Source organism: Neodiprion virginianus, chromosome 5 (assembly GCF_021901495.1).
Source record: "Neodiprion virginianus isolate iyNeoVirg1 chromosome 5, iyNeoVirg1.1, whole genome shotgun sequence".
NCBI lineage: Eukaryota > Metazoa > Arthropoda > Insecta > Hymenoptera > Diprionidae > Neodiprion > Neodiprion virginianus.
Window position 1 is genome coordinate 16,046,822 of NC_060881.1, and position 144,179 is coordinate 16,191,000.

At 38.1% G+C, this 144,179-nt stretch overlaps 5 protein-coding genes and 1 long non-coding RNA gene across 13 annotated transcripts; 2 read left to right on the forward strand and 4 right to left on the reverse strand.

The window, feature by feature from the left end:
- Nucleotides 1-647: 647 nt before the first annotated feature.
- Nucleotides 648-5,985, reverse strand: LOC124306085 (uncharacterized). Of its 2 annotated transcripts, XR_006908521.1 has the most exons (4): nucleotides 5,585-5,985; nucleotides 2,996-3,256; nucleotides 2,334-2,566; nucleotides 755-892 (listed from the first exon to the last, which is right to left on the reverse strand). XR_006908521.1 is itself a non-coding variant. In XM_046766245.1 (3 exons), the coding sequence occupies exons 1-3, from the start codon at nucleotides 5,928-5,930 to the stop codon at nucleotides 714-716; spliced, it is 786 nt and encodes a 261-aa protein (XP_046622201.1). In that variant the 5' UTR covers nucleotides 5,931-5,985; the 3' UTR covers nucleotides 648-713. The 2 variants fall into 2 exon arrangements, 1 of the variants encoding a protein (XP_046622201.1); XM_046766245.1 differs by lacking the exon at nucleotides 2,334-2,566 and having other exon boundaries at nucleotides 648-892.
- A 13,457-nt stretch (nucleotides 5,986-19,442) lies between these two features.
- Nucleotides 19,443-24,791, forward strand: LOC124306074 (uncharacterized). 3 transcript variants are annotated; one of them, XM_046766214.1, is made up of 2 exons: nucleotides 19,443-19,520; nucleotides 19,832-24,791. In XM_046766214.1, exon 2 carries the CDS (start codon nucleotides 19,842-19,844, stop codon nucleotides 22,692-22,694), a length of 2,853 nt encoding a protein of 950 aa, XP_046622170.1. In that variant the 5' UTR covers nucleotides 19,443-19,520; nucleotides 19,832-19,841; the 3' UTR covers nucleotides 22,695-24,791. The 3 variants fall into 3 exon arrangements, with proteins under 3 accessions (XP_046622170.1, XP_046622168.1, XP_046622171.1); XM_046766212.1 differs by lacking the exon at nucleotides 19,443-19,520 and adding an exon at nucleotides 19,542-19,661; XM_046766215.1 differs by lacking the exon at nucleotides 19,443-19,520 and having other exon boundaries at nucleotides 19,832-20,126; nucleotides 20,230-20,360.
- On the reverse strand, nucleotides 22,590-26,618 carry LOC124306094 (uncharacterized). Its single transcript, XR_006908530.1, has 2 exons — nucleotides 22,891-26,618; nucleotides 22,590-22,789 (listed from the first exon to the last, which is right to left on the reverse strand). It is a non-coding gene; the product is annotated as an uncharacterized LOC124306094 (long non-coding RNA).
- Nucleotides 26,619-26,676: 58 nt separating this feature from the next.
- LOC124306088 (ras-related protein Rap-2a) lies at nucleotides 26,677-30,322 on the reverse strand. 5 transcript variants are annotated; one of them, XR_006908523.1, is made up of 3 exons: nucleotides 30,110-30,322; nucleotides 28,083-29,166; nucleotides 26,677-27,867 (listed from the first exon to the last, which is right to left on the reverse strand). XR_006908523.1 is itself a non-coding variant. In XM_046766251.1 (2 exons), the coding sequence occupies exon 2, from the start codon at nucleotides 28,682-28,684 to the stop codon at nucleotides 28,139-28,141; it is 546 nt and encodes a 181-aa protein (XP_046622207.1). In that variant the 5' UTR covers nucleotides 28,685-29,166; nucleotides 30,136-30,321; the 3' UTR covers nucleotides 26,677-28,138. The 5 variants fall into 5 exon arrangements, 3 of the variants coding, with proteins under 3 accessions (XP_046622207.1, XP_046622206.1, XP_046622208.1); XR_006908522.1 differs by having other exon boundaries at nucleotides 26,677-27,899; XM_046766251.1 differs by having other exon boundaries at nucleotides 26,677-29,166; nucleotides 30,136-30,321.
- LOC124306083 (phospholipid scramblase 1) lies at nucleotides 29,517-113,640 on the forward strand. Its single transcript, XM_046766242.1, has 7 exons — nucleotides 29,517-29,735; nucleotides 78,342-78,559; nucleotides 87,451-87,549; nucleotides 88,606-88,823; nucleotides 99,423-99,581; nucleotides 104,284-104,445; nucleotides 111,219-113,640. The coding sequence occupies exons 2-7, from the start codon at nucleotides 78,361-78,363 to the stop codon at nucleotides 111,264-111,266; spliced, it is 885 nt and encodes a 294-aa protein (XP_046622198.1). The 5' UTR covers nucleotides 29,517-29,735; nucleotides 78,342-78,360; the 3' UTR covers nucleotides 111,267-113,640.
- LOC124305580 (uncharacterized protein DDB_G0283697-like) lies at nucleotides 58,139-58,660 on the reverse strand. The gene is made up of 2 exons (XM_046765158.1): nucleotides 58,403-58,660; nucleotides 58,139-58,327 (listed from the first exon to the last, which is right to left on the reverse strand). Exons 1-2 carry the CDS (start codon nucleotides 58,658-58,660, stop codon nucleotides 58,139-58,141), a joined length of 447 nt encoding a protein of 148 aa, XP_046621114.1.
- Nucleotides 113,641-144,179: the final 30,539 nt, after the last annotated feature.

Below are 144,179 nucleotides of genomic sequence, written 5' to 3' on the forward strand. Positions count from 1 at the left end.
ATCAGGTTTTGTTAAACCAAATTTTGAGATATTGTTGCTCTCCACCGATGATATACTTTCATTACAATATTTTACATGAGCAGTTAAAATCTGAATGAGCTTGGCCATAACAATCTAAAAATATTAATTGTCGCTTCAACTGTCAAGATGTTATTCCCTATCTCGAGCCTCCGGTGATATGCTAAAGACCTACATTCCGGTGAATTTTTCAAAAATGTTTCTTAGAACTCTCGTGAAAAACGAGTATGTTATAGAGGATATAGTGACAAAAACTTCCCTTGCTGAGTGTAGTCTGCCGTTCCGTATTGTTTCAGAGTAATTTTTCCAAAAGTTGAGGATTTTGTAACGCGAAAAACGCGAGTCAGCGAAAACGAGAAAAATGCCGACAGTACTAGACTTGTGTCCTGCATTTGTGTGTGTACGAAAGTGGAAGGAAGTACTTTAATTGATACCTCGTAAAATACCTCATATGCTTTATGGAAATGTAATTGATAATTCGAATTAGTAGCCACACGTTTCTAAAATTTTTTTTTAAATAACAAAATTCATTTTCCCGTTTAATTCTATAAATGTAATTTTTAGCATATTTAGCTACTAGCTTCAGCTTCGTATATGATTTACGAGAGTAATGCACGTTTATTTTTTTTGGTTTTTTTTTTTTTTTATTAATTTATAAATTATAATATTTCTAGCTTTATGTACAGTGTTTAAAGTTAGTTGTTGATCTCAGCTGGTTGTAAGCCATCCAAGAAGGAGTGCTTTTGCAGTAAACCAGTCAGTTGATCTATGGGCATATTAGACTGGTCATCATATTTAGAACCAACGGTCCATAACGTTTCAAGGTCGTATATCTTCCTTGCCTGCTGGGAGAAAATGTGCAGCGCTAAGTTTCCTGAAATAAGAGAATAACGATGAAAGTGACGAAATTTTTAATTAAAGCAATTTTGCGTGTCTTTTGAGCGTAATTGATTCAATTGCCTACGATTTCCGTGGTTTTCCAAACATTTTTTCGATTTTTTTTGAATTTTTGAACTTTGTTAATCACAAATGATATGAGATTTTAAAGAAAAATGAAATCTCACGAATGTGTTAGCAATTCGAGAATTTTTTCAATATTTGTCAGACCTCAAGAAAATTGACTAAGAACAAGTTCAAAAGGTCACGAGCACCGAAATTTCATCGCTGTTACAATTAAAAATGCTCATTTTATTAGGCTAATTGTTTCCAAATGATTTCCACTTGTATCAGTAAGAGTAAAAGCAAGTGCGAGATTTGTGGGAGGTAAGCACTTCACCTCTAACTTTGACTAACTAAAAATGAATACTGATAACTCTGTCTAAAATTAAAAAAATTAAAATATGAGAAAAAATAATAAATTTAATTGTTTTAAATTAAGAAATTGTCAAGAGTCTAATAAAAATTCAGAGTTATTTTTCTTTGACAGAATTTTATATCCAAAAAGAATCCTATATGTTGCAGAAAAAAATATTAAGTCAAGAAAGTTATAGATTTTTTTCAGTATTTGATGAACTTTTTAAATTATAATTTTATTGCGCTTTAAACGTTCATTGTTCACGGAAATATATGAGAAACATTTTTTTCTGCAAGAGGAACCTCTATATTGCCTAATTTTCACAATCTTTGGATGTGTGTGTATATTCCGTTAAAAAATCGCCAGAGTGGCGTGAATTGGGGTTCCCAGCATATAAAAATGATTGGATCTAAAAATATAAAATATATATTAGTCCATTTTTCCAACATTAGCTACAATGTGCAAAAATTTCAAAAAATACCATGAGTGTTACAAAACAAAAGTGTCTAAGTTCACAGGGAATACTCTACATATGCATCGCTGAACATTGCTGATACACTACTTGTACTACAGTAGTTGGTCTAACAAAGTAAGAAAAGTGAGTCAAGTGCAAAGTTATCAAATTTATAATAGAAATTGTAATAATTACAAACTTCAGTATGTGGATGGCAATCACTTTTTCATGCAGATGTTGAAAAACATTACAGTATTATTGAAAGTTTAATGATTCAAGAGGAACGCTGGTAAAATTTGATCGAATAGCCAAAAAAAAAATTCTGTTCTATAACCAAAATGGATGAACTGAAAAATTTTGAAAAAAAAATAAGTGCGAAGTTGGCCACACGAGCCAAAGGCAAGCACTGAAATTCCACCAGTACTAGTGTGAACACAGCATGAGTTAATGCGAGGACTGTAATCACACGAGTCAGATATCGCCCACCCACGTGTTGTGACACACGCTTTTTATTCCAACAACTGTGAAGGAAAATTTGATTTGAGAAGAACCGACGGTGCCACTTACAACGTGTGAAATCGGGGTTAAGTAACTCACGCTCAATAACACAGTGCGTAAGTTTTAGTTATTTGAAAGTGCTTGGGCACCAAAAGAAGCCACAGTGTGTAAGCTATTGCATTTCAATTGTGCGCATGCACCAACATCGTTTTACTGCACTGTTCGGAAATGGGGCACTTTAGGTGCGCTCCATAGACTTCGAAAATCGAATTTTCCAAGCAGATGTTAGAAAAAATTCATTTCTGCAAACGAGAAAGAAAAAATCCTATTATGACAATGCAAACTGAGAAATTTTTAATTGTGAATACTACACAATCTTTAACTATTTTTATTTTTTAGCACAAGAAAAAAATAATTCTGGATACCGAATGAAAATAAGCTCTGCACGAGGTTCTACAATTGTTAATCTACAAAATCTAGTATGTGTCACTCCTCTTACTGATCATGGTCATTCGTAATATATTGTCTTCGACAGAACCGAATTGCAAACATTTCTATACATCCATATTTTTCAATTACGAATACAATTATTTGGCATGAAATTTCTCAACTTGGCTCCGACTACCTTGACAAATTTCAAACTCATATCCTTAGCATTTACAGTGCAGTCGCTGTCTAACAGATATAACCGTAGAAGTTCGAAACAAACAAAACAGAATTTAGCTACTGACCTAGGTCTATGGCAATCCAGTCTTTGGAATTTTTTCCCTCAATTTTAGGCACTGGATCTGTGGAGTGTCTTTTCTTCTTGAAAACTCTACGAATTATTTCTGCCGTTGCCTTCATGTGCTTCGACGATCTACCTGTTACTATAATAACATAATCGACGTAGACCAGCTCAGGTGGCACAGCGGCCACAAATAAATCCATAACATTGTTTTTACGGAGGAGATCAACCAGGTCGTCGAGTTCATAGACTCCACTAATCCCACCTATAGAAACATAAACGCATGCTGATAAATTGGTATTCATGACATATTAGGAATCTTGTTATTACAATTACGTACAACTAATTGCCATTCAGCATATGAAGAAATTGCATTAAGGAATAAATAAAAAAAAGTTCAATAACTTAAAACTGATTCAAATAGCTACTTGAAATTTTTTGTACAACCATTGTAAAAATCTGATGATATTTTACTAATAGCGCTTTACCATGTGGTATCAATTCCAATGCATAACTGATTCAGAGATTCGTACTAGTGTATTATTTTAATTTTGCAGCCCTAGGTTAGCTATCATAAATCAGGTAGAAGTTTGTTATGTAAATACGATAAAAGTACAGACAGAAAATCCAGCTACCGCAAATATTAAAGGTTTATAGGATGACAAGAACTTCTGCATAAAATTGATTATTTGAAGAATAACATATTTATATTATGACGTTTCTTAAACCCTAATCATTGGAAATAACTGAATTGTATGTATATATTTCATTTCAATACAACGTTGCAGTTTGCAACCTTGTTAGAACGTAAAATTTTTAAGAAAATTCATTACCTCACAACTTTCGAGATTATGTGAAATTCAATTAACCGTAATGCAGCATCAAACTACTTAGATTTTAACAAAGTAACTTCTTCAATGTCATTCTAAAATTGTCGAATAGTAGATATTTTTCAACAATTCGGTACTTCAAGGCCACCAACTTCAATCTCATTTAATCAGTCATGAGATACGGTTAGCTTTAATGATGTTGACGAGCCAAAAATTAATACTATTTATAATTTTACTACTAGAATAAAGCCAAAAGTAACAGGTGATAGTAAGCTGGTTATCTGTCCAAAACTTTCAGATTATAAGCAAATGCTAAAATATCCAGGAATATATTTAGAAGTCCCTGCGACGTTTTATCGTTTGCTCACCTCCTGCAAGTTTTTTACACATATTATCTGCTGGTTTTTACCTGCCAAGTTCAGTGTCACTACAAGACAGTCGTGATTTCAAGATTTACTAAATTCATATATGTCCGTAAGCAATGATAATTCCTTCAAAAATACGAAAGTAAAATGCACTGAAATCACGAACAGAAGCTGAAATATCAATAAAATGACTTTGAAGGATGAAAAATCTCTGGTGGATTCATTTTATTTCACTCTTAGCAGATTATTTTCTACAAATTCACTAAGACGTTTTTGTTCTGCACTAACTGATTCAGTGTTACCATTTGTAGATCATATTCAATATCGGTACAGTGTTGTGAAATTAAGTACTTAACAATACACATTTCAAAAATGAAGTTTCATTGTCAGTCTGATTGTAGAAAATATTCTTCTCAATAAAATGAGGCATCATCAAATGAAATGGAACACAACTGCTAGATTTTTTGTACATTTTGAAGCAATTTGAACGGAAACATTGAAAACTAAATTTTTGTTACAATTTTGGTATTTCTTTCTTTTGTTTTTTTCAGAGCAAACATTGTTAGCTCATAAATATGTTAACTTGATAAATACTCGATATGCAATTATTTTGTAGTGATATCGATAAAACAATTAATTATTAGCTCATCCGTGTCCTTAAGCAACTTCTATGTGCTTGCCATATATGATGTTCAACAACGTATTCATCACCATTTGAAATATAATGAATTTATATTGACTAGAAATAAAATAAGCTGTTTCGTTTGGTATGGGTAAACTCATGTACACTTGTCCTTGCCATAATATAATGCGTGAATATATTACACATTAATGTTGCGAACGGAAGAGCAAATGTGGATAAATGCTGCATGTATTCTTACTATAAACTGAACTTATTCTCAGGTCATTCCAAACACATGTTCGTCTGGTAATTACTGAGAGCGATCTTATGCAACCCGCCTCTAGATCATACAAAAATGTCTTATGCTTCAATGGAAGTGCATTCCCAATGCGTTATTAGATATTTTGATCAATTAAGAATGATTGATGACTCACATTTTTGCTTATTTTGAATGATTGATAAATATAGATTGGCGGGATATTTGAGCTCATATTTAACGTTTCGTACTTTTGAATACCTTGCCAAATTTCATTTATATTCAAGACCTTATTATTTGATTTTTTTTTTTACCAAACTTGATTGATTGAAATTTTTGGGACTCATCAGATGCCAAACTTATAACAATTTATGACAATCAGAAAATTCAGGAGACACAGACATTTTGAATGTATATAGTGACCTATGTCGGTTCACTCTGTGATGCGAATAGTCTCAGCGATAGACAAAAAATATTTTCCTAACCAGATGGGACGCAGCCAGTAGTACTGAAATCTTACGGTTTAAATTAATCCCTTCATATATGTCGGATTCCTCATAAGGTGTAACAATTTCTTCGAGGTTTATCTTTGCTCGTTCTTCATCAACATCAAAAATGATTGGCGCATCTTCGTCTCGAAATACTTTGTACTTCGGAGGAACAATTCCGGTAAGGTTATGGTTGTGATGCTCCTCTTCGAATGACGACGACACCTTTCCTGGCGGGCGATCATTGACGGGATCATTGTATGTATTCAATTTACCTACTAAATGTATCAAACGTCTAGTTTCAACTGCTTTTTGTGAAAAGGACCAAACTCCCAACAGTTTATTCATATGCAGTAAGCTTCGAAATACGGTACGCATTCTGATTTCACATTGACCGTCACCCACAGTGTGAGTAGTATAAAAGGTGGTGAACTGACTCTCGGTCTCTGAAATCCACTATTGATGTCACTCTGTAGCGGGATTCTGTAATTCTCTACAGACAATTGTCGCTGTCGCTAGGTGGCGACAGTTGTCGCTTGCATCGACGATCCTAGCGATGTAGGGTGATTCTGTAACTTAGACAAAATAAATGTCGATAGATTTTCAGCAAATTTGACAACATCGCAGATATTATCACTAAAAATCTAGTAACTTCGGACAGATCATTTGTGAACGCAAACAAAATCTGTATCTTTGCCGTGATCTTTCCTCGAGTTGTATAAAAAAACTTTTCTCCGATGAATCAAACATGGAAAAAAATGGAACGGTGCAAGTATACTGAGCCCAAACAGTTCCAATGGTTTTAGCTACTTTGAGTACTATTAACTATATAAATGTTGCAATGCTCAACTAAATTGATTTGGAGAAAAGGCCTTATGTCCTCTGTTAGTCATCTATTAATGATTAGAATCATTCTATCCAAGTAATTGTATAAAATTCGGAAATATTTTTTTAGGTTACTTTGACTGAGCCCTCTTTATAAGTCTATTTCTCAGCATCGAAAGAGTTTATTAAATACTATTATTTAATCAACCCTTACGATATCTCATAAATGGACTTATATATTTGGAAAGATATTGAGGATTGAGTAACTTAACCTTAAAAGTATGTTTCTGAATTTTATACAATTACTTGGATAATGAACACTGTTTTATATAGAACGTTAAAACGATCATATTATTGTGCTGAAAAAAATAATTGCTTGTTAAAGTGGATCTTCATATTCACTTGCATGATGAAGTTTTCAATCTTTTTTAAATCTAAATACTATTTTGAAGGCTAGAGAAAAATTCACGCGCAACACATTTATACGTTGTTGCACTAATACTATCGTCCACTGTGTCACTGATTATCGTTACGCCTTAGCGAGACTTCCATATCCATCGCTAGCATACCGACAATCATCGTAACCTAACGATTCGAACTAGCGACAAATATCGTTAACCGCGTCGTACAGAATCACCACTAGCGACAATTGTCGATAGGCAGCGTTAACGATAGCGATAATCGTCGCTAGAGAGTTACGGAATCCCGCTACTGAGATCGTTTTGAAGTAGTACGGCTGAAATCCACCAGGGGCATCATGTACCCACAAGCATGATATAAACAATAATGTGTCACTTCCTTTGAAGGTTTATATATTTATTATCTTAATATATATAAATCTCGTGTCACGATGTTTGTCCTCAATGGACTCCTAAACCACTTAACCGATTATAATAAATCTTAATATATATAAATCTCGTGTCACGATGTTTGTCCTCAATGGACTCCTAAACCACTTAACCGATTATAATAAAATACGCACACCATGTGCAGTTCGATCCAACTTGAGAGATAGGATAGTTTAAATCTCAAATTATAGTCGCAATTTTAATTTATTGCTAATTATTTGTCTGTTATTATTCGACAGTCACAATTATCTGTTAACTCCGAATGATTCTAACAGATGTCGATACCTTTCGACTGGGTTGAGTAAGTAATCAATAGATGGCGCTGCTATGGTAAATCTACGAACGTGTCATATAAGCTACATTTTAACAGCATAACTAGCAACCCATCCCGGCTTCGCACGGGCATATAATAATATAATAAAAGAAAATACACAATGTTTACAGTGAGTTTCTAGAAAAATAACATTTATATTATTACTTAATATTATTATATGCCCGTGCGAAGCCGGGATGGGCTGCTAGTAGACTTATAAAGATAGACTGAGCGCTCCTATAAGAGGCACTGATAATTACATATAAAGGACAGAGAAATACCGGGAGTACTGCTCTCTCTTTTCAATCGGCGTCATAGTGGGAGACAACGGAGCAGTGGAAGTGGAACAGCTATAGATATAGGCGAATAATTTCGCCTCATTCTCCTCTACCGCCTCGATCCCCGCCAGAAATATCGTCAGAGAGAGAAAGGAGTCTCCCGACATATTTCTGTCCTTTAGATGTTTGCTTCAAGCGGCTCATAGGAGTGCTCAGTCTATCTTTATAAGTCTACGGTATTTATGTACACTTGAGGACAATGAATCTAGGACGGCTAATTTTTTACACTAGTCAGTTATGTTGGCAACACAGAGAAACCTACAGGGCTATAGTGGGCCGAGCGTGAAACAAACTCAATCTCGATAAACATAACGTGACCCATGACCGTCGAATCTAACTTTAGAATACGTGCTGTAACAGTTGAATTTAGCCGCCAGAGAGACTACGGAACTCAGTGATAGGTAGGTCCGTAGGGAGAGGGGCTTTCACCTGAGCGGTGATACGACAGAGGAGAATCGATCGAGAAGTGGAAGAGAGAGGACGGTTTCGAATCGATCGAGCGGGAAGCGGGAGACGACGGATGAGGTTGATCGTCATAAGAGTGCGCTCGAAATAAAGAATCATCACGAACGAAGAGAGACAACCGACGAAAAAAGTAAACGCATTCGGATTCCCGATCGAGGAAAACCCACCAAGAATGACGGACGAGGGAATTCGAATTGGCCGGACACGGAATTAAGGATCTGAAGAATATCCCCGATGACGCTAATGATAAGTTTTATCTACGTTCTGACCTGTCCTATTTTATTTATAATTTTATGAGTATGACTTTTATGAAATTGTTGTCGTCCTAGATGTCCGCCGTCCCCATTTTATTTATACATTTATTTATTCTTTTCGTTGATATTTATTCGCTTCTCGTATTCGATTCTAATTTTATCCATACATGTCATTGAGTCATACCAACGTCCGAAATTTCGTTTAAAATAAAAACAATTAAACACCATAAAAGAAAATTGTTACGGAAGATTTTCGTTGATTGCGAGGGGCTCCGCAATTGGAGGGAATCCTAGTCTATAAAAACCGCGAGAACGAAAAGACCGTTACAGTGCCAATCTAACAAGTCATTATCCCCGCGATATTCTTAGGTTAGATTCGATGGTCATGAATTATGTTATCTTTGTTGAGATTAAGTTTGTTTCGCGCTCGGCCGACTGTGGCGCTGTAGGTTTCTCTGTGTTGCCATGTGGTTGCCATCATAACTGTCTGGGCTGAGTTCAGAAACCTTACCCGAGTGAACTCGGATTTCATAGTGTCTCTGTCTAACACATGAGATTAAACAAAGACACGATGTGATACTCGAGTCACTCAGGTAAGGTTTCTGAACTCAGCCCTGGTGTAAAAAATTAGCCGTCTCAGATTCATTGTCCCCAACACAGTAGTGTCTCGTGCTCTCGCGATCTTAGAGGTTATACGAAAGACAGTGGCGCGAGGCTGTCGTCGTGGTTTCTCACCATCTCCTGTCAACTGCTCCGCCCGCCATGGGCACATAAGATACGAGTAGAAAGGAAACAAAAGTCGAAAAAAAAAGTTAGCCACGGTGCATGCATCATTGAACATTACTGTATACTTGACGGCTAATTTTTTACACTAGACAGTTATGTTAGCAACACAGAGAAACCTACATCACCATAGTCGACTGAGCGCGAAATTGGAGGTTGGATTGAACATGGATTGAACAAGTCATTATCCCAGCGGTATTCTAAGGTTAGATTTGACTGTCATGGGCACTGATATATGTGTATATATATTGTAACGTTAAGTCTTTTCTGCCCGTGGTCGAGCACCAATTTGTAACGCTAAATTTTGTTACTTTCGGATGAGGACTTACCGTTGACACTTTGGCGCGATTCTCTACTTATCCGCAATATCAAACTATAATAAAATAATTACGTTGGGCGCCAGACGCGTTAGCGTCAATTTTCAAACAATAATGTAAATCAATAAAGTTAACACAAAACCGTACAAAAGAGATAAATAGAGAACCCGTTGTATGGCTGGCTAGGCACAGGTACGATCGCGTACATCCCGGTAGAGTGGCGGAATTCAAGGCAGCTAACAGTAATTCCAGAATTAAAGAAAATAACAACATAAAGAATAAACTCCAGGCAAAAGGGAAGATGAACAGGTCAATCGATCATATATTGTCGAGAAGGTTACATGAGTGAGACAGGCAAATAAGATGATATCGACAGCGGTAGTTAATAAAATGAATAATCGTTATTCACAAAAATATCGGTAGAATAGCAGTAAACGGTAGCTTTAACACGAGAGACGGTAGTTAACAGAGAAAAATTGACGTATGCCGAGAGATGCGATATAATGCAAGAGTTGACTTAAAACTACACGTCACTGGGCGACGTGATCTTACCCAGGTTGCAAACGACGCTACGAAAATTATTATTCTGTTAATTAGAACGAGAGAGCTTTACTGCGATCGGTAGAAAACAACGTAACGGTAGTTCGGTTGATGATACGTCAAATTTACCATAAATTATAACCAAGATGAGAGATTGACATTTAGTAACAATTTACCAAGTCGGCAAACGATCGACTAGGTAGCCTTCGGTAGAATTATTCATACGGTAGATTCGATAATTTACAATCATTACATAATTGAGGAATTAAATAGTGAATTCCTAAATATAACTTTTGAGAGAATACCAAAATACAAAGTTATGAGAGTGAGAGAATTTCGGAGAATTTACAAAATAGAGAAATACACTAAAGGACACCGCAATACAAAAGAATAAGTTACAGAACTTAATTTAACAAAATACGGAGAAATAAATAACAGGCAAAAATAATATAAAATGGCCAATAGTAACAAAGAAAAATGCGGTAATATCTAGGGGTGATTCTACGCTCGCTTGTACTCCATGGAACTCGATATACGATACAATAGGCACAAAAATAAATAAAAATATAATAAGCGATAACAGAAATAAAATATAAAGCACACTACTATTACAAAGAGAGTATGGAATAAAATATGAAGCCAATAGGGCTCAAAATACGATAGAAACTACAGAAGCAAGATAATAGAGATTCACAAATAATCAGAAAAGTCATAAATACAAGAAATAATTATTTGGCAGTTACGAGGTCGCTCAGATACGAAAATAATAAGTTACTGAAATCATGCAGCCCCACGGAAGTCGTGGACCATGATTCACACAAAACGGCATCACACGATGCAACCAAGAAACAATAAATATAATATTAATGACCGAAATCATGCAGCCACACGGCGGCTTACTGCAACTTTAACCGTGGACCATGATTCACGCAAAGTCGATAAATACTATGAGAAAGAATAGAAATTATGAGCAACTTCGTAACGGTACAATTCAAAGGCAGAAGCCTTACCTTAACGGTTGACCTCAGGCACACAAACTGATTCTAATTTAAACTATACTTCACAAAAGCAAAACTGATAAGGAAAGGAAAAAGGATGCAAAGAGTTTAGAAGGATAAACGATAGCGGTAGAATAAACAATAGGTCGGTAGCAAAAGAAGGAAAAGGTGTCGGCAGCTTAAATCGGTAGTAATGGTCGGGAGAATAATCGAAAACGAAGCTGTTCCTCAACAGGTCGAGCGTAGAATAGCGGGTCGTAGTTCAGCTCGCCGATCTCGCGGTTGTCGTGAGGTGATTCTTCTTTGATTGGTCGGTTGACCCCCACCGCAAATAGGCCATCCCCCTGTGGCGAATATCGGTTACTGCGTGGTCATACGTTTTCCAAAAATTACCGCTAGATGTGGTGTAATGTGCTGCTCGCGATTTCGTCGTTGACACCAACTCGTACGATTTGTAGTCGCTTCAATTTACGGTCCAGGCTGCCTATTATCGGGGACTTCTTCGACAGAGGCATACAGAGGGTGCCTCTCGGTCAAAGTTACCGGGTGGAGAGTGACGCCTCATTGTTCACCTCCACCGGCTTTTGTACAGGCAGTAGCTAGCTGCCTGTACTTGAGGTCGTGCAGTCAGACGGTTGGCCAAACCGTGGACCACGACCCACGCAATTAGTCCCTGCCGATAGGAAGGCAGCGTCGATCCTCAGAATGATGGCTTTATCACCCTGGACGTAGTGGTTTGGGGTCGGTCCGGCACCAGGCCGGTAAGTCGGAGGACGGCAGGCTACGGTCTGCCCTTCACGCCATCCTTACGGCATCCGATAGAGTTGGCGGCTGGTTCCTCTTCGAGGAACGATGCCCTCGGCCATCGGGAGGATTTTTATCTCCCTGTTCACCGGTAGTCGAGGCGATACGGAAGGTTCGGGTGGATGCTACCCCAGGTGTATATCAAGGTGCACCAAGGTAGCCAGTGTAGTCTGATGAGACCGTCAGTAGGCGAAGTCGTCGAGAGCTGCAAACGGTAGCTAGTGGTCCCTCGTTGATCGGGATCGTTGTCGTCCATGTACCTTGTTAGCGTGCGCCGAAGCGCGAAATAAAGGATTTACAAAAAAAAAGAATTAGTTAAAAGTAGTTATTGCCTATTTTGTATCGAGTTCGGTTGGAGTACCCTGGTGAGGACGCGTAAACTAAAAATAATAGCGGTTGTGTGCCCTTGTGACGGGCGATTCTGAAACGCCACGTTACAATATATATCAGTGGTCATGGGTTATGTTAAGTTTATTGAGATTAAGTTTATTTCGCGCTCGGCCCACTATGGCGCTGTAGGTTTCTCTGCATTGCCAACACAACTGTCTAGGGTGCGTTTGCGGAGCACGCCTACGCGCTTTGAGCGCTAACGCTTACGGACCCGTTCGACTTGGGACTAGCGCGCTTATGTTCGCTAACGCTCACGCCGTTCGATTTGGCGTTGTAAATTGACCGTAACGCTCACACTGCCCCACCTCGCCAGAGTCAGCATTTGTACGCGTTCCAGTTCCGTGATTCCGAGTGTCCATGCTAACGCATACGATCGCTGTGAGCGACAAGTCGAACGGCAGAAAATGCTTAAAGCACTTGGGGGTGCTCCACGAACGCACCCCTAGTGTAACACCTGTGTAAAATTTGAAGGCTTACGTAATAGAACATATAGTGTATAAAATATACGTATTGAAAAACAAGTGTCTATACTAATATTAAAAATTTTTTAAGTGGCAGGTTTATGCTTACTTCTTTGTAAAAAAGTCCACAATTTTCCTCTATTTCACAACGAAAGCTCGGCCTGTTATTCGAAAAACCAGGGACTAAATAATCTTTCGGATGATTGACGTTTCGTTTAAACCAAATCATCATTCGGATAATTGACGTCTGGGATAATCGACGCTCTACGAGCGCATACTGTCAAACTCATCGACATAGAGAACGGACCGCGTATTCCCGCCTAAGCAATGCACAGAACATGTGCACCATTGTGCAAGCAAGGTAGAGCACTGTTAGCGTTGACTTTATTGGCGCAATCGCTGTCTCTTGATAAGACCTCTATTGACTGAATATCTCATAAACATAGCTGAACAAAGACACGAATAGTCCCGTACCGTTATCTGTCTCTTTCTATTAGGTGGATACATTTTTGGCCTGCTCTCGCAGACCGTTTTCTATTAGCTGCTCCTGACCACGGAACATTGAAGAGGAGCACTATCTTGGTTGGATATCGAGTCGAAAAGTGGTTCCAAAAAAATCTGCCGGTGGGTAGCGCTGTAATCGGCCCGGACCCCTAATATCGGTGGTAGGCGGAAAATACAAACCCGGAAATGAAGTCTACGCGATTGATATATAAAACCAACCAAATTGAACATAATGGTCCACGCAAGAGAAACTTGTTGAAAATCATCTCCTAAAATTGGACTGTGACGTAGACGACTGACGGGAAATATATACCTTTATTGTTCCGTGGCTCCGTACCTCTAACGCCAACGCGGAAACTGTCATTTGCAAATTGCCTTCAACATGGCCGCTATGCCGAACGTGGAGGGTCTTGAGCGATTGGAACGCTACCTGGATGCTATATGAAAAAAGGCACCATATTCGTAGTCAGAGTTTGTGCTTCTCTTTAATGCTCCTTGGCTGACAGTTACCGTCTGATTGAGCAGCCGACGCAATACCCAATCGCAACCGTCAGAAAATGTCCATAGGAGCTCACCGTTACCTGTGGGCAACTGCTGTCGGTCTTGTTACGAAAAACAGTTCGTCGTTTCGGAGCTGATCCGAAGTAAAATAAATCAGACACACGTTAATCGTGTTAATCAAATCATCGGATTCCTTCGACGGTCAATTTATCACTGTAATCCGAAAGTCATAAGTAACAAAATACTTTACCAAAACTTTGCGCTTCCCTTGAGAACATAACCTCTTCCGAGTTCTTGACAGTCGCGATTAGCATTACGTCGGCTGCTCAATCACACGGTAACTGTCAGCCAATAAGATTCAAACGACTTAACGCATGCGCATAAGATGCGCACGTTCCTCATGGACATACGGTATATGGGCCGAAAATACCGACATAAATATTTCTCTCATTAACTTTGCCTTTCAAGCATAAATATATGCCAAAATTGCGAAATTGATGAAACTTTTTTTACACAGAGCTGCGAAGGGGTTAATTATTAACAGATAGTAACATTTAATATTACACAATAAATTTCCGAAAACAAAGCGTTAAGATGGCGTCTGTGAGAGTTTGACTGTTTATTTTGTGTTGCCAACCAGCAGGCGTTATTTTCTTTTACGCGCGTATAGTGCATTCAAATTGCCAATGCGCCAGACGAATCTAGCGCTGCGAGCGGCGGTATTGGAACGACAAATTTCCAACCAGAATGTGGCCCACTTTTTTAGCGCGGAGATATGTCTTCTCCCCTATTTCTTCATGTATGCAGACTAGGACCGTGTTTGTAAATTGACTGCCAGTACTAAAAATTTCCTAGGACAGAGACAGTTGTCCATGAACTCGGCAGCGTAAAAGAGATAAAAGATTGCTGACAGTACTGTCAGTCAATTTTCGAACAGCAGCGTTGTCATCGTAAGGTTCCGAAGTGAAGTTGGTAAGAATGGACTATATATATATATATATATATATATACATATATTAGACTGGGCCAAAAAAATTGACCATTTTTTTTTTTGAAAAATATATTGAGAATATCATTCAGTATGGCAAAAAAAAAAATTTCATGAAATTTTAAGCCCTTAATATTAACTTCAAGAGGTCTATCATCGCTATTTTTGATTTTTATCAGACAAGTTATTCTCAATTAAAATTGAAGAAAAACTTGAAATTTCAATTTTTTCTTCAATTTTAATTGAGAATAACTTTTGAAAAATTAAATTGAGGCAAAAATATTAAGAGATCTTTTTTGTAGAACATTAAATTTCCTTTAAGAATCTGTCATGATCTTTTTTATACATTCATTGATTCGTTAGTCACAAAATTCCAAATTAAAAAAAGTCAAATCGAGAAATTATATCAATTTATTAAGCTTAATTACTCGGAAACGGCTTGTCTGACAAAAATCTATAATCAGACCTTTTTTGTAGGGAATTTAATTTTATAAAGGGATAAGTGAACATAAATTTTTTCACTTCAATGTTTCGACAGTTCTGACGTAAAACATCAAATTATTACTAAAAATCAAAAATAGCGATGATAGACCTCTTAAAGTTAATATTAAGGGCTTAAAATTTCATGAAAGTTTTTTTTTTGCCATACTGAATGATATTTTCAATACATTTTTCAAAAAAAAAATAGTCAATTTTTTTGGCCCAGTCTAATATATATATATATGTATAAACATCCATCGGGACCGAAATGAAATTGCCCCTCACATGAAAGAGCATATTGTAAAGCACGCGTGACCGTGTTAATTTATGTGGAAAAAGTGTTGATTATCGTCATTATATTAAAGTAGAATATAAAATTGACCGCATATCACTTAGCAAAGATAGCAAAAATATAATGCTTTTTAATTGAGTATCTCCATCAAAAAAATAAGTAAAGGTTAAGATCAACATGACCTCACAAACTAGTTATAAATTTTTGGGGAAGACGGTTTCATGAAAGAAAAAATGGACAGTGTAACCTCTGCGAAAGTGTCACACGTAGACAGCCTCAATATTCAATTTTCCATTTAATTGAAGTATTTGGGAGAAAGATCACTTGAAAATTAAAAGTGTCTCATTCTTGCTCTCGTGTGTGTTTTTATCCGTCTCGGTCTAGTCTCCCCACCACTCGTCGGATTTTTGAGATATCAACGCCGTTCAGCGTCAGCTAGCGCAAGCCTTATTGTACGGATTTTTGATGCCAGATAAAATGTACCAAGATCGGACTCCTGTACTCTAGTCTCCATGCCTTTGTGACGTCGAACGGTACCTGGTGGAAATTTCCAGATGTTAGACACCGGAATCGTGCACACAGCTACAGTTAGACTCACATCAGTAGTTTGGGTCACCAATTACCGATAAAGTATTGAAATACACCGGACAACGGGCATTCTGTCGCTCTAATCAAACGAACCGAGGAAGGAGTAATTATTGGATAAAAGATTTAATTAATTGGCTTACCTTTTGAGAATAATCTGGATATGATGACTTGCAGCGTAAATTGGTGAGAGGATTTAACGGAATGACTGATTTTAATATATTTGGATACTTTGATTAACTTGGGTTTATTTTATAAGTTCAATATTTCAAGTCACAAAAACGGAGTTACTTAGTGTAAGATCTTAAATTAATATGACAAAATGGAGCTGAAAGCTCGCTGGACTTTTGGGCAGAGTAACGTTGTATGAAAAGTTTAAATGCAAAAGGCAAAAGAATTTTAACGCGAGACTGTACCGGAACGAGATGACGAATCTGGTGGTAGAAACCAAGAGGACGATCCGATGATCGGTTGCCGTTTTTATAGGTGTTGATCGTTGCGCAGAACGATCCCCTTCTTTAGATTTTGTCAACTTTTGCGCACCTTCCCCTTTTTCTAGGAATTATAATTAGGGCACGACATCTTCGCCGCATGCACGCCTGTGATCTTAGTTCTTTAGCTATCACTGTATTGCAAGCTTTTACATATGGTATAACGCTGCACTGGTGCGGCGGTGTAGGTGCGGGGTCGTTGCTCTGTAATTTTCCATTCTGCGTGGGCTTTGTTATTGGGGCAGCAAGCCCCCCTTGGCCCCTCGGCTACCGTGCTTCTTGCCCCCAGTCGGCGTTAGGACTCGAGCCGATTTTAGCAGTTATTTCCTAATATGGTAATCGCAGTGCGTATGCGCTAGAGGTGACCCATGTTTCGTGGTGTATGTTAGTGCCGTGTGCATTTTCGGGGTCACGATGCACTGAATTCTAGTTCCTGTTTACTTCTTAAATATTCTTACTATCCTGTTCGTTACAAAGTCTATACATTAAGATTGTCATATTGGTTACTCGTCGTTTGTTACTTTTATAGCGTGTAAATATGTAAAATTGCATATATATTATAATTGATTACTGTCGTTCTTCACCTAGAGTACAATAGCGATTGTTTATGAGACATAGTTGCTATTTGCTTAACGTTATTAGAATCGCGCTGCTGCGAATATTCTTAGGTGTTTGTATTACAACTATCTTAACAGATTTAGGGTATTTAACAATTTGATAATTCGTAGTTTTAGAGCAGGTTTACATGTGTGCTTTCGTATATAATTCTCTTCTGTAATTAGTAATTCTTATATCGATATAAATCGGCTTGGAAGCTTCTAGAACGTTTTTCTTATGTTTGTTGGTTGCCTGTTATTGGGCGTTGCCACGTATGCATCTTTGAGTTTATTGCGAGTTGATTTACCTTCAATCGTTTAGTTGGTAAGTTTCCTAATGTGTTCTTCAGATGAAGCTCTGTATGGCTTCACATTGGAGATCTGCATTGCCTTCAAAAAGTTGCGCGTGTTGCCCACAATACGGCGTTACGGAGGAGGGTATAATTCATGCTGGATAATTAGTATTCACGGTTTTGAAGGTTTTGCACTTTCTGGTTTTATGGATTATTGCAGCAGTGCTATCTTTACATTATATTGGTTATACATTTATCTATGGCACGGTCTTACATACAGGTCCGGAAACTAGTAGGGTGGGGAATGACTCAGATGATGAGGCAAAACCGTGATTCTCGTCTTCACCGTCTGCAGCGCTGCCCCCTCGGGGTGAGCCAATCATAAATCAGATCCGAATAGCTGATTTTTCGGAATCAACAATCCTGAATAACACTCAAAAGTGAAGAAAGATGCGAATAAAAAATGATTGAGATGTTTACTAGCATTCCATGGCGGGCGTGATAATTGTTTTATTTTAACGGAATCCTCAAATGTTTAAGTCAATAAAATCCATAAACATCAAGCGAGGGCTCACAACTTTTGAGACAGCTTGAGATCTTGTGTAGATGATCCACCGTTTACACACTTTACACTGAGTTATGAACTGTCAAAAACTTCGATGAGCAGGTTATCTTATCGGTATATATCTATATCTATCATACCCCGGGCCAATGGCGCCTCTAGCGGATAGATAGGAAACAGGACCGTGTGCCTCACTAACGGTGACACCCCCTAACACTCAAAAGTGCCGGAGTTACCAGACCTGTATGTAAGACCGTGATCTATGGTTTTACAATCTTCTATACTCCAGGCCATATGGTATAGCGTAAGTTGCTTATAGTATAGCTCTCAGTTCCGAATGCACAAATGGCATTGTCGAGTGTTATATAATAATTGGATATAATCGTGTTAGTTAATCATGGTGTTAATATGATAGTAATATACAATAACGTATAATAATATTATAGTTCTTTGTAGTGCGAAGATCTCGTAACATGGTTTTTAAGCTTTGGTTAGTGAATGTCATAGTTATTTCCATCTAGGGATATTCCAAATAGTTAGACAGTTGTTTTAATTCCCTATGGTTCTAAGTAAGGTTCTCGTACTTCGAGTTTGGTTAGTTGATAAAAGTAACATGCAGTAATAATAGTCGATAAAACATACGGACGTTCCGGTCGGATGTTACACCTTCATGGCTCCATAGTATGGTGAGTAGAGGTAAGGAGCAGTAAGGAGAACCGCCTCTGTGTACGAAAAAGTGTCCGTCGAAAGGCGTCAAATTAAGGTGACGTTACGGTAGCAGAAGGGTATATTTTAACGAAAGCGCTACAAGTTATTAGAGTAGGATAGCGAAGTAACAAGGAAAGAAAGATTTCTGCTTTGTTATAGCGCATTTTTTAAAGTAAACAAGAAAATTATAAAAGTAACAAATCGTAAATAAACAAATCTTTCTTAAAAAATTGTTATACATACTGTTGGTTAGAAAAAGACAAAGACTGAGGCGCATCATTTTTGTTATTTTTCATTTTTCGCCCACTTGGACAACTTTTTACTATACGAGTTTTTCTCATTACCGTGCAATGAATTTTAAAAGTTTTATAACAGCATACATTATAAAGTCACTAAAAAGTATTATCAAAAGTTCACAAAAATTAAATCACTCTACGTAAACTCACGGCAGTTTGATAGGTTATATTTACTAATTTATTTTGGACTACGTAAATAGTTGAGATTCTGTACACCGCGATTTCATTAAGTACACTAGCCACTAGAAATATTGAATTGTTCAACTCAGCACACTTCACTCCGACTACAACTGCTATATTCACATCATACCCTTTCGCAGCGCTAGCGCTATTCTGGTGGGTTCTTGAACTGTTATTCGCAGCTTACGCTGAACACTTTTTCAACTTGTCCCCCACATAAGACCGCACTCCTTACCTCTACCCGCCATACTCCACAGATCGCTCACAACTTACAATCAGCCGGTTAACCGCTTGAAGGTTTGGAATTGCAGAGTAGACCGTAGATTCATTGATAACTTCTAAATTTTTTTCTGAAATTAAGCTCGTTTTCTTATATTAAATTGCAACGATTTCATAAGCTATGCTGATACAGTATATTAAAGTGAAAGCTCATTAATTGAGCACACAATAATTTGAAGATGTTTCAGGTAATTCGCTATGGAAGAAGTCTACACAAAAATACAAGCCTATCTGATAAAGAAGGATAGAGAATGTGAGACACTGAGGTTTCTCACTTCTCGAACGACAGCAACAAATGTGGCGCAGATAACAGATATTTGTACTTCAATAAAAGCCATACTAGACTGCGCTAGGAAAAAACATGATACAGACTCGACTATCATAATTGATGAGAGATCCGTCCAGTACTTCAAATTTCTACTACTCAACACCAAATTCAAAGTCCAAGAACATTTTTGCGATGACGAAGTCAATGGACATTTGGTAAATATGTGCCCCCCATTGTCTCCTTATTTGTTCATTGAAATACTGTGGGCCCTTAACTACAATGAAATATTATGCTACTCCTTTGCTCACATTCCAATAGATTTGTGCACCGAAATACTGAACATATTGCACAGATGCGTGGAAATAGATTTACAGCGAGCATTCGACTTCATCTTGAAAGTGATTGTCAATTGCTACAAAAAGCTTCTCTTAGTGAGCCATCGACATACTCAAGTACTCGAGCCAGAGACAAGCTTGAAAACATTTGTTGGAAGTGTTCAAGAGCTTCTTTCTCTGCTTCTTGGAATCCAGAAGAAAAAAAGTAAAGAATCGACACAGCCTGTAAAATATAAATGGTGCGGCTGGGTGCTAATCCGCCTCCTGGATGCAGTAAAGGAATGCCTTACATGCAGAACAATGGAGAATGTCTCTTCACAAATGAAACAGGATTCAGAAAAGTTATATGGAGTGATGTTCGGGCGACGTTTTACAGTCAGACTTGATCCGGATGTTGTAGCATTGGCTATAGATGATCTTACTCAAGAATTTATTCATGTGCTACTTGAACATGTTAAAAAAATTGACATGCACGTTTACCTAGGATGGGCAGACATTGACTACGAGGACAATAGATCAATAACAATGCAGCGTGCAGTCGGTCTAGCTTGTTACTATTTTATAGAATATTTTCAGACTAGCGATGAGGCGGAGAAACATAGCAATGTTATAGATTGCCTGCAGCAATTGTCTAGCCAGCCGGACACGCCGTCATCAATGAGCCTGCAGGAGCTTGTTAGGAAAGTGGAGCAAGGCAATAGAGAATGCTTGAGAAACTTAATCAAGAGATTTACAGAATGGGATACTGTAGCAATTTCATGCCTGGATAAAAATAGTGCATTCATTGATAAAAATGAATGTTTAGGCATACTCAATAATACTGTAGAATTTTTCGATGTGACTCCTGCGGACAAGGAACTCTGTACTCAAATATATACAGTAGCAATGAAAATATTGCTCAGTCAGAAGATGGTAGACATGGTAGAAATTGTTGTGGAATTTATTCTGGTTCATGACGCATGTATAGTACTAGAGTCAGTAAACTTTGCGTCTGACTTACAAAATTATGTTAACAATGGTGGGGCATTGTGTTCAAACAATAACTCATTGCGGATTATCTTATTTTTTATTCTTCAGAATCCTAGAGAAGTTTTAAAGGTTTTGATAAAAGCTGCTATTGGTTACCCTCAATACAGGAATTGCGTTGTATTGCCAGAAGATCTCTGTAAGTTATCATCAATAATGAAAATTCGCGATGCTAATCATTGCTTGATTTTAACGAATGCCCTAGTGTCAATTTGCAGTGAAAATACAGCTTGGAGTTGTAAGAAATTCATAGAATTTGTACAGATCTTAACAGAAAGAAGTATCATTTTGGCTGATGATCTTCTGAACGACATATTTATCCCATGTTTGAAAAGAGAAATCATTTTTCCAAACATGAATTCAATGCTCGCTAGCATACGAAATGTGAAGGATCAACTGACTCCAAAACTGAGGAATGAAGAATTGCTTTATGTTTTAGCTGTACAGATAGGTTCGTTGCGTAGAAATACTAGTCTCCCAATAAGCGGCAAAGAAGAAGCACTAAACTGCCTAATAAGGACAATTAGGCTCTTCACTGAAGGCCCACTGAATTCTCTTGGTGTCGATTGCAGGGATTCTTCCATACAGAATTTGGAAGCTGTATTACAACCTGTTGACACAACTTACTTCATTTCGCAATGGAACTGGATACAAAATAACATAATCTCAGCTCAGGTACTGCAGGAATATAAAAGGCGATATTATTGTATCATGAACAGGTTAAAAACTATCGAGAGTTGCAACACAATCATGGATGACGTCTTTATTACATATGGTATTCAATGTCGAGATTTTTTGCATCATGTAATATTGGAGTGTACAGAATTTGAGTACCTAAGGTTTGCAAAAGATGCGATAATAATGAATTGGAATGACTTTGGATGGAAGAATGAACTAGATGCTTATGCTAATCTTTCTCTATCTACAACAAATGCGTGCAGTCATTACTTGATCTCACATGATCTATTAGAAGCTTGGAAATGTGTAGGTCAGAAGATAACATCGCTCATCAAAAGCTTGGGAAAACTTACCTTATGGTTTATTAGTATTGATCAAATGAATGATTACGAATCAGTGCAGAAGAGCCTAGTCACTGCTATAAGCTTTTTGAATCTAACTCTTCCATCACATTTATCTGAATCGCTTAAAACGAAAATGAATGTATTTGCCCATAGTCAACTGTATTCATATGGAATGATTAGAAAACTGATTAAAGCTATTTGCGAATTTGGAGACGAATGTCTGTGCAGTTATGAGCACTATATATCGAACACTAATGCTACATCATTATCTACTTTACGATTTTACGTCAATTGGAAGCTTATTTCGATTTGTACAAACTTGCCCAAAGCTGACCAAAGTTTGTTTATATCAAAGGTTGAAAAAAAAATTATACTCGATGTCACACAGGCATGTTGTTAGTAGAAATGTTGCCTCCTGATGAATGAACTAAAATACCGTCAACTCCCGCATTTGTCATCACATCCATTTTCACATACAGTTCAGTATTGTTGTCTCTGTGATTGGGAAAGAGAGAATAAAAAAGCTATGCTAAAGTGTCTGAAGGTTGTAAAAATTGTTAGATTTCATACAGGAAAAAGAAAAACTATATACTTACCGTCGGTAACTCATCTCGTCATTGCATGGGAAACCACTATCAGCTTTCCTTTTTATCTCACCCCATTATCTCGCTTTCCTTTGCCTGACACTCTGAGCTATTGGTTGAAAACTAACATCAGAGGAATGCTTCGTCTTATGCATACTTCGAGGTAGGATAATTGCCTCATTACAGCTGTAGTCTGATGGGAAGAGCCAATGAAATGCAGATAATTTTAAAAGTGAATATGGTCCAAAGTTCGATCGTTGCTAAATTTAGCTCACTTCTTGACCTTGAATGTACTTATATGTAACATACGTCAAACGAACAAAAGATTTTCAATTCATACGGACAGCCAGTAGTATTTGTAGCAGAGCTTGTGTAGACCATTAATTGTTTCATATAAAACGTTCATGGAACAAGTACAGGTGGTAAATAATGATGAAATAATTAATGCTGCCAGGAAAATTCTGTTCCATGTTAAATATGGTATTTTTTTTTGCTATCCGTCAAATTTCTAGTCAGATTTGACAGATCGGTAAAAATAAAACCATAACTTGACCATATGATGTATAATTTTTTTACCTGTATTATTTGTAAAGTATTGACATTTATACACTGCGTGCAGTAATAAGAAATTCGGGCGGTTACAAGAAATGTGAATCACCTGTTGTTTGAATTTTGTATGAAATTTCCGATTGTATGAATTCAGAGGATACGAGATTTGATACTGTAAGTGAAGAATTTTTCTAACATGTGAATTGTGTTCAAGAACATAGAAGATAGGAAAAAAATAATTTACAAAAATAAATAATTATTCTGCGTGCAAATGTTTGAACAAGAAAAAGAATCTGAATGTTGCTGTTTGCTTGATGAATGTAAACCATTTAAAAAATAACGTAGCTCAGAATGTAGAATGTAAGCAAAAGTTAGTCGAACTCTGCGAAAACCAAATAAATGTATACACGTATCTAAATAAAAACGACCCATTGTAACGAAAGTATTATTGCATTTCCTATAGTGTGCGTTGGAATACGTGCATTGCACAGCTGTGGCATAGTTTGTTATTCTGAAATAAGCCACATTGCCAATGATAGTGAAATCGAATATGTGTTCCTAAAAATAAACCTATTTTAAATAAATACATTGATCAGAGCTGAGTTTCAACATTGAAAATTCATTTTTTCTTCCTCATTTAGTGAACTAGATGTAACTGGATCCATGTACAATTAAGAAAGGATTGTCTAGCTATTTCATCATTGAAATTTATGTAATACGAAATTACTGGTATGAAAAAATGACAGATTGATGAAATTTTTACAAACAGATAAAAGTGGTGTAAGGTATTACTGAAAATTGAAAAAAAAATGTACAACTACTGTAAAACTTGGTTTGTTTCATTCTATATTATATTTGTGCGATATTGCCAAAATGCCATTACAATGGTTAATGATAAAAAATGTGAAAAAATGTATGCACGGTAGAAAATTGTGCACTGAACCGTAAACTATAATTAGCAAATTACACAGTGTTCCAAATAGATATTCGTCCATTTTGGGCAAAATTTTGTTTGAAATCAATCCTTAATGCTGCACTTAACTCAAACATAATTTTAATCAGAATAAACCAGCGCTCAAATATATTATTATGTACAATCAGAAAGCAGCATAATATTCAAAATTATATCATTGGTCTAGAATTAAATAACGAGTAGGAAGACGTGGAAATAATTAATTGACAAAGCAGACAATGCAACCGAAATGCGAAATACCTTATAAATTATGAAATGCTGAAAAGGATTGAAATTTTTTCCAATACATTAGGAATATTAGCAGTTGAAGTAAGATTACTCCTCTTGCGCAACTGTGAAACAATTTCCAAAGGCTTAATCACAGTTAATAATCAGAAAGAAGTTGGTGCATTAAAAAAAGATGAAATGTGAAGTGAGATGCATCGAAATCAACAACTTGAGTAATAAAGTTGTGCACAATTTTACACCGCGTATTATTCACTGTTCTTCTTCCCACATCCGAGATAACTATTTTTATTATATAATATATATATAGATATATACGTATTTGTGTAATACGTATATATGTATATAATTTGACACTATAATATTTACAGATTCTTCACATTGTAAAAAATATAACATATTTCGTACTCAATATTATACGCAGGTAGTACTGAAAGGCCGATATATATCTAAATTGTGGTGTTGTTTCTTTTTCTCCATTTGTTTTCAAATCTCTTCTTCTTTCGTTTAATTAGCTAATTTACTAATTCATCAGTGTTATTTACGATTAGTTGCACAACAACAAACTTGCTTTCACGTACCAAATTGTGTAATAATTACGAACGTTTTGTTGTCATTTTCAATCATTCATCATATATTTGTTGATATACGTATGAATTTATGATTAAGAAAAAATGGGATCACAAAAGAAATTCTGGTCCTTCCCAGGTGATATGCTGGCTGACGCACGCGCGTTGTTTTTTAATTTGATTTAGAACACTTTAGACATAGAACAACGTCGATAGCTCCCCAAGTACGATTAAATAATTTTCCTAAAACGATTTCTTGATTTGTGACCACAGTAAGTATGTTTAGAAAAATATTATGCAATTTCTTTCGCCTTGGGTAAAGCTACTTAGCACTAAACAGTTTCATGTACAAATATATAAATAGGTATTTTGAGTATTGATTACTTGGAGATCTATCTGTATGACTTCTGTTTTGAATCAGTGAAGTGAGCCATATTTAATTTATAAATTTGGCGGAAGAGAAATTAAAAAAATTAAAAATAAAACTAACAAATGAACAAACATCAACGAGCTAACTTTTTCTTCAATGAAGCCATAACTATTAAGTGATGGAGTTTTTCAATAATCAGTGAACAGGCCTTTGCACTGGTTCTTTCAAAGAAGATGAGAAACTTTTGCTAGTGAGAAAAAAACAAAAAGGAAAGATAGAATTCTATGGTGTTGCTACAAGATTACAGCGATGTCGGTTACTCAGAGATTTAAAACTTGATCAAACAAGAAGTGTTCATAAGGTAAATCGAAATCAAAGAACTCTTAATCAAAAAAAAAGTCGGAAGTAAAATAAAGTAAAAGTGTTCAGGAATGAAACGATGAATCTAGATTCATTGACAGCCAGGAATTGATTAGGTGAAAATGTCGTTGGAAGGTGGCATATTCTAGGAAAATATACACGACACCTAAAGAGGATAACTGTGAAATGTGAAAGGAAGAAAGGATAGTCTAAAATATTATTGGCGAGCATTATGAAAAAGAAAGAAAATACAATTTAGAATTTATAATAAGGGTAGGGTGTAACAATGGCGACTTTGTTAATTGAATTTAATGAATTATTAAATATTATGTTGAGCTAATATAATGACTTGCTATAGTATCCAAGCGATATTAAACCATTGTACAAGATGTTTGGTCACACAAGAAAATTACACACAACCCTATTACTAATAACTATACGGGAGCAATATTTTCATTTTTACATTTTTTTTTAAAATTCTTTTCCTCGACAAACTCGTAACAAATGGTATTTAAAAAAAAGAGACCTGCATTCGCATATGTAAAGCAACGACATTCCACATATTATTATGTACCATATTGTTGTTCGTGTACCTATATTATCATTATAATAATTATTGATCTTGTTATTATTATCACTATTAATATAATTACTACTATTATTGTTATCATTACTTAGTATATTTATAATTTTTTTTTTTATCATTTACTTGATGCAGCAATGCTATTTTCTCATTTCTCTCTTGGTTTTCGCCCCCCCCCCCCCCCCCCAACCTTTCCCCAGGTAATTCAGCACCTAATTTGCAACATGTACGAATACAGAGCGGTGTCGAACTTTGTTTCCTTTACATATGTTACTTCTTTTAATTGAGCAGAAAGCGTGCAATGTCTACTGGATCTCAGGGTTCTGTTGGTACGTAATGATAAACATTGGGCAGTCAAGATTTTCGTCTACCCTTTTTCTACTAAATATGTCCTTGTCGCATATTATTGGCCTCATTCTTGACGGCATGATTAATATGGCAAAATGTAGCATCGAAGCTGTTACAACTACAACGGGTTTATTTGTCTTTCGTTTGCCTCCCTATATTTCTGCTATATATTACAAGAATATTACATATACATATAAAACGACAGAGTGTGTTGGTAGCAGATACGTACTTACTTTGTCAATTGCAAGATGATGAAATTACTTTGGTGAAACAATGTTTCATTGCGATACTTGACAGTCTAGTTTAGCAAAAATTTTCAAGTTACTTTCAACATGGTAGAAAAATAGGTTCGGTATTGAAAATATGGGTTCGTGGAACACGAACACGTATCTGCAACTCACCGGCCAAAAGACATAGGTAAAAAAATTTTAACATCAGAATTTGCACACATGGAATTCTCCACATAGGTAAGTCTTCTAAACACAAATATTGAAAACGAGTTACAATTAGAAACATAGTTTTGTAATCCATGTTTAAAATTACCAAAAAAATGGATGCACTGTATTTTCTTTAACGTTAGTTATCGACTGGTTGAAAGGCTGCTGCTGTTGCTATTGCTATTGCTGCTGCTGCACATAGTTGAAAACCACTACAAAATACGTATTATCAATTGAAGAATGGGTTCAATACCGTTTTTGGTTTGGTATTTCTTCTCCAATTAGGTTTTATCTGTTTTGAAAAATTTCCCCATTAGACCCACAAAACTTAGCACCTTTGCATCACTTGATCACATATTTCAAATTTTATCGATTTGCCCGTTGAATAAAATTCTAGACACAATCTCTATATTTTCTTATCGAAAATACGCATTCGGTAACAGTTTGCCGTGCTCTGTTCACATGCCCATATAATAATACTATTATCATAGGTGTATTAAAATATCTGTTTACAATTAGTTTCACTATATGAAATGCCTTCCTTCATTGTCGACTTCGATCTCTTCTTCTTGCAACTGCGGATAGAAATATGCAACCATCGGCGTCACTGAGTTTATATAAATGGGAATAATTATTGTAGTTATTATTATTATTATTACTGTTATAAATTGTTAATAGACAACATCATCACTTGATCCATATTAATTTTCATCATATTAATTCACAGCTCGAAACTACTCGGCCGAGTCTCGGTAGTTATACCTTAAACATATATATGTGTGTGTATTACCTAAAACTATCTACCTATCGTCGTTCAGTCTGCTCGGCCAAGGTTTTGATTAAGTATTAGAGGATCGCACAGCAACAGTATCTCTTCTGCTCCTTCTCAGGGCTGAAGTTCATCTGCCGGACGATCTCTGCGAACATCTCGTTGACATTGGTCCGATTCTTGGCGGAGGCCTCGACAAAGGGACATTCCCACAACTGGGCCAAGCCGTTGCCCTCAGTCGTTGGGACTTCGCGCTGATGTTCAAGGTCGAGTTTGTTGGCGACCAGGAGGACCGGCACTCGTTCTGTGCCCTTGACGCGAGTGATGAGCTCCTTCATCGCTTTGATGTCCTGGAAGGTCTGGTGGTTGGTTAGGCTGTAGACGACGACGAAACCCTGGCCGTTCTTTATGTAGAGGTCGCGCATGCTGGCGAACTGCTCGGTGCCAGCGGTGTCAAGGATCTCGAGGACACAGGGTGAGTTGTCAACCTCGATCTCCTTTCTGTAAAAGTCCTCGATAGTCGGGTCGTACTTCTCCATGAAGAGGCCCGAGACGAATTGCACCGTCAACGCGCTTTTTCCCACCCCGCCCGAGCCGAGGACGACTACCTTGAATTCCCGCATATTTGAAACAAAACACTGCTGCTTGCGGCCTTATTCGCTCCGCTTAACACCGCACCCGTGCCCCGGTTAACACCCTCCGACAAGGGCTAGCAAGTCCTCGCTGCTTCGACGCTGCTTAAACCCGCACACGATTTTGTACGTGTCTCGTGCATCGAGCCTCTCTTCGGGGTCTCGCGCCTTGTTTTACACTGATTCACACAAAGGGAACCGTTCCGAGGACTCGGACACGGGAGACATAATAATACGCGCACTCACTTCCTCGCCTGTCTGCCTGTCCGTCTGTCCGAGTGTCTGCCCGATCGGCCGCGGCCCTGATCCGTCGCTCACTTCACTTCACTAAACTTCACTTCTATTCCCTACCGATATCGCTACTCGTCACTCTCGCTGCTGCTACTGCTTCGGCTCTGCGCGCCGCCATTTTCTCTCTCAACACGGGTGCCCAGGGAACAGGAGATTTGGAACGGTGACGCCATCTGTTCGTTCTGCGGAAAAACATATGTATATGAATAAGGGTATGCGCACGCATCCGTGTGTGTGTGTGTGTATTTCGACTTCTACTTAGTCGATTATTTTGTCACAGATTCGATCGAGCTAATACCCTATTGTATCTGCGCCAGCTTCACGTATCCGACACTCGGTTTGGAACTTGAAATTTGAAGCCAACGGTAAAAACGTCGCTGGAGTGACGTAACGCGGTATCCAAACAACAGTTTGAAGTCGATTTTTAATCGAAATCGCATCCAAAGCCGCCGCTCATCGACCGGAAATCGCGGAGGAGGCGTTCTCGGTTCTCTCAAAGGGTTCTCTCTCGAGCGTGCGTGTAGTCGTATGCGTGCGCGCGTGAGTGAGTGAGTCCGTGTACTAAAAATAAATTCTTGGAATTGTAGAAGGAAGCAGGACGCAAGAGGAACTTATCTTGACGTAGTTATAACGTACACTGGAAACTGTTTGTTTGAGCCGGTTGACGGGCGGTCAGTGGTCGAAGGCCTCAAAGACAATACAGCAGAAACGAACCTCGAGCAGCTCTAGGGTCGAAACTCGAGAGACGCACGTGAGTCACGCCTCTGTCAAGTGCATGCTTTTTATTGCGTGTGTAGGTTAACACTTTCGGGTGATATTCGTGCATGTGCAAGCTGATACGTGTTCGAGTGAATAATTTCGACACGACCCGTCAAGAATTGCAATTAAGCTATACGCGTAAACAATATACACGCCCACGAAGTGCATTATACATCATATATTCATTTCGATTATACTGAACACTATTTTGCCAGGCTTGCGTTTAAAATTACAAATACTACAAACGCCATATCTACTTTCTTACGAGAATTCGAGGACGTTGAGTGAGCCAATTCGTAACTACGAGCACCGACGGCTAGTCAGAAAACCGAAATGTTTTTAGTCTCAAAAATTTAATATAGGTACCTGGTATATATCAATGTGAATACCACCTTACGAGCTGCTGATTCGCCAAAAACTTTTGGACAGCCAATCAGGCGTACAGGTGAATTTCACATTGCTTTTCACCTGTTCCGGAACAAATACGAACGACACGAGATCACTGAAGAAATCCGTCTCGATTCCTTTCAATGCGGTAATTTCGACTGTCTATTTCACGATCAGACGAAGTATAGACGCGCCAATGCGCGATGGGTGATTACGCTCCTGCTCATTCGTAAAGTGGTGGCAATCCAGCACGATGATGTCACCGCATGAAAGTACACATATCGGAGTGATGCATCATTCGCATTATAACATCCACGTATTGGATGAATAATAAAAGTAGCTCTAAGAAATATTGCGGTACAGTCATATGCACGATAATCATGACGGATCAGACGAAGTTCACAAAGTGTCGCAGGAATTGAGGCCCTAACATTTTTACTGGCCTCAGCTGAGTTTTCCCATTTTCATTTTCAAAACAGGCACGGAAAAAATTCGAGTGGTGTGGCTGCCGAACAGACTAGCTACTCCCAGGATATCTATGGTGATAGTCATAGATCATCGAGCCGTGTTCCATTGCAAAATGACTGCAATCGCGTGACTGAAGGACAAAGCCTTGTTTTCGGAAAAATGCAGCCGCGAAGTATTGGAAAGTTATTTCAACACGGAGAGCTGAGGGCAGGCTCGTCTGGCGATTAGTATAATACGTTGACGGTCTATATGTGTAAGCGTTTTTCGGAATCTAGTCGACCAGCTCCAACGCAGATACTATGCGTACATTTAGCGGGAACCTCTCTACCCTTTTTATCATTAGATTAACGACCTTAAAAATAAATCTTCATAGTCTGGCCGCTCGCTTCAGATGGGCGTCGACCTTTTAGTGCTTTACCGCACCGTTGTTCTGATCAGTATTTGCTCCACCTACGGTTGGTAACAAAACGTTTCCAATTGCGTATCCATTTCTCACTTATCATCGGTTGATAATTTACAATTCAGTGTAAAAGCCCAAGTATTGAATGATGCTGTCCGAACGTCCAATTGCAAACGTGATGACAGTGTTCATGCCGTTGTTCGGATTACAATTTAAATGAATGTTTATTCTAACGAGTGTCATTCACATGTTTATTGCCCCTCTATTTTTTTTCTCTTTAAATTCGCATTTAAATAACATGCGAAAATTTGTTTTGAACTTTGAAATTTTATAACTCGTCAACGCATTAGCATACTGATAAGACTAGAACATATTTTTGTAGGGAATCGAACACTCTACAAAAAAGGCATCTTGTAATTTTGTGATAAATCTACTCTTCCAACAGTTATTTAACGTCCTTTGTTGACCTTTGACCTTAAATAACTTTCGAAAGAGTACAATTATCTTTTTAGTCTTATCAATGTACTAATGCGTTGACAAGTTATAAAATTCCAAAGATTAAAACAAATTTTTTCCATGTTATTTGAATGGGAATTAGAAAATCGCGACGAGGCACCTCTCAATATTAACATTAAGAGCTGAAACTTGGACAGCATCTTTGTTTTATCGTTTCAAACAATATTTTTGACTTGAATTTTTAAAAGAAAATAATCCATTTTTTTTGATACAGTCTAATGTACATACATTTTTTTTTGTTTTACTCATATTTCTACTATGTAGTAAAACCTTCAACGTGATTTTCTTTCTCTACAGGTTTCGTCTTTGAGTTTTAACATGGGTTGAAGAAATAGTTAATGAAGAAGGTTTTAACCAGAGGTTATCAGATGGTTCTAATTCTTGTCACAAAACCTATAACTGCGTATCTAAGAAATAGCAATTCGATTGAAATTTATATGTCACGACAGTTATAAGATTTCACTTCAAGAAATTACGTGTTACTATTATCATATTATATTAGGGTGCTTTTTTTTTTGGACTATTTTTTTTCGGTCCCATCGTAAAATTTTGTTGGAAATACAACAACAAAAAATTCCCTGAAAGATTGAGCCCTTAATATTAATATTAAGTGCTCGCCCAAGGCATGTAAAGATTTCCCACTTAAAATACACGTAAACTTTAATTTTTTTCTTTAAAACATCTACAGTTCAGAGGCATTTTATGGTATAGTCTAGGACATCAGTAGGTTTTCTTCAGAATGAAATGCTCTACAAAAGTGCTCATTGCGGTGAAGTCGTAACTCACACCGGCGAAGTCGTACGGGCCACCCAAACCCAATTTTTTCATGAAATTCTTGTTTTTTTGCCCCTATCTCGTAAATGACAAAAGCTACAAAAAAAAACAACATATTTGTAGGAAATTGAATTACCTACAAAAAAGTTCCAGAAAACCAAATTGCTAACATCGATATTTATTGAGATATTGGGCTTTTAAGGTGAGGAAGTATGGAATTTTCATGAATTATTGAGTTAAATTGTCGAATTATTGATTTTCTATTTTCTAATGTCACACAAATTATCAATTATTTATTTGCTAAGTTGCAAATGATTAAAAAGTTGAATAACTGAAAATTTTGAGACTGAAATTCGAAAAAACATTTGAAAAGGGATGTTTTTAAAATTTTTTTCTTTATTTCTTTATGAATTTTTAAATACAGAACTACACACATGGGAAACGAATCCTGATTACCAAAAATGTCTTGGCACATTTAAAAAGTTAAAAGTTGTGAATGATATTGCTGAACGAGGAGTCGCTCTTACTCAGAAATTTAATGAAGCTTTAACTCATAATGAAGATGAAAGGCAGAACATTTTTCAAACAGTACAACATCATCGTTCGCAATATCTATTGTGTACAAAATCAACTTACTCCGAGAAAAAAATTTCCTGAACTGCTTTATTTGTATTTTTAGAAAATGTATTTACTGTGATTCAATCTTTTGTTATTCCTTACATCTTTATAATTTATTAAAACCACCATTAAATAAATTGTTATTCTTTTAAGATGAAAATTGTACTCAGGCATAAATATATTTTTAACAGTCATTCATTTTCATGCAAAAAAGTTTACAATTCAAAATAAAAACTCAATAATTCGACAATTTAACTCAATAATTCATGAAAATTCCATACTTCCTCACCTTAAAAGACCAATATCTCAATAAATATCGATGATCTTATGTCTTATGATCACCACTTTACCCACAGCCTGCGTAGTTTCAAAATTTACGAACAATATCATTTACATAATGTGGGGCTTATTGCAATTATTTTTTATATAAGAATAATTATACTGGAACCTTGATTTCGGCCGCACAATGAATCTCATGTTTGATAACATTGGGGCTGCTAAGGGTTTTGCGGTATATAGTACACCTCTTTAACCTGATTGGTCACGTTAGAAACCAAAAAAGGTTGATGTTATTTTGTTGCATATCTTTTATATCTATACGACTGTATTTTACATAGCATGTATACACATTCTACGATGCAGGATAATTTTTTTCCTACACATTCACAGTGCGGTAAAATGACTTTGGCGCAAACGCTTAGCTGAAATTCTTAATTTCACACATTCGGGCTTTTTGGCGCATGCTCACTTTCCGATAACTTAATTTTACGCATGGACTTTATGCACCACCAGTGACGTCATTGGGCTGAGTTTAACATGTTTGTGCACCTAGCTTAGGTTTCATGAAGCCAGGAGTGTGCCTCTGAACCTCTTGATTGCCCTTGATATTTCTACTACTTCTTTACTTCTTTCATATTATTATATGACATTCGTTTGCTTTTCAAATCCAAGTTTCCTTCACAGCTGTTTGAGGAAATAGCAGGTGCCATATGCGGGTGTAGTAATACCGTGATAGAGGAATAACATTTTATTTTGGAGCAGGGGACAAGTACACTAGGTGTGAATAATATGAGACTTAGCTCGGGCCTAACTTGTTGTTAAGCATATTCTTCCATACAGACACATGTTACTCATCACGCATACTTATACAGCAACACACTCCCTTAATGTGAACATGTTCGAATGATTACATTAAATATACAATAGTTCATTTGTGTTTTACATTTTTTTATATAAAATGTGCTTCATAAAGAAACCAAGATCATAAAGACATACAGACACATGTTACTCATCATGCATACTTATACAGCAACGGTGCGAATGGGCAATCCCTAGTGAAAATAATTTCTATGATTATCTACGATCAAAACTACTATTCAATAACATATTTGGCCCATTTATGAAGCTGACTGCCTTAATATTATGAGGATTCCTATTTGTACAGATATTATTATTAATTACAATCGTATAATGCATTTAGATCACTCCAGTCTATGATGAATGTTATTTTCGTGACCTCACAGGGTTATATGCATATTTATTATTTGAGAAATTTATCCGATAATCTTGTGTTTTCTATAAACTGTTGTATTTTTCTTGGGCCCACGGGTTTAGTGAGCATGTCAGCAATCATTTCATCGGCTGATACTGGGTTCAGTTTAATTTCTCGTTTATCGATTTTTTCTATGATTGAGTGGTATCAGACGTTGATGTGTTTTAGGTTGTGACTAAACTTTGCATTATTGGCAAATTCAATTGTACTTCTGTTGTCGTACATAATCATTGTTGGCCCTTCGTCTTCAAGTGTAAGTTCCTTGATGATTTTTCTGAGCTATAAGGTTTCATCTACTGCATCCGATAGGGATTGAAGTTCTGCTTCAGTACTGGATTTGGCTATAGTTGATTGTTTTTTTAAGCGCCAGCTTATTGCACTTCCCTGCATCAGGAAGACATCCTGTTATCAACTTAAAGTCTGTCTTATCTGAGGCATAAGTAGCGTCACAATAGCCAAATGCTTTTGCGCAACTATTTTTTGAAAAAGTTAGATCAAGTTGAGACGTTGCTTTTAGGTAATGGAAAAGATATTTTACTGCTTCCCAGTGAGATTGATTGTAGGAAGTGTTAAATTTGCTTAATAAGCTGATGGCGTAGGCGATATCAGGCCTTGTAGATTGCAGTCAATACATTAGCGAATCAATGGCATTTTGGTATGGAATCTTTTTCAGCTTGTCAATTTGTTTTCGAGTTTTTTCTGTCAAATCAGATTTAAGATCTAATCCCGGATCAATAGGTTTCGAAGCACCTGAGCAGACTTCAAGGTTGTAATCTTCTAACATTTTTTGAACATGATGTTGATGAAGCGCAATAGTTCCTTTTTGTTCATCTCGGATAATATTAATACTTAGCAATTTTTTTACAGGACCAAGATCTTTTATTTCCAAAATATGTTTTAATTTTGACTTAGACCAATCAATGACTTTGGCATGCTTGTAGAACAGAACAATATCGTCAACAAAGCCATGGATCATTTCTTGACTTAGATAGACCTATAGAAGTAAGAGTTAATTCGAGTTTAATGTACCAAGATCTATTTGCCTGTTTGAGGCCATAAATAGCCTTTTTTAGTTTGCATACCTTGTTTTGATTGCCTGGACCAATATAGCCAACTGGTTCAGTTAAATAAATATCTTCAGTGACATCGCTATGAAGGGAGGCTGTTACAACATCCAAATATATTATTTTTAGGTTATATTGAGCAGCATGCACTAAGAGTATACGTATTGTCGAATATCGAGCAACTGGAGAAAAAATATCTTGATAATCTATGCCTTCAACTTGCTTGAAACCTTGAGCCACCAGTTTGGCCTTGAATTTGACTCTGTCATCTGATTGTTTTAGTTTATTAATCCATTTTGTTCAAATAACGTTCGCTTCAGTGGGACGATCTATTAGTTCCCATGTGTTATGAGACATTATTGAATTGTATTCGCAGTCCTAGGCTTTCTTCCAGTCTTGAACATTAGCTCTGGATATTGCTTCTTAATAAGTCCTTGGTTCAGTTAGAGTTGATAGAAGTGACGTCATATCGCACTCGTAGTCCTTGAGTTTTTGAGGTATTTTTTTGCAGATTTTCTAATCGATCCCATAGACTGTTTGGGTTCATTGATTGTTTCTTTGGCTGTAGTTTTTAGCTGGTCTGAGGAGAAATCGTGCGAGTCCGTCTCATCGGAGGAATTAGTTTCTTGCTATTCCCTAATTTAACTTTCGGTTGGGATAGGTTCATCGATAGGCTGCGAGCTAGCATCTTCAAAAGCATTGCTATCATCAGGGTCTGTTATTTCTTCCAGGTCCAGTGGTTGAGACCTACGTGAAGTTAGCCCCCCATTTTGAGAAATCGGAATTTTCGAAAATTGTTCCAGATTGTTCTAAGTTTGTTCTACATTGTTCCAAAACTTAATATTGATAACTCGTGTAACACATTTGAAAAATGCTAAAAACCGTTTTTTGACCGAGCCCCCCACTTTTGAAAAATCAAACTTTTTTTTGTTGTTCTGGTTTGTTCTAGTTGTTCTAAACGATGTTCCAAAACAGTGAAGTCGTAAGTTCAATAGCGGGCCCACCAAAAGGGAAGAAGAATTTTTGAGTAGTCCCCCACTTTTTGAGAATCCAACTTTTTTCGATTGTTCCAGGTTGTTCTTGTTGTACTGAACATTGTTCCAAAACGGTCGAGTCGTAAGTTCAATAGCGGGCCTACCAGAAGGGAAAAAGAATTTTTGACTAGCCCCCCACTTTTCGAGAATCCAACTTTTTTCGATTGTTCCAGGTTGTTCTCGTTGTACTGAACATTGTTCCAAAACGGTCCAGTCGTAAATTCAATAGCGGGCCCACCAAAAGGGAAAAAGAATTTTTGACTAGCCCCCACTTTTCGAGAATCCAACTATTTCGATTGTTCCAGGTTGTTCTGGTTGTACTGAACATTGTTCCAAAACGGTCAGGTCGTAAGTTCAATAGCGGGCCTACCAGAAGGGAAAAAGAATTTTTGACTAGCCCCCCACTTTTCGAGAATCCAACTTTTTTCGATTGTTCCAGGTTGTTCTCGTTGTACTGAACATTGTTCCAAAACGGTCCAGTCGTAAATTCAATAGCGGGCCCACCAAAAGGGAAAAAGAATTTTTGACTAGCCCCCACTTTTCGAGAATCCAACTATTTCGATTGTTCCAGGTTGTTCTGGTTGTACTGAACATTGTTCCAAAACGGTCAGGTCGTAAGTTCAATAGCGGGCCTACCAAAAGGCAAAAAGTATAAGATGACCTCAAGAAAACTACTCTCGTTTTTCATTAATATTTTGTCAAGTTGGTCACGCGAGGGAGATGACCTCAAGAAAACTACTCCCGTTTTTCATTGATATTTTGTCAAGTTGGTCACGCGAGGGAGATGACCTCAAGAAAACTACTCCCGTTTTTCATTGATATTTTGTCAAGTTGGTCACGCGAGGGAGATGACCTGATAAAAACTGCTCCCGTTTTTCCCTAATATTTTGCCAAGTTGGTCACGCGAGAGAGATGACCTCATGAAAAACTACTCCCGTTGTGAATTCCGTTCTCCACGCCTAGTCTGGCTCATGTAACTGAAGCTAGCAGCAAGTACCAACAGCCCAGAGGCTCTGGGATCGGGCCGTAACAGAGCTCAAGCACCCCGTCCAAATACATGATACATAATAATTTTTTTCTTTAAATCCACACCATGATTGAAATCGTAAAATCAATCACCTATGATTTAATAAGTATCGAATATAACGAAATCCGAAAACTCATGAAAAATCATGATGAAGTACGACCCACTACATTGTGCTTCTGGAACAATGTTCAGTACGACTAGAAAAACCTGAAACAATCGAAAAAAGTTGGATTCTCGAAAAGTGGGGGCTAGTCAAAAATTCTTTTTGCCTTTTGGTAGGCCCGCTATTGAACTTACGACTGGACCGTTTTGGAACAATGTTCAGTACAACGAGAACAACCTGGAACAATCGAAAAAAGTTGGATTCTCAAAAAGTGGGGGGCTACTCAAAAATTCTTTTTCCCTTTTGGTGGGCCCGCTATTGAACTTACGACTTCACTGTTTTGGAACATCGTTTAGAACAACTAGAACAAACCAGAACAACAAAAAAAAGTTTGATTTTTCAAAAGTGGGGGGCTCGGTCAAAAAACGGTTTTTAGCATTTTTCAAATGTGTTACACGAGTTATCAATATTAAGTTTTGGAACAATGTAGAACAAACTTAGAACAATCTGGAACAATTTTCGAAAATTCCGATTTCTCAAAATGGGGGGCTAACTTCACGTAGGTGTGGTTGAGCATCGTTCTGGCCTAGTGGTAACATGACAGTCGATTTTGAGTCTTTCCTGTTCAAGTCTTCATCGAAGATTACATCTCTGCTTCTTATGAATTTTTTGTTATTGATGTTCCACAACTTGTAGGTATTTGGATCCTTGCAATAACCTACAAATATCCAGGCCGATGATTTTTTGTCGAATTTTTGATGATCCTTGGATGGAATGAGTGAATAGGGTTTATATCCACAGATTTTTAGGTTAGAAATATTGGGTTTTCTTCCAAAACATAATTCGTAAGGTGTTTTTGTAGCAAAAGCAGCTCTTGGGGATTGATTAGCCAGATAAGCTGCAGTCGCAAAGGTTTCTGACCAAAAAATGTTCTTCAAGTTTGAATCAGCCAGCATACATCGAGCTTTTTCTAGTCGAATTCTGTTTACCCGTTCAGCTCAACCATTTGATTAAGAGTTACCGGAAACAGTTAGTTGATGATCTATGCCCAATCTTTTCCTGAAGTTTACAAGGTCAATGTAGTCAAGTTTTCGCGCCCATTGTCAGTTCGTACTTTCACAGTTTATCCGGTCTGATTCTGAGCAAAAATTATTAATATTTCCAGAGATTCGGCAGCTTCACACTTTCTTTTCAACGGAAACGCAAAAATCATTCTTAAATAGTCGTCACACATAACCATAAAATAATTGTGACCCTCTATTATGCAGGTCTGATTTTACACAGGGCTGTGTGTAGAAGTTCCAGGTCGGAATTAGCTTTTCTTCTTGATGGTTGGAAAGAATTTTTGACATTTTTACCATAGGTGCAAGCTTGATGGAATGGTTTTTCTTTGTCAGACATTTGGATTTCGTCTGCATGGTTTACCAGTTGAGAGAGAGACTGGTAATTCAAATGTGTTAGCCTTCGGTGCCAGGCAAACATCTTTGCCTTGTTGGTGGTAGCAGAATTCGATTTTCAGCATTTTTAACAAGGCAGCTGCTTATTTAAATGAGACATACGCATTGTTGTTCGTCACACAGCTGATTGAGACTAGGTGAGACACTATCTGTGGTACACATAAGACATTTGTGAGATGTACCTTCCAATATTCGCCGGGTGTTTTGCATTTTATAGTTACTTCAGCTTCACCTTCAACTAAGACTTTCTTTACATTTGCCATAGAAATGCTTCTTACTTTGCCAGGGCGAAAGTTTGTAAAAGCAGTTTTTTTACATGCCCATTTGAAGCGACAAATCTGCAGTCTATCGAGTAGTGGCCAGGTCTGCCACATATCCATGACATTTGGGTTTGAAGCATGTTCGAAGGCGGACTTGAAACGAGCATGATTGTTTGCTCGCCGAAAATCTTGATGTGATGCGCGCGAATATAAGCCGCGACCGTCACGTAACTCCGTGTCTTCTTTTTGTTTTGCTTCTTCAAGGATACTTTTCTTGGCGAGTTCGGTTGTCATCGTTGTAACTGAGTTTTGAAGTGCCATTTTCATCGGACGATAATAATCGTCCGGTAGGCCCATAAGCAAGTATACCAACCAGCTGATCGGATATGGCAATACCATGAGCCTTCAGACGTTTGGCAGCGTTGGGTTTTTTGTTATGTATTCTTCGGCAGAGTTACACTGATTTACGAAGGTGACACATAGGTCCATAGGGTACATGCATTACACACCGCGTTGTCATCATAAACAGCTTTTATTTTTTCCTAAATGACTTTCGCCGTATCCGTTTTGTCGAAATGAGTTCGAACGTCGGAGCTAACGGTCATTATGATTCTGGAACGCACTTCGATATTATTTTGTTTATTGGGATCAAGTTCATCTGGAATGGATGCCTCAATAAATTTCCAAAGTCTTTCCATTTGCAAATATGCTTCCATAGACATCGCCGGGGCGGTGTCAAAGTTGCGAATTCGAAAAGTTCCGAAAGCGCAGAATCCCGAATGTTTTCGTGGCGAAACTTAAAGTAAAGAAACAAAACTGCGACGAAATATCAAACTTTCGAATGGTCGAAAATCCGACGCTCAAAGTTCGGAAAAGGCGGAATTCTGACAGGACAAAATGCCGAAAAGACAAAATTCCGAAAGTGCGAAAATAATAAGGAGTAAAATGAGCCATCGTGAGACTGTTTTCATGCAGACCATTCTGATTTTTGGTTTTTCCGCTTTTTTACCCGCACCCGACAAAAATGTAGTAACAATAGATTTTGTGGATGATAATATTTCCTATAACTTTTATTAGAAACTTTTTTCTGTATAATGCATATGTTTTTATTTATAGCGTGTCAAACTTTCTTTAACATAGTTATTGCTAAATATATAGTTAATGGTTAATGAAAGTAAAAATGGTGTGAACCAAATTTGTAGTACATAAAATTTTCAATAAACTTTGTTTTAAGTTTTTTGTTCTATTGGAATTTTTGCTTTTCGGAATTTTGCTCTATCGGAACTTTACTTTTCGGAATCTTGCATTTTGGGCCTTTGAGCCGTCGGTTTTTTGACCATTCGAAACATTGATGATTCCTCGAAGTTTTGTTCCTTTACTTTAAGTTTCATCACGAAAAAGTTTGGAATTCTGCGCCTTCGGAACTTTTCAAATTCGGAACTTTGACACCGCCCCACATCGCCCAGTCTTAATAGTTTTCAAAGCCAATACGCTTCTCAATAGATTGGTAAATCGGTCTATTATTACAACACGACATGTTGAGATATCACGAGGTTTTTTTCACATAAGAAACCATATTCTTTTTTTTTTTTGTTATTTTTTTCCTCTTTTTTGGTGCAGCACAAAATGCTCACTTGCACACACGCTGCACACACGTGGCAAGATATTGCCAGCACTTTTTCGCGAGCAGACCATAACCTGTACTAATACCGTAATAGAGGAATAACATTTTATTTTGGAGCAGGGAACAAGTACAGTACGTGTGAACAATACGAGGTTTAACTCGGGACTAACTTGTTGTTAAGCAGGTTCTTGCACACAGACACATGTTACTCATCACGCATACTTATTCAGCAACACACTCTCTTAATGTGAACATGTTTGAATGATTACATCAAATATACAATAGATCATTTGTGTTTTACATTTTTTTATATAAAATGTGCTTCATAAAGAAGCCAAGATCATAAAGACGTACAGACACATGTTACTCATCACGCACACTTATACAGCAACGGTGCCAATGGGCAATCCCCGGTGAAAATAATTTCTATGATTATCTGCGATCAAAACTAATGTTCAATAGCATATTTGGCCCATTTATGAAGCTGAAACTAACGGCCAGAGCTGGCTGCCACGCGCAGCACCTGACAGCATCGCTGACGCTGATACCCTCAGGCGCCAGAAGCAAAAGGTATCCGCGGAGATGCACTATGATTGCTCTGAATAATCGATGTATGCAAATTTTGATTTGTAGATTTGGGAAGGAATTCAGAACTCACTTCCAAATTCGGGGGATGGCCGTTGTAAAATTGTTAAAAATTGCTGAATGCTAATTCGCGTGCCAAGACCTATCTGATGTTCGGAAAAGTTGTTGCATACGAAATTCAGTGTGTAAATTTAGAATCACATTCAGCACTGATCCCGAAACTTGGAAATAATTGGTGATTGTGGAACATGAGCTTTGTACTCTAATAATTCATAATAATATGCTATTTTCATAACATTATATTATATCTAACGCTTTACTGTTGACCTCGCACCTTCGTTCGGATTAGGAAAACTTACAAAGACTATTAATTTTTTCACCCGTAATAGAATTGCGTGATTATTCGTGAAAATGTATCGTTTTGTACAATGGATTACGAAGAACTATTTGAGCATTGAGTAAGTACAGAACTTTTGTAACTTGGCGGTAGAAGTTTGTAGTATTTTATGACAATGTACGAAAAATGATCACCCAACTGAAATAAATACGCAAATTTCTACAATAGTTTACGAAAATTTAATAAGTTTGTTTAATTTTACTTCTTCTCAATTATTCTTAGTAAATAATAGATTTTCATAATTGTTTGTTGAAATTCGTAGTTTTTTACGACAAAAACTCGGAAATACTATGATTTTCCATATATTACTATATTTCTTAGTTTATCGTAGAAATTATTCTTACCAGGGATATCTGATTCTTGTGTTTACAGGACTCTCATTGGCTTATGCTACGTTTACGCTAGCGTTCGTGCGATTGCAGCACTCGTGTGAACGCGGCACTAACCTTTCCGGCTCACGCTACAAACTTTACATTCGTAAGAAATCGCCCATTTTTTGCACTTGTAACACAGTATACTATTATTTATAAGTATATAAATGGCATCCAGCTCTTGGGCAATACAACCGGTCTTAAAAATAACCAAACACCAGTTTAAGCTGAAATATAAAACTGGAACTCGGGTCGGCTACATTTTTAAAGAATTTATTTGCTATTCATTCTACTCTAAAGGTAATGTGAAAAAACGATAAATTTCAACTTTCTTTAGTTTTGCAGCCATCACTTTATTTTGACTTTAAAATCCACGAATGTACCTACTGGGCCCAATTACTTTTACATTTATATTATAGCTTCAAAATCACGTTTTGGTCTTCTTAAAATTAGCAGGTTCGCTAGAAGGCTGACTGTATACGAGATTGTCACCCTCCAAAGAAAGACTTACTTTTTTTTCGATCAGTTGCCGTGACCGCCGTTTTCAACGTTTTTCGACAGTGAAATTAACCTGCATGTGGTCGGCGGGAGCTGTATTAATAAAATCGGGTATGCCGTTGTAGGAATGAACTAGCACTTACATTAGTAATGTATGTTTGTAACGCGGTACGTCGCCTACGATCCGAAAGTTCTGTTTCCAGTTCGAGTTATAATGTTCCTCGGCGTTAAACATTTGGCTAAACCAATAGCAATATAAGTGATAAGTTAGAGAAACAGAGTACGGATTATGGACATACAGCTTGCTAAGTTATTTATGTTGCAATCATAGAAGGGTGTTAACTTTAATTATATATGATATTTTGGATATGAGATCAGCAATATTACCTTGTTTTTTCGTCGCTTTTAAAATTAGTATTTTCGGATTAAACTAACCCCTTCGTGCAGTTGTTCAGAATACACTGTGTTATATGCTATAAAAAAATGCACACCCTGTAAATAGTTACCGAATTTGTATAAGAATGGTAAATTATAGTTTTGTATAGTGAGTAGAAAAAAGTAGTAGAAATTAGAAAAATATCTTGATGTCAATTTACACAATTATATTTTATCGTTAGAAATTTAAAAAATCGTTGCAAATTACAATTGTAAAGAGGAGGTAATACAAAATTGTCTAACTATGTAAGACCAAATTATAATCAACAATTGATTTCTGGAAAACTACAAAGTGTAAATAATTTGTATGTATCCGATTAGATCATGAAAATCAGCGGTATTCAATACTGTCTGTATTATAGTCTGAAAAGCGAGGCTCCAATTTTTGATTTTCTCATAAGTCAATCTTCTACGCAATTTGCATGTGTTTCACAACATGTCGGTAAAAGTTATTTAGTTCGAAAATAATAATTTAGAAAATTATGGAAAATAGATAACGAAATTCTCTTGGCGCGGAAAATCATTTCGTTCTCAGAATTATATGCATATCGAAAGAATGAATCAATATAAAATCAGCACCCTACTATAGTATTATAGTGCAATGAGGTCAGAATATGATTTATGGTTCCCCAAAACTTTAATGCAGGGTTAGCAATAATATTCACAGAGACCTCGACAGAGACGAATATTTGTCGATCTATTCAGAAATTACAAAGAATGAACGCAGGCTGGTGTAACGATGAAAAGTTTTGATACCGTTGATATAGGCAACGTGTATGCTGACACACACGGGACATAAATACTCACCCAAAGTCCACATTTCCTGTTGACTGCTTCAACTCTTGAATCATGCGGTAGGAATACATGTCTACACGTATCAGTAAATTCTGAAAGTCGAATTTCCTGCCGTTTGATAAGACTGTTGAGGAAGATAAGAAATTAGCTGACCATGCACTATTTTTATCATTTGTTCTTCGTCAAACTAAAACAAAAAAAAATATTGGCGTTTTCGAAACAGTGTAAAAATTGGTAAGATCAAGTAAAATTTTAAGTCGAGCAACAAAATACTTAGTCCGCCACTCCGCGCAAAGAAATATTTGTTTGGCTTAAACGATGCTTTTTTTCAGTGCAATTATCTTTTACCTCCGTCCCTTTTGCAATATGTGTTTGCGTACCCGAAGTTTCCGAATATAAAAGGTATTTATCGAATATTTGATACAAAAATTATTCCTTTGATACACGGAGAGGCATAATTGTTTCGATCAACTGAATGTGGCGGTCACGGACGGCGAAGTAAATATTATCGTATAGTATGTATTCCACGTTTGCTGACTTTCTCGAGGGCTGTTTCGCTCATGGAAAGTGCATCGGTTGTGAGTTCATTGCAGAAAGATGTTAATAGTGAGTATATTCGTCAAATTCGGGCTATCTCAAGGGAACAGGGACAAGAAAGATAGCTATTGCCGGTTCAAAAAAAAAACCCTGCGCTGCTGTAATTTATCCTTGACGTGCTAAGGAATTACCTTCACCGCTTTTTTTCACAACCTAGGGCTGGACTACAGCCGTCGTTCGTGTTTTAACCTACTCCACGGTCTCGAGCGCTAATGTCATCGCCGTGGTCCCTCCAGCGATGCAACGTTTGAAATTCCCGTGCCGGCCGTGCCTGTTTACTTTATCGATAGTTTGTTTCTACAGTCCAGCGTCGATTGCCGTGGCTGTCAATCAGGCTCGGGATCCACAATTACACGACTGAGTCATGGTTTATAACCATGCCAAGTGTAAGGTTGTGTCACCGTCGGTGAACCCCTAAATTATACGAGATTACTCCCTAACTTATCGAATAAGGAAACAACCGCGTATAGTTTATAAAGTGCCGAATGCACGAATAATAATACATTTTACAAAATAATAGTTCGATGATATGAACAACAAAATTGACATAAAAGAAAAATAATGCAATAATATGTAGAAGGTATATTATTTAGAACAGGAACAGGAACTTTGACAGATTTGAAATAATAGAGAATAATTCGGTTTCGGCTTGATGCGCTTTCTGTCCTGGCTAACAGTCGAATGCCTCCAGGACCGCCTTCCTCCGAGAGCAGTCCTCGGGGCTCTCGAGTCGAGTTATTCCGTAGCGTAAACATCCGATAACCGATCCCGTATGGTTATCTGGCTGAGCCAGTCCTCTTCTAAATGTTTACTTCATTCGGCCTCCCTGACCATCCTGGGTCGCCCTCGACCCCCTCGTTCACACGTATTGTTCGCTACGATCTAAAAACAAGACCCTCTCTTATTTACATACCAAGTGCTAAAGACGTGGGAAAGGCGACAACTGCGTATCAATCTACACCCCGCAGAGGAGTGATCAGGTCCCCGCAAGAGTGCCAACCGATAATCAGATATCGCCAAAAGTGGTTAGTTCGGAGGACAATGGGAGTTAGGATGCGTCGGGTGTACGGTTACTAGCCTTGCCAGACGCCAACTGCCAGGCTGAGCGGGCAACCGGCCTCCTCAGCCCTATGAACGTCTGACTCCTGACTACCTTTGGTCCCGGCCTCCGCCCAAAATCCCACCTGTTCGAGATTGACACGTCTCTTAAGCTGGAATAACCACTTCATCAAAATCGAAAATGACCTATATGGGTATTTAGTGCTCTTTAGTTGCTAATTTGTTCCCCAAATTTTGATTTTGTTGCTCCAGTGATTTCGCCGAAATTAAGGGCGATGTCAAGTTTAAAAAAAGTTGGCAAAGCCAGGCAAACGGATGACGGAATATTAACGAAAAAATTATGAGAATTGGTTGCTAATTAGTTGCTCAAACAATACACTCATTTCGAACTGAAAGAATCAACCCCTGCTCCGGAAACCACCCCCAAGTCGTCACGTACAAACAATACGCTTGAAATGTAATTGAATGTACTGTACATTTTGTTTTCAACTAATAAATCACTGAATCACGTGAATTTGTCGTATCACCGATTTTGTTGCTCAACCCCCAACACCCGAAACTCACCCCCATGCCAACGACGCTACACAGAAATGACAGAACGCGCGGATATAAAAATTTGTTAAAAATTGATTTCAGATCCGCGAATTAGTTGCTCTCGATGTACCGTATCACCGATTTTGTTGCTCAACCCCCAACACCCGAAACTCACCCCCATGCCAACGACGCTACACAGAAATGACAGAACGCGCGGATATAAAAATTCGTTAAAAATTGATTTCAGATCCGCGAATTAGTTGCTCTCGATGTACCGTATCACCGATTTTGTTGCTCAACCCCCAACACCCGAAACTCACCCCCATGCCAACGACGCTACACAGAAATGACAGAACGCGCGGATATAAAAATTTGTTAAAAATTGATTTCAGATCCGCGAATTAGTTGCTCTCGATGTACCGTATCACCGATTTTGTTGCTCAACCCCCAACACCCGAAACTCACCCCCATGCCAACGACGCTACACAGAAATGACAGAACGCGCGGATATAAAAATTCGTTAAAAATTGATTTCAGATCCGCGAATTAGTTGCTCTCGATGTACCGTATCACCGATTTTGTTGCTCAACCCCCAACACCCGAAACTCACCCCCATGCCAACGACGCTACACAGAAATGACAGAACGCGCGGATATAAAAATTCGTTAAAAATTGATTTCAGATCCGCGAATTAGTTGCTCTCGATGTACCGTATCACCGATTTTGTTGCTCAACCCCCAACACCCGAAACTCACCCCCATGCCAACGACGCTACACAGAAATGACAGAACGCGCGGATATAAAAATTTGTTGAAAATTGATTTCAGATCCGCGATTTAGTTGCTCTCGATGTACCGTATCACCGATTTTGTTGCTCAACCCCCAACACCCGAAACTCACCCCCATGCCAACGACGCTACACAGAAATGACAGAACGCGCGGATATAAAAATTTGTTGAAAATTGATTTCAGATCCGCGATTTAGTTGCTCTCGATGTACCGTATCACCGATTTTGTTGCTCAACCCCCAACACCCGAAACTCACCCCCATGCCAACGACGGTCATCTTGGACATAATTCCAAGTCATCAATATAAATTACAAATTCTGAGATTTTCAGAAATATGTGCGTTATTCCGTTATTGCATTAAAAAAAAAACATTACAGGGTTACCTGAGACTGCATTACAATACGTGACCCATTTTTACTCGGCCTTGAATGATATTTGGATTTTCTTGTGTTTCATGACATATACAGTTATATAAATCTCATCTTTATCCAAGTTTCAGTTTATATTAATTATTTATTGTTAAAAAATCTTTTGTTTTGAGTGGAAATGATGCAAGGATATGTATACCTGCAATAAGTGGTAATTAAATCACAGGAATACATCTTCTGGCATTCTTGTTGCGTAAAATGAGACTTTTTTCAGATATTTGTATACGACATATTATATCAATACCTCTTTGGGAAATTGATACGAGAGCGGAGGTAATAAGTTTAGAGGACACGGATTTCGGATTCTTGGTCTCCTTTAGAAAATGCATAAAAAAGGTATCTAATATGTTGAAACTGTTATGGGTAAAGTGTCGATCATGCGTTGCCCCCGTGTATGGGTGTTACCGTCCTCTAAAGGTGTAGAAAGACTACAAAATCCTCTACAAATGAACAAATGAGACTAGAGGTGAAATGAAATGCTGTTGAAATAATCGCGGAACAACCGACACATGTCATTAACATACCATAGACATAAACGCATGTCAAGCCACGAGGAATTACATTGGGAGAATAAAATAATATTGGGCGTTCTACAGGCACTCAAAACTATTTAACTCGACACATTATTACAGCACGAATAGTTGGATTGGAAAGACGAGTTGTAAAGTGGATAAGACTCGTGGGCGAGCTCATTCTCCGATCATGGCAATCTCATCAGCAGCGTTAACTTTGGACATTAGATATAGAGCCGAGCAACTTTGACACGTGAAACTCTAATTTTTATCAAGATAAGTTGACAAAGGGGTGATTTTAATGAATAAAGGGTGGAACGGCAGAATCCTAATAACAGCATATCAATAGAAAACGTGCGTTCCATCACTTTTCTGTACGTAGTTGGCATGGGGGTGAGTTTCGGGTGTTGGGGGTTGAGCAACAAAATCGGTGAAACGGTACATCGAGAGCAACTAATTCGCGGATCTGAAATCAATTTTTAACGAATTTTTATATCCGCGCGTTCTGTCATTTCTGTGTAGCGTCGTTGGCATGGGGGTGAGTTTCGGGTGTTGGGGGTTGAGCAACAAAATCGGTGATACGGTACATCGAGAGCAACTAATTCGCGGATCTGAAATCAATTTTTAACGAATTTTTATATCCGCGCGTTCTGTCATTTCTGTGTAGCGTCGTTGGCATGGGGGTGAGTTTCGGGTGTTGGGGGTTGAGCAACAAAATCGGTGATACGGTACATCGAGAGCAACTAATTCGCGGGTCTGAAATCAATTTTTAACGAATTTTTATATCCGCGCGTTCTGTCATTTCTGTGTAGCGTCGTTGGCATGGGGGTGAGTTTCGGGTGTTGGGGGTTGAGCAACAAAATCGGTGATACGGTACATCGAGAGCAACTAAATCGCGGATCTGAAATCAATTTTTAACGAATTTTTATATCCGCGCGTTCTGTCATTTCTGTGTAGCGTCGTTGGCATGGGGGTGAGTTTCGGGTGTTGGGGGTTGAGCAACAAAATCGGTGATACGGTACATCGAGAGCAACTAATTCGCGGATCTGAAATCAATTTTTAACGAATTTTTATATCCGCGCGTTCTGTCATTTCTGTGTAGCGTCGTTGGCATGGGGGTGAGTTTTGGGTGTTGGGGGTTGAGCAACAAAATCGGTGATACGACAAATTCACGTGATTCAGTGATTTATTAGTTGAAAACAAAATGTACAGTACATTCAATTACATTTCAAGCGTATTGTTTGTACGTGACGACTTGGGGGTGGTTTCCGGAGCAGGGGTTGATTCTTTCAGTTCGAAATGAGTGTATTGTTTGAGCAACTAATTAGCAACCAATTCTCATAATTTTTTCGTTAATATTCCGTCATCCGTTTGCCTGGCTTTGCCAACTTTTTTTATACTTGACATCGCCCTTAATTTCGGCGAAATCACTGGAGCAACAAAATCAAAATTTGGGGAACAAATTAGCAACTAAAGAGCACTAAATACCCATATAGGTCATTTTCGATTTTGATGAAGTGGTTATTCCAGCTTAAGAGACGTGAGATTGACCACTTCTCGATCATGGGAAATGGACTCGACCCTGGTCCAGCCTTGCCAGCACCCGTCGCACGAAACAATCTTGACCACGGATTGCATCTCAGGGTTACTGACTGCGGGCCCTCATCCCAGGATGGGAGTAACTCACCATTGCGGCTTACTGCGTGGCATCGGACGTGACCCACTTGCGCTCATTGCGGCTTACTGCGTGGCATCGAACGTGACCCACTTGCGCAAACTGTCCACCGCTACGACGTCCCGTCGGTTTGGCGACTTTTTCAGGTTTCGGAGATCCTGGACCTCGTACCGATCGTTAGGCAGAACAGCCGTCACCTTGAAGGGCCCCTTTGCCTTCGCGACCAGCTTCCTGCTCTCCCCGGCTGCAACAGAACTCGCCGCCACCATGACGACATCCCCCACCGCATACGTAGGCGGCCTAAATCGCCGGATGTCGAAAGCCCTCTTCTGCTGCCTCTGCTCCGCGTCGGTGGACGCCTTGGCGGCATCCCTCAACTCCTCCAGGTCGACCTGGTCCAAGGTGCTTTGGATCCCGGCAAGGAGTTTGGCCTCGGCCATAGCACGTGGCTTATAACCAAACAAGAGCTGCGTTGGTGACCTACGCGTGGTCCTGTTTGTCGCAGAGTTCATAGCACTCTGAACCTTCTTCACGCTGTCGTCCCATGCTTCCTCTCCTCCTCCAGCACAGGTTGCTGCAAGCGAACTTAAAACTGTGCGGTTCATGCGCTCGCACTGCCCATTAGCACGTGGTGTTGCCACTGCGTTCAGTATGTGCTTAATATCATACTCCTTGCAAAAGGCCCTGAACGAGTGTGACGTGAATGCCGTCCCTCTGTCACTAATGATGCGAGCAGGTACCCCGAATATTGCGATCAACTGAATCAGTGCTTTTATCACCCCTTTCGAGGAAGTATCGCGGACAGGTTCGAGAACACAAAATTTAGTAAAACCATCCACAATGGTAAGTATTTGTGTGTTTTTTCGTCTACTACGCACAAATGGTCCAACATGATCCAGATGTATCGTGTGAAAGGGAATGGTGACTTTATCTATCGGGTGTAATTGTCCCGGTTTGCGCCCAGCCGCCCCCTTATAATACAAGCAGTTCAAACATGCGTTTACGTATTTCGAGGTGAATTTCCTCATTCCCTTGAACCAGTAATTTGCTTTTAGCTTTTCTAACGTCCTCTCAAGAGCGAAGTGCCCTTGTTCGTCGTGGCATAATCTCACAACGTTAAAACGAGACATTTTCGGTACGACCCACTTGTTACCCGTGTCTGTCTTTCGGAAAACGACCCCTGCCTTGAGGTCATACTTGTCATAATATTGCTTCGTTTCTGGTTGATTTTCGCCAGATTCCAAGATCGTACGAATTAAATCTATGTCTGGGTCCTGCGATTGGGCCACCTTAATCCATTCGCTCTCCGTAATATCGATAACACAACAATCAATCGCATTCCTGCTTAAATAATCGACATGAGCTGCTTGGGTACCCGGGCGATACACAATATCGAAATTGTAGTCTTGCAAATACACCCACCAACGCGCGACTCGCGGTTGTATGTCCTTTTTACTCGCTGTAGCGCGCACGGCACTGCAATCAGTTACTATGGTGAATTTGATTCCTAATAGGTAAACCCGAAATGCTTTCAATGCCGTGAATACCGCCAGCGTTTCTAAATCATACGAATGATATTTTTGTTCCGTGGGAGTCGTCTTGCGACTATAGTATGCGACCACGCGTTTTCCTTCCTTATGTTTTTGTATTAGTATGGCACCCAAGCCCAACGCGCTCGCATCCGTATGCACCTCGGTTTCACGCTCGGGATCGTAAATTGCTAAAATCGGTCTGCTCACTAGCATAGCTTTTATCTCGTCAATTGCTTCGCTTTCCTTCGCTCCCCACGACCAAGAAACATCTTTACGCAAGAGGTTCGTTAATGGGGCCGTCTTTCGCGCAAAATCCTTTATGAATTTGCGGAAATATCCCGCGAGACCTAGGAACTGCCTAACTTGCTTTATATTAGTAGGGTAACCAGCTTTTGTTACGGCATCAATTTTATGAGTGCCTGGTCGTATCCCTTCCCCCGAGATTTCACGTCCTAAATACTCGATTTTATTTTGGAAGAATTTACATTTGGATAGATTGATCGTCAAATTGTTAGCCTGAAGAGCCTTAAGGACTACTTCTAGTTTCTGAAACCCTTCGTCTAGCGTCTCTGTAGCGACCAATATATCATCTATGTACACGAGGGCATTATCTTTAAGGACTCTGTTCATGGCCTTCTGGAACACAGCTGGCGCATTGACTAACCCAAAAGGCATTCGCAAGAATTCCCATTGACCGTCCGGCGTAACGAAAGCCGTCTTCTCGATAGAATCGGGGTGCACGGGAATTTGATAGAATCCGGACTTTAAATCTAAAGATGTAAAAACCCGTTTGTTGCAAAGTTGATCTACTTGGTCATCAATTATAGGCAACGGATATTGAATACGTTTGGTAATGCGGTTGAGACCTCTGTAATCTATTGCCATTCGCGTCTCCCCATTTTTTTTTCGGACAAGTACAACCGGGCTCCCGTAAGGTGACGTACTCTCGCGAATAATACCGTTATCCTCTAATTCTGCTACCATGATCCTCACCTTCTCCCGATCGGTTTTAGAGAGGCGGTAGGGCCCATGAAAAACGGGAACTTCGGACGTTAATTCAATTTTTATCTCTGCGGCATCCGTTTTACCTAATTCCTTCATCTGCAGAGATATGCTCCGCCGATAACTATTTAGTAGCCTCAGCAATCTCGTTCTGTTGATCGCGTCGAGGTATTCGCACCAAATATCGTCCTCTTTCACCGCTCCCGCTTGCTCGGCATCTATTGCCTCAACTTCTAATACTTTATCGTTTTTAACCGGTTGATCCAAGGTAAATGTCACCCCAGACGCGTTTGATATAGCCCTAGTACCGGCCTTTTGTAAGATATCTCGCCCGATGAGAATTTCCTTCGACAATTGGTCATCGGCAACAATAAAGACTTTTATCTTGAATGGAATCTCATCAATATGAACCTCGATTCTTGATCGAGCGATCGGAACGACTATCGCATGATTGAATGCCGACAAGGTTTTGTCCGTACCTTTAAATTTTAAATTTAAGGATCTCGCTAGACTCTCCCGGATCATCGAGCAGTCGCTTCCCAGATCAACGGTACAGGTCTTTTCCCGATTGCCTAGAACGCACCTCTCAAGTGGTTTATTTACTCGGGTTGCCGCAATCTGGCATACGTCAAGCGAGGTTGCGCCCCGTAGCGAGACCGTCCCCCTGCCATCTAGTCATGCTCTCCTCTCGTCTCTCTCCTTTCGCTGCTTTTTACGGCATTCCGTCTCAGTATGCCCCAAAATTTGACAAAAACCGCACCTACCCCTAACTCCGATATTTTTTTCGGTCGCGCGATGGGGGTCCTTTGGCAGTCCCATTTCGTTTTTATTAACCCTATCGCGCCTTGGTTCCGGGCAGTTGACCCTGCGGTGCCCCTTCCCTCCGCAATTATAACACGCATCGGGGTCAAGACGCCCGGTTCGAGGTTGAAACTTAACTAGCCCGAAAGGACGCTTCGTGCTCTTTTCGTCCGTTGCATATCTCGTTTCTTTAGGCTTGCCAATCGACACGGATTCCAGACACCGACTCAATTCTGCGAGCGTCCCTTTTTTCGCAGTAATCAAATTCATTTTTAATTGTTCATTGTGGATTCCGTGAACCACGAATTCAACAATCTTTTCCTCCGGGATGTCTAGATTTGCTCGATTAATTCTTTTGACCTTCTCAAAGCAGTACGCTTGTAAAGACTGACCCGGCGTGCTCTTATATGCTACCGCGTATTCAAGTAGTTCCCCAAAATTCTGTTCCCCTGAAAATTGTCTAAGAATTGCTACCGTAAAAGCTTCCCAACTAATAGGAGCACTCTTTAGCCCGTCATACCAGCCCCTTGCAATACCCTTTAATTTTAATGAGGCCAAATAGATTTTGTGCGGGTCATCCCAGTCATACATTACCGCGTACATGTTCACCTTCTCTAACCATTCTTTAGCCGATAAATCTTTTTCTTCCGGATCAAATTCAGGTAATACCTTCTCGTTCACGTAATGATTTGACCGTTTCGAACCTGTCTTGATGATAGTCGACAACACTTCAGTTAGGTTCGCAAAATCGGACTCACCCTGAGCTGCGGTACCACCCACCGGACTCCTGCTAGCAGATCCATGCGTCAGGTAACTCGGCGACCGACTCCTGCTCCTCGTCTTAGTGCGCCGCTGGCGCTCTCCGCACCGACGGTTGCTATCAGATCCTGAAGCCGCTCTTCGATGACGGGTGCGATCCGAGAACTTCCTGTACCTGCTTCGGCGATGACTGCTGGCCCCAGAACTGTGTCGTTTCGGGCGGCACGAAGGCGATCTCAGTCGCTGCCCATCGTCATCCTTCGTCCTTCTAGATTCCCCGTCACGGTCTCTCTTGCTCGACTTCGGTGGCATATTGTTCTATTCTCCGGTCGTAACACTTTCACTTTGATAACTCACACTTGTGGCTTTCAGATTTCACAATTTCGAACGTAGCTCGTGGTATATCCCACTTCTGATCTGTAGAAGGTATATTATTTAGAACAGGAACAGGAACTTTGACAGATTTGAAATAATAGAGAATAATTCGGTTTCGGCTTGATGCGCTTTCTGTCCTGGCTAACAGTCGAATGCCTCCAGGACCGCCTTCCTCCGAGAGCAGTCCTCGGGGCTCTCGAGTCGAGTTATTCCGTAGCGTAAACATCCGATAACCGATCCCGTATGGTTATCTGGCTGAGCCAGTCCTCTTCTAAATGTTTACTTCAAATAAATTGAGTTTCACAGTAATCTGAAGTTTAATCTTAATCGTGAAGCTCTATTTATATCTATGCTATCGCCTCCTTTTCCCTTCTTAATTCATTGAATTTAGTTGGTTATGATCAGTTTGAACATCGTTTTCTATTTCGTTGCTTTTAGTTTTATCGTTTGGATCTGGTTTCCTACTTCTCTCTGATTTGATTCATTATCGATTGAGTTTCGCTTTCGAAATCACATTTCTTTTTAATTTGATTAAATTGGCCGCTTCGACTCGAATTTTTAAATCTAATAGTCAATGTTAAATTGAATCTATTGAAATTTACTCTCCTCCCTCGAGTCAGGCGGGCGTTTTGCCTCGTCTACTGCGTCGGAACTATCTGGTGAGACAGGTCATCCCTTTGCTCGAACACTGCTGATTATTGCTGCTCAGCGTGGTCCTTTATATAGTCGGTTTAATCCTTCGGTGTTGTCGCCTCGTCGTGCGTAGAAACTATCTGGTGAGACAGGCCATCCCTTTGCTCGAACACTGCTGATTATTGCTGCTCAGCGTGGTCCTTTATATAGTTGGTTTAATCCTTCGGTGTTGTCGCCTCGTCGTGCGTGAGGTACTCCCGCTCACGTTAGGTTGGTTCTTCTATGTTGCTCTATCATGCGTGTATGCTCGGGTAACCGGTACGTTGCAGTATATGTTATTTTACAGAATATGTTGTTTTTTTTTGCCTTTCGGCTCAAAAAGAGGTTACATTTGGTTCGCGCTACTGCTCCACTCTGCTACATTTTATTTGACTTTTTCTTTTGTAATTTGCATTTCTTATTTTTATTTTTATTTTTTCTTTCTCTTTTTCTTTGGCGGCTTCTCACTTCTCTCATCCAGTCCGTTCCCTCTCCTTTTGTGCTCAGTATTTCTGCCAGTTTCCTTTTGTCTCTTGGACCGTCGTCGCATTCGTACAGTAGATGTTCGAGAGTATCCTCTCGTTTGCATACCTATATGAGACTATGCAGTCTTTCGTCATTCTTCCTCCAATGCTCGTATCCTTATTCCTCGTTGCCGCACCTGAATCTGGCTATTAACTTTTGGTCCTTCCTTTTATATCCTTTTTCGATGTGTTCCGGGACCACTTCAGTCAGTATTTCCTGGTACCTTGGGCAGTATCTCCCTAGCCTTATCTGTTCCTGAGTTCCTTTTGTTGTACCCGTGTGTCGGCCTGTAGGAGTTCTTCATTGCTGGTTCCTGCTTCCATTGCCTCCCCGATTCCCCGGCTCCTTCCTCCGCCTCTCTGGTAGTACCAATCTCTCTTCTTCCATTTTGCTTTCTTCTTTGGTTTCTTCTCTTACTATGTACGTGGGTGTGTTTGGATCTAGTCCTAGAGTCCATCTCAGATATCTTTCCTGTACTTTTTCTAGCAGTTTCTCTTCTTTCCAATCCTCAATCTCGGCCGCGTACAGCATGATGCTCTCCACCAGGCTTTTGTACATTTTCCTCCTTCTGTCGAAGTTATCCCTGAACTTCCACTGCTCTGTGCCCCCGACTTCCCTCATTGCCATGTTCGGTATTCGTGCCGTTTCCTCCATGTGTTTTTTAAATCGTTGGTTTTTTTGGTAGCGGAACGTCCAGTACTTGAAATCTCCCACCATCTCCATCTCCTCGTTCTTTTATTTTCATTCCGTCTTCTTGAAGCATCTGCCTTTTTTGAAGATCATCACATTGGATTTCTTCACGCTTAACGTTAGGTTTTTCTTCTCCACATATCTTTGGTATGTCTTGATTATCTCCTTCGGTTCCTCAGTCTTTCTGGCCAGCAGGACTGTCTCGTCGGCGTAGGTTAGGGTCCAGATTTTTCCTTTGCTATTATTATTCCTCCTGCCTATGCCCTTGGCATCGTTTCCTCCAAGTCTGCGGCGTATACGCTGAAAAGTGTCGGGCTGAGAGGGCAACCTTAACTCACGCTCTTTTGCGTCCAAATTTTTTTTTAATGTATCTCTGTGGATTTTAACTGCGTTTCTTGTTTCTTCATAAATTTCTCTTACTCTCTCTCTTAGCCTGTTGTATTTGCTTTCCTGATGCATGCGTTTAACTTGTGGCTGTTGACTTTCTCGAAGGTGGTGCTGAAATCTCTGAAGATAGCGTAGATTTTCCCGCCATTATTCGCCAGCTCCCTGTTCATCACATAATTCAGTATTAATATGTTGTCAATCGTGCTTCTGTTTTTCCTGAATCCTGCTTGTGTTTCGGGAATCGTCTACGTCTCCTCCAGATGCTTCTCCTGTATTTCCTTGAAAACCATTGTATAGATCTTATATGTCATGTTTAATAAGGTAATTCTCTTGTAGTTTTTGACCACGTGTTTGTTGCCTTTTTTGTAGATTGGGATTACTATGGTCCTCTTTCCTCTTTCCATCTATTCGAGAGGCCCTCCCCGTTCCATACTCTGTTTATTAGTCCTTTTAAGTTCTGTATTATTTTCTCGTTGCTATTTATCCATATCTAGTGCTTTTCTATTTTTCAGTTTGGCGATTTGTTTTCTTATTTACAGGCCCGTGATCTCACCTTCTTCTTTTACGTCTTAGGTGTTTCTCTCTGCCTCTCCTATTCTGTCTGTCTTTCCGTCGGGCCTGTCCAGGAACCGAGTGAAGTGGCCCACTTGCCTTTTGTGCCGATTCTGGCGATGATGCCCCCCCCCCATTAGTGTGTTGGTTTCCGCGCCTTGTTCGAGTTTTTCTCTCAGGTCTTTAGCCATCTTTTTCATGTCCTTCCTACAGACTGAGAAAATTCTTCATATTTCTGTGTCAAGCTTGATCTTTCTTGTATTCCTTCCATGTTTCTCTGCGCTTCTAGCTCGCAGACTTGGGTGTTAATTCACGTCAGGATTCCCCCTTTCGCTCTTCTTTTGCGCTTTTTGTGAGTCGCTGGCGTGCATTTCCACGCGAAGGCCTCCGGCAGGTTGTCTTTGAGTTTTGACCACTGTTTTTCCTCAATCCATGTTTCGGTAAGACCGTCACGTCGTACTCTTCTAAATATTCCGAGAATTACCGATCCTTGTCCTAGATTCCTGCCACGTTCTAGAAGCCTATTCTGAAATTTCTCCCGTTTTTACCTGTTTCTTCCTGTGCGATCTGCTTAGTCTTGCCTTTCCTGCGTGGGCTGTTCTCTATTGCCTGAATTCGAGGGTGGGTGACGACGGATTGGGGCTGGTGCGGTTCGCTCCCCCCTCCCCCCCCCCCTCCCCCCGCCCCTCCATCGGCCTACATCCTCTGTCTCTTGCTCCTGAGTTTCCCGGCGCGAACTGGCGAGCGCTTAAGGCAAATTTTCCTTTGCTAAAGCCTACTCTGTCTTCCCACTGGTGCGTTCGTTCGTCTATTGTCAGCTTTCTGTAGCCAATTGTTATCCGCTTGTCGTTGTCTTTTTCTTTTTCTCCCTTCCCAGCGATTTTGGCGATTTCTCTTTGTTGTCTCTCTCGTTGTAGGTGAGGTCGCTCTCTATGTATGTATCTGTTGCTATTCTCGAGTATTTCGTTCTTTTCATTACCCCCAGTTTCGCTTCGAAGTTCTACAGGTCGGCTATTTTCAATTCTTCTCTCTCGTCGCCTGTTCTGCTTAGGTGCGCTTCATTTACCCTGCATACCACATGAAACCCTTCTTTTAGAAGCGTCTCCACGGCTGCCTTTACTTCTGCCCCTTGTGGGGCGTTCTATCCCTTGACTACGATGTTCTTCTTGTTTTCTCTCCTCTCCCTGGCTTCTTCTTTCTTCACCAGTCTCTCGAGCTTATCGTCCCTGCCGATTGCCTCCGACTCTAGGTCGGCCAGCTTTTCCTTGGTCATCAGTTCTGATTCTTTTCTAACTTTTTTGTGTTGTTCAGGTCCTCTATCAGCCTCCATCTACCTTATTTCATCTCTTGTTGTTGCATTGTCTATTCTTAAGTCTTTTACGTCTTGTTGCACGGTAAGCATTACCTTTATCTTGTCCAGTTGCTTCTTCGTTGCCATATCTTTCTTTTCTTTCATATCTTCTTGTTCCTGTTCCCCTTTGCTGTCCGACTTTGGAGGCAATCTGTAGACATTTCTTTGCTTCTCCACATTCCTTACGAATTCTTCTTCCGCTCTTCTTCCATCCGACGCCCTATTTTTCTTTTGCAAAAATCTTTTAGCGAGCCTACGCTGTTCGCTCTGCGTGGCCAGTTGGTTGGATAGGGGAGGTCTTCGCCTTTTCATCTGCTTTTTTGCTGGGTAACTTGCCGACCGCTCTTGCCTACCGCTATCCGTGTCTAGACGTCACTACCGCTAGCTTTTCGGGCTTAAGGCGTGGATACAATGGTTAGTTACATTGCCGTAGTCGGAAACGTAGAATGTTGGAGAATAGGTTTGACTGTGTAGACTATTTAGAACTGCAATATTGTGTCGTAAAACGAGAGCGAAGCATCGACTTTTTCAAAATTTATGGTTCCACTGTCATAGTTCTAAACCGCGAATGTTGGGGATTACGCTTAAGGTGCCGCTAACCTGGCATGTCCTATACATATATATTTCGTGACGTCAGAACCGGTGAAATCGCCCGCACAAATCCTGATAAAACGGGGGTACGAATCTGACTGGGAAAATTTTCAAAAGATAGCTTGAATAAAATTGTACGTCTGTATCTCAATCACTACTATCGCAGATCACTGATAACGTCTAATAAAAATAATGATGAACTCAATAAAATCACGTCGCGTCAAACATGGCCGATCGGGCTAGCGACTTGTTGAATATTCATCGCTTGTACGATATCAGAATTTCTTTCACTTTTGCCAGGGAGATATCGACGCGACGTACAAAAACACACAAGTAATCCGGGAAAACCTATAGCACCAGTCAGTTTTCTGTAAATATGGCACGATTTATGCGGGCGATTTTCAGGTGACAGGAGCCCGTTCTGATGCACGAGAAGTCCGTAATTTAGTTCAACGTTGAACCTCCAGAAGCGCTGTACTCGACCGAAGCGGTACCAGATGGTAAAACGACATGGTAATACGCACACGCCCTATGTTTCTGTTAAAGCAACAATCTGCAGTGCCAACGAGAGCATAGGCTTTTAGATGGATACGAAAAAATGTACAACTCACTCAGAATAACCGTTAGATTTTGAAACTCGTGCATATCATAAGGCATCGTTTGGAAATTGTAACATCAGTTCACAATCGCGGTAACTATTCGTAATCGCACGTAGCCCGACTGTACGTGAACGGGGCATTCCATGCGAAACCGACCAACTCGTGACCCCGACCAATTTTGATTCTATTGAAAATTTCACACTTTCTTGTACCTGCCAAAAGCAGTCTTTCTGAAATATTTTAGATGTTTGTCTCAACCCGTCCAAACACCATAAATTTATCAAAATATCACACAATTTTTTTTTAAATGTTCATGGCTTTTCCAAAACCCGATATTAAAATAACATACTGTTTCTTTTCTCGTTTTGAATCGTAGTTCCGCAAAGAAAATTATTCTTTTTTATTTTATTCAAGGGTTTTGGGGCATTCTACATCGAGTACGTACCACTTAAATCTGACTTTTTTCATCGATTTGATAGAAAATCATTAACAAAAACGAAAATACCTGTCCATTAATTCCTGTTCGTCGAAAAGGCAGATATAAATGGCGAATAATTGACATAGAATGCCCCATATACGCTCCGGATATCCTCATCTAATAGTAGCATCGATGTCCGCAAAATTGTCATACTTACAGATTATTGACCGAAAGATTAGATGCGGCAGTAAAATAAATACCGAAATTGCAGGAAACACGCAAGTATAGGCGTGAGGGTTTAGGGTTGAGATAAAAAATTGTGTTCTTGAACAGACCATTATTTATTTATAAGTAGCAAATTTGAGAGAGGGGGGGAGGGGTTGGGCCGGTTGACAATCGTCCGAGCCTGTTTTAAAGATTACCCTAATATATACGCGAAATTGTTTCTGAACCGGATGTGTTTAACAATACTAGAAATACATCCCGCAAAAAATCTATGTCACTGTACATACATACAATTACTGCATACAATGGTTCAAGATTCGTGGCAAAAATTTTACAGGGCCGATCCTTGTTAAAACTCTGATGAAGATTTGCTTGCCAATTTTTTCTGTTTTTAATTCTCAACAAATAAGGATTTCATACTTTATTTGCTTCGTTTCATTTGTCAATTACGCCTAGTTCTGAATGATGCTACCAAAATTTTTTTTTACATCAGACGAACTACCTGAAATTTACTCATTAGGTGGAAATCATTATAAAACTACATACCGTGACTTATCGTAGATAGTATACGCTACGGATACGTCAGCGAGTTTTTGGGTTGGTTTCTGCATCGTATACGACCTACGAAAAGTCAGGGTATGTGTTACTGCTGTACATCGAAGTCCAGCACAATCCTATAATATTTCACAGAAATTTGGAATTCTCGAAGGAATCAACTTCTTCGGATTCCAAGTACTATCCCTCACGCGCCACTGTCCCCACTATCCTGCTATCGAACGAAGCAAACGCGAGTGTTTTGGTAATTTGCCGTGTCACAAGTTCTAATCACGTGCAAATTTTCACGCGGCCAGTGTGTATACATATATTTGTTACAAACAACAATAATCTTGTGAGTGCAACAATGGATAAGTTACGTCGCACGGCTGAACCGCAAAAAGGTTAAATTTGACGCGCCGACGAACGAATCGTTTGTTGCAATGGTAAGTGTTTTATACTGCAAATTTCTGTTATGCAATTATAGATATCATTTACAAGAGTCCTGCCAAACCTGCACTTGCTATGCAGGGTGATTCGTAATTCACAGCAAATACTTGGCAGGGCGAATCCTTGTCAAAATTGGAGTCGAAAGTTCCTAAGAAATTTTTCGGGAAAACGCCTTTTTTCATTCAATGAAATGGAAATTTAATTTTTTCGGATTTCTGTTTCGATCAACCTTTTAATTTCTTGGGTCTTCGTCAGAATTGATATTGATATTCCCCGGTTAATTTGTAAATAATTTGTACGAAAATTTTATTTTCACAGCTGTCTCGTAAGGGTCACTGGGAGTGTAAATTCAAAATGGCGACCAAATCATGCTTATGTTCGAAAAATGGTTTTTTAGGTTGAAATGGTTTTTCTTGAATAACTCGGCCGGTTTTGATTTTACAGAAAAACCGTAGGAACAAAAGTTGTATAAATTTTGATTCTCTACAAGTTTAGTTCATACAGTTTTTCTTCTAGGATCAAGATTTTTGGAATTGAACCTGAAAAAAGCGACAAATTCGAAATATTTCCATTACCTCGTTTATTTTCAACTTAATGGCATAAATGAATAGCATCAAACTTGTTGAGAATCAAATTCTGAACAACTTCGGTTCCCACCTTTTTTTCCAAAAATCGATATTTTCGGAATTTAACCCGAAAAGGAAGGATTCTCCGTCAACTCCGCCATTTTTTTTTCGACCATCTCAGATCTGCTCCATAATTGGTTACATCAAAGTACTACTAAAAGGTACTCTGTGTGAATGTTTTCAGATTTTTCAATTCATTATTTGAGAAATTGCCGTTTTTTTTTCAAATGAATATACATTACCGTTCATAAGTATGGAAACACTTGCCCCAGAGTGTTCTCACTGTACTCATGATGCTCATTGTATTTCTACGAAAATGTATACCGTTGAGGAGTGGGGAGGGACTTCCAGCATTTTCGTAGTATAGAAAAAAAATGTAGAAAACAAATCTTCTGTTTACGTTTGCTTCGAAAGATAGTCGAGGAAATAAAGCAATGGACTGTCGATTTTTTGAGCAGTAAGACGGATTTTAATGCGGTTTTTTGCATTCGCTTCGTAAGAGCGCCTACAAACTTTGTGAACTAAATTGATTAATTAATTTTTTGAAAATGCATTATGGCATTAATAATATGCATTTTGCAAGTGCACTTCCAAGAGACACTAAATAAAAAATTTGCTACTCGGGGGTTTTTGGGGTCGCTGAACACGAATATCGCCACGGCAACCGTCTTCGAGGTACCTGGTGCCCAGGGTGGACAGTATCAACGTCTTCTCCTAGAGTTTTGGCGAAAATTGTGATCGAATTTGTCGAAACTCGTGACTCGGGGGTTTTTGGGGTCACTGAATACGAATATCGATACGGCAACCGTCTCCGAGGTACGTGGTGCCCAGGGTGAACGTTTCAACGTATAATGCATTTTCAAAAAATTAATTAATCAATTTAGTTCACAAAGTTTGTAGGCGCTCTTACGAATCGAATGCAAAAAACCGCATTAAAATCCGTCTTACTGCTCGAAAAATCGACAGTTGGGCCGTTTTTAGTGCTTTATTTCCTCGACTAAGAGTGGTGTTCGAAAGATCGTCGTTTTGTTGATATTTGTTTCGATCGTCGTTTTTTTATCATTTTTCAAAACATTGAGTAACCAAATTGTATACGTGTTTCAAATTTTCTTTTCTCTGTTCTCTTCATATATAATCATTTTGATTTTTTGTTAGGAGTGTGCAGAACATAAGAATTGCTGAATGCTTCGTTGCGAATACCACAATCTTATCGAAGCCTAGATTGGAATGCTCGGAGAGTTCAATTATTATAATCGTACGGTAATTTTCTTTTCCGATAATTGGAGAAATTTACACGTGTTGACATATACCCTAAGTACGATGCAAATATGCGAGAAATTTCAAATCTTAAGGAAAATAAATATTACGACTATTATTATTTCATCATATAAACCATAAAAAGTCAGTTGGGACGAAATTTAGGTTCTTGAGTCAGAAATATCATTCTGACAAAAAATGACCGCGTATTTTCCAGAACAATGAAAGCTTTTTCGAAGTGATATGTGAGCATAAAAAATCAAAACCTATTTCTACGATTTTTTTTCCGGAAGCGCCGAGTCACTCAATTTTGTTGCAAAATGAGCGTGCAGTAAACTTGAAGAATCAACATCTCATCTCCGGTTCTATTTGACGTAGAAAAATTATTCACAGCACATTCGCGAGTAGAGAGGATAAGCTTTCGTAGAAAACTTTGGTTTATCCGGAAACATTGAACATTGTAATTGTTATTAACGAACGAATTGTTTATTGGCAACATTTTTTGGCGAGGCTTCTACCATTTTATACATTCTGTAAAAAATCTTTCCCATTACAAATAATCCATCGGGTTTGACGAGGAATTTCCCATTCATATTCATTCCGAATGACCATACATTAGATATCTGCTATCGGTAGTAAAATATTGAACACGGAACTTCGAATTCGTGCATTTTAGACTGAAACTCTTTACAGAGTTGGGGCTTCCATCTAATTAACTCCTTTTTTGTTTGCTCCGGGTATAGCTGACTTAGCGTTAAAACTAAAGGGAAATGATCTGATAAAGTTGGTAAAAGCAAGACTTCAAGGTCGAGAATGTACTCTAGAGCAATAACATTTCCCCAGATCAAATCATTTACCGACCGACCAACTTCACTTGCAGATGTGAATCTTCCCGGATTATCACTTGCTGTCCTATCGTTAATTACGAAAAAACTAAATTCCTCCATGAAATCCAGTAAAAGCCTCCCTCGTTTATTTAATTCCTTATCTAGAGAGAGTCTCGTCCTTGATAGTGTTGAATTGACCAAGACTTCATCAAAGATGGGGTTCTCTGATCCGATTCTGGCATTGAAATCCCCTGCAATTATAAACGCCTCTGTAGGAAATTCGCTGCGTAAATAATTAATTTTATCATACAGATCGCTCAGAACTATACCAATATCCGCATTGGGGCTGATATATACATTTGTGAAAATAAAACTAAAGTTGTTTTTCATTATCCTCAGTATTATATAATACTTAGATTTGAAGAGGACTGTTTTCTTCGTAGTTGTTGAATCTGTATACACGGCCAGTCCTCCTGCTGCTCTTCCCCTCTCCGCTGTTCGTACTGCTGGGCTATAGGTGAGCTCTTGTTCATACTGGATTGTTTTGAAAATTCTTACTTGTAGAGTGAGAGCCCGCGACGCCCAACCTTCGTTATATTATAAAAGCTGAAAATTCTTCTATATATGTCCCCTATACAGGTATAAGCAAACCCAGCCTATACAACCTGGGTCGCGGTGGCTTTGGCAGGTAACAGGTAGTAAAGGTGAGTAAAATTGTGTTTCAAATTTGTGATAGTATAAAACTTAGTTTTCATATATTTTAACTTACAATCATATTAGAAACCGCCTTGTCTATTGGCGGACACTTAGGACGGTAACAATCCCTTTCGAGACACCTTCACAGTCTAATTATTTATAAATCTACTTTCGTCATAGTATAAAATCTGACTTTTATATATGTTATTCAGAAAATTAAACGAATAATCTTTCCACAATCCCCAGTCACTTTCGATGGTTCCCCTATCTTCCCAGACACATTGAAGTCTACTCCAGGCGTGCGCGCGATGAATATACATGCAGAGATGAGTAGGATGAGTAGGGAGATCTCCAACGCTCGGCTTTTCGTGATACCAGCTAGGTTGGAGCGTCGACGTGACACCTAGGCGGCCACTCACCGAAGGTGGCCCATTTCCGACCTGACACCTAGGCGGCCATGCACCGAAGGTGGCCCACAATCGTGCATATATGTATAGATATACTCGGTCGCTCGAGCAAGCGGTTGCCAATCGCATCCTTGTCCCCGCTCGCACAAATCTTTCCAGGAATGCAAGAATTGGGATTTTTTTGTTTTTCAATTATGAATGTCAGCGAATAAAAGTATCTCCAGATTTGATAAATTTTGGATTCAATTAGCGGACGCTGAACCAAAATAATTAACCATTCCCAGCCCGAATACTTTTTTTTAATAAATATTATTTTTTTATTGATATGAAAATATGTGACGCCTGGTGTTCTCGAATATTTGTACACGCAGTCTATGGAAAAATATACGAAGCCAGCTCGATAACATTTATGCAAAATGTGCAATGGGCAAGTGGTTGGAGGAAATTTTTTTTTTCTCGAACTGAATCTTCCAGAGAACCATCAGCGAATTCCAAGCAAGCTCCATAAACATACCGAGCAAACGCGCGATCACGGACGTAGCTGTGGTGTGGCTGAGTGGATACCACATGAGGATGAATTTTCAATCACAGGTTTTTGCGCGAAGTTTTCCTGTATTTAAGTTAATTATTGCTGCCTTTGCTATAATACTGCATTCAAGTCTTAAACAAAACACTAAAAAATAAGTTAACCACTTAACGTAAAACAAAATGTTAGATTGAGCTTAAAATTTAAGCCGGAGTTACATAAACTAAGATAATTACAAGTGCAATATTGTAAATATTGAGCATTTATTGTTCATCTAAATAAATATGGTTTCCTCCTCAAAAAAAAAAAAAAAAAACATGAGGATGGAGTGATGCGGGACACGGGTTCGATCGCAGTTCACTCTTTTTTTTTTTTTTTTTAAATTCAATCCCGGCTTTTTTTTTTGTATTTTCGGAGAGAAAAAACAAATCAAAGAAAGAAAATTTCGAGAGCCGGTCGATTTTTTCCTTCTTTCCTTTTGCTTTTTTTTTACTGAACCCACCTTTTTTGTAGTGGGGGTAACCCAGAAGAGAACAAATAATTGAAACAATAAAATTCCGAGAGCGAATCGATTTGTTCCCCGTTTTTGGCGCCTCTTTTTTGATAAGGAAAAGTTTTGACAGTAATGTAAAATAGAGATTACTAAACACAAATGTATTGTTTTTTAATAACACCGGCCCACAAAAAAAAAGTGGTCTGTACTTTTGACCGGACCTACCTATCTTTATGTATTTCGAGGCGCTCAATCCGAATCTGAAGTCAGTTTTGCCCGTACACCCTCAAAATTTTGAGTAAATTGCAAAAAACCATAAAAATCGCCAAAAATTAGCATTTTTGGTAAGAAAAAAATTTATGGAAGTATAGATCAAGTATGATTTTTATGCATTTTGGTCCGCTAAACCCAAATCTGAAGTTTATTCAACCATAAGCCTTTTAAAATTTAATTCGGCCGGTGTTATTAAAAAACAATACATTTGTTTTTAGTAATCTCTATTTTCCATTACTGTCAAAACTTTTCCTTATTAAAAAAAAAAACGCCCATTTTATATCAGTCTTGACGAGCATTTCTTAAGAAGTTTGAGAGATGCGAGATCGGAACGACAAAATAATTTCAGTAGCAACAATGTATGGACCCCTCTCCTTTTCTGATATTGGCAGCCAGTTAAGAGGCTTCACAGTGTTCAGTTTAGTGCCAGCAGCTCTCGAGGTAGCAGGATGGTAAGTGAATTACATAATTATTTTACATGTATGGAAAAACCGGCAGGTTTGACGATCGTCTATTTACTTTATAGATTAAGAAGAGAAAAAAAGGGAAGGACCTGTAGTCGTATTTTATACTTGATTTAATTTTCCTTGAATCGTCAGACGTTTTTATTTTTGATTGTATAGGAAGAAGATGTGTGGGGAATTCCATTCTAGTGCCCAAGAATATAGTACACATTTTCGATCATTTTTTCTTTTTTTTTTTTTTTGGAAAACATTTTCCTCAATTTCCAAATTTCCCTAATTTTTTGGTATTCAAATCGATTCTTAACAATTTTGCGCACAGGTGGGATTTCTTTAATTATTTTTTCCCTAATCCTGAGGATATTTCCTATCTGAGACCACTGTCAATAGGCGAGATTCCGGATATCATAAAATTACCTTTTTTTCTAATTAAAAAGAAAATCACATAAGGCCACTAAGAACTCGAAATGAAAATCTGAAAAAATTAGAGATGTTTTTTTATATTCTAAGCCATTAACGTAAATAATCCGCTTATCGACCATCCTAATAGATATACATTGTATATAGGGCATTCCGCGTCAAATTTGCAACCCATGTACCTCACCCTCTTCGATTTTGATAATTCTTTAGTATAATGTTAAAACCACGGTTTCAATCGACTTGAAACAGTGTCGGAATTTTTCGCAGATTTCTTTAGCCACCACTGAAATAGAAAAAAATTGTAAAACCAATTCCGAAAAAGCTTCTTTTAAAATTCTGAAGAAATTCACACTGATTTTATAATTAAGAATATTATTTGTAAGCACGACACGATAACGTGATCTCAACATCTACTACTTTTCTAGCAAGTTTTTTTTTCTCATGCCGGAATTGGAGTTTCTATTTATTTGTTCGGTCATAAATTTTTTGCTTTCCAGCAAAAAATGTATTTTCATCTCAATATTATCAATCCTCTCCTTATGGTCTTCATACTTTTGCTTCAGAGCTCTGCATCTCCCCGTCCATTCTTTTAGTTCGTTTCCGACCTCCTTCACCGAGGTTGAGAGATCTTCAGTTGTTTTTCCAATTTTATTCACTTCACTTTTAGTTTCGTTAACCGTGTCGCTGACTTTCTTCAGCAACTCTGCCAACGAATCAATCGTATTACTCATTATACCTTAACAACCTTAACATGCACTTAGACGATATGGACAGCCTTCTTTCTAGAAATATAATCACAGCGGCCAGGGAACTGGGAATGATCTCACGACAAGGGGGAATCTCGTTAGAAAAGTGCCGAAAAAATAACGAATGCACTAGGATAAAGAGCCTGCTCAGAAAATCTCTAAAGATCTGTAAAAACTCAAAATTTAAAAAGCCACAGGTTTACGACTATCTAGTTCTCAAAAAGCAATACAAGGAGGTATGCAAGCGCAGTGAAAAAGAATATAGGGAAAAAATTATTAACGGAGTAGTGGACGCAAAAAATCCACAAGAATTTTGGAAAGCGGTGAACAGGTACAGAAAAAAGCCGATAAAGGGGGCTGAGAGTATTAGTTTGAATGAATGGTGTAGCTTTTTTCGAGAGTTCCACGAGGTTAACAACCCGGTAACAGCTCCGACTCCTGAGCTCACCAATGGTGATGAGATGTTGGATTCTCCAATAGGTCTAGATGAAATTTACAGTAGTATTGCTCATAGTAAATCAAACAAGGCCCCTGGAATAAACTCGATTACAAACGAGTTTCTGAAAAATCTTACTCCGAATTGGGTTTTATATACGAATGTAATGTTCAATAGGATTATGGATACAGAAAAGACTCCAAACAACTGGTCCTGTATACTAACTAAAATGCTGTACAAAAACAAAGGAGCAATTAGGGATCCAAATAATTACAGGCCAATTGAGCTTGTAAATACAATTGTCAAATGCTTTACGTTTATTCTGAATAAAAGGGTTGATGCGTGGTGCGACATCAATAATATTCTCCCCGAATGGCAGGCAGGCTTCTGGAAAAAAAGAAGTTGCTTAGATATTATATTCACATTCAATTCAATAATCCAATTGCATATACAGAAGACAAGAGGCAAATTATATGCGTTGATCTTAAAAGCGCATTCCCGTCTGTAGATCACTCCATGCTCTGGGGTAAACTGCAAAGAAAAGGGCTTAGCTCAAAAGTTATAAAAATTCTTCAAAGCTTGTACTCGTCGGCAAATATCAGAATTGGGAATTCAGACGGGATTTCAGACCCTATTTATATTACAAAAGGTGTATTGCAGGGTGAGATACTTTCTCCAACCCTCTTTTCAATTTTTATTACTGATTTAGAAGATTTTCTGCTAAAAAAAAGTATATTAGAGGTGTATCAATTAATCATTTAGTAGAAATTTTGTTACTAGCATATGCCGACGACATTGTCATTTTGGCCGAAAGCTATATTCATATTAAGAGAATAATTGAAGCCTTATATGAGTACTGCGTAATAAATAAGTTATCTGTAAATACCAAAAAAACGAAAGTAATTATTTTTCGAAAAGGCGGTCGCAGACATAAACAGGATGAAAAAAATTCATGTTCGGGGATAGCTCTGTTGAAATAGTCAAGGAATACGTTTATCTGGGGGTGACCATTTCTCAAACGGGGTCATATGAATCACATACAAAAAAAATAGTTTCCAAGGCCAAAGCAGCGTGCTCTTCCACATTAGCGTTAATACATAGAATACATGCGAATTCTTGGAAAGTTTACGACGACCTATTTGGGGCGCTTATACAATCAATATTATTATACGGTACAGAGGTGTATTCACTGAGGCATCTAGATAGTGTGGAAAAGATACAATTAGGTTTCTTCAAAAAACTCATGAATTTACCTCAGTGCACACCGAGTTATGCGGTAAGAAGAGAATTGGGACTTAGTCAGTATTCGCTCTTAGTCTTTAAGCAAGTCATAAGATGGATTAATAAAATTTTGAGAATGGAAGATGATCGATACCCGAAAATTTGTTTCCTTAGACAACTACATTTAAGTCAGTACAAAGGTGCCCAGGATAATGTGAACTATAATTGGGTGGTATTAGTGAAGAAAATGTTCTTTGAACCAATTGACAGGCTAGACCTGTGGAATGAAACGACGCCAGGCGAAATAACGCTGCAAGAACCTGAACTATTAGAGAAGTGTAAGGAATACTTGAGCGATATAGATGGAAAAAAAGTAGCACAGTACTCCTCACTTATCATGTACAATTGGTTGCAGGCTGAGAATAAGGTTCAGGAATATCTGAAAGCGTCAATACCTCTGAAAATATTAAAAGTCATCTGTCAATACAGGCTAGCGAACTCCTACTACACAAGAATAATAGTCGACTCTAGGCACTAAAAAATATCTGAAGGAAGATACTGTAACTATTGCAGCGAAGTTATAGATTTAGGTCACCTGACTGTTTCATGTAGAGAGCTATACTATAAAAGAGTCGGACTAAAACTACCTCTCTTAGAAAACGGATCGCTTGATATACATACGATTTTCTCTCTCCCAATAGATGGTAAAATATTGAGAAAGTTTTGTGCTCTTATATGTTTTGCGCTTGCTCATTATTCAGTGTACTATAGCCAATAAGCGAGTTTTAGTATTAAAAAATAAATTGGAACTATGTTGTATATATATATTGTAAAATCTCGAAAAGAATAATACAATAAACTAACTATTGAACACGGTGAAATTTAGAGTGATTCGTAAAAAATGAACATCTTAATTTCCAAAGAATTATCTCAACTTTTCGGATTATTCAAGATGATCAAAATTTTTAATCGCACTATTCCATTTCGTCAGATTCGACCATTCACTTTTAATATTTTTGGGTATAGTGAGATGGCCCCGACACATGGCTGTAAGAGAACAGAATACCCATGTATTTGTATGTGTCCTTATAAGATAAGGAGGGGAGGGCACGAATTCTCTGCCAAAGTATATTTTTATCGACAAGTACTAATCATGTTATGGATTCTGCATTGAAAAAGCGAAACAACCAAATGAACACGCTTATATTTTACAGGATAATCCGTCGTAACCGTTGGACGGACGCAATGTCACATGCCGCGAGGATATCTTCATGGAGTGGTGAACTATGTTCAAATTACATTACTTCGCAAAGGATGTTAGAAACTCCCATCAACCGGGAGAAGGAACTGTTTCGCACAACCCGCAGCTTCATAGTTACCTCGAATCTCAGATACTATTTCCTTGCATTTAGTATTTCAGAGGGTATAAAAATAATCCTCAACGTCGATGTCAACAATTGTTTCATATATCCATAGTAACATGAATAAAGTGTTCCAATATTATATATAATCATTTTTTGAAACCCTTTTCACTAGTAAAGTAGCTTCGAACATAAAATTATTTCATTATTGTCAGTAGAGTTTTGTGTAACAAGCGATGTACAATTTCAGAATGATTCCGATACAGTAATACTCCGAAGTTACGCTATGGGTCGTTCCGGCATTGACGGCGTAAGTCAAAAGAAACGTAAGTCGGGGTGCACGTTTTATACAACTGTATAATGTACATATATATGTATATGTATAAATACTCACCAGAGATAATCATGTATGTACCTCATAGAAAACATCTGAAGAAGAATGAGAAATACTCTTTATTTTCGAAATACAAAATGTTCGAGCACAGTCGTCTCACGACACAAAGATTTTTTTTTTCTCGCGCACATTCACTATCCGTAGACTGAGCGAATAATCGAATACAATGTAATGCACGGACGGAAAATAAACATGACCATTCAAGTTTGCGACAAGGAGAAGCTGAGTTGGGCGGGGGGGGGGGGGGGGGGGGGGGGGGACCGATGGCGTAGCACATATTTCCAAATATCTACAAATGGTGAATGGTGATATTTATGAATTCATTTTGAAAATACTTCGTGCTGTGTAAAACTAATATTGCGCGATATGTTTTAATGTATATGGGACATTCTTTTACAGCCGAACACCTTTGTGTCCGACACATTTTTGATTCAGCTGAAATTTTTTTTGACGGGTTCTATACCGAAAAAATAGGGATACGTATTCGAGGATTTTTTATTTCACATATTTCGTAAAATAGAGGGGATCGAAAATTTGATAATTTGGTGTTTTTTGGCTTGGAAGACTCACTTTCAAAAATTCATAACGCCGGTCCTATTTGAGCTGGAAAGTTCGTTTTTTTCATCTCAAAGCTAATAAAATGCATTTTATTACAACAATTCTTTCATTAACGATTATTCCGAAATTTATACTGTTATAAACAATTAATATGTTTTAATCGATCTTTAACAATTGCCCCAACCTCGTAGCGAGTTCTTAGCACAACCATCGCATTCTACGCCAAATTTTTCATCCATAACGTATTTTGAATTGATGGAGAATTATTATTACTGGAGGAAAAGAATTAATTTATCTAGCCCGGCACGTCACATCGGCGCGCGAGTTCCATTGCACGCCTCATAATCTTGCCTCGTATCGTTTTCCTCTGTAATATAAATTACTCTATATTTTTAATTGAATAATATTTTTTATTAGCATATAAGACTTTATAAAAAATTTAACAAAAAAATAATAAAATAAAAATTATTATTGTGGCAAATAAAAAATTAATTTACCAAGATTTTAATACATTATTATTATTTAATAAACACCTCGTTCTGTATTACGTCTCACAATATTTACATTCACTTTTAATATGTATAGTATTTTTCGTTTAAAAATTTGTACAACCGTTTTTTTGTTGACACAATGAGAATTGCTTTGTTTCCAATTCTTCAAGAGAGGTTGGAATCACACAAATTTTCAAGAATAAATGTAAATATGATACGACGTACTGTAGGACGAGGTACTTATTAACTAAAAATACTGTATTGAAATCTTAATAAATTGATTTTTTATTTGACACAATATTTTGTATTTGATAATTTTTTTGTTACATTTTTTATAAAGTCTTACTTGCTATTGAATATTATTATTCAATTGAGAATATACAGTAATCATTTATATTACAGAAGAAAACGATACGAGGCAAGATAACGAGGCGTGCAATGGAACCCGCGCACCGATGTGATGTGCCGCGCTGGATAAATTAATTTTTTCCTACAGTAATAATAATTTCTCCATTAAATAAAAATGCGTTATTGATAGATAATTTGACGTAGAATACGATGGTCGTTCTGAGAACTCACTACGAGGTGAAGGCAATTACTAAAAATCGATTTAAACATATTAATTATTTATAACAATATAAATTTCGGAATAATCGTAAATGAAACAATTGTTGCATTGAAATTCATTTTATTAGCTTTGGGTTTAAAAAACCAACTTTTCAGCTCAAACAGAACCGGCGTTATGAATTTTTGAAAATGAGTTCTCCGTGCCAGAAAACACCAAATTATCAAATTTTCGATCCCCTCTATGTTACGAAATATGTAAAATAAAAAAATCCTCGATACGTATCTATATTTTTTCGATATAGAACCCGTGAAACAATTTTAAGCTACATCAAAATTGTGTCGGTCGATTTTTATCTAAATCTGTCAGATTCGTCAAAGAATGTCCCATATTCAAGGGTGTTTCACGGAACAATAAATTGAATTTGCTATATTCACCGTAAAACTATCAAAATAATCAGTTCGGTCGTGATGCAATCGCTATACACATGACGTCATCATTTGCATGCAAAATTCGGGTCAATCCTGTTGGTATGGTTACCGACTCAGATTCAGGTCTTTTACCGACCGCGTTTTGTCTAATATTGTGTTGCGCTACTCCCCGGTGGAGAGTACCACCTTCGAATGGTTTGGAACCGAGGAAACTTACGCAGAGGGCGCTTCGATTGATTACAACTTTTAGATACAGGTCAGCGGCACCTTAAGGTAGTACGAGCACGTACCTCGCTATTAGACAAATATACGTTTTTTTTATATGCTATAGCAAAAACATCTACGGAAACACCTGCAAAATTTCTAAGCGACTTACCGACTAATTACAATATTAATTAATGTGTGAAATGAAGATAATTACCCCACACAGTATCGGAAATCTGTGTTGACACAAGGTTGAGATAGACATATACGAGAGGCTGCTCACTCGAGGATTCGGTGACACGACGATTTCCGAAGGGAATCGATTTCTTGTGATTTAGACTGTGATTCCCGTGATTTCCGAATCAATGAGATTACCTATTCCAACGATTAAGAGTGATTTGCAGCGACTTTTAGCGATTGCCTGTGTAATTTTGGATGAAATGTTTCAATGATTTCTCAAGTGAGCAGCCCCTCGGAAATATAGACCTTTCGCGGTTAGACACGATAAATAAAAAACGTTGTTAAATGTTGAAAAAGATGTCACCATTACGTACTTTTCATAAAAAATACGGGTTACGGGATATTCCGATTGGAAATTGTCGATTGTATTGTCTAATTATCGCGTGCGTCGGCTGCTTCTGCTAACGTGGTAACAACGATATGGACTTGGCAATGCTGCATGGCGCCAGGTGTGCTCCGATCACTGGTATACACCTGGTATATAAACTTGTATACACGTAGCACACGACCAAAATTCTAGCGCCTGAGTACAGTGTTGCCATTTATATCGGTGGAATTGTGAAATGATATAGCTGGTTAGACAATGCGAGTCAATCTGACTGTTGATATAACATATTCCCATGTAATATGTATTTTGTATTTTGTATTTGTTTTGTGTATACCTACATTTCTTCATGTAGGTATGCCTCACGCCAACTTATTTGTAGCTCTACTTGCGTTAATTCTTTTATACGCTTTAAAGACCGATCTTATGCCTGTAAACCAGTTAAATAAATAAATAAATAAATAAATAAATAAATAAATAAATATTCCGTTTCGTATAATTCAACACATGGGCATGATACATATTTCCAAAAATATCTCGTTACGTACTTTTATTATTATCACACCTAAATTTATTATTATATCGCTTTTTCCAATTTTCGTAACCATAGACTTTTAATAGACTAGCTACTCCGCTCGTACTACCTTAAGATGAAAGTTACAAGCAAAAGTACCTGCAGCAGAATTCGTTTTTCCCATTTCGTTTAAAAAATATTTTTGCAGTATTGAACCTAGTATTGACAATGTATTTAAATTGCATTCACTGATCTAATATCTTCTTCTCCAGACTTAAGTGTAATTAATCCAGGAATCCCGGAATTTCCTTGCAACATGGTTTTGGCTGAGTATTTAATCTTGTAGATAAACCATACATCAAAGAAAAAAAGTTTACTGACTCACAGAATATGACTGCTCTGGCCTGATGTTGATGAAACTGTTGTCAGATATTTAAAAATGCTGCAATTTAAAAAAAAACACTAGTATCACATAATGTTGCATTTAATTGTAGTATTATTCTATTTAATTGCTATATTTAGTAAGTATTTTGCGTTATTATACATGAAAATTTATCGTTTACGAAAAATCTTTTCATTATAGTGGTTGCTAATATTACTATGCGATTTCAGAAGCACTTCTATGAGGGTGATTGATTCCGTGAATAAAACGTTAATCGCTATTACAGCAATTGTGTATAGGAAAAGAGTATGTGTGGTAACTGGATATCAAAAACCGATAAAAGAAGTGAATTATACAGTTACTATTTTTAAGAAATTTACTGATGTTAACTTGGAAATTGAAAATCAAAAGTAGACTAACAATGGCGAACCCGGATCGCGGCCGTGGTGGGGTGACACGTATCAAGTAAATAATTGTGAACTCAAATGAATAATAATCATTAATAACAAAAGTAAAAAATATGACCCCCTATATAAAAAATGTTCATCTCCCAACCGTAGTGATGCCCAAGTATAGGCAGGCTAAGTTAGTGGTTGGTAGTCTGGTGGAAGTTGATTCATTTCAATGAACCACGGAGACAGAGTGTCAACTTTTAGGGGCCCATATAAGCCATCTTTTGTTTTGTTATATCTTGCCAAAGTCTAACATTTGTTTGTTCTAATCTATCGGTAATGGAATAGGAATGGTCAAAGTGACTGTAAAACATGAAAAACAAAAAAACAAGTGAGGAAGATGTTCTGCTTTATCACTAATAATTATTCTTACATGCATCACTAATCGAATGTGATATGAAAATAATTAAATATAGAATACGGTACTGTATTCATGTGTAACTGTAAGGTTCGGAGCAATTTGCAGGCTTTCTCTTTCATTGGATTGTTCTATAGTTGGAGATATCCCGAGTAGCGCTGTAATAGGTACAAACTTTACAGCTTGCATTGTGTAGCACAAACATTTCGAACTCATATGATGATAAATCAATCAACAGAAATTGTAGAAATAATACGGTCAGATGTAATAGCTGCTTGCCAATCAGTGAGCCAAGTCGAGATGTATAGGTGTACAACTTTTTCAATTGTATGGAAAACATCCATGCTACCGCAGAAGGCTTGGCAGCTTTTAAAATCTATAAGCATACAATAAAAGATAGTCCGTCGGCTCGCGCAAGTTCATGTTTTCAATGAACTTGGAGCGATAAGAAATCAGTTCGCGTGCAAATATTGTTCTGGTTTGACGCATCTTACCGGTGAAAAATTATACACTTTACACATTACGTTAACTGTTTCCCATCATTTCCATTAACTCATCTTTTCCGCCGAAAGTAACAATATAAAATAAAAAGTCGTAAAACCTGCATCCGCAACTCTCCACTCTGAAACTTGCCTGCAAAATGTTGTTTTCGAAAACGACATCTGTTTTTTTTTTGGATCACAGAAGTCAATTTGACTGTTTTGGAGATGGGCTTAAAAATTCATAGTATAAATACGAGTCAATAAAAATGTTCGAATATTTGTTCGAAAGGTTTTCAAGGGTCATACTAACGTGGGAAAAATCCACCACGAAATTAAAAAATGTTATGGTCAGCTATAGTCATTTACAGAGTTGGTGTGGAATGTCCAATGTATAAGTATTTTTATTGCCTCGGTGTTTATTTTAGTTCATAATTATGTATAAAACGAATAATTATGTTTAAAAAAAAAAAAAAAAACCTGATGTGTTAATAAAATATTGACACTTAAGTATTTTTCCAGGTCAAAATAAAATAAAATGGGAGTTTAACCGATGATAACAATGTATCCGCGCGCACATGAGAGGTTAGCCGTAATGAGAAAGTTTACTATTTTTCCGTGACATCACGATCGCGCGAAGGTATCTATTGGGGGACCAATAATTCCTGGAAAATCGCTTCCCCTCTTGTACTGTTGCGGCAGTATCGAGAGTCCACTGTATGTTAGGTTTATAGGCTACAAAGTACAAGTCCCATCACCACGTGAAGTCCTCTTCTAAAACTCGGTTGGTATTTGCTCTGGTTTGTTGGTAAGTGAGCTTCGTCAATTTCTAGCAGTGTTTGTGTAATACATATTTATTAGGTTTATCAGTTTGCGGGTCGAACTAATTACCTATGCAATATTATCACAACCATTTGCTGCTTTATTTCGTTGAATTGAAGCTCCTTAACCGTTTGTTTCATGAACTGACGTCACGTTACAAGGGTAAAACATTTTAAACAGACAAATGTTTTGTATCTCTGAACTTATCAGCGCCTGTTTACCAAAAGGCCATTCCGCATTTCGCGTTTTACTTTTAGTTTTAAATTTTACGACCACTTTCACGAAATAAAATTTATCGATCACCAGAAATTGTCTTGATTGAAATACGAAGACGATTCCAGTCGTATTATAGATATAAGCATTGATCCTGGACCCTTTAAGCGAATAGTTACTAACGGCATATGTAGTATTGTAAAACGGTGGAAATTTTCAATTGTGTTCAATTTGCAGTTCCCGCTATAAATTTATAACTTTGCATTAATCAGCTTGCTTTCAATGATGCCATGTTGTTTTGTATAATAGCGTCATTTTATATCAGTGTATGTTTAATGTCAATCTCTTTATTTTCTCACTTATTGATATCTTGTGTTTACTTTACTTCTCCGTACTTCTTAAATGGGGAAATAACAACTTGATTAACGGGTAGTCGGAGTGCCGATGAAATGAGCCGATCGTATTTTTTTACAATTTACTTCTTTTTAGAGTAAAGAAATTGTTTCAAACTTTGAGAAAAGATATATTTTTTGCAATTGTGTTTGTGTCATAGTTCGAAAAACTTCGAAAAATCAATGAAAACACTGAACTTACAGCAACAGATTCTCACTGACTTTGAGGTTATGGTATGCTGCTGATATCTGAATCCCGTGTTTTCCGTATTTTTATATCAATTCTCTGAAGTTTTTCCAATCACCACTCAAGCATAACAGAAAATACTATCGTTTTTCGAAATTCATATCGGTTTCATTACTGTAGAAAGGCAAAGAGGTGAAAATTACGATTTGCTCATGTCGTTGGCACTCTGATGTCCACTTTAGCTACCTTTCTAGAAAGGTTTGGGAGGTTTACTTTCATATTACAAAGAACAAAAATTTTAGGTGTGGGAGTATAGAAATAAACCTAGTTTCCAAAGACCGTATATTCCAGATAAATTTCATTACGTTTGAAAAAATCGTAGTTAATGTGAAAAGTTATCAACAATGTTTTTTTTACAGTTATTACTGACACCTAATCATGGGTGATTGGCAAAATCCTCATCAAGCGGGATGGCATTCTGGCGCACAAGCGATGAATACTCCGCCTACGGTACCCCTCATGGCGCCCCCGCAACCCGGAATACCTCTCGTGCAACCCGGACTTCCGGTACAACCTGGTCTTCCAATGCAACCTGGGCTTCCGGTACAACCCGGACCTCTAATGCAAGTTCCCCCAGGTGAGGTTACGATACTACTAATGCCATCGGGATTTTAAACAATCAGGAAACTTTAAATACTTGAAATGAACCGTGGCAGTACCTGTAGCATAAATTGATAAATGGTTGAATTTTGAGTATTGGCGTTTAGAAGTGATTTTGCTCTTCTATGACGTTTAACAAATTCTGAGTACGTTATCTGTGTATATGTATAATAGTGAACCTCCAATGATGGAATTTAAACATGGAAGATAACGCGCCGTTGTTCTAAATTCAAGCAAACAAAGATTACCCGTTATTTTCTCCTTCGTTGTGTGTCGAGTGCGGCGATTGCTGGAAATGAGATAAACTTTGTGTGAAAATACTCACGACTTTGATTGGGTAAAATGAATGCCCAAGAAACTTCTCGTCGCCTTATAAGCCATTAGTTGTATGAAAACAGTCAAGCCTGGTAGCGGTGTCGATTCTCCTTATAAAATGTTATTGTCTGTGACTGTGACTTGAAGATCGTATAATAGAAAAACTACAACTGTTGACGACCACTTTTTTTTTGTAATATGGAATCTGAATATTTTGAAACATCCTGGAAGTTAAAGATCAAACAAGTACGCAGACACTTTCGCTACATTATAAGAAAAACCGTGCGTCGGTATAAAAAGAAGAAGGAGTACACACGATTCCTCACTGAAGAGGAACAAAGGTTCATGCATTTTTTAATTTATCTTTATCTGCATAATTGAATTTGAATTACATTTTCTGCTACACGAGGACGAATTATTCAAAATATATTGCAGTGTTAAAATAATTTATGGAATTGGTGATTTCTTTATTTATTTGAGACCATTCTGAATTGCGAAGCGCCTTGATTTTATTAAATATATCACGATGTTCCGAACTTGTTTGATTTTCAATTCGGTTAAATAAGACTTCTAGTTTTGAATATGACTTACGTTTGTAGTATTCAATTAATACTACAGCTCCTAACATCTTAGCGATATGAAAACGATCTCAGTTTTTCTGTTAAGATTTTCAGCGACACGAGAGATGCGAATAAGTATTAAAAATTCCGCGGTGTGTTATCATTGAAGTTTTGAGTAGTCCATTTTGATTTGGATTAAATTAATACTTAGTTATGAACGAATCTTCCAACTTCGATTCCGATTTCCTAAAAATTATAAATTTTCTTCTGAATTCCAAATGCACCATTAGTTCGTCTTTGATTCCCTTTTGGTTTTTTTTTTATCAGAGTGTTACGAGTGGCAGAGTCCTGGATTGCTACTTTTATCTCTTCACTGTAATCTCATACTTCTCATCTTGTCCCTCTATCTCTCACGTCTCGTCGGACTTGTACATAGCTGAAAAGTATCTGAGGTGTCGTTGAAATATTACCTAACGCTGATTTTAGCTATTTCTGACCCCCCCCCTCCCCGCATTAACGCTCCGTTACGTCCAGGAAGACCCCCCCCCCCCCCCCCCTCCTCTTCTTTTCGTTCCGTAACATTAGGAAAAAAGGCATTTTTCGAAAATTACATTGAAAATAACTTTTATCCATTTTGTACAACGCAAAAGACGGTATGGATATGAGAATATTCCGTTTCAGCTTCGATATAAACTTTGTAATTAATAGGTCTTCTGTACTAAACTCAATTTCTTTATACTGTAGTTATTTTTATTAATTTTATGTGGTACATTTTCGATTACAGTTTCATTAGCTAACTAAAACATATTCATACTTTAACTGCACTTGATTCGACAAGAACATAAACAATGTACACATGAGAACTAAGTAATTCGCGACTTTGTACTACTTGCAAAAAAAAATAAAACTATCATTATACGTCTGATAAACCATACATTACTTACACGTACATGAACTTGGCTCGCCAATTGTCGAAAATGTGAATTCGGACTATTGCATAATTTGCCGTTAATTATCCGTAAATTAGTCGCGCGACTTCTTTTTTTTGTCGCACTCAATTTTCAATAAAAAGCGGATGGCGTGCTAACTTTTCAAGAATTTAGCCCGCCATCTACCAAAATAACGCACAGCGAGCATCATGCGTAATTCTGATTTGGTTGATAATTTGACGTAAACAAGCCGCAAATTAGTCGAGCGACTTTTTTTTGTCGCACTCAATTTTCAAAAAAAAAAAGCGGATGGCGTGCTAACTTTTCAAGAATTTAGTGTATATATAGGAATGTAATAAGGATTCAAAAGGGTAAACACATCATCTACACATTACATTCCTATATATACACTGTGCTTGAAGAGACGAAAATTCTTACACATTCATACCAGATATACGAAAAAACAAATTCGAACTCACTGGTGATGAGAGAAATTAACAACAGAGTCAGGGCGGCTAGGTGGTCCAGTGGAGTAAGGCTCCGGTTAATTAAGCATCTCTAGACGCCAGGTTCCTGGCTCTGTCGTTAATTTTTCGAAATCACCAAATTTTTGAATTGTCAATTTTCAATATTTGCTATCATTTGATCAACGATCGGCACACAGATAGATAGAGAGACCTGTTATTGTATGCAGAGTTGTGAAAATAGTAATGTGAAAGTAATGCATTACTCATTACTTTAAAAAATGTGTATTGGATAAGTTCTCGATTATAAATTACAAAAGTAATGTGTAATGGATGCGTGTTCCATAAAAAATTAAAAAAAGTAACGCGTAATTAATGAATGAACCATTACAAATTACAAATGAAAAAAAAGTAATTCATAACGGAGAGTATTCCATTACAAAAGGAAAAATTGCCGTACTCGCATAACGATTTGTGCGAAACAAAAGCATGAAAATTAAAAACTTGTCCATATTGCTACCTCGTCATTTCATTTCAGTCACTAAATGTTTCTTCTGGACAGAATTCCGCAATTTTATCGATATGCATAATTGAATTCGAACTGTGCATGCTCGGACTACACGGTGTTGAGTGTGTGTGTGTGTATACATATATATATTAAATATATCAAATATAATCCAGAATTTGCCGAATATCACATATATATATAGATGTATATGGGTACGTCCAATACTTTTCGACCGGAGCCTGCGGGCTTGGGTCAGCGATTCGGCTGCTGATTTTTTTCAAGACAGTAGGTTATAAAAAAAGACGATTCTTCAAATTTGAGCTGAATATAAGAAAATCTGGTGGATACAGAAATTTTTGAAGTTTTTAATAATTCAATTTTTTAGTTATTTTCAAGATTTTTTCATGGGAGCTCTATGGGACTTAAAGACTCGAATCAAACGGCATTCCCCTTCTCTGACCTTGTATTTTGAGAAAAAAAATAGTTTTTTACTCCAAAGCAAAATCCAGTTTAATTAGGACCCTGTTCATGAACTACTATTTTAGCAAAATTTCGCATAACTTTGAAACGCTGCCAAGTCAAGAATTTTCCAAGTAGACGGCCAATCGACGGCTCAAATTTTTTGTCTAGGTATACTTTATCACTACCAACACGAATTATTATTAATTACCACGTTCCTTTTTATATACGGCCTCGCAAAACTAACTGATTTCTGGTAAATCGCTGTTTTCAGATAGCTGTAACTTTTTTCTGTCGACTCGAAATCGCTTGAAATTTTCAGGGAAAATACTTCATTCTTTCCCCAAACAACGCTGAAAATTTCCAGCTAGAAGTCGATGTTGTTAACGAGCTGTGAATTTTCAAAATGTTCAAGTTTCCCACATAATATTTCGTATTTCATGGCATGGCAATGGTGTGTTTTCTGTTGTATCTTATGGAATAGTCACTAGGTCGTTCTTAACGTCTTCTGCAAGCCATTCCACATCTTCGAATTGTATCGAAAAATCAGATATAATACACATTAATTCTCGCGACCTATGCGTTGCTATGCGTACTAGTCTCTCGATTGACTAAGAATGGAGAAGTTTTACGTGTATCTTCATTGTCTTTTGAGACGCAAAATATAGTCCACATGATTTGTAAACCCAATTATAGAGTTGAGCTTGCACGGAAGGACAATACAAATCATAGGTTATGATTTTGAATCTGCCTATGAGATTCTCAGGTTTCTAATCAATTGAAAGTCTTATAAAAAGAGGTACGAACTTCGCCATTTTGCAGACTAGACTAGATCTGGTACTACAAGTCGAGATTCTGTATGCCATGATGGAAAAGGTGCGGGTAAAAAACCGTAACGCAAGACAGATTTCAGCTCGCTTCTTCCTTTTTTTTGCAATAGGTCCCAATTTCATCACATTTGATGATTTGTAAAAAATATTCGAGCTCTCGAACATGCCGACGTACCACTTAGAAGATTTTTCAGTACTCAGCCAACACTTCGTGTTCTTCAATGACTATGTTATTCCATATTTGAGATCGAACGTTGCTAGCATGCTTAAAATTTTCTTTTTCCAAGGCTTCATCAACTGTTATCCCTCTTGAATTTAAATGAGTTTCAAAATGATCATGAGACAGCATCATTCCGGCTAACTGTCTGCTCGGAGGTGCCATAAGTCATTCTACTCGATTATAGGTACTCCTTCCTAGTGCGTTTGTCGCTATGTAAAGAGCATCAAAATCATAGTCGATAAAATGCTTGTTGCATAGTTGATCACATTTGTATACTTGGGGTTTTCATCTGGCCTACCGTCTACAGTAATGATCATGATACGTTCAATTTCACCATTCAATTCTGATTCACCAGTTTGTCCGCCTGTCTCATCGTGAGTAGTATCAGTACCAGTACAGTCCACCATCGCATCATTAGTGGCCTCGTCTACAGACTTACTATTTACGGTTCTTGTAAGTTATTAAAAGGCTTCTAGGCTCAATAGTCTATCAACATCTGCTGTATGCGTGGCCGCAGTAGAAGAGGAATGTTTTCCGCTCTTGATAGCAATATAGGTCGGACCAGAGTATGTGGGCGCCCCATACCTTGTTCCTGTATCAGAATCCCGGCGTGAACAGAAATAATTAATTTATGCCGTTCAGTCAGGACCCAATCATGGTCTGGGATTCCTAAAGGTACCCGCGCATTATCGTCTTGTGATATGAAAGTGACCTGCTGTGGACCCAAAACCGATGCCAAGCTTTCCAAATTCCGCAAAGTTGTCGTAGCGAATTCCGTATCTGGGTGTTGATGATGCAAGTCATTCTCCGCCCGGCGTGGCTGCACCGGAACAGTATTAATATGGCGCTTTCCTTCGATTGAATGGACTCTTCGTGGCAGGAGGTGGAGGAATGTGCCACTTCGAGATAGCGTGCACCCTATTTTTAGAAGTTCTTCATGTAATTGTTATAAGTTTCGGCAACTCTTTAACATATTGGTTCTCCGACTTTCATCAGTTGAGCTGCCGTGAATCGCAATGTTGATTATTGTATCCAGGAAAGCAGACTGCTTGTCGACAAGTCGAGGCCGGCCAGGCTGGTCACAAGGAGCCAGCGCCTTCGAAGCTTGTGGATTTTCTTCGCAAAATTTATTCATTTTTGTTTTGACTGTTTTTCTATATTCTTTTTGTCTATGGGCATTTTGAACTTGTGTCTTTAACTTGGCTCATTCCTTTTCAAATTTTTTGGTCGTGTCTCTGATTTTTTTTTCAAATTGTCCACTACAAGCCCATAATCTCGAACATCACGAAGATACTCAACTTGATCCTGAAAAATTTTGATCTTTCGCGATGTTGCTTGCCAGCTGGGCTTAGGTTATTCTACTCCTGGTGGATTATCCTCAGCTTCCGAGTCCTCGTTCGGGTCTTTTCTCGTTTGTGATTCATCCTCTGGAGATATATTTTCTTGTCCGGTTATAGAGGTGTTTTGCAGCCAATAAGATTCTGAAGTTTGGCTAACTCTTTGTAAATAACAAAATTATGGCTGTCAGTTCATAATATACTATATTTAATTACTGCTATTTACTGCCAGAATCATTCTATTCTTTTAAGTTGAAGTTGATTATCAAAATATCGTTGAGAAGTTCGAAGAAAAAATTATCATAGACTCGCGGAGATATTATTACTGTTGGAACTCTATATTTCGTACTGTACGTTAATTTTCCACAGATATTCTTACGCACGTGCCTCTCATAATATTGGCGTAATGCTGTTAATAAATGGTGAAGCAGACGTCGCTGAAATATCACCAGTAGTTTTAGTAGAGCCCTGGAAAATGTAGATGGAATAAAATAGAATCAAAGTATGCATTTTATTATGGCTGATTTATTGCTAATTCTGCATGTGTATAAGAGTATAAAATGTATGCAAATCATGCGAAAGAAGATTTCAGCCTACCTTGAAGAAAAAATACAAAATATTTGAACTTTTCTTTTTTGTGGCATCAACTTCAAGAGTTTTGATCCGAGTCGTGATAGGTTCATGAAACTCTTTGCTGCCAAATTTGTGTTTTTTGGAGTTTACTCCTTAAGAAACGATTTGAGTTATAGGGCCCGGTACGGAAATTATATGAGGAGTAAAATCAAGTGTACCACGAAAACTTGAGGCATTATAGAAAGAGACAAACATATACAATATTGAACGTGCAAAAGAATGAGATGGAATACATTACACAGCGTATCCTATACTCGGGGTCTCCTCTTTGTGCGGTGCTTCGTAGTCTCACTGTATAGTTCACTACTTCTGGGCTGAGAGTTGAATGTGTGCGTGTGTTTGTACGTGTATGTTATGTGCCTGCGTATGAATTTTTAAAACGTGACGTTATCACGTCAAAATATTTGAAAATATGGAAGAAATTGATTTAGATGATAGTGAAGAAGAATTCGAAAAACACATGGGTGGGGTTAATTGGTAAGCTTATCCTTTACATTTATGAATAATATACATTCAAAATACGAACAACTAGATCTTTTATTTAGTGTTTTTATTGTTTTTGATTAATTGATTTAATATACATATTTTATATTGATATAATATTTTATATTACTTATATTAACCCTTAGCGGCACACATTTTTCCTTACTGACTATCAACTTGAATTTTGTACTCGAGGGTTTTTGGGGTCGCTGATTACGAATCTGCACTCAAAATTTGAAAATTCAGAATGACGGATTCAATATGGCGGACCAAACGTGCAAAAACTCGTTCGACGAGAGCGAAAGTTGGTACCCGGGGGTTTTCGGGGTCGCTGATTACGAATCCGCACTCAAAAGTTAGAAATTGAAGATAGCGGATCCAATATGGCGGACCAAAACACAAAAAGTCGTTTGACAAAAGCGAAAGTTGGTACTCGGGGGTTTTCAGGGTCGCTGATTATGAATCCGCACTCAAAAGTTACAAATTCAAGATGGCGGATCCAATATGGCAGACCAAAACGCAAAAAGTCGTTTGACGGGAACGGAAGTTGGTACTCACGGGTCTTTGCGGTCACTTATTACGAATATGTACTCACAATTTGGAAATTTTTGAAGTAATATAAATAATCAGAATAATTAGATATATGTTTGTTTCTCTTATCATTTTGGAAGATGCGCTCATTTACCCTCTTTTTCTATCCGATATATATCATAATTATCGTTCGTGAGGAGTAAACTCCAGTCGTGCGTCGGAGCTGACACACACGCTTTTTTTTTTTCTGTTTGCCATATCTCATTAGTTCCTTTTTGGCATTGCTTCGCCAGTTTTGTTAAAGAAACACATCTTGTGACAGCTAAACAATTTCTGGTATATGTCACCCGCATTTGACGTCATTGTGTAAACCACGTGCTGCTAATGTTTACAATGCGACACGTGCTTGTTAGACTGCTATACTACACAGCTGATGGATATTAGAGACACATTTTTGGTTATAACCCCCTTGCGGAGAACTACTGTAATATTCCGTGACTTAGTTCCTCCGCAACCCGTTAGGTGGCAGACAGTGCATGCAATGGCGCGTGTGAAGTTTTCTTGCTTTCGCGGCAAATCGTGCTTTAAACTTTAATGTAACGTAACGCCCGGCTCACCCCCCCCCCCCCCCCCCCCCCTCTGTAACGAACAGTGGCGTTTGGTTCTACCGCCTCCCCCTTCCCCCCTCGTTTTGAACGATACGTAATATTAGAATGGCGCCCTACTCAGCTATGTGCGTCTCCCTACTTCTCCCAGAGCTCCGCTGAACATCTTCCGTTTTGATACCTTCTCTCACTCAAAAGTCAACTCTTTCTAAAAATACTTCTCCAGGCCCTAAATTCAATTACATTCAATTGCACATACCAAGTAGTCTTTAAATTTACGTTCATAAATAAACATCATTTCGACCAACATCATTCAGCAATTAATATCCATCTATAACTCTTTAGGTGCTATCACTCTGAACGGGAAGAACCCATATCATTGTCCATAACGGACGTAACACCGGTCTGCTGTGTAGCCACAGTAGAACCCCGTTTAACCAGGGAGCGGATTAACCGTGGTCCTCTCGAACGCCTGCGCGCTTCGCGCGAGCAACTGGATATGGTTACACGCGCAGGCGCGAAACTTGTCCGAACTCGCTATACGCACATCACGTTAGCGGTTGTCTTGAAACGGGCTTAGACTTGTTAAGATACACGTAGTTCGCATATTGCATCTCATGCCGTGATTTCACTTATCCGTGGATTCTCCGGTCCTGAGCAGCTCGGTTAATCGGGGTTCTACTGTATTAGGTAATGAACTGTATCAGGAGTGAGAATACATAATCGTTTTGATTCCATCAAGTGCTTATGAGCCATAAATAATTTGAAGTCGCGATTTAACTCTAAATTCAGCTTGAAAATATTGTTCAAAGCTTCCTATAGGTCAAGTTTAACTATTCGCTCTCAACATTAGTTTCAAGTCTGCACGAGAGAATTTTGGACAACCATGTCGGTTGCAATTTTCGTTCTATAAATGTGAGAATAGATATCATTTTCAGGGTTAATATCGACATTTCATATCGCATCCATAAATTAATTCATCACGCATTTACAGGTGGTTGGCCGATACCAAACAGCAACTGTCCACCTGGCTTGGAGTACCTTATGGCCCTTGATCGATTGATGGTGGATCAACAGGTTGAGTTACTCGAGGGTACGTAATGCACGCACACCTTCTTTCCACACCTTTTAATTTTTACATTATATTAATATAATTACAAGTGGTGATCGTGAAATCAGTTATTTAAAAGCCAAGCACACCTGTTTCTTTTTGCAACGCATGTATACCAGTAGAGTATAGTTGCACCATTTGTGAGCATCTTTGTCAAATTCTGTATTTAATAATCTGACTTTTAATCTCTTCGACTGCTCGATTCATGACATTCATAATTTTCAAACAATAGAACCTACCAAGTATGAAAAAATTTGGCCAAAACTGATTAAAATTTGGATTTTAGTCATGAATCGAATAGTCGAAGAGATTAAAAGTCAGATTGATAAATACAGAATTAAGCATAAGATCACATCTGTACTATTTTTGGTCATAAACTTATTGTTAGATTACACGTAACGAATTATGAATATGGTCACAACTGGGATCATACAGATGACATAATAGCACCTACCGAGGTGAACAAAACCACGTTTAGTTGCTTTATAGATGTCATTTAGTTTGGCGTGAGATATGATATCTAACGATCACTAAAAGTTAGCAAAGAGCAGGAATGAAATTGCAAGTGTGTCTCACAGTGGCCATTTTGGTTTTGCGCCAAAGTTTGAATCCACAGTAAAAATATTATGAAAAGCAATATACTCTTCGATACTGTGAACCTAAAATTGTTAGAAGATGTCTCTCCAAATTCCAACAAGTACGTAATCATCTCTGATATGAAATGGAAAGTACTTGAAGTATACTTCACCGATTTTATTCATTCTGTGATACGTTTGACTTATTGTTAGTACGTCAAAAACATTGACTACTTATTTTTTTATGTACTGAATGAGCACGCGAAAAATAAATGTCTAATGTTTTTCCACGTAATACAATATATCGTATAATAATTAAAAAAAATTGGTGAGGTTCGCTTCCGCTACTTGCCTTGTCAGTACGCGGAAATCACTTGTACACGTATATATAATATACATGTACTGCAAAAAAGAAACGGTTATGGTTGGCTCTGCAGCATTGTTTCATTTTTTCGAACCGTAGCTTTCACCGGATGGGAATCGGAGAATAAGTACGTGGTGAAAGATCCTAGAGGACAAGTTGTGTACTACGTAGCAGAAGAATCAGACTGTTGTGGTAGAATGTGCTGTGGCAAATATCGGGCCTTCGATATTAGGATTGTCGACGTCACGATGAAGGAAGTTATCCACCTTTCCCGCTCCTTGAAGTGCGCTAGTTGCTTTTTCCCGTGCTGTTTGCAGGTTCGGTACTTATACGTTCAAAATCTAATAAAAGTACACAATGCAACCTACACATGCCTAATTTTTTACCGGTCTTAACTAGTTTTCTGGTTGTGAATCCCAACAATTTGCACTCGCTTGGAATAACAAATTTTACACGAATACATTTCCTATTTGATTAAAATATAGTTCTTATTATATTAAAAAAATTCTCCCAATTTTCAGGCCAAATAAAACTGTTAGGTTTCATAATGGCTTCTTGTCTTCAAGCACTTTTCTATACAATTTTCAAATTTCGATTTCACTATTCATCGAATGTCCGCCACTGTAAGCCATCCAAATTTACCATTGTTGTGGCTTCTATGTTTCTGAAACGTTTGTGAAAGTTGGCGTGCTTTTAGTATACCTGGTTGATAAATACTTAGCAAATATTCCATCACAGCTTAATATTTTATGCAAAAAAGTAGGCAAAAAATAGCGTCAATTCTGAAATTTCTGTAAGTCATTAATTGTATGGGCATATAGTGTATGTGTACGCAAATTTTCTGTTTAATACCGCACCCCGGCGACAAAGGTGATACAAGTCAAAAATCGGCGTTTTTGAGTTAATACTACATTTCGATTGCCGATATTCGAATCTATAACCATGCGAAGTGACACTTGTATAGTTGCGGCACTTGCCACTAGAGAGCAAAAATGGTGTAATCGCAGCGAACCGGTTGTGGACCGCATTTATCATAAACAGTGTCCCTTCAGAGTTCTTCCAACTTTCATTCGCGTCATTCTATTGGGTGAAAATGAACTCTTTGATATTAATATAGTCTCATTCAAAGATCAATGGATTAAACTCCAAACTTTTGAAGGTTTGATTTTTCTTTTTTTGCCCATACTGAAAATCGCCGATTTTTGAGTTGTGTCACCTTTGTCCCCGGGGTGCAATATAACGTATATTTAGTGATTAATCGAAAAAAATTTGTTATGAGTGTTATGTCCGTTACGGATTATTAAATGGGTTGCCTCCTGCTCAAAGCAACCACATCTGAAAGTATTGGATAAGATATTGAATAATGGTTCCTTGTTGGTCGAAAGATGGCTCATTTGAAAATATATGGCAAATGCAATTGTATGCAGAGTAGAGATGTGTGTTTGCAGAGAGTAGGGTTTTGAGTGAGCTGTGTGGTTGTTGAAAGTTGGAATACCAGTGAGTTTAGACACGAAGTGTATGCGTGCAGAAAAGGTGTGAGAATCCAGAGTGAGGGGAATGGAATTGGATGACAATGAGTAAGGGCGATAGCGAGTAGCGTGAGGCTGGATGGAGACAGGAGGACAGGATAGAGACTGTAGCGTTAATATAAGAAATGTGGGAGAGTTAGCAAGTAGGAACAATAGATGGGGAAGACGTGTGGCGGTACGTCGGACGTAACATGATGTTTCAAAAATTCGAATATTCACGGGATATTACTGAACATAAAAATGGCTTGTGTAGAAAGTATTTTTAATGAAATAAAATAATGAAGAGCTATTGAAACAAATGTGAATCGCAATCGAACGTTGGTTTACAATCTATACTAAATTAATTCTAGTAAATTATTGTAGAAGTCGAATATCATGTAAATTGAGGTCACTTTACAGTGTAACTCGTAGATGGTAAGTTTGACGTTGGTTTGAAGTCTTTTTGATAAGTGTGTTTTCATTAGGTAAATACGTCTAAATCACAACTAACGTTGACATATTGTGTAGGCGATGTAGTTATAGTGTATTGGAATAAGCGTTTATTACGATATTTTAGTTTTATGATCTCCCATGCATTGCAATAATATTCCATAATCAATAAATTATGTAAAATTGTACCTGCTAAGCTTTTAAATCCATAATTTAAATAGCAGTGAAAAAAATAATCAACTCTTATTCCGCCAAACCGGGTGGTCTCGAGTTCGCAGCTTAGCGACGCGGACGTGTTTACGATCGCTCTCACTCGAAAAACATAATTTGTCACCAAACAGGACTTATACACAAACGTGACTGTTGAGAATGTAATTTCAGAATACTATATATATGCATACTATGTACCATGTATTACTATAGAGCCCAGTATGCGCAGTAGAGGTAAGGCGCATACGGCGCGTATTAGTATTAGTGAGATCGAGAATCGATGAGAGAGTCTGTACTGCTACTGCTCCTTCTTGTTCGTCGTCGACTCTCATGACACAATGTAGTCTTTATGAAATGAGCTTACCGTCAAAGTTATTGACTAATTAAATTGTTCTTTATTAATAATAAATAAAAGAGAGTATTTATTTACTGAATCGATCCACAGAATCTAACAGTGACTCTACGATTTAAACTGCGGTCGTTGCACCACTCAACCAAGTGGAAGGAGCCCCCACAAAATGAATTCCGAGGAACTTCAAAAAATATTGGAGGAAATCTGGGACGATGTAACAACTGTTAAGCTTACAAGTGAAATAGTGCATAAAGACATTGGGTTTACTAAAATTCCCGAATTAACACAAGACAGGAACAACCAGGAACTATAAAAACAAATCGAGCAAATACACCTGATATTAACGAACCTGGATAAAACAGAAAGAGCAAACGACTTGACAATCATCAAAGTACTGGAAAGTGAAAAGACAAACAACGTCCTCATGACGTTTGTCATGAATCTCTTCAAGCAAATTGGAATAAACATGCCTGAACACTATATTGGTACGGCATACAGGTTGGGTAAATGCTCTCCATGCAAGATTAAACCTATTCAAATTAAATTCGTTGCTCCACGCTGGAAAAAACCACTCTTTGATAAAGCAGCCATCTTCAAACAACTCGCAACCTTAAAAGACAACAAGTTGACCGCAACGAAAAAGTCATGATCCGGCAAGATATTACTTTCATCATATGTGAACAAGCGGGAAATGCGTCACATCCCCCTACAAACCATGAAACATTTATTGCAAACGCTTGTCTCTAAAATATAGATATAAAAAAAGATATTCCGCTGTGTGAACTTGAATGATCATTGGTCGACTGCATATTTGTCTTAAACGCTATTTCCCAGATATATCTCTGTCAACCCAAATAGTCGGAGAGCTAGTAACACGTGTTTCATGAAGTCTTTTATGCACCTTGAAATTTTGTGCCATAGCATCTACCGGATAGGTGAGCAGGTAAACAAGTGTTGGCTAGCCTTACCTGGGGACACCAGGTACTGCGCACGGGAGAAAGGTGTAAAAAAATTTTGCCCAAAAAAAATATTTGTTTCAGAGCCCAACAAATAGAAATCAAAATTTATAATCACATAAGACACAAAAATTAATAAGGCAGACACTTTTGAGGGGTTAATATTTAATAAAAACACCCTCAAGTTGTTTTATTTTAAATACAAAATACAAAGTGTTTGATTCACGCTGATATTTTAACAGCGTCTTAATTTCATATAATAAAAAATAATTACAAAAAAGCAGACACTTTTTTTGGGGTTTAATTATCGGAAAATATAAAAATAAATATTAATTTTAATAGAAAGAGATAGGCAGCGCGTAGTCGTGGATGTGAGTGAGAGCACTGATTACAGGCGTAGCTACGGTGTTTCTCTGCGCTCTCATTGGCTGTTGGTCACGTGTTCTTGTACAACTGTACTGACTACACATTTTTAAATTAAATTCTGGAGTAACATCAAAACAAATATATGTTTATCCTGATTAGTAACTTATTTTTAAACTTTTAATCTTTCAAGATAGTACAATAATAATAATAATAATAATAATAATAATAATAATGAAAGAAATAGCATTTATAGTTTATCACATTTAAGAAAAAAATAATGACGCTTGGGGTTACTATTAAAAATCCTATGATTAGTGTTAATGAGAAATTTTATTCATTCATTGTAGTTATAAAAAATATAGGTGATACGCGTAGACTTAATTGAAAATTAAAGTATAATTTTAATTTTCGTCTTCTTCATCACTGTCCTCTGATTCTTCATTTGAGGAATGAAAATAAATATTCGTCACTTTCACGACCCTTAGGCCCAATTATTTTTTTGTGATGCATAATTGTAACTTGCAGTAAATCCACGTATTTTTTCATTAATTTTTTCTCGAAGAAACTCTTGCCCAAGTCACCATCAAACTCCTCTCCATTGTCAGCACTTAAGGGGGGGGTACACCATGCAAGCAAAAAAAAAATACTGCAACTTTGCGATTTTTTTTTGAAAAAACGGATTTATTTATGAACATGCGGTCTTGAATACATTAATATATAAGTCTTTGAGAACTTTAAAAAATTTTTTTATTGTCGAAAAATTTCAAAATGGCGTCGTGACAGTTGGATCCCCAAAGCCGCTCGGAAAAATGGGGTGCGAGATTTGGTGGAGTCGTGGATAGTCCTAGAACACACAAATTACAAAAAATTAGTTGTATATTATGTTTTCTTGTCCACTACGTACCACTTTTTTGATATCTAGTCTGAAAAATTTTTTTTGACCGTTTGAAGTCGCAAAAACGTGGTCGAAAAATTGAAAAAAAAAAAATCGTCACTTAAACAATCATAAAAAATTTTTGAGACTAGATATCAAAAAAGTGGTACGTAGTGGACAAGAAAACATAATATACAACTAATTTTTTGTAATTTGTGTGTTCTAGGACTATCCACGACTCCACCAAATCTCGCACCCCATTTTTCCGAGCGGCTTTGGGGATCCAACTGTCACGACGCCATTTTGAAATTTTTCGACAATAAAAAAATTTTTTAAAGTTCTCAAAGACTTATATATTAATGTATTCAAGACCGCATGTTCATAAATAAATCCGTTTTTTCAAAAAAAAATCGCAAAGTTGCAGTATTTTTTTTTGCTTGCATGGTGTACCCCCCCCTTAATTTCTTTAAAGTATCGATATAGTAGTTACACAGAAAAAAAAAAGATGCATTTTTTGTTTTTAACTATATTTTCATCAATGAAAGAGCAAACTTCATTAAAAGCTTCTTCGCGATATTTTATTTTTTTATGATAGTCGGTTTTAGGTTTATCTTGATATTGACGTAAAGAATTTACGTATTCAGTTCGGCAAATACGGTGAGCTTTTACATTTACTGAGTTTTGTAATTGTCGATATACTTCCGTTTCTTCTAGGAATTCTTTGTATGGTTGAAGAGTTTTAAACAGAGCTTCTTTTTCCATAGAATATAATTGCTCGTGCCGGCCTTTAACTTTTCTGCGAACTTTCTTACAAAAAATACAAACATCGGTGTTTTTTGATGTTGCATCAAGATCTGCCGTAATATGTTTAGAACTCTGACCTGAACTTTCTTGAACTTCAGACTGACGATCTTCATTGGTTTCAGCAGACTGGCAATCGTCATTATTTTTGTGACCAACACACTCCAGAAGCTGAGGTTCCGTCTGTTCAGTTCCAACATTTTCGACAACTCTGTCACTTGATGGGGAAATACCTAAAAAAAATAAAACCTTAATAAGAAGTTGTTATGATTATTCTAGCAATATCTAGGTAAATATCATTAGTAATAGATAAATGCGTGCAGCTGCCTTATTATATATATTATGTTACGCAAAAATTATGAAGTGCATTTCATTTAAAAATTTTGATAGAATTACAAAAAAAAGCTGATGTGTTAGTATACATATATTTTAATATTAAAATTTTAACTGTACATTAAGTATAACTTTATCATAATTGAATTTTGTACAATACCTGACGAAGCAGGAGTCTCTGGAGAAATTGTTGACAAATTCTTCTTGTATTATTGTTTAATACTTGTAAAATTGGCGTAACACAGCCGATGATAACCCTCCTTAGTAGACACTACCGATTGTAGAATTACACCACTGTATTTCAAATTACATTCTTGACGGATTTTCAATGCTATTCGACATTTATTTAAAGATGTCTCAGAGAAAACAATAACTTTTTCAGCATCTTTCTGTTTACATATAATACATGACACAGACACACGTTCCTCACACTCCTCTTCCATTTTTCTAAAAGAATAGTTCACTCGAAAATTTAGTGTACATTAAAAGATATCCAATTCACATATTTTGTTATTAATAATTAATAAATTTACACATGCATAAAAGAAATCACAAAAACATGTGCTCACAACAACGGATAGAATGTTTACTGAAAATGTGTAGTCAGTACAGCTGTACAAGAACACGTGATCAACAGCCAATGAGAGCGCAGAGAAACACCGTTGCTACGCCTGTAATCAGTGCTCTCACTCACATCCACGACTACGCGCTGCCTATCTCTTTCTATTAAAATTAATATTTTTTTTTATATTTTCCGATAATTAAACCCCAAAAAAGTGTCTGCCTTTTTGTAATTATTTTTTATTATATGAAATTAAGAGGCTGTTAAAATATCAGCGTGAATCAAATATTTTATTTTGTATTTAAAAGAAAACAACTTGAGGGTGTTTTTATTAAATATTAACCCTCTCAAAAGTGTCTGCCTTATTAATTTTTGTGTTTTATGTGATTATAAATTTTGATTTCTGTTTGTTGGCCTCAAAATTTCAAGGTGCATCAAACACTTCATGAAATACGTGTTACTAGCTCTTGGACTAAAAAGAAAGGTACGCCTTTTTTACGACTTTGTCCGGGCGTTTGACTCAATAAAACACTCATTGCTGTGGAAAAAATTATTTTTGATAGTCACAAGGTCCAAATTTATACGAGTTTGTAAAAACATATACGATAATGTTACCATTACCGTGCGTAGCCCCATCGGCCTAAAAGTAGACGTTACAGCAGGAGTGTTACAGGGTGAAATCTTAAACCCTCTACTATTTACGCTATTCACACTTTGAATAGTTTTCCGACGAATATTTGGATAGATAAACAAAATAAGTTAAATAAGGTAATTAAGAAGCGAGTATACTCGTGAGTGAATAGCCCCTCGGATAGACCAAATTCAGACATCATACTAGAAAAAAATATTGCTCACTACACAGTTCGAAACGAAGTGCGGATATGTCTAATTTCCGCTCATGCATTAAAAATAAGGATGAATTGGCGTGAAAAAATAAATCGCATTGTATCTACCAAGCTTCCAAAAATTTTGCTCTCCAGATTAGTATCGCTTGAACATAACAATCAAGTTATCGTTGAATACAACACGTTTCTGCAACTAAAACACATAATAATAAATCAAGGCTTGAATAACAGAAAAAAACATCGCCCGTACAAACGAAGTAACAGATTATAAAATAGAATTCCTTGAAAGATATACCTAAAGAAATCAGTCTTGCTGATCATTGATGATAACGAGAATCAGTAAGTCGTCAAGCCTCGATTTGTACACTTGAGGACAATGAATCTGAGACGGCTAATTTTTTAAACTACACAGTTGTGTTGGCAACATAGAGAAACCTACAGCGCCATAGTGGGCCGAGTGCGAAACAAACTCAATCTCAATAAACATAACATAACTCATGACCGTCGAATCTATCCTTAGCACGGTCTTACATACAGGTCTTGCGACTCTGAGTTTCGACGTGGGCCTCTTAACGTGTCAAGCCGCTAGCGTCGCTGCGATCGAGGGATGCCCGGTGCGACAAGGATGACAATAGTCGCGCTCGCGCGTCACATGGGCGTGGAATCAGTCGTCAAAGGCTTATTCAAATATTGTAGGTTATGTTGATGCATCCCTCGATCGCAGCTCCATCTGGATTTTTCTTCAACAGAGGAGCCACTCTCTACCATTGGAATTCTATTGAGTCGCAAGACCTGTATGTAAGACCGTGATCCTTAGAATATCGCGGGGATGATGACTTGTTGACTTATTCGACTGTCATGGGTTATGTTATGTTTATTGAGATTGAGTTTGTTTCGCGCTCGGCCGACTATGACGCTGTAGATTTCTCTGTGTTGCCAACATAACTGTTTAGTGTGAAAAATTAGCCATCTCAGATGCATTGAACTTGAAAAATTGGGTATTTGCATGATTTTTATATTTCTTAACTTTTGATGTTTTTCGATTCTATAAATTTTTTTAGAATTTTTGAAAAAAAAATATTTTGTTTTTGTTTATAAGTATTTAAATAATTGAATAAATAAAAAAAGGCAATATTTAAATGAATAAGTAGCTCCATCTCGCGTATGTGACGTCACAATGCTGAATTTTTTTGAAATTTTTAGCGCCAACTTCTCCTGTAAGCACGCCGTACGTGTAATCAGCTGTTGCTCTGTGTTGTGATTGATGAAAAGAACGTCTGATAGTGCTGTTTATTATAAACTAAAGTTATTAAATTATTTAATATGTCATTAAAAAACGATTTTTGTTGGTGTATAGTACCAACTTGTAAAAATACTCAAACTAATGCTTGCTTAACATTCTTAGTATAATAACATTGACGTGATCATAACCTCCACACAATTATCCGTGTTAGTTAAAAAAAAAAAACACCACACAAAAATTGATTTCTATTTTAATTATTTTCACCGAAGTCTGACATTAATTATACAATGTATCAAACTTAAAGTTTAAAAAACTTGCTTAAAATTTTTTTAGCGCTAGAAAATATTGTACATTACTCTTTGTGGATTCAAATAAACGCGCCAGTAGCAGCACAATGACGTCAAACCAATCACATTCCGTTTTATGTCACGTGACTTTTATGTGATTTAGGACCACTTTTATTTATTAAATTATTTAAATATTTATAAACAAAAACACAATATTTTTTTTTCAAAAATTCTAAAAAAATTTATAGAATCGAAAAACATCAAAAGTTAAGAAATATAAAAATCATGCAAATACCCAATTGGTAGTATGAAAAACTCAGGGATAATTTTTCTCGGTGATAAGAAATGTCAATGTATTTTACGATTCAGAATTTGTGCAGCGATTGTACTTGGCATCGTATTATATACGTTATATCTCAGGGAAAAGGCTATATGGGGATAAGTAGGGTAAAAATGATTTTCTCGAATATCTTAATGATATTTTATGGCTAAGTAAGTTTACGAAATTTTTTTGCAATTTTTTATATCATTAATTTACTGAAGAATTTTTTTTTCACACCTAATATAAGTGAATTATTTTAGTATATTACCTATATCAAAAACGAGTACAATTTGGAATAATACAGCTAAAATTTATTTAATGACTCAGTTGTTCTAGAAAAAAAATGTTTTTTATTTTTTTTTAACTACGCCGTACCTTTAAGAAAATGTTGAAAATAAATACAAGTGATTGAAGAATCTATAATGAATGTAAAAATATTAGTTCCATAATTTTGCTCGAACAGGATCACAATAAAAAACAAAAATTTAAGAGATAATCATTTTTTTATCATGATTTTATTCGTCTACAAATCTGTACATGCCTTGACTTTCTGAATAACATATTAAATTTTCAATAAAATCGGTAAAGTCCTGAGGAAAAAATGATTTTATGTTTTTTAGTTTTTTTTTTTTCTTTTTGTCTCCAAAACAAATTGACATTGAGGTCTGATATTTTCAGGATTTCAGTATTTGAATAGCTACTTGTCCATAAAATGGTATTGAGATATTCGCAAAAGCCATTTTACCCTGCTTATCTCCCTATGGCCTTACTAGTTATCTATACCCTCTGTCTTAATAGATATTACATATATTAATATGTGTACACATTTTTAACTTCTCTTTTCTCTCTGTTTTCAGAGAAAAAAGGAAATTACTGTAATCACCTCGAAAATGAAAAGTTGACTTTTCACTAGATCTCGACGTTTCGATATATAGAGAATCACCTCCAACCATTTTCGGATGGCCGGCTGTGTGTATGTACGCATGTATGTATGTATGTATGTATGTATGTTTGTATGTGTGTGATCAACTTTTTCGTCCGACGATACCTCGAGAACGAGTTACCGAATTTCAATGATTTTCCTCTCTATCGACGCGGCTTTTCCAAACTTAGAACTGATTAGATTCTGGCTTTAATCGATTCAGGACTTTTTGAATTATTTAAATAACTAAATTCCAAAGAATAAAATAAAAACAATGATATCTTGAGAATAAATAAATGGATTCTAATGAAAATTGGTACCGCAAGGTTTTTTGGGTCGCTAATGACAAGTCTAATTTAAGTCAGAATTACAAAATTTAAATTTGGCGTATGCAATATGCTCAAAAAAAAACTAATAACATTTGGATCTTTATGAAAATTGGTCCCCACGGGTTTGCTGGGTGGCTGATCACGAATCTGAGGTGAGATTTTCGAAAATCAAAATAGCGAATCAAGTTTGATGGAAAAAATCTGAATAAATTCGGATTTTCGTTGGAATCAGTGGGCGGAAATCCTTTGGGTCACCGATAGCGAATCCAAGATCAGACTTCCAAAATTTGTAATGGTGGTTTAAAATAATATAAAAAAATCGTCATGTCTTATGTAATATGGCATATGAGGTTTTTCATATCGTTAATCATGAATCTGAATTTGTAGTTCAAAATTCGAATTCAATATTATCGTTTTTTTTAAATTTCTTTTGTGTACTTCGGGCTTGCAGTGTGAGAATGGAAAGTTCGAGGGCCGAGTCATGGCCAGCCTAAAGTTGCTTGTTTCTAAACGTTTCATATATTCATTATTCATGGGGTCACTTGTTGTTTATCAGGAACTGGAGGTATCTTCTAACGGTGTTCAAATCGGCTCCATTGTACAGAACTGGAATCCCATCCGCCCTTCTTTCTCGATCTGCGATGCCAGTGGAGACAGCGTTCTAAGTATCAAAGGCCCCATATGCATGTGCTCATGTTTTGATATTGACTTCGACGTAAGTATATTATATCTAGGTATAAATAATAGTTTAACAATTAGTTTGAATAATTCGTACATAGAGATAATATTGCCCGTTCGGGAATAAAGAAATTTATTAACTGTTATTTTTCATTGTTTTAAACACTTTACTTCTTGTAAAATAATATCTCGTCAACCGCATCTTTGTATGTTCACTAGGAAAAAAAATAAATAAATAAAACTGTAAGGGAAAAGTCGACTGGCCTGAAAGGGAGTGGGCTTACTTCTCCGAAATCAGTTCTATTAGAAAATTTTGCAGGATTGTATCTACCGAAAAATTATCTTACAATCGTCAATTCGGGTTTTTCCGTGACAATTGAGGGTAGAAAAAAGAGGGTAAAAAATTTTTTGCCAAGGTTATTCATAGATGCCAGCTGGCAGTCTACGTATATCAATCATGATTAATAAGCACGCGCAAGGATATTTTGTTCACGATCAGATGAAAAATGGCTATTGTATCAGAATGTTAAAAATATCAAAATGTTAAAAATATCAAAATGTTAAAAATATCAAAATGTTAAAAATATCATCATATTAAAAATATCATTAACACACGCCCCTAGTGAGAGAACTACGATTATTATAAGTGGACTTAAAATAATCTCGAATCTTTTGATAAAACGACTAAGGTTTGCAACCGAGCGTTTTCTCGCTCTGTGTATGTTCTGACACAAAGTAGTCATCCAGGAGTGAAATTTGTACGTGCCTTGGGTAAACCAAATGTTATTTGGAATAGTTAATTTTTAAAAATTGAAAAATATCGAATAATACTCCTCAATTTAATTCTATACTCTGTCCGGCGAGAGATCGACACAACGTCGCGTAATAGAGTGGGAATCGGGTGGGGATAGCGGAGCTCGCTATTCAAGTATTGTACCTATAATTTCCTACATTTGTGTCCTGCACCAATAGTCTACGCTGTGTAAGAGAACTAATAGGTGAAATAATATGAACATCGCGGGCTCATTATATCGTATAGTCCAAGAGTTCATGACAAATTTAGAGAAGGTGTTTTGCCCACGTTAAAATAATAAAAAAACAACACTGTGACGATGTATATATTTTGATCGACGAAAGTAAGAACCGAAGTTCGGACGGATCAGCGGATCAGCGGATCAGCCGATCGGCAAATTAGTAGGCCTACGACTTTAGAAGGAGAGAGTTGCGTATGGAGGTGCCAGGAAATCATAAAGTGTGAAATTAACTCAAATCCTGATCAGGTAACGAATTCAATAAATAACGACGAACGGAAACAAGAAAGAAAGTCACACCATTCTCAAATTATAGATACGACACATCACACACTCTCCCTTCAAATATTTCGAATAATTGTTCCGCTCGATTTTATCTATATACACTTTTACCGTCCGTTTTAATGTTATTGTTACTATTTTGTTTTATTCTTACTCGACTATTGTCTCATATATCCTTTAGCTTATACACCTGTGCCGTCCACTTATATTTTTTTCTTTTAAACTATCAAACCAAGTTTGTTGGGTTGCGACGTGCAGGGACTAGAAATTAGGGATGTTGTACTATTAAATTACAGTTGACTTTTAAACCAAAATGACCCAAATACATGCATAATTTGCTCTGTGATCGTCAACAACTATTGCCCGTAATTGTCTATTTATTTCCCTTTCTTTTATATTTGACTTATAATCAATAAACTAAAGTTCATTACAACACTATTACTATGAGTGCATCTGGAATGGTGGGTCTGGTAAAGGTCTTGCGGTTATTTTGCTACTGCGTAACCTAATAGATTTGAAAAAATATAATCACAAAAAATATACTTTAGGCATCCTAAAATTTTTATGGCATATTCAATAAACAATTCAAAAAATACATGTCAATTGCCAGACGATTTGAACGGTTTTTAACAACCCCCTGACGTGAATAAAGATTTTAAATAAGTGCGACAAAAAGTCTCACTTGTAGTTACAAGTGCGAGAGAGATAGTTTATCCACGCCTTCTGGCAGCTGACGGGGCCCCTGGCTCTTCGGCCTGTGATTGGTCGCCTCAAGACCACGTGACCACTATTCACTATGAAACTCGCTCTCACACACACAGCAGAGTATTTTAGAGTAATTAATTTTTCAATAATAAATAACAAATATATATGCTCATAAGTTTTTTTTCTTTGATACCAACGTGTCATTAAATTCCTTGCACTCGTAGAGTTGCTAAACGGAGTATTATGTGAGGTATGTGTGGTATTACCTTGAATAATTTATTAATTTTTTTAAAATTATTAAAATAATTGACATCACTACAAAAATACTAAATTATTTTAACTATATCCACAGATATTTGGTCCATATATATATATATATATATATATATATATATTGATAAATCTTGATACCCAGAACGACAAAAACTGCAGTAAAAACTATGATAGAAGCTTAACAATATCAAACTAATCTTCCACGTGGTTGTATAAACTCGTTATGAAAAATACTCTAAAAGACTCTGCTGTGTGTGCTGATTACAAGTTTCACGGTAAGCAGTGGTCACATGGTCACGTGGTCTTGAGGCGACCAATCACAGGCCGAGGACCCAGGAGCCCCGTCAGCTGCCAGCAGGCGTGAATAAACTACCTCTCTCGCACTTGTAACTACAACTGAGACTTTTTTGTCGCACTTATTTAAATTTTAATCTTTATTCACGTCAGGGGATTGTTAAAAACCGTTCAAATCGTCTGGCAATTGACATGTATTTTTTAAATTGTTTATTGAATATGCCGTAAAAATTATAGGATGCCTAAAGTATATTTTTTGGCTATATTAATTAAATAAATTCGGGGGGGTCAGGTCATACTTTAAAACTCAAAAACTAGTCTGGGATTATTATTTATATATTATACAGCTACTAAAACAATAGGTAAAAAAAAATTCAACTTGCCCAATAGATATTTTTTGAGTTTATTCTTTTTTCAAACCTAATAGGTTGCGCAGTAGCAAAATAACCGCAATACCTCTACCAGACCCACCATTCCAGATGCACCCATAGTAATAGTGTTGTTTTTTTATTATTTTAACGTGGGCAAAACACCTTCTCTAAATTTGTCATCAGCTCTTGGACTATTACTTGAAATTTCACAAGTCTGTGAACTCACTCGCTATTTTGTAACAACTGACCCTCGGCGGTTTGAAATCAACCGCTAAGTTTGAAATTAACTGTTAGGTTGAGTAGTTGGGTACCTGTGTCGGCTGTAGCTGGGTCTGGCCAGCTGCGAGACCCGTTCGGTAACCTGGAGTGGGTAAAATGGGCGGCGCATTGGGCGGGATCTGACCGAAGTGGACGCGTTTAGCTTTGTAAGTGGGTCGATCTCTCGCTGGACAGAGTATAGACCTAGCAAATGAAAACGACCTAAAACGTATTCCAAAGAATTTATACGGAATTGGTGAATCTGCCGAAGTTTTCGGTTACATATATTTTTATGAATAAAATAGAAAATGAATTAATAGAAATCACTTTTAATGACCATAACGTCAGCCATTTTATTCGTTAACATGTTTTGCCGTGTCCACAATACTTACCTCAAAAACGGTTCAACCGATTTACTTCGAACCTAGGGACAATATTCTTGGATAGTTTAAATTTTGCCACGAAAAAAAATTTTTTAAACGAAAACCCCAAGTTCTACTTCAAACGGCCGATATTTTATTGAAAAAAATGAAATTGGACCGTGAGGAAGAGTACATATAACGCCGTACACGGTGCAGCTCAGCACCGCACGACAGCGAACTGAAACGTTATGCAATTTTAGGTTAGCAATATTTCGATTTGGAGTGAGAATTATATTTTTTGGGGTTAAAAAGACCTCTGGAATTAATTTTATTGAAGCAATATTTTCCAAGACGCTGGAAAATAGAACCTTTACCAAAAAAACTATATTCTAACTTTTGTAAATTTCGCGACTCTCAACCTCTGAGTTTTCCATCTTCCAAATTCGTGAAAACGGTTCAAATTCCATTGTAAAATATTGTTTAAAGGGAATCATTTCGTCCAAATGCAAAAATATGTCTACTACTTCCGACTCTCACCCCCTATATTTCCTCTTACTCGATATCTCTGAATCCGCACGAGATTTGAGTGGAATCTATTCATATTTTTAGGGGTTTTGTTCAACCATATTGAGTAGACACAAATATAAACGGTGACTGTCGGGATGAGTATAATTATGTATTATTAATATAATTTTGTTTGTCGATATTGAGCGACCGCTGAATATTCATTATTCCAGTGAAATTTGGACGCTCTTTATAAGTTTGGACTGTAAAAAAAAAAATTTGTGGTGTGAGCTGTAAAATGGATAAGTTGAAAAAGTTTTTCAGATAAGAATCGAACTCTTAAGCGACCTTGAAAAATTCTCCCATCACGTTCAACTTTAGAGGGGTTTATTTTATTTGAAGAAACTATTTCGGTCCAATTTGATGTTACAGCGACAAAAGTGAGATTCAGAAGAAGAGAAGCTTCTGTGATTGCCAATATTCTCTAAAAATAATTCGAAGCTCTGATGAGATTTTCTGAACTTAAAGGGCAAAAGAGTAGCAAAAATGACAAAATCCCAATAAGATACTATAAGTGATCTTATAGAAATGAACTAAAGGTGGTTTTAGTGACTCACTGACGGCATCTCTAAAACGTCATCTTTAATCGTTATTTGCAGGTACTTTCAGTTGACGGCGAGCACAAAGTTGGTCGAATTTCCAAAAAGTGGTCTGGATTTGCACGAGAATTATTCACGGACTCGGATATGTTTGGGATCAGTTTCCCTGCCGATCTGGATGTCAAAATAAAGGCAGTTCTCCTTGGTGCATGTTTCCTGATTGTAAGAAAAATTTTGTTCCATATTACTTATGCTTTACTTCGTTCGTTTTGAAGTTACATTGATGAAAAATCCCCGTCAAATACATTCCAAGATCGTATTACAGTGTTGCCCCGAAAGAAATTCTATTTCACTGCTTTTTGTCTGTGAGTTGCACAAGTTATTTTTGTGGCAAGTTTGCATAAAATGGGGATTTCTTGTCGTGTGTAAAGTGCTGCAAGAGCCAAAGGCGTGTACGCCTATGCGCGCACATGCCACATATCCTACTTTCTGTACGACCTCCTGTTAAAAATTATAAAGTAGTCGAGTTGTTGACGGACGTAACGCCGAAAAGATTTATGAAACGATGTAATAGTCCGAGAGCTGGGGACTGATTTTTGTGACTAATATCCGCAAGCTTGATATTTTTTTTTGTATGTGCTATACATATGGGATATTCTGCGAAGTGTGGATCAAGATCGGAAATTGATCTCTCCGATTTATTTCAAACTTTTTTCTGTGAAAGTACTGGTCGAAAAGCAAAGCCGTGATTTTTTTTCAAATTTTTTCAATCATGCGTATTTGAGATTTTACCATCTCAAAAGCGACTATTTTCTAAAATCTGAAAAAATTCAGGAAATCCTAGAACAACATGTCAAAATTTTGTAGCCCTATTCGAAGGTGGAGATTTCATCACAGCAAAAGTTGGATTTCGAAAATAATGAAAATTTCGAAAATTATTCATAGAATGTGTTTTTCATATGAAAATTAACAAAAAAGTTTCCTATAATATGGGTCGAAAAAAAATATATTTACAGAGTTAAACTCGAAAAATAGTAACTACCTAAGTCTTCGCTAGGTAGCGCAACAACATTATACGAATAATGCAAGGTGAACATTCACAATGTAGAATTTTTTTATACAACACTAGTACGCAAACACAGTCTAGTTCGTAACACCAAAGTATAATAACGCGCGTAGAATTCCACACACGCAACAAATGCATTGCGTCATTCCATTACTAACCGAAAATAAAATTATTGCTCGTCGCTATTCTTCATCAAGTATTGATATTACTCATAAGATAATCAAATAACTATGATATATAAAACATTGTAATATGTATGTGGAACATAAATATTTCATACCTTAAAGCTGTTAATATATTTTTTTCGACCCATGTTATAGGAAACTTTTTTGTTTATTTTCATATGAAAAAGGCATTCGAAAAATGATTTTTGAAATTTTCACTATTTTCGAAATCGATCTTTTGCTGTGATCAAATCTCCAGCTTCGAATAGGGCCAGAAAATTTTGTTATATTTTTCTAGGATTTTCTGAATTTTTTCAGATTTTATAAATGGTCGCTTCTGAAATGGTAATATCTCAGATATGCATGAACGAAAAAATGTTTAAAAAATCATGGCTTTGTTTTTCGATCATTACTTTCACAGAAAAAAGTTTGAAGTAAATCAGAAAAATCAATTTCCGATCTTGATCCATACCTAGTGGAATACCCCATATGCACCATTGTAGTCATAGTCTTCCAACGCATCACCACAATGGCAAGTCTGAGGGCGATCTCGAAAGTCGCAAAAAACAAAGATTTTCAACTCATTTTCCCAAACAAACTTTGTTTATGAGCTCTTGACAATGTCAAGATTGAAATTAAACTAGTCTACCAACTCGCGTGTACAACGTAGTGCGTCTTCCACTCGCATGAAGCCCGCACAAAGTTACCATAATGAAATCATTTTTTCAAAGCTGAAGTTTTGATCTAATTCAGTTCTGGTCACGTACGAATGAATAATAATCGTCTTCCAATTATTATTTATAACGAAAACTGTCTTCCAAAGAGATGAAAGTACAGCGCGCTAACCAGGTTAGCCAGGTACTTCTTTTCTGCAATTTTCTTCAGAATTTATATTCTTGTTGCACAATGTTTGTGGGTGTCCCCTAAGTGTAAATTATTCAAGTTGGATTCGGGGGAGGGGGGTCGGTCGGTTGGTCGGTCGGAAGTGCGCGTATTATTGGACGTTTGATATTCCTTGGATTCAACATTTCGCCCCTCGCTATGATGCATATTTCAACTTTTATTTTCGATTAAAATTTATTTTCGCAATTGTACATTTTCAATTCTTTTATGTCTTTTTCATAGTTCTTCGTTGACAATGCCTTTCGATATTTCGAATTACCGTTAATAAAAATTTCGAATTACTGGTCCGTCGAAATTCTAACCTTCACTTGGGATTGGACTTCATAGCTGTCATCTGGGAAAACACGTTTAATCAAATACCTCTTGAACCGTGCATCGCACAAAAAAAAACAGCGAAAATTTTTCTGTAGGTGATAAAAAACGGGACTTTTTTCTGTGTAGTGCACAGTTTTTTACTTATAGCGCTTCAAGGTTTCCAATCATGGGTATTGCTAAATATATCATCAACTGTTGATGGAACAGTAAAAATGGTTACGCCCAATTTAGTAGAATATAAAATTTCCAATAAACTTTATTTCACATTTTTTTCCCGTAAAATTGATACTTTAAAAGCTATAGCACGGTAAACCGTGCGCGACGTGTAAGAAGAGAATAAAAAAGCAGATTCTACTTAAAACTACAGGAGAAGAGAAAAAAACTATATATATAGGTATAAAGCTCCATGAAACTGTGCATAGTAGTACTGGAGAGCTTTATTGAGGTACACTGTAGATGTTAAAAATTTATATATGTGTGATGCGGATTTTTGCTGGATCACTGCCACCTTGAGAAGTAACCGAGAACTACCATGTACGCAATAATTTGGTGAACCGCGATGTAAGCTGGAAAAATTGATCTTATAAAAGATATCGCGAGATTCTGTTGGCGCCTGGCGTGAACACGTCTCGAAATCCTTAGTTCCGCTAAACCTCGGCTGACATACTTGGTGGTAGTTCAGTACCACGGAGAGCGGAGGGGTGATTTTGGAGACAGAGAGCGACACTCGACAACAACACACTATTTAACACAAATAAAATAAAATAATATATTCGGTAATAGTGGCGATATAAAAAAAAGTCTAATAATTTAAAATTCGCTCCCGTGATATCGAAAATAACAAAAAAATAAATAAACGAAACAAAGTTAAGAACAAACAAATATCAAAGAAATGTTAATCCTAATTGCGCTAGTCGCACTCTCAATAAGAAATAAAATTGCCGAAACCCAAAAACTAGGGATTATTCGAACGCACCAACTGCGATCGTCCTTTACTAAAATAAGGCGTTAATCGCAAAATTATTTCGTATCGGAAATCAAAAATAAGTTTCAATTTAATAACTATAACTTAAGACGACTAATCGCGATGCATCCGAACTCTGATTAGTACTCGAGCAAAACCCAAAATTAAATAGTCGTACCGCTAAACTGAGCGCTCACACGCGGCGATACGCGACCTACACGAGACGTGACACGCTAGTGCGACTAGACCCCGTGCAGCGACATTTGACTGCACGCAATTTAATAACCTAGATTTTCAACAAAGTGGACTCTACGAGTTATCGCGAAAACTCAAGCTACGGCCATCAAACAAGGAGATCAGCAAACGAATTTGGAGTATCGTCGTAACGCAATTACAAAATGGCCAACCGTCAACCGGTCCGCCGATCTAAATCAATCTCGAAATTGGTTCGCTAGGGAATTAATAGCGCGTACCGCGACGAAACCACATCAAAAAGCTCCCAACCCCGTAGTCGGACAACCCAAGTCTCTGCTTCGCGAAGAAAACAAACAGTACAAAGAACACCTCTAAGCTACCGCTCGCTACACGTCTCTCTAACGATACTTTTCAACTGTTTCGCACGTTTCCCAGCATCGCCAGGACTCTGTATGTTCAGCTTCGCTACGCGGAGCCGAAATTCCACATGCTTCGAACATAAGCGTAATTAGTCGCGAAAGATTCCCCAGAATTTTTGCTTCTCGGATTACAACATTTTTAAAGGCTAGCTCATCGCTAACGTCGATTTCTGCTGTCTCGGAACGTTGATTGGCTGTCGCGATCGACGGTACTCCATCGTTCGGCAGTGGCGTGGAGACGGCTTCGCGAGGCTGTTCGATGTTGGCGCTTTAAGGAGGGGTTGCGGCTCGCTGGCCAACAACGGAAATCTCGTCCGCCTCGGTTTCCCTCGTGGCAGAGGTCTACGTTGGCCATGGTGTAAGGAGTAAGGTGTATTCACGGTCGTGTATACAGGTCTGGGCCAGCCCCCTGACACACGCTGCTAAAAGTGGTTCGCAAAATGTCCCTCGATTCTGCCGCCAATTTCGACCACTAGTGGCGCTGGTAGTTGTCTGTCAAGCTTGCGCGCGGTCAGCGAGGGAGTTCCGTATAGTTACTCGGGTAACAATAAAAAATAATAATTGTTATATTTATCTGCTAACTATACGGAACTCAGCGAGGGCAGTGTGCGTGTCAGAAGTCTACTAGCGCCACGTAGAGGAACTAAAAAACGGGGACAAAACGCGTACAATTTTTCAGTATACGAGCAATGGTGGGTGTCAGGGGTCTGTTCTGGGCACTCCCATATATTTCGTATACCCCACAGTGTGCCTCTATCTGAGGCACATGTGTCCCACATTGGCCGCAAAAGCGCGGAGCGCTGCAATCTCGGGGGCACATGTGTGACAGAGACAGAGCGATATACGCGCGCATGTATTAGCGGGGCTGTAATGAAAAGTTAATCCATATCCTGAATAATTCGTCGAACACAAAAATTAAAACCGTAAGTCGAACATATGAGCGATGAGCCAGTAATTAATTATACTAACCGTCCTTGAGATGGATAGGCCAAATTAAGTTTTGCTCCGGTGTACTCGGGTAATGCAACTACGCAATAACTGCGCGCATGCCCCTCCGTCACTAGCGACGTGGCGAAATTTGGAAATATCAGCCTCAGTTAGAGGCACAGGTTTTTAGACGGAGTACCCAGACCTGTATACACGACCGTGGATGTACTACAGAGCAGCTTTTCGGACGAACCAATAGAAACGTTCCGCCAGTTGACATCGCAACAAGCGGTCAATTCAAAAAGAATTCTTCAGTTCACGCATAGTGGAAATGTGAATACTTTTTTTTACACAGCGTGCGGTAAATTCGTTTTACCGTGCCTGCGGAACGTGCGGTGAGTGAATATTACCTTTACAGCGATCTCTAATATTGTAATAACATACTCCTGCGCACTTTGTATTTACCAGAATATAATCGATGTAAACAAACGCGGCGCTAAGGAGCGAAGGCGATGCTCGGATTACTAACATTGATTACAAAAGGTCATATTAGCTTTTCTTTGTATACCAATGCCATTTTTATCAGATCTTATCGCGAACTTACCACAACTTGTGTACAACAATAGTATACATAACTCGTTTGGACAGATATCGCCTACTTCCCGCACTTGTCACGTAATGTACCATTACCTCTGCAGGTCCTACCTCGATTCTTACAGCCCTTAACCGAACAGCTGAACATTTGATTGAATTCGTGAAACGATGCGCGTCAACGCGATGTGTGACCCACCATGTTTGTTTATACGTTTATTGAAGTTATAGTTGAGGTTATGTTGTAATTTGAACGTGCGCATGCGCTGTAGGCTTACTATGACTTACTGTGACGTCAACCGGCCGAACGTGCGACCTTGTACGAAATCTAGTCCTTTATCGAGCACACCTTAATCCTTATACCATGTACACTTGTGGACAATGAATCTGAGACGGCTAATTTTTCACACTAGACAGTTAAGTTGGCCACTTAAGTTGGCAGCACAGGAAACGTACAGCGCCACAGTCGGTCGAGCGCGAAACAAACTCAATCTCAATAAACATAACATAACTCATGACCGTCGAATCCAACCTTAGAATATCGCGGGGATAATGACTTATTGGATTGACACATATTCTATGGTTAATTTCCACGGTCATGGGTTATGTTACGTTTATTGAGATTAAGTTTGTTTCGCGCTCGGCCAACTATGGCGCTGTACGTTTCCTGTGCTGCCAACTTAAGTGGCCAACTTAACTGTCTAGTGTTAAAAATTAGCCGTCTCAGATTCATTATCCACAAGTGTATATGTATACGTTGGCGCTCTCTTCGTAGCCTCGCGTGAGGCTCTCCGCTCGCGGTGTAGCCTCGCTATTGTGTTCCCTCGTCGAAATTCTCCGCTACCGTTGTCACAAAATGCTTTCGAATTTGCCGCCGATTCCCTGCCTGGTGTCAATATACTCGAAACAACATAAACAAAAATCCTGAAATATCTTGTTCGCTAGCCTGTAGAATGTCCCATCTCGGAGTTTCGGTACGTGGCTATAAATTAATAGAAAATTCAATCTCCACCAAAAATATGTATATATATATACATCATATTTGTATTTGGAGATTTCAATTGCATTACATGGATTTGTTGGAGATTGAATTCTCTATTAAAGAGAAATTTCCAGGTAAAAGAAACATTCTTTTCATATCAATTTTTACCATCTATTGTGTGCCTCAATAAAGCTATCCAGTGCTGCTATACATATAGGAGCTAAAAATTTGGCGTACTGACTGTACGGTGTGCCGTAAGTAAAAACATTGAGTGCAAGCAACGAAAAACACTTGTTATCATAGTCTCCAAAGGATAACAATGTGCAATTCAATTTTGTCAGAATTCTTTGGATTATGCATAAGTGGAAAACATTAGGAACTTGGGAGTGAAATTTTTTATCAACGCTCTTTTGTAATAAATATTTCGTTTGATATATTATGAACTAACAAGTGATCATTGCTTTCACAGGATTTCATGTACTTCGAAGGTCAGAGTAAGGCTGGTGAATTGGGCTAGAAGTTACGAATTACTTCTACGATAATTCAAGCAGAAAAAGAAATGGTGAAGAAACTTGGATCTGAAAATTATTATATTCGCTGTCTACCACTGCAACTTTTACCGTGTACACACACTGAACAAAAAGTCAGTCTTCCTATTAAACTATTATAGAATATATTGTCGACTCAGGCCCTTTGAATACTGTTGTATTACGACTGGTTGCTGAAATTACACGATCGAAGTAACCCAGATTACTTTTCGTACTTAGTTGTACCAAACTGCTTATATTGTATAATCTAATAAAATAAAACAAAATATTGTATAATCCGTATGGATTAATGTTGAGAATGTTGCTATAAATAACTGTATTTTCTTACGGTATTATCACATGATTGAAACAATCGCATAAGTTTTCAATTTTCGGTGGGCGAAAGTACGTTTTATACTTTTTTGTACAGTTCCTCTAATAATAATAATACATACGCATAAAGGTATGGTGACAGACTTCGTACAATTTACTTCAGTGTACTCTAATTTTACGATAAAACTAGTTCATGTGATGCGTGTAGGACGCAGAGAATGCTGGTTCATTGACCAAGCACATTTAACTCCACTCACAATTGACGTAATGTACACGAGGAAGGTCCTTAAAATAGGCCTGTAAAAATTTGAACTGAGCTGTTCTCCAAATTAGCTCTCAAGAACTAAATGCACAATCTCTATCCAAGCACAATTCTTTGTCTTACAATTAACCGTAAACTATTGCGCTAGTGAAGGGTGAATCGCGTTGTTTAAAAGTACATGTTTTTACGGTATCTGCACTGGCTATATATTCCATAGCAGGATTTGATATTTGAAAAAAATCTGTAACTATGAGAAATATACGAGTATTAAGGCTACTGTATGGTGAAAATATTAGCATCATCAATGATGTATTCTTTAGCATATAGGCATGTTCATGTCAATTGTATTTCTTTTGAATCTGACGTTCTTTCAAATAACTCAAAATTAAGATGCAATATATCCTGTGTTACAGCCCTATGTAACAATAACGTAGTTAAAAATCAAGAACCAACGTGTATTTTCATTTGATACTCAATTCAAAATCAATCATCGATTCATATGAATTTCTCGGTATGATATGGGACGTGTTAAAATCACTCGCGCAAAGTTTACAAATTTTTTTACAATATTTTGATCCATGGAATATTTTGTCAGGTTAAGAAAAGAATTAGATTCAAATAATGTACAATTAGCATAGAATACTCCATAGACAATGCTCATATTTTTACTAAGTAGTAAAATCGATGCGCATTAATTTCTTGTTTCAGATACAGATGTTTTTGTAAATGATTATGCGATAAAATATGAACTGAAAACACGGTAAAACCGAGTTTTTTCAAGTGGCAAAATCTATTCCCCCTTTGCACGAGGGCTTAGGATTGAGGTTGAGATATGTGCTTTAGGAGAAATTTTTGATTATTTATTTCAAGGGTCATCCTAATGCACACCCATATATAAAACATATTATACCTGAATATAACTAGCTGTATAATTGCGAGTCTACCATTGGATATTTTATGCGCACGAATGTGATATGTCTACCAAAAACATGAAACACAAGTTCAAGTGATATTAAATACCATAAACGTATTTACGTAAACTTAAAATAGGTATACAGGTAGCTCCAGTTTCTTACCTTTTTTAAGTAGTAATTTACAGGCTCGTAATACCAATTTTTCTTTTTTATTTAAGGTGAATAGAACAGAAATCTCATTTTTGTGTAGTTATGCTGGAAAATCCCAGTGCTTGCATGTCCTCGGCAGTGTTGGACAAGATAATAAGTATTTAGAGGTCAGATTATTTCTCTCCACATTTATCTAGATAGAATGACAGATAGATTTCTATGCGGTCATCTCTATAAAAATCTTGTTATTCTCATGTAGATGATAAAAAAACATGTATGCAATACAAATAAGAGATTTTTGAAAAATATACTCCGAATGTTTATCAGAAAATCATACATTTATTAAAACACTTATAATCGAAGAATTACAGCAGTCTTTTGACGGAATAGTAACTTTTATAATTGTTTATTGATTACAAACTTCCGACGTAATGTATAAGAATGTGATTTCTAGTTCTGAATAATCTCAACAAGGCGCTGAGAAAGATAACGATATTATATTATACCATTTTGTAATGTAGAAAGTCCTTGGTATATTAATAAACATGACAGTTAAATCACATTATAGCATTGACTGACAAGCATTTCAGCTTATCTGTATATATGAAAAACGATGAAAACGAACAGCAGATTCATGTACATTAAGGTGAAAAATTAACCAGGTTCTTATTATTTCTACAATGTAGAAAATTATTATTCTGTCAATTAGAAACGAGAGAACTTCACTGCAATCGGTAGAAAACAAGGTAACGATAGCTCGGTAGATAATACGACAAGTTTACCATAGACTATAACCAGTACGAGAGATTGATATTCATTAACGATTTACAAAATCGGTAGCGCAAACGATCGACTAGATAACTTTCGGTAGAATTATTCATAAACGATAGAATCGATAATTTATAATGATTACGGACCTGAGGAATTAAACAATGAATTCCTGAACATAACTTTTGCGAGAATACGAAATACAAAATTATGAGAGAGTGAGAATTTCGGAGAGTTTACAAAATAAAGAAATACACTAAATACACCGCAGTACAAAAGAATCAAGAATAATTCGCAGAACTTAACTTAACGAGATACAGAGAAAAAAATAACAGGCAAAAATAATATAAAATTACCAATAGCAATAGAAAAAAAAAGGTGCGGTAATATTTAGAGGCGCTGATTCTACGCTCGGTTGTACTCCAAGGAACTCGATATACGATACAATAGGCACAAAAATAAATAAAAATATAATAAGCAGTAACAGAAATAAAATATAAGGCACACTACTATTACAAAAAAGTAGGGAATGAAACGTAAGGCCAATAGGGCTCAAAATACGATAGAAAATACAGAAGCAGGCTAATAGAGATTCACAAATAGTCAGAAAAGTCATAAATACAAAAGAAATAATTATTCGGCAGTTACGAGGTCGCTCAGACACGAAAATAATTAATTACTGAAATCATGCAGTCGCACGGCGGCTTACTGCAACTCTAAGCCGTGGACCATGATCCACACAAAACTGGCATCACACGATGCAACCAAGAAACGATAATTACAATATTAATGACCGATATCATGCAGTCACACAGCGGCTTACTGCAACTCTAAGCCGTGGACCATGATTCACACAAAGTCGATGGGTACCACAAGAAAGAATAGAAATTATGAGCAACTTCGTAACGATACAATACAGAGGCAGAAGCCTTACCTTAGTTGGTGACTTCAGGCACACAACACTGAATTTATTTCAAATAAAACTTAGAATAATCAAAAGAAAATAAGAAGGAAGGAAAGAACTTGGATTTATAGGTAGAAGTTAACGATTGTGCAACGATAGAGGGTGTGGAGAAACGGTAGATAAAGTAACGATAGAACGAGAGGAAAAAGGATCGGTAGCTCAAAACGAGAGAATAATCGGGAGAATACAAATAGACACAACTGTCGCTCAGCAGGTCAAGCGTAGAATAGTAGGAGGTCGAAGTTCGGCTCGCCGATCTCGCGGTTGTCGTGAGATGATTCTTCTTCCCTTTCATTGGTTGGTTGACCCCCACCGCAAATAGGCCATCCCCCTGTGGCGAATATTGGTTACGGCGTGGTCATGCGTTTTCGAAAATTACTGCTAGATGTGGCGTAATGTGCTGCTCGTGATTTCGTCATTGACACCAACTAGTACGATTTAGTAGCTGCCTCAGTTTACTGTCCAGGTTGCCTATCATCGGGGACTTCTTTGACAAAGGCAAACACAGGATGCCTCTCGGTCAAAGTTACCGAGTGGAGAGTGACGCCTCACTGTTCCCTTCCACCGGCTTTTGTACAGGCAGTAGCCGGCTTCCTGTACCCGAGGTCGTGCCGTCAAACGGTTGGCTAAACCGTGGACCACGACCCACACAATTAGTCCTTGCCGACAGGAAGGCTGCGTCGATCCTCGGAACGATGGCTTTGTCAATCTGGACGTAGTGGTTTGGGGTCGGTCCGGCACCAGGCCGGTAAGTCGGAAGATGGCAGGCTACGGTCTGCCCTTCACGCCATCCTTACGGCATCCGATAGAGCGGGCGGCTGGTTCCTCCTTGAGGAGCGGTGCCCTCGGCCATCGGGAGGATTTTTATCTCCCTGTTCACCGGTAGTCGAGGCGATACGGAAGGTTCGGGTGGATGCTACCCCAGGTGTATAGAAGTGCACCAAGGTAGCCAGTATAGTCCGATTAGACCGTCGGTAGGCGAAGTCGTCGAGAGCTGGAAACGGTAGATATCGGTCCCTCGGTGGTCGGGATCGTTGTCGTCCAAGTACCTTATTAGCTTGCGCCGAAGCGCGAAATAAAGAATTTACAAAGAAAGAATTAGTTAAAGGTAGTTACTGCCTATTCTGTATCGAGTTCGGTTGGAGTACCCTGCTGAGGACGCGTAAACTAGAAATAATAGCGGTCGTGTGCCCTTGTGACGGGCGACTCTGAAACGCCACGTTACAACTCCCTCCCCCCAGGGGGAGACCGGGCAGGTCTTCTACCTAGGTAATGTCACGAAGGCTCTTATTAGAAATTATGGAGGCTGACCCGTAAACTGACGAATAAGTGGTTTCGTTGTCCATTGACAACACTAGCCAAAAGAATTAACGGAAATTACGTAAGAGACGGTAGAGACGGAAAACGCGTAAGCCTCGGTAGTTTTTGACGTATGATAGTGTGCGCTAGTTAATAAAATAAGAAAAGTATGGTAAAAGATCACACAAAAGGCGAGTCAGGTAATTTAGGCTTGTATATCCGAGCGTTGATTGTTAGTTTTTGTTTTTGGTTCAGGAGTTTTTGCCCTTACCTCAGTCAGTGACGGTTTTTGCGAAAAATCAGTTGATACAGAGGGTGGTTTGGAGTGATTACGAGACAGTTAACGTTGACGGAATAAGTAAGAATCGGAGTTTTTTTCACGGTAGCTTAAATCGGTAGGAAAGGACGTTAAATTTCCACGACAGCTCGGAACGGTAGAACTGAAGTAAAGTTTTGACGATAGCTTGAAACGGTAGAAATGAAGTTACGTGTTTGAGGATAAATCAGATGGTAGTGTGGCGGCTTCGCCTCACAAAAATTAAACAGAAAATTACAACCGGACGTGACAAATCCCAAAAATCCCAAATGCATTTTAAAATCCATATTTCTCCTAATCCTCAATTATTGCACCGCAATTATGAACTCCTAGGTACTTAAATGTATTCCCGTTTTTTTCTCTCAATACACTGTACTCTAGCCTTTACAACCGACGCCGCCGCGCGTCTCGAGTTTTTACAACTCGACCGCCCGCACGCAGACCCAAGTTTTATGACTTGATCGTGCATGCGCAGTTTAGGCACGTTTTCCTAATTACTGGGTTTTCCCCATATTTTCGGCATGTCATCTCCTTTGTACCTTTTCGTCCTATCACAGACAAGAAATCCCTTCCATCCACCTACTTCCTAACTGTTTCCTCGTGCATAAAACCGATGCACGGACACAGCGCAAGACAAGACCAGGGGACTCTCTCTGACACTCAACAGTGACTGACGTGCACTCTCAACAGTCACCCGCGCTCATCAACTCTGCCAGCGCGCATTCAAACATTACATCACATCATTTATTTTCTTCGTAATTTAATCAAGTATTTTATAATAAATAATTCTTCTGTGTTAAAGTAAACCAATTGTGTCATCTACCTCAATCACCCGACCACTAACCCTAAAGTAGAAACAAGGTAGAATTTAGACAATGACTCGAACGGTGAAGGTAGAGTTAAGTTTTCCGATAACTTAGCGTTACGGAGATCAAGTTAGATCTTTACGGTAGGTTGACGGTAGCTGAAAACGCTAGGGAATTTAAACGAACGGTAGATAAACGATAGCTAAAAACGGTAGTGAAATCATAGCCAAGAAATTCAAGTGACCATCTAGCTAATCGACCGGTAGGATTCTTTCGCTTGTGAAGCCATTGGAGGCTGCTATGGTCTGTCACGACCGTGAAATGGTACCCTTCGATGTAGGGGCGGAATTTTCCGATTGCCCAGATAACGGCGAGGCATTCTAGTTCGGTAGCGGAGTACTTCCTTTCGGCATCCGATAGGGTTCTGCTTGCGTATGCGATTACGTGTTCTCCGTCTTGGTCAGCTTGAGTTAGGACAGCGCCTAGTCCGCAATTACTAGCGTCAGTTTGTACTACGAAAGGATTATTAAAATCAGGGCACGATAGCGTTGGAGCGGTAGTTAGTCGATTTTTAATTTTTTTCGAAAGCGAGAGATTGCGATTCAGCCCAAGTCCATGATTGGGTTTTTCGCAAGAGTCGCGTCAGTGGTTCGGTTATCGAAGCAAGATTTGGAATAAACCTTCGGTACCAGGAAGCCATTCCTAAAAATCGACGTAGTTGTTTTACTGTACGTGGGACCGGATAATTTACAACGGGAGCTATTTTATCTGGATCTATTTGTAATCCATATTCGTTAACTAGAAAGCCGAGATATTTAACTTCAGAGCAACAAAATTCGCATTTATCGGGGTTGAACGTGAGGTTTGCGTGTCGGATAGTTCGTAGAACGCGTCGTAGCCACTCGAGGTGTTCGTCAAATGTTTTTGTGGCGATGATAATATCATCCAAATAGGCGAAAGCGTATGGATCCATGTCTGGTCCAATTAGGCGATCTAACAACCTTTGAAACGTAGCCGGTGCTCCAGTTAATCCGTACGGCATCCGCGTAAAATGAAAAAGTCCTTTACCGGGAACAATGAAGGCGGTTACTTCGCGACTCGCCTGAGTTAAAGGAATCTGGAAATACGCCTGACTTAGGTCGATAGTTGAAATATATCGGGCGGATCGGAGTTTGTCCAGAATGCTGTCCATTCGCGGTAGCGAATACGCGTTCTTTTTGGATGCCTGATTTACTTGCCGGAAGTCGATACAAAAACGGTAGGAGCCAACTGGTTTTTTAACCATTACGATCGGACTTGCCCATTCGCTATGTGAGGGTTCGATAATTCCATTAGCAAGCATTTTGTCAACTTCCTCGTCGATAGCTTCTTGTATTTTTGGCGATACTCGATACGCTCGTTGTCTAATCGCGGGATGGTCACCTACGTCTATGTGGTGGGTGGCCAAATTAGTTGTACCCATTTTGTCGGACGCTGGGGCTACCTCTGTTTTTAGTAAGTTCCATAATTCGACGGTTTGCTCGTCGTTCAGAGCTACAATTCCGTTACATTGTGTTTCGGAAGAAAATCGGGAGTGCGTTTGAAATTTGTAAGTTACGGGAGAGTTATATTTGAATGACCAGTTAGGTTCTGTAAAATTTACTATTATATCAAATGTGTGGATGAAATCTAAACCTATAATACAATCGAAGCTAAGGGAAGGTATAACGCGAACTTGAATATCGCAGATAGTCCCTTCTAATTCTATCGGCACGATTACTTCACCCGTGACGTCAGCCTTTCGGCCGGCGGCCGTTACGACTGCTCCGATATCAGATTTTTGAATTAGGAAACCTCTCGATTCGATCAATACCGAAGTTTTTAAATTTACAAAGGTTCGTGATGAACCGCAGTCAAATAAAGCCGTTACCCGTAAGTCGCATATTTTGAGAATCAAAAATAACAGTGGTTTCCCGTGAAGCGGGTAGACTGGACTGTAGAAGTCAGTTTGTTCAGTAGGTGGACCGGTAGTATGTAGTATTAATTTCGGAAATACCAATAAGTTCGGTAGTATTAATAATTTCAGTAGTATTAATAATTTCCGTAGTATTAATAATTTCGGTAGTATTATTAATTTCGGTAGGTAAAGAACAAGGTCTGACAATTTGTTCGAGCGAGGTTTCGGGCTCTATTGTCGGTCTGGGTTCCGAGGTTGCCTTTGCGCGCGGTTCCTCTGATAGTTTTCCGCACACCGGGTACATGTGGCTCGGGTGTATCCTGTCAACCCGCACGTGAAGCAAAATTTCGTGCGCGGCGCGGTGCACTGTCGCTGATGATGTCCGGGTTGCTGGCAATTGTAACATGCAAATCTAGGACGTGTGCGTGCAGTTGTTTATTCTGTAGTCGGTAGAAATGAATTGGAGTCGGTAGGCGGAGCGGTAGAAGTTACAGGCGAGTTAACGTTACTCGGGTTTTTATTCTGACGGTAGTTATTCCGGTTGCTGGTATTATTCCTAGGTGGTCGTTGGTTATTACGGGTGTCAGGTCTAGCATCCGAGGGTTTTCTATTAACGTTCGAGTTTGATCGGTTTTCTTGAATAGACGTTTGATACGCAGCATTAACGTTATCCTTTGGTTCATCCTTTAGATTTAGGTTGGCTAACGCGGATCGCGATTGACGGGAGTTAGCGCGTGTTCCGCGATATGCTAGATCCGGTAGCAGTGAGTTTTCGGGAGTCGGTCGTGCTTGGTATTTATTACTTGCCGCAAAACTCATCTCCAATTGTCGGGCGGTATCCTCTAAATCATCAAGATCTTCGAGATCTCTCCGTCTTATTAACACTTGAAAACGCGGTAGCAGGTTTTGATAGACATAGTCCATCTCCTCGTCGTGGGAGAATCCGGGACTTAATCGATCAAAATACGCACGCATATATTTGAGGTAATCGGCGACTGGCTCGTTTTCGCCCTGCGTACGTTTACGGATCTTTTCACGCAATGTAAACTGTAAATTTGGATCACCGAACCTATAACGCCAAGCGTGTTCGAAATCGGAGAAACTGTGCCATTGGGGTCGTTTGTTTCGGAACCAGTACAAAGCTACTCCAGAAAGAAAAAACGGGAGACTGTTCAGGATGTCATTATCGCGTGGATTAAATAAGGTTCTAACCTCCTCTATCCGCGTTAAGAAGGCTTCTGAATCTTCATTACGCGTTCCTGCAAATTTTAAATTCAGTTTTCGCATAACCTCGTATGCGGCGAGTGTATTTGAGGTATTGTTATTGAAACGCGGCGGTTGAGCTGTCGGGAATGAGTCGAAAGGTTGTCGCGGCGTGTTATGATGGAACGGGGGAGCTTCGCGACGCGGGGTAAAGCTAGGCGGTATCGGGAGGTGTTCTCGCGCAGTGTTTACATTTTGCATCCGGTTTTCGTATTATCGGGAGAAGTATTATTTAACGACATATTATTTTCCGCGCTTATTCCGATTTCATGCGTCGATTGTGGGCTTTGTCTTTCGTCCGTCGGTATTTGTAAAGACGATGTGCCGGCTTCGGCATCAAGCGCCGTTTTATCGGGAGTAGCGGGATCAGTCATTTCTCCGCGAGAAATTCGCTAGAATCGGATTAAACGATCTCGTAAAGCCGGTAGAGTTCCTTCTGCTGATAATGCACGCTGTCTTAGCTCGTAACGTAATTCCGCTGCAGTTAATAAATATATTCACGAGTCTTTTACAGACGGCAACGAAGGCATGTATTATTGTTTGCGATTTACAATACTGCTTGTAATGAACACGGATGGGCGGGCGCATACACACGGCTGATCCTGTGTGCCAATAAGCGGTCACGAGCAAGAAATACGGTCTCAATCGTGAGTTGTCAACAACTATAGCGGGCGATAGAAAAAAATTGTTTTGGGCCGCGCGCTGCTCTCCGCGAACAATGCGTCGGCTAGAAGTAAGACTCGCGAGGGATTATAGTGTCGTCATAATAATATCTGTAATCCGGGATGTTCAGTCCGCTGAATATTTAAATATTTCGGGTCGATTGGTCACTCAATATCAACTGTTTTTCAAGATCTACTTGAATCTTTGTGTTAGTAACTGACTGAGTAAAAGCGGGAAGAGGTTTCTTTTGTTGATAATAATTTCTTTCTTTCTCTCTCTCTCTCTCTTATTCTCTCTCAAGTTTTTAACTGAATTATTAACTGGAATTTTACTGTAACTGGCCTTTTGTGGCCCCACGTTGGGCGCCAATTTGTAACGCTAAATTCTGTTACCCTCGGAGGAGGACTTACCGTTGACACTTTGGCGCGATTCTCCACTTATTCAAAATATTAAACTATAACAAAATAAATCATGTTGGGCGCCAGACGCGTTAGCGTCGATTTTCAAACAATAATACAAATCAATAAAAATAAAACGAAACCGTACGAAAAATAAATAGAGAACCCGTTGTATGGCTGGCTAGGCTCAGGTACTTCCACGTACTTCGAAGGTCAAAGTAAGGCTGGTGAATTGGGTTAGAAGTTGCGAATTACTCCTACGATAATTCAAGTAGAAAAAGAAATAGTGAAGAAACTTGGATCTGAAAATTATTATATTCGCTGTCTACCACTGCAACTTTTACCGTGTACACACACTGAACAAAAAGTTAGTCTTCCTATTAAACTATTAGAGAATATATTGTCGACTCAGGCCCTTTGAATACTGTTGTATTGCGGTTGGTTGCTGAAATTACACGATCAAAGTAACCCAGATTACTTTTCGTACTTAGTTGTACCAAACTGCTTATATTGTATAATCTAATAAAATCAAATTAAATATTGTATAATCCGTATGGATTAATGCTGAGAATATTGCTATAAATCGCATAAGTTTTCAATTTTCGGTGGGCGAAAGTACGTTTTATACTTTTTTGTACAGTTCCTCTAATAATAATAATACATACGCATAAAGGTATGGTGACAGACTTCGTACAATTTACTTCAGTGTACTCTAATTTTATGATAAAATTAGTTCATGTGATGCGTGTAGGACGCAGAGAATGCTGGTTCATTGACCAAGCACATTTAACTCCACTCACAATTGACGTAATGTACACGTGAAAGGTCCTTAAAATAGGCCTGTAAAAATTTGAACTGAGCTGTTCTCCAAATTAGCTCTCAAGAACTAAATGCACAATCTCTATCCAAGCACAATTCTTTGTCTTACAATTAACCGTAAACTATTGCGCTAGTGAAGGGTGAATCGCGTTGTTTAAAAGTACATGTTTTTACGGTATCTGCACTGGCTATATATTCCATAGCAGGATTTGATATTTGAAAAAAATTTGTAACTATGAGAAATATACGAGTATTAAGGCTACTGTATGGTGAAAATATTAGCACCATCAGTTATGTATTTTTTAGCATATAGGCATATTCATGTCAATTGTATTTCGTTTGAATCTGAATGTGATTTCTAGTTCTGAATAATCTCAACAAGGCGCTGAGAAAGATAACGATATTATATTATACCATTTTGTAATGTAGAAAGTCCTTGGTATATTAATAAACATGACAGTTAAATCACATTATAGCATTGACTGACAAGCATTTCAGCTTATCTGTATGTATGAAAAACGATGAAAACGAACAGCAGATTCATGTACATCAAGGTGAAAAATTAACCAGGTTCTTATTATTTCTACAATATAGAAAGTTATTATTCTGTCAATTAGAAACGAGAGAACTTTACTGCAATCGGTAGAAAACAAGGTAACGATAGCTCGGTAGATAATACGACAAGTTTACCATAGACTATAACCAGTACGAGAGATTGATATTCATTAACGATTTACAAAATCGGTAGCGCAAATGATCGACTAGATAACTTTCGGTAGAATTATTCATAAACGATGGAATCGATAATTTATAATGGTTACGGACCTGAGGAATTAAACAATGAATTCCTGAACATAACTTTCGATAGAATTATTCATAAACGATAAAGTCAATAATTTATAATGATCACGGACCTGAGGAATTAAACAATGAATTCCTGAACATAACTTTTGAGAGAATACGAAATACAAAATTATGAGAGAGTGAGAATTTCGGAGAGTTTACAAAATAAAGAAATACACTAAATACACCGCAGTACAAAAGAATCAAGAATAATTCGCAGAACTTAACTTAACGAGATACAGAGAAAAGAATAACAGGCAAAAATAATATAAAATTGCCAATAGCAATAGAAATAAAAAGGTGCGGTAATATTTAGAGGCGCTGATTCTACGCTCGGTTGTACTCCAAGGAACTCGATATACGATACAATAGGCACAAAAATAAATAAAAATATAATAAGCAGTAACAGAAATAAAATATAAGGCACACTACTATTACAAAAAAGTAGAGAATGAAACGTAAGGCCAATAGGGCTCAAAATACGATAGAAAATACAGAAGCAGGCTAATAGAGATTCACAAATAGTCAGAAAAGTCATAAATACAAAAGAAATAATTATTCGGCAGTTACGAGGTCGCTCAGACACGAAAATAATTAATTACTGAAATCATGCAGTCGCACGGCGGCTTACTGCAACTCTAAGCCGTGGACCATGATTCACACAAAGTCGATGGGTACCATAAGAAAGAATAGAAATTATGAGCAACTTCGTAACGATACAATACAGAGGCAGAAGCCTTACCTTAGTTGGTGACTTCAGGCACACAACACTGAATTTATTTCAAATAAAACTTAGAATAGTCAAAAGAAAATAAGAAGGAAGGAAAGGACTTGAATTTATAGGTAGAAGTTAACGATTGTGCAACGATAGAGGGTGTGGAGAAACGGTAGATAAAGTAACGATAGAACGAGAGGAAAAAGGATCGGTAGCTCAAAACGAGAGAATAATCGGGAGAATACGAATAGACACAACTGTCGCTCAGCAGGTCAAGCGTAGTATAGTAGAAGGTCGAAGTTCGGCTCGCCGATCTCGCGGTTGTCGTGAGGTGATTCTTCTTCCATTTCATTGGTTGGTTGACCCCCACCGCAAATAGGCCATCCCCCTGGGGCGAATATTGGTTACGGCGTGGTCATGCGTTTTCGAAAATTACCGCTAGATGTGGCGTAATGTGCTGCTCGTGATTTCGTCATTTACACCAACTCGTACGATTTTGTAGCTGCTTCAGTTTACTGTCCAGGTTGCCTATCATCGGGGACTTCTTTGACAAAGGCATACACAATATGCCTTTCGGTCAAAGTTACCGAGTGGAGAGTGACGACTCACTGTTCACTTCCACCGGCTTTTGTACAGGCAGTAGCCGGCTTCCTGTACCCGAGGTCGTGCCGTCAGACGGTTGGCTAAACCGTGGACCACGACCCACACAATTAGTCCTTGCCGACAGGAAGACTGCGTCGATCCTCGGAACGATGGCTTTATCAATCCGGACGTAGTGGTTTCGGGTCGGTCCGGCACCAGGCCGGTAAGTCGGAAGATGGCAGGCTACGGTCTGCCCTTCACGCCATCCTTACGGCATCCGATAGAGCGGGCGGCTGGTTCCTCTTCGAGGAAGGGTGCCCTCAGACGTCGGGAGGATTTTTATCTCCCTGTTCACCGGCAGTCGAGTCGATACGGAAGGTTCGGGTGGATGCTACCCCAGGTGTATAGAAGTGCACCAAGGTAGCCAGTATAGTCCGAATAGACCGTCGGTAGGCGAAGTCGTCGAGAGCTGGAGACGGTAGATATCGGTCCCTCGGTGGTCGGGATCGTTGTCGTCCAAGTACCTTATTAGCTTGCGCCGAAGCGCGAAATAAAGAATTTACAAAGAAAGAATTAGTTCAAGGTAGTTACTGCCTATTCTGTATCGAGTTCGGTTGGAGTACCCTGCTGAGGACGCGTAAACTAGAAATAATAACGGTTGTGTGCCCTTGTGACGGGCGACTCTGAAACGCCACGTTACAGTATATAAATATATAATTATGAAAATGATAAAAAATTTCTTTCTTTCTACAATAAAGCTGACAATTTCTTATCCTACAGCGCAAACTTCCAATTTTCTTATCCAGAATAAAAGAGCACAAAATAGCGGGGTGCCACTTGCCAGGCGCTCTTACATCTGTTTTCAAACGAAGCTGAAGCAAGATCATACTTACTGTGCAACGGTTTTTCACAGCTAGTTTGTATCAGATATAGTACATTATGCGAATCCTCATGTAACAAGGGAATAATTGTCTTTCATTCATGTGACGCATATAGGCGTTTGTTTCCCATTCAACTCTGACCCCATTATTGACTTGAAAAGTGGGACTCCATATCTTTACAAGGAGTATATTGATGTCGGTCGGCGAGAGCGGGTCCTGGGCCACAATATCGCTAGGTGCGTGACGGTAGCGCCACCAGAGGTATGAACTACTTTCATCTCTTTTGCGCATCCAAGTTCATGAATAGCTCTGACTCTGTCGTAGGGAATTTTCAGTACCGTCAGTCAATTTACGAACACGGCCTTGATCGCAATACATTTAGGGGACTTAACAATAACAAATTTTTAATTGTTAAAAAAAAAATAAATCTAATGTAAAAAAAAATTTCAGTGACATAATTAGTTGCTATTTTATATTAACCTAAACATCGCAAAAAACGTAAGTATAATCAATAAACAAATTATTCAATACTCAGTACATAATAGGTTAAGTCAATTTTAAAGCATATATGCTTATAACATAAACAAAAAATGAATTTAAATCAAGGAATAAAAATGACAAGATAATTTGATAGCTGTATCGTGAACATACCGTAAAATATTTATTTTATTAACTTGTCTTTCTTTTTTAATTTAAGTTTAAAAGAAAACATGGATGTATGTAATAATAAAAACAGGGTTTCAAGCAGTAACTCATCAAATTGAGTTCCAACCACAAACTATAATCAAAGGTAAAAACTTATTTACTGCAGAATATGTAAGAGATGTCGAGGAACACCGAAGAAGTAACGAGAGTTATTTAATAAAATCCCGAGTAATTAGACAGGCATCTGTTCATGCAACACCTTACATAACTTCGTTAAATGTAAGTAAAACTTTATTGGATGTATGTGCTATTAATGAGTGATAGTAGATTAACAAAAGTGTATTTTTTTAGGTTTCTTAGATTAATGCTGCTCGATTTGTTACTGATGTTAACTGTAATTGCGTTTACAACCAAAGCAAGAAATGTAAACACATAGCAGCTTTAATTTATTTTGTAAATCATGAGGGGAGTGTCTCAAAAACAAGTAAAGAACAGCTATGGGGGAAACCAAGTGCTCGACAGTTTGCAAAAAGAAAATATGCTAAAGAGACATACTTTGAAACTATGGTTCTCCATAAATATACTCAATTACATAATGCTCAGGAAGTTCAAGTCTCTGAATTGCTGTCTGACTCTCCATTGAAAAAGATTTTAATAGCGCAATCAACTAAAAATAATATTCACACCATTAAAAATGTCATGAATTCTTTACTGACACAAGTAGAAATCAATCTTGAAAAAGAAGTCTGCGCAGAGTGTGTTAATAACTTTTTAATTTTTGCCGAAGAACATCCTATTTATGAAAATAAATTTAAACTAGAATTTAATATTGAAGACTTTTTTATTAAGAATGTATAACTATCAGAAGAGAAGATTATTGAATTGTGCTGTGAAACTTTACAGCAATCGTCATGTCGTGAGTGGTTCAAAGCAAGACGTCTTCGAATCGCGACTAGTACTAATGTGCACAACATTAAAACATTATCTCGGAAGCCAGTGGAAAAATTAGTATCAGAAATGTTATACCCTAGTAAGATAGATTGTGCTTCAACAAGATACGGATTAAGACAAGAACGACACGCCAAAGAAAAATATGAGGAACTGCAAAATTGTATGGTGAAATGTGTGGGTGTAATTATTAGTAAATTCCAGCCTTGGCTGTGTGCTAGTCTTGATGGTGTTGTCATAGAAGATGGCTCTATTATAAAAATTGTCGAATTGAAATGTTCCAGTTCATGTGAAAAAAAAGCAATAGTAAATTTCGCTGATAATTCATGCAACGTAAAGTATTTACAGTTTATTGGCGATGAATTAATATTGAAAAAAAAGAATCCTATTATACGCAAAATCAAGTTCAAATGTATGTTACTGGAATGACTGTATGTGACTTATTCGTGTACTCGTTAGTGGAAAATGGTAGCTGCTTAATTCAAGTTCACCGAGATGAAGAATTTTTAAAAACAGTTATTTTAAAAAGTGAAAATTTTTATTTTCATCACTATGTACCTGCTTTATATTCAACATTAATAACTGAGAATACTGAAAATACTGAAGATAATATTGCAATTGAATTGAATGATGTTGATATTTCTTGGAGGGATGTACTGAACGGTGTGCCTCAAGGCAGCGTACTTGGCTCTTTGTTGTTCTCGTTTTATATTTACGATTTATCCCAGCGGCTGAGTTGTCCATATTTGTTTTAATCAGATGATTTAGTGATATATTTATCCTGCTGTCCGTACCTAGTGAATGATTGTGTTGCTGCGCTGAATGCAGAAATAGTTAAGATCATTGAGTGGTGCAATATTAATTACCTTAAGCTAAACGCATCGAAGACAAAAGCTGCTATTTTCGGTAGGAGGGTTAAAGTTAATTGTAATAACTGTAAGTACGCTGATCGCATTCTCGTAAATGATTGTATCATTCACTATGACAAAATTGTTAAGTATCTTGGTGTTTTAATTGACAATATTCTTTCTTGGGACAGCCAGGTTATGAGTGTGTGTAGTCGTGCAATGAGAGTTCTCGCACAGTTAAAGATTAATAATGAAATCTTTAACGAGAATTTACGTATAAAGCTAGTCACCACGTTGATATGCTCAGTATTTGATTATTGTTGTGCGGCTTACTGAAATATTACCAATAGCTTGCAGATGCGACTTCAGCGCAAAATGAATTCCTGTGTTCGCTATATTTTTAAAATTGCAAGGGCTGAGCACGTTACGCCGTATTTTGAGAGATTAGGATGGTTAAAATTGAGTTACAGAAGAAATTATTCCATAGCATGCCTCTTATAAAGAAATACGATTAAATTATCATCAGCTGTTCGGATGTAACTTAGAATTTTTGCCTGTTGCGTTGCGTAGGGGCGATTTAAGACAAGATTATTTACGTCTGCCTAGATCGAATTGTTGTATCTATGAAAACTCTTTTTTTTTTCGTGGCATACGCATTTGGAATGCGTTTCCTGCTGAAGTTACTGAAGCCGAAAATCTTGAACTGTTCCGTAGCGCGTGCTATAATTATTACTTGCAGAATTGCTAATTTGCCATGCTGAATCTTTGATTACTGTTATCAAATGTTGCTGTGCCTCATATGATGCTAACACTGTGAAACTATTTTACTGCTTTATTATTCCTTTTGTTCTTTATTTTTTGAAGTTATACTTCTTTAGGCGCGTTATGAAAAACTGATGAGATTGAAATTTCAAGATGCGCGCGCATCACTGTAACACAAAATTAACAGGATGAAGTTGCCCACTCAACCGAATTCATGCGCGCGCATCACTGTAACACAAAATTAACAGGATGAAGTTGCCCACTCAACCGAATTCATTAAGTCTCGAAAAAAAGCTAAATATTTATCCACATGGTTTTAGTTTTTACAGTCACAACACGTGTTTTATTTTCATACAAGTGCGAATTATATATGTGGCAATAAAATATATTCAGTAGTGATTTAAATTGAATATTTGGATTAATATTATTTACTATTTGTGAATATTAGTGAAAAAATTGTGCTAAAATACTTTTTCAAGTGCTCCAATATAATTGAGGTTAGTTATCCGTAGGTATTATTTATTGATGTAAATTAAAATATCATTATTTAATATAATTAATACTAAATATTATTAAATTATCAATGTTGAATATTTATTATTGGTTTTTTAATATTTACAAAATAAAGAAATAAATTTAATAGAACATTTAATAAAAAGTTCGTGACAAAAATTTAATAGATTATTTAAATATAATGTAAGACATCCGTTATTTGTTTTATTGTTTTTTATTACATACTTCTTTTCTTTATCATTGTGTGACAGAAGATTTTGACATGTTGTGTATTTTTTAATGATGCCAAAGAAGTATAACTTCTCACGCGCGTACATAAGTACACGCACCCATTTTTTTTTATTATTATTAATTGCATCACTGTTATTATTATCTTTACTACATTTAATGTATTACGACCTCTGTACACATTACACTTATTACATTATATTTTCTTTTATGATGGTTCTGAGGGAGCCTTGGCTCTAGAATCAAATAAATTTTCTTATCTATCTATTGATAGTAACAACGAAAATGAAACAATCCTCGCTGAAAGATGTATTACAGGGAACGATATTGATAATATGTATTTGATAAGTCATTAATCGCTGCATAATTTTTTCTACATGGATTCTAACTCTTGCTACACTGTATGTTTGTTGTGTTTCTTCTCTTGAAAATTCATTTTTTTTTCTAAAAACGGTGGCATTACCATTTGCACTTTTTTGCCACTTGTATCTATAACTATTTTAAGGTAGTAGCCCGGTGTGACAGGTTCAAAAATTCGATTTTTTTTTTTTTTTACATTTTTCGGAAGAAAAACATCTTAAAAATATGCTATAAAAATTTCAGACATAAATTTTAATTATTCTTAAAGTTATAGCTAAAATAAGAGAGCGCGCCGTAGTGTGTATGAAAGCGTGTGACACGCCAGCAGCAGCTGCTCTGACCGTCCCCTCTTTTATTGTCCGGTATACAATACGTATACCCAGGTATACCCCCGGTATAACCCAGGTATACCCAGGTATACGTATAATGCCAAAAATTTCGACCTACATGGACAAAATATAAGAATTTGGTACAATATACCGATCTGTACTATTGAGCAGTTCATCAGTAAACGTTTTGCACTCGACGAATACACACTGCTCTAAAATGGGAAACAAGCGCTTTAGTGGAAGTTGGCACCAGAATAAAGGTGAAAGAAAGAGATCATTTAAGGGGAATCAATTTACTGCAGAAGCTGATACTGATTTTGTGAGTACAAGCGCAGAAAAACTGAAAGATAACAGTGACTTTGAAGTAAACCATGACTCTAGTTTCAAGTACGTTTTAATCAGTTTCGCTTTGGTGTTTGGTGCGTTAGAATCGCAGTTAAAATGTAAACTTTGCAACAGTGATATTAAATTTTTGAAAAATTCACCTAGCGGATTAGGATTTAAATTATGTGTGAAGTGTTCGTGCCGAGAATATCTGATTGATTCGTGTCCAATGATAAAAAATGCGTATGAAATTAACCGACGATTTACTTATGTAATGAGATTGCTTGGCATCGGTCACGCTGGAATTAATCTTTTTTGCTCGATGATGGATTTAAATATTTTTCATAAGTCTCTTTATTATCAAGTGATACAGCAAATAAGCGTCGCTGTCAAATCTGTTGCTGATATTGTGCTTAAAAAAGCAATAAAGGAAGAAAACGCAAAGAACGTGGCAGAAGGTTTCCCAGAAAATCACTTGACAGTTTCAGGAGATGGTTCGTGGGCTAAGAGAGGTTTTTCCTCTCTCTTGGGCATTGTGTCATTGATAGGAAAATTTTCTAATAAAATTGTTGACGTCACAGTTAAGTCAAGCATATGTAAAGGATGCCAGTATTTAGCAACGAAAGATCCTATCGAAGCCGAGAGTTTATACGATGATCACAAAGATGAATGCACAGCAAACCACGAGGGCAGTAGTGGTAAAATGGAGGTTAACGGGATTTCGGAAATGTTCAAGCGATCTCTGCAGCGTTATGATGTTAAGTATGTGAGGTACATTGGAGATGGAGACAGTAAAACCCATAAAAATTTGATAGACGATAAACCTTACGGTGGCGACCCAGAAGTTGAGAAGCAAGAATGCGTATTGCATGTGAAGAAAAGAATGTACCGAGCACTTCAAGGTGTAAAAAAAACTCTTACCGAGTACGCAAAAGTGAAAAAACAATTGGATGCAGCTAAGAACACGAAGATGGCCGTAAAAGTGAAGAGTACCGAGGAAAGTGCTCCGAAAAAGCGTAGGATAAAGAGAGACTCGTCGACCAGCGCTGAGCCACCAAAACCTAAACCGTTGCAATTAACTAACAAGATTATGTTAAAAATGTCTATGTACTACGGTTTGGCAATCACCAGAAACTGTCATTCTCTCGAAGAAATGAAGAAAGCCGTGTGGGCTACATTCTACCACATGACATCAACAGACGAAAACCCTCAGCACTCTTACTGCTCAGATTCTTGGTGCAAGTATCAACAGCTCAAAGCGGAAAATCAAGAGAGCACTTATGAACACCCAGTAACGTTTGACGAACAAGTTACAAATCTCATAAAACCTGTGTACGAGACTTTGGCGTCCGACGATTTATTGAAAAGATGCTTGGGCGGGAACACGCAAAATAACAACGAAAGTTTTAATCACTGTATATGGAATTTTGCTCCGAAGCATACTTTTACTGGGAAAAACGTTCTGGAAATTGCTACCTATACCGCCGCTTGCATCTTTAATGAGGGTTTTCTACCTGTACTCAAAATTATGGAGACAATGGGCGTTACATTAGGACAAACAGCCAGAGACTACGCTGACGATGTTGACAATGCACGGATTTTGAGGGCAGAGAAAACTGCAGAAGCCAACTCCAAAGAAGCCAGAACTTTACGTAGAGCTCTAAAAGCTGCTGAAAATGACAACTTTGAGGAAACGGAAGGACTGCTCTATGCACCAGGCATAGCTGATTAATGTAAGTATAATTTTATTGAAAAAAATCTGTTGTCAAAACTTTAAAAGCGTTTTTCTCAAAACCATGTTTTCGAAAGTTCGGGGAATCACTGACTCAAAACTATTCAACCGATTTAGCTAAAAATTTAACCCGTTATTCTAGACACACATATCTAGATGCCGAAGCCTTAAAACATTTAATTTTTTAATTACAAACTATTTTATTTAAACAATTTATGAAGAAAAGAAATTAGATTTTGAGAACTTTTTTCACAAGTCCGCCATTTTGTTTTTGTTTTTTTATTTTTATGTATATTTAAGGTTCGGGACCTAAAATGAAGTCTACAGAATAATAATCTCTTTGAATTTTTTATTTCAGATGACTTTGGAAGGCTGTGTGTTTCCCCGAACCAACTCATCTTTTCTTTGAGGACTCCATATTGACGTCAAAAATTTTAAACAAATTAATGTAAAATTAAATTTAAAAAATTTTTTTTATATACGTCAAAACACCAATAAAAACATGTAAAAACTTTAAAACGGTATAATGTATAAACTCTCGGCTTCGATAGGATCTTTCGTTGCTAAATACTGGCATCCTTTACATATGCTTGACTTAACTGTGACGTCAACAATTTTATTAGAAAATTTTCCTATCAATGACACAATGCCCAAGAGAGAGGAAAAACCTCTCTTAGCCCACGAACCATCTCCTGAAACTGTCAAGTGATTTTCTGGGAAACCTTCTGCCACGTTCTTTGCGTTTTCTTCCTTTATTGCTTTTTTAAGCACAATATCAGCAACAGATTTGACAGCGACGCTTATTTGCTGTATCACTTGATAATAAAGAGACTTATGAAAAATATTTAAATCCATCATCGAGCAAAAAAGATTAATTCCAGCGTGACCGATGCCAAGCAATCTCATTACATAAGTAAATCGTCGGTTAATTTCATACGCATTTTTTATCATTGGACACGAATCAATCAGATATTCTCGGCACGAACACTTCACACATAATTTAAATCCTAATCCGCTAGGTGAATTTTTCAAAAATTTAATATCACTGTTGCAAAGTTTACATTTTAACTGCGATTCTAACGCACCAAACACCAAAGCGAAACTGATTAAAACGTACTTGAAACTAGAGTCATGGTTTACTTCAAAGTCACTGTTATCTTTCAGTTTTTCTGCGCTTGTACTCACAAAATCAGTATCAGCTTCTGCAGTAAATTGATTCCCCTTAAATGATCTCTTTCTTTCACCTTTATTCTGGTGCCAACTTCCACTAAAGCGCTTGTTTCCCATTTTAGAGCAGTGTGTATTCGTCGAGTGCAAAACGTTTACTGATGAACTGCTCAATAGTACAGATCGGTATATTGTACCAAATTCTTATATTTTGTCCATGTAGGTCGAAATTTTTGGCATTATACGTATACCTGGGTATACCTGGGTTATACCGGGGGTATACCTGGGTATACGTATTGTATACCGGACAATAAAAGAGGGGACGGTCAGAGCAGCTGCTGCTGGCGTGTCACACGCTTTCATACACACTACGGCGCGCTCTCTTATTTTAGCTATAACTTTAAGAATAATTAAAATTTATGTCTGAAATTTTTATAGCATATTTTTAAGATGTTTTTCTTCCGAAAAATGTAAAAAAAAAAAAAAATCGAATTTTTGAACCTGTCACACCGGGCTACTACCTTAATTTCTGGAAAACCTTTGTCGGCCAAAACAATATCACCATCTTCTAATAAATCCACCAATCCTGACTCTATTGTTAGTTCAGAATCTGATTTTCGCCCTCCAGATACTTTTGATTTTAAACAAATGAAGCCTCCAGGAGTAATGCCCACAAGAACTTTGGCGGTGAAGTTTTTTTTATATTGTGAGTATGAAAATACACGATTGTCGACACTTGAAGGAATTTCTATCCTGAATTCTGTGCAATGAATAATCACTCTGGTGTTACTGTATTCAGGACGGAAACAATCAGGCATTGTTTCCTGCACGGCGTCAATATCTGGCCAAAATACCAAATTTCTTGTTGCACCAGCCAAATATTGTAAAATTTCAAAAAAAATCCTTTAAATTGTTGTTCTGTGAACACTGAATAATACACCTAGTGCTGCAAACGTTAACCCTGTTTTCATTTTCATTAAAAATATCAACAGTCCATCTTTCTTAGATACTGTGTACTTTTGAGGCATTGACTTTCTTTTCATTAAAAATTCAAAATTTTCGAATGTCACACCTGCCAGATCAATAATTTCTTTATCCTTTGTTATCGATACGAATCCTGAAAAAGATTTGTTGTCCACTTGAGTTTGCAATTTTTTTCGGTATTTCGCAATTTTTTCAAACTTTGACGGCTCAACGGGCTAATTAACGTTCAGATTTAGATTCAGCGAATTGAAATACATGAAAATCATACCTGATCCGAGTCCACAAAAAATTTTTTCATCGCTGTGATTGCAGTTTCTCGCAATTTTTTGCCTTTTTTTTGGAGGGTTTTTTGCATTTTACTCAAATCTGAAGGGTGACCGGGCCAAACGAACTTCAAATTCGGATTCAGCGGGTCGAATTACATGTTCGCAGGTGGGTCCAGTCAAATGTACAAACAACTTTTTTTTTTGTGTGCCGGTGTTATTATACCTTATGATAAAAATTGCATTGCGGTTATCCAAAGTTTTGATTATCTGAACTAGGCTCTGTCCCTATTAATTCGGTTAATCGAGGTTCTACCCTATTACGATACAGAGGCATAGGTGAACAGGTGGAATAAATCCGACTGTGCAATACTCTTTCATTTCCATATCTCCTTTTCCTTTATATTTCAAGTTTCTTTCCTTTTGAAGTGAAAACTTCTTTAGCGCCGTTGGTGAAAACTTCTTCAGTATGGCAGTGATTTGAAACTCGATGAAACGAAATAAAACGACTATCGATGTAACGTAAACTTAACTTCTTCAGCACGGTAGTGATTTGAAGCGACTATCGATGTGACGAAATGAAACGAATAATTATTCCACTCCTGACACTGCATTCTCCTCATTCTTTCGCAGTTTAGTTTATGAAGGTTTCACTTCTATCACGTGTGAACTGCACACATGTTTTTTTATTACAGTATTCAGCAACGGCCTGAGCAGCTCAATGGTCGGAGTAGTCGCTTGGAAAGCGAACGGACCCAAGTTTGAATCTCGGCCCAGTCCAAACCGTGAATAATACATTGTGTATCAAGAACGAAAAGCGAAAGTTCGACGCGAGTGTGATTTTCAGTAGTCCAAGGGCGCAAAGTACGTTTATGCGCTTGCTTACGATATTTTGGGCCCGCCTTTTTATTTCCGAGCCGGAAAAAGGCACTTTCGATCACTTTACCTGCACGAAAAAGCATTAGGATGCTTCAAAAATAATTTTTTTCATTACCACCCCCCCCCCCCCAAATGTTAGTGTTTGATAGAAAAAAGATCCTTCCAAAAGATGAGCTCTCTAGCTCAAGTCTAACAAGTCGTTATTTTAATTTTTATTTCCCATTTCGTTAAAAGTTGAATTAATCGTAAGCTATTCAATATTATTTAAATCCACGCATAGATCCTAGAAGCTGATTCTTCAAGCTTTCCAAACCTCTATAATAAATATAGTTATCATCGTCAGAACACACAGTACAGTCATCTGAAAACTACTGATTTCCTCCTTTTGGTCTACGGTCTAGACGCGGAACGATGCGTTCGCCTTATTCAAGCAACCAATGTTACAGTTGATGTTGAAGTTGAGCATCCTATTCTACTCACTGAAATATCCCGCCACACTCAACTCAAACCTCAATTATTAGCTGTCAAAATTACCAAAATTCGACAGCTAACCGTTGAAGTCAGGGATAGCCACATAGGAATATAAGAATAGACCGCGTGAGTCATATGCGAGCTAGTAAGCGGCTGCGATAGTCGCGTAGAAAGAGAGCTACATTGAAGCCATAGGCATCCTTGTCTAATCCCGCGTGCCGGACAAGGATGCATATGGGAGCTTTCCAGCAAGGAGACACAGTGCGACACTGTGTTCACTCTGTGTTACACGGTTGAACACTGTGCCTTGGTGCTTGTGGAATGCTTTGAAGTTCTTAATTCAGTCACTAGAGCCCGCTCATGCATTATATGAAAAATCTAGGATCATTGAGCACTCCAGGAAAAAAAAACATTTGTGAAACGCGTGTAGATTATCATTGCATTTAATAAATAAATATAAACAATACCATGCGTCGAAAATAAAATCTCTAACTAAAAAATTGGCAGCAATGAATCCGACACAGTGTCCAACCATGCTCCGCAGCTGTGTCCGACTGTGTCGTTCTGTGTCGTTGTTGGAAAGCACCATGTTCGACACAGTGTCGCTCTGTGTCGCTCTGTGTCGTTGCTGGAAAGCTCCCAATGGCTCCAATCACTGAACTCTGTAATATAATTTCAGTGGCTCCATTGCGGTTTTTTCTTTCTACGCGACTGTCACATTTTTCGCTCACTCTTTCGGTCTATTCTTATAGGTATGTCTATGGATAGCCATGGCGGGTTACGGTGTTTTGTCTTGACAAATTAGTAGACAGTACTGATGTATTACATACAACTGACAAATAGAAAACAACCGCTTCACGGGTGCACAATAAATGGTTTTCTATTACAGGAATGATAATCTATGTAATACGCGGATTTTACACAGAAGGAATTTGATGAATTAAAATATAATAATTCGATATACGACTTTCCATCTGGACGTTGGGTTGTAAAATCAGAAGTCCGAAGACAAGCGAGTCTTGTGGAGCGGCGAGGAACTGAAGGTGAAGACGTCGAATTATTTAATAAATAAAACGAAAAAAACAAAAATTAAATTCTGAAATGAGAAAAAGCTCCTTGAAAGATTTAGACTTGAACTTGATGCTCTTAGTTTATTCAAGCATCAAAATAATGTAACGGTATAAATGGAATGGTAAAGATTAACTTCGGTGTAAAGAACCAAATTCTTAGTTAAGTATTAATATTATTCAAAATAATACTTGAAATTATGTTAGAGAATAGTAGCTCGAATGGAATGAATTTAGAATATTAGAATGTTGGATACAACGTTCCGCGACGTTACCTTCATTGAACCCTGAAGATTACATAAACGATAATTAGAGGGTAGTTAACATTGTTCCGCTCTTTCATTCAGACTGATTACCCAAATCAGAAAAAGAACTAATAAAACTTGTAATGTAATATTGTATAGTAACATTTACTTATTGTGAGTCCAGGATAGTTACAAGTGTAGACGCCCGTAGATAGACAACATGCCTCTAAACGACGGGTGCAAGATAACCTGTCTGACGCATCAGCAGTGCCCCTCAGCAGGTGGTACAATAACATTTCTTCGTCGGTAATGCAAAGCGACAGCTGGTATACATGCACCATAGAAAAAATGGAAAAATTATTTTCATTTGACCATGGGATAAGTAATGATGAGTATATAGGGTACGTGCCAAAACTAGCTCGCAGTGCGGAGACCTCCCTAAGCAGAGGCAGAGCTAGTCACAAACTCGGCTACTTTAAAATACAGAGCTGTTCAATCTTTATGAACAGCGAAAGCTACCCCTTTAAAACGGATAAATGAATACCAATCTCTTAACGACTAAGAAAATCTTCCTCGTAATAACTCTAATCAACCAAATAATACATAACTCATAGGTTCAAATGTAACTCAAATATACTCATAAATTCAAATTTGATACCTTCTATATTCTAATTGAAACAACGACTAGTATACGTGCACAAGATCCAAATCACCATTAGTCGATGGAGCAATTAAATATAATTACCAAAACACTAGATAGTATTAGACGATACTAAATACATAACCTCAGTTATAAACGTAATCACAGTTTATATTGTAACCACACTTCATTAAAAATTCATTTATAAATCAAGGGTAACCAGAATGTAGAGCGCCCAGAGTAGCGCAATCCGCATGACATCGATAACAACAGAGTAGCGGAACCCAACGAAGAAGATGTAATGATTGCTATGGAGAATCTGAAAACAAGTAGAGAGTAGAAAGGTGAATTTGAAATTTCCTTGTAAAATACAATTAAACTTTGAGATTTCATTACCATTCTTTACACAAAATTGGGAAAATACCAAAAACGAGTCCAAAATTTACCAATTTTGATTTTACAGGTTATTCAACCCAAAATCGAATAATCTTAAGGTAATATCAGAAAACTTACAATACATTTGTACCTATTTTTTAAATAGTAATATAGGTAACAGGTAATTGATTAGTGCGCATGCCTCACTACGGCAAGTAGTATTTATATCCAATTCTACATATCCGCTCCGTGCGTTTCGCAATTAGCTCCCAGTACTGTCAGTAATCTTTTATTTCTTTTGCGTTGCCGAAATCGTGAGTAGCTCTGCCTCTGTCCTGGAGAGTTTTAGTACTGTCACCTACTTTTCAAACGCACCCTTATTCGACAACCTATTGCAAAACATTGTCATAATACCACCTGACTCGAGCTCGTTGATGAAGTAACCAAAGGTTAGTAGAACTTTGAATTTCCCCGCACGTTTATTGGTAACACTATTTTATCGCAGCGCACTCTCGAGATAGAAGAGAAAACAAATTTCCATTGTTTGTTATTATTATAATCAATGCTATCCCTCTTACTATTTAATTTCCTTGGCAAAATTTATTTTTGTTGCCAAAGTAATAACTGGACTATATGATATAGAGTTTATTCTTGCTAATAGAATGTGGTAAGTTCTCAAATAAAAAAATGGAAGGGAAAACTTGTGTTAGCCCGCTGGTGGCACCCACTGATCTCTACCACAGGTCTGGGCGCTTCGTCTCTAAAACCGTGACCTGAAAATGTGGAAAGTGGCACTAGTGAGGGGAAAGCTTTTATACCGGGACAATCTCTAGAAACTATACAATCAATGCGCTTGCGCCAAATAATTCAATCTCATTGGTCGGTCAAATCGCCCCGCGGCGATCTTTTGTCTGCTGAGCAGGGGGCTAACGTACACAAAATGAGACAAGACTCAAGACCTGTAAATCTCTCGCGCATAAAACCGCGGATTGAGGTTATGTTGCGGTTTATTTTTACGTAGCGTGAATTGCTAAGAAGAATAGTATCGTTCAGCAATACCGTGGTCGATATCGGAAAATATTCAACCGACGCAATAAAGAATTGCCAGAAACAGAGTTTGACAGCTGAAACTCGGAGTGGCAAGCCTGCCCGAGCAGCCGATAAAACTCGCGCATGCGCATTGACTATACAGTTTCTAGAGATTGTCCCGGTATATTCCTCTTTGCTGCACGCTCTGCACACCCCGGCCTCCGAGATTGTAGTTCTTTGTTGCACACAGCCTCCACAAAGAGCTCTGAGATTGTAGCGCTTTCAATACGGTTGTCACAAACGCCGCATATTCACACCCGAACATATCATCATAACCATGTGAATAATTATTAATATCGCTTTAGAGACGAGGAAGCATAGTTTTAAATTCATTAGTAAATTCATAATTATTCAATTATAAAACAGTTCGTGGCACGACCAAAGCGCAACAGCGTAGTTGACCGTCAGCAACGTCAGCGTCTCCGCGCCCGCCAGATCCCGGGTGTAATCGACACCGGGATGAGGCGAGCGCGAGATCACGCGCTTCGAGGATGACCGTCGCGAGGCGAGCCTTTGTTCCAAAATTGTAAATTCAGCAAAAACCTCGCTCGCTGCCCGACGCTCCAAGGGGTGTCGGACGAGCGAGCGAAGTCAGTCCCGTTAGAGACAGGATCAAACCAACGTCAACGGAAACAGGCTCCTTCAAAGCTGTCGAGTATAGAGTTATAAGTCTTGGGTCTCCGACGATTAGAGAGAGCATTCCTTTAAATCTACACGCCGTGATCCAAGCGTCTCGCGTCGCAACGTTAGCCTTCGAAGTTTGACTTTAAGTGTAGGAAGCTGTGCCACGAACTTAATCAAGTTGTGTAGTCTTAATTGAATGTGAGTGTGAAAGCGTGAGCCGTTCTGCGAATTCGGAGCTGAATCACCGAAGAGTAAGTGCGAGAGAGAGAGAGATAAAGATAAAGAAGAGACATTAAGATAAAGAACATTGTAAGCTTCCCCGTTTCCCATTTCTCTTGCTATCTTTTTCATTAAACATTTTGATTCCATAGAAAACATTCCTAAATGTAATATTGAAATCCTCCAATCCATTTGACAAGGATCGTCCTGTAGCGGACGATCACCTCCAACCCACCAAAAAAATAAGAATAAACCTCTACGGTTACCTAGAGGGTTAAGTCGTCGCGTGCGAGTCCGCTCCGCACGTGACAGACAAAAACTGGTGTCAGAAATGGGATACCGAGGTGATTTTTCCTTGCGAATTGGAATCGAGGATTTCATTTTTGGAATTTAAATCATATAATTTTTCTGAATCTTGCTCATTGCGCCGAACGAGGGAGTTGAACTATACGTGAAAGAACCACTTATCCTTTTCGTTCTCCCTTCCCAACCCCCGGACTCGTCAAAATGCCTAATCACGCTTCAGCCAGAGAGGCCGCCGATATGACGGCCGAATTGGTCGCCAGTGTTACCACTATGGTGGAAAACTTAGCCATCCAAAACAATTTCGCGAACATTCCCGAATTTGACGGAAAAAATATGCCGTTGAGGAATTTTTTGCAAGACATCCAAAACGCGTCCACGTTCGTGCCGGCCGCGGCAGAAGCGCAGTACCTCGGCGCAGTAATATCGCGATTACGCGGCGACGCGCGAAACTGCGTCTACGGCGAGAAAGTCGAGACCGTGGCCGGGCTGGTGAAACTGCTGAAGAATCGACTCGCCCCCGGAAAGACCTACGACTACTACACGGAAGCGCTTTCAACGATCCGTATGAAACGCGATGAATCCGTCGGGCAATTCTACGACAAAGTACGAATTTTGCTAAGCGGGGGAAGAAGCGCGTTCAAATCATATTTTGGCGTCGATCCGCCAGAGTTGAAGCGGGACCCGCTACATCACATCGCGTTAGGTTCATTCATAAACGGGTTGCCTACCTATATCAAAACCGCGGTAGATTTGCACGAGCCGGAAACACTCGAAGCAGCCTTTAAAATCGCTGAAAAACTCGCGCTTCGAGGTAGCCGACGGAAAGCAAATGACTTGAGTCAGGACGAATCGGCGCGAGTTCTTTACGCTCGCTATGACTCTCGAACTCCGTCGCCGACGGCTTGGGAAAATAGACAGTCATCTACTTATCGAAGCCAGTCACCACAACCGGCTCTCGGAACTTTGAAACCCGCGCAAATGCCTGATAACCGCGAGGGTGCCGCGGGAATGTCATATTCTCGTCCGTCAACAGCTTGCGGATATAAATATTGCTGTAAAGAAAACAGGGGCTGCCCGTGCTGCCCGTTAAAGCGTCGGTCGTCTCCGGGGCGTTCCCCGCAAAGGGAGCCTTTAAACTGCCCTAGGGCTCGCCGGGCAAATCCCCCTACGGGCCCGACTGGAACAAGCGAGTCGAGTCGACCCCGAGAACACCAACAGACAGTGAGGTTCCTGGAGAACGATGCCTCGTCCTCTGGACCCCCACCGACGAGGAGAGCCCAGTAGTCGAACTGACTGCCCCCGAACTTCGTAACAAGAAGGAAAATTCTTTCTTGACACGGGTTCCTCAGCTAGCTTAATCAAACTTAGTGCCCTCAATCAAGACTTAATTGTAAATACTGACGATAAAATATGGGTAACAGGCTTAGAGGAATCGGATATTCCGACACTCGGCTTAGTTGTCCTTCACATTTCCGAAAAACCGGCTAAATTTTATGTGTTATGAAACCTGCCACTGAAAAGCGACGCGTTAATCGGTAAACCGTATTTTTTCGCAGAGAAAGCCGAAATTTCGTTTCATCACAACACCTCAGTCACCTCAAGTGATCTTATCCGACCCAAGCCTTTCGTAGGCTTACCTCCTTCCGACGCGGAACCAACAAGGCGCGCGTTAGCAGCAAAAATCACCTCGGATAAACGAAGTTATAAATTGCGCGCGCGTACGAGTGAACAAATAAGCATCCCTTTGAAAATCGCGAATTTAAAGGAGGGATACTTACCGCAAGTCGAGACTCAACCGGGTGTGTTTATCGGAGAAAGTATCGTTGCTCCTGCGGGAGGATCGTGCTACGTCTTAGCAATAAACACGCTATTCGACGACATCGAATTAGAAATCGAGCCTCAGGAACTCGCAGAGGGCAACATACTGCGATGCAAGCGCTGTATGGGTGGCCCTGAGCTCTTCGATTCGGGGCCGGAGGGTTTCGTGACGGTGGGAGGTGGGCGCCTCGCGGGTCTTGTAACGACCTTCCCGCGTGTGCGTCTCGCCGCCGCTGCACCGGGCCGAAGCTCTCCGAGCTCCCCTCTCCCCTTTCAGGTACCGTTGGCACTGTAGGCACGCTGCGTAGACGCGATCGTGTGCGCGCTGCTACGATTGATGCATCGGCCTTGGACGGGCCAGCTGATGTCTCAGATGTCGACACTTCTGTGCTAGATGTCAGGCCTTTACGAGTACCGAAAGGTTTTGAAGATAAAGACAAAACTTGAGCTTCCTGAGTGACGTTCGGCTCTACGTCCGAATCACTTGAAGACGAGATTGTCATCGTGTTTACGGGATTATGGGAGAGTGCATCGGCATTTACATTTTCGCGCCCTGGCTTATATTGGAATTCATAATCGTATTTACACAATCTAATTTTCCATCGATTGAGCCTCTTGCCTGGATCGAGCGTAGAACGCATCCATTTGAGAGGCTCGTGATCGCTTACGAGCTTAAATTTCCTTCCATACAGATATGTGGAGAAATGTTTTATTGAATCGATTATAGCCAGACACTCTTGTTCCGTAGTTCCGTAATTCTTCTCAGCGTTAGAGAAAATTCTAGAATGATAAGCGACTGGTAGATCATGGCCATCGTGAATTTGCGACAACACTGCTCCGAGTGCAAATTCCGAGGCATCGGCCGTCAAGATGAACTGTTTGGATAAATCGGGATACTGTAAAATCGGTTCTTGACGCAGTGCTTTGCGAAGCTTGCGAAAGCTGTTTTTTTGCTCCCGCTCCCATACGAATGTTTTTCCCTTTTTGAGCAAGTCCGATAAGGGCTTCGATCTGGCAGCGAAATCCGGAATAAATCGACGGTAATAACCGGCAAGTCCCAGAAATTGGCGCACGTTTTTCTGCGTTCTCAGGCGCGGAAATTTACGCACTGCCTCTAGTTTCTTCGGGTCCATTCGCAACCCATCGCGGCTAACGATATGCCCGAGATACGCGACTTCGCTACGCAAGAACTCGCATTTGCCCGGTTCGAGGACGAGGTTAGCATCCTCGACACGTTGCATAAGACGACGGATTTTAATCTTATGTTCCTCGAGAGTTTCCGCAAACACAACAATATCGTCGAGATACACGAACAGCTCTGTCCCCTGCAGCCCGATCAGCACCCGATCCATCAGGCGTTGAAAGGTCGCGGGCGCGTTTTTAAGACCTTCAGGCATGCGAGCGTACTCGTAATGCCCGTTTATCGTGGAAAACGCTGTCTTTGGAGCGTCGCTCCGATCCATCGGGATCTGCTGGAAACCGCTCGCTAAATCGAAGTCGAAAAGCTCGAAGACTTCGAGCATTATCGAGAGGACGGCTATTGGAGCGGTGAAAGCTCCGACGGTAGCGGCGTAGAGACTACTCCGCCGACGGATTGGGTAAAAGCCATAATTAAATCATTGCGATTAGATAGGCTCAACGAGGTAGAGCGCGCACATGTTATAAATCTCATCGAGGAATACCCTCACATGTATAAGCTATAGATTGCGATGCACGGATCAAGTTCACCATCGGATCCCGACGGTGGACGAGCTGCCAGTAAACGCGAAACAATACAGATTTCCTGTGGTGTATCGGTCGGAACTGGAACGGCAAGTTGAGAAAAAGCTAAGGGAGGGAATAATCGTTTATTCACGCTCCCCGTATAACTCGCCGGTCTGGATAGTCCCTAAAAAAACCCGATTCTCAAGAGAATCCTCGGATGCGCATGGTAATCGATTTTCGTAAATTGAACGAGAAGACGATTTCTGACGTGTACCCTCTCCCGAATATGATAGAAATACTCGAACAGCTGGTAAAAGCTACGTACTTTTCGACATTCGATTTAGCGAGCGGTTTCCAGCAGATCCCGATGGATCGGAGCGACGCTCCAAAGACAGCGTTTTCCACGATAAACGGGCATTACGAGTACGCTCGCATGCCTGAAGGTCTTAAA

What these genes read in the sequence shown, in the direction of transcription:
- LOC124306074 (XM_046766214.1), top strand. Translation starts at nt 19,842, where the DNA reads ATGGAAGAAGTCTACACAAAAATACAAGCCTATCTGATAAAGAAGGAT.
- LOC124306083 (XM_046766242.1), top strand. Translation starts at nt 78,361, where the DNA reads ATGGGTGATTGGCAAAATCCTCATCAAGCGGGATGGCATTCTGGCGCA. An exon ending in TTTTCCCGTGCTGTTTGCAG is followed by an intron (nt 88,824 to 99,422) that starts GTTCGGTACTTA and finishes GTTGTTTATCAG; the next exon opens with GAACTGGAGGTATCTTCTAA. An exon ending in TTGGTGCATGTTTCCTGATT is followed by an intron (nt 104,446 to 111,218) that starts GTAAGAAAAATT and finishes TTGCTTTCACAG; the next exon opens with GATTTCATGTACTTCGAAGG.
- LOC124305580 (XM_046765158.1), bottom strand. Translation starts at nt 58,660, where the DNA reads ATGAAAAGGCGAAGACCTCCCCTATCCAACCAACTGGCCACGCAGAGC. An exon ending in AGCAACTGGACAAGATAAAG is followed by an intron (nt 58,328 to 58,402) that starts GTAATGCTTACC and finishes GAAATAAGGTAG; the next exon opens with ATGGAGGCTGATAGAGGACC.
- LOC124306085 (XM_046766245.1), bottom strand. Translation starts at nt 5,930, where the DNA reads ATGCGTACCGTATTTCGAAGCTTACTGCATATGAATAAACTGTTGGGA. An exon ending in TGAAGGGATTAATTTAAACC is followed by an intron (nt 3,257 to 5,584) that starts GTAAGATTTCAG and finishes ATGTTTCTATAG; the next exon opens with GTGGGATTAGTGGAGTCTAT. An exon ending in CTGGATTGCCATAGACCTAG is followed by an intron (nt 893 to 2,995) that starts GTCAGTAGCTAA and finishes CTCTTATTTCAG; the next exon opens with GAAACTTAGCGCTGCACATT.
- LOC124306088 (XM_046766251.1), bottom strand. Translation starts at nt 28,684, where the DNA reads ATGCGGGAATTCAAGGTAGTCGTCCTCGGCTCGGGCGGGGTGGGAAAA.